This window comes from Hoplias malabaricus, chromosome X2 (genome assembly GCF_029633855.1).
Source record: "Hoplias malabaricus isolate fHopMal1 chromosome X2, fHopMal1.hap1, whole genome shotgun sequence".
Classification (NCBI taxonomy): domain Eukaryota; kingdom Metazoa; phylum Chordata; class Actinopteri; order Characiformes; family Erythrinidae; genus Hoplias; species Hoplias malabaricus.
Window position 1 is genome coordinate 5,178,514 of NC_089819.1, and position 142,617 is coordinate 5,321,130.

General features: G+C 38.4%; 11 protein-coding genes across 29 annotated transcripts in view; 6 read left to right on the plus strand and 5 right to left on the minus strand.

Annotated features, from left to right (window-relative positions):
• The first annotated feature begins 2,779 nt into the window (after nt 1-2,779).
• LOC136676552 (ankyrin repeat domain-containing protein 34B-like) lies at nt 2,780-8,991 on the plus strand. The gene is made up of 2 exons (XM_066653649.1): nt 2,780-2,982; nt 7,190-8,991. The coding sequence occupies exons 1-2, from the start codon at nt 2,780-2,782 to the stop codon at nt 8,712-8,714; spliced, it is 1,728 nt and encodes a 575-aa protein (XP_066509746.1). The 3' UTR covers nt 8,715-8,991.
• A 953-nt stretch (nt 8,992-9,944) lies between these two features.
• On the minus strand, nt 9,945-18,471 carry LOC136677192 (protein FAM151B-like). Of its 3 annotated transcripts, none has more exons than XM_066654648.1 (6): nt 18,269-18,471; nt 17,577-17,702; nt 17,330-17,489; nt 16,216-16,433; nt 13,860-13,995; nt 9,945-10,614 (listed from the first exon to the last, which is right to left on the minus strand). In XM_066654648.1, exons 1-6 carry the CDS (start codon nt 18,369-18,371, stop codon nt 10,464-10,466), a joined length of 894 nt encoding a protein of 297 aa, XP_066510745.1. In that variant the 5' UTR covers nt 18,372-18,471; the 3' UTR covers nt 9,945-10,463. The 3 variants fall into 3 exon arrangements, with proteins under 3 accessions (XP_066510745.1, XP_066510746.1, XP_066510749.1); XM_066654649.1 differs by having other exon boundaries at nt 17,577-17,718; nt 18,269-18,407; XM_066654652.1 differs by having other exon boundaries at nt 17,577-17,740; nt 18,269-18,380.
• Nucleotides 18,472-24,224: 5,753 nt separating this feature from the next.
• Nucleotides 24,225-36,609, minus strand: LOC136676405 (coiled-coil domain-containing protein 125-like). 5 transcript variants are annotated; one of them, XM_066653400.1, is made up of 13 exons: nt 36,540-36,609; nt 35,467-35,702; nt 34,220-34,278; nt 33,878-33,964; nt 32,755-32,856; nt 31,677-31,754; nt 31,338-31,423; nt 30,099-30,181; nt 28,842-28,954; nt 28,314-28,421; nt 26,421-26,574; nt 25,883-25,995; nt 24,225-25,409 (listed from the first exon to the last, which is right to left on the minus strand). In XM_066653400.1, exons 2-13 carry the CDS (start codon nt 35,687-35,689, stop codon nt 25,047-25,049), a joined length of 1,569 nt encoding a protein of 522 aa, XP_066509497.1. In that variant the 5' UTR covers nt 35,690-35,702; nt 36,540-36,609; the 3' UTR covers nt 24,225-25,046. The 5 variants fall into 5 exon arrangements, with proteins under 5 accessions (XP_066509497.1, XP_066509499.1, XP_066509496.1 ...); XM_066653402.1 differs by lacking the exon at nt 36,540-36,609 and adding an exon at nt 36,137-36,262 and having other exon boundaries at nt 35,593-35,702; XM_066653399.1 differs by lacking the exon at nt 36,540-36,609 and adding an exon at nt 36,137-36,262.
• Nucleotides 36,610-36,811: 202 nt separating this feature from the next.
• On the minus strand, nt 36,812-47,289 carry LOC136676404 (cell cycle checkpoint protein RAD17-like). Of its 2 annotated transcripts, none has more exons than XM_066653398.1 (17): nt 47,150-47,289; nt 46,098-46,248; nt 45,753-46,013; nt 45,512-45,595; nt 44,832-44,991; nt 43,744-43,880; nt 43,566-43,618; nt 43,337-43,462; nt 42,177-42,246; nt 41,966-42,077; nt 41,412-41,609; nt 41,229-41,314; nt 40,465-40,611; nt 40,007-40,153; nt 39,321-39,441; nt 38,385-38,442; nt 36,812-37,610 (listed from the first exon to the last, which is right to left on the minus strand). In XM_066653398.1, the coding sequence occupies exons 2-17, from the start codon at nt 46,137-46,139 to the stop codon at nt 37,364-37,366; spliced, it is 2,049 nt and encodes a 682-aa protein (XP_066509495.1). In that variant the 5' UTR covers nt 46,140-46,248; nt 47,150-47,289; the 3' UTR covers nt 36,812-37,363. The 2 variants fall into 2 exon arrangements, with proteins under 2 accessions (XP_066509495.1, XP_066509494.1); XM_066653397.1 differs by having other exon boundaries at nt 46,098-46,233; nt 47,150-47,267.
• Nucleotides 47,209-49,866, plus strand: LOC136676406 (adenylate kinase isoenzyme 6-like). The gene is made up of 5 exons (XM_066653404.1): nt 47,209-47,489; nt 48,053-48,145; nt 48,253-48,311; nt 48,936-49,081; nt 49,484-49,866. Exons 1-5 carry the CDS (start codon nt 47,453-47,455, stop codon nt 49,671-49,673), a joined length of 525 nt encoding a protein of 174 aa, XP_066509501.1. The 5' UTR covers nt 47,209-47,452; the 3' UTR covers nt 49,674-49,866.
• A 2,253-nt stretch (nt 49,867-52,119) lies between these two features.
• Nucleotides 52,120-58,984, plus strand: LOC136676782 (MARVEL domain-containing protein 2-like). Its single transcript, XM_066654000.1, has 7 exons — nt 52,120-52,187; nt 53,434-54,637; nt 54,796-54,828; nt 54,916-55,091; nt 55,805-55,976; nt 57,495-57,545; nt 57,925-58,984. The coding sequence occupies exons 2-7, from the start codon at nt 53,459-53,461 to the stop codon at nt 58,042-58,044; spliced, it is 1,731 nt and encodes a 576-aa protein (XP_066510097.1). The 5' UTR covers nt 52,120-52,187; nt 53,434-53,458; the 3' UTR covers nt 58,045-58,984.
• Nucleotides 58,985-63,307: 4,323 nt separating this feature from the next.
• LOC136676783 (occludin-like) lies at nt 63,308-74,843 on the plus strand. The gene is made up of 9 exons (XM_066654001.1): nt 63,308-63,413; nt 64,359-64,466; nt 65,555-66,239; nt 67,199-67,363; nt 68,584-68,702; nt 70,384-70,488; nt 71,737-71,908; nt 72,876-72,917; nt 73,228-74,843. The coding sequence occupies exons 2-9, from the start codon at nt 64,396-64,398 to the stop codon at nt 73,324-73,326; spliced, it is 1,458 nt and encodes a 485-aa protein (XP_066510098.1). The 5' UTR covers nt 63,308-63,413; nt 64,359-64,395; the 3' UTR covers nt 73,327-74,843.
• A 72-nt stretch (nt 74,844-74,915) lies between these two features.
• Nucleotides 74,916-86,117, plus strand: LOC136676271 (general transcription factor IIH subunit 2-like). 2 transcript variants are annotated; one of them, XM_066653133.1, is made up of 15 exons: nt 74,916-75,246; nt 77,404-77,477; nt 77,573-77,609; nt 77,704-77,790; nt 78,036-78,086; nt 78,559-78,613; nt 79,621-79,726; nt 79,988-80,078; nt 80,377-80,464; nt 81,471-81,578; nt 81,983-82,046; nt 82,340-82,446; nt 82,552-82,654; nt 83,685-83,724; nt 84,064-86,117. In XM_066653133.1, the coding sequence occupies exons 1-15, from the start codon at nt 75,187-75,189 to the stop codon at nt 84,172-84,174; spliced, it is 1,182 nt and encodes a 393-aa protein (XP_066509230.1). In that variant the 5' UTR covers nt 74,916-75,186; the 3' UTR covers nt 84,175-86,117. The 2 variants fall into 2 exon arrangements, with proteins under 2 accessions (XP_066509230.1, XP_066509231.1); XM_066653134.1 differs by having other exon boundaries at nt 75,231-75,246; nt 77,674-77,790.
• A 192-nt stretch (nt 86,118-86,309) lies between these two features.
• On the minus strand, nt 86,310-97,091 carry LOC136676270 (endoplasmic reticulum aminopeptidase 1-like). 2 transcript variants are annotated; one of them, XM_066653132.1, is made up of 18 exons: nt 96,908-97,091; nt 95,303-95,820; nt 94,719-94,857; nt 94,121-94,255; nt 93,380-93,500; nt 93,067-93,221; nt 92,813-92,926; nt 92,014-92,145; nt 91,712-91,843; nt 91,002-91,159; nt 90,481-90,560; nt 89,754-89,937; nt 89,257-89,413; nt 88,255-88,439; nt 87,728-87,889; nt 87,507-87,647; nt 87,329-87,410; nt 86,310-87,052 (listed from the first exon to the last, which is right to left on the minus strand). In XM_066653132.1, the coding sequence occupies exons 1-18, from the start codon at nt 96,983-96,985 to the stop codon at nt 86,861-86,863; spliced, it is 2,865 nt and encodes a 954-aa protein (XP_066509229.1). In that variant the 5' UTR covers nt 96,986-97,091; the 3' UTR covers nt 86,310-86,860. The 2 variants fall into 2 exon arrangements, with proteins under 2 accessions (XP_066509229.1, XP_066509228.1); XM_066653131.1 differs by having other exon boundaries at nt 95,303-95,823.
• Nucleotides 97,092-100,962: 3,871 nt separating this feature from the next.
• LOC136677499 (aminopeptidase NAALADL1-like) lies at nt 100,963-114,722 on the plus strand. Its single transcript, XM_066655061.1, has 19 exons — nt 100,963-101,159; nt 101,960-102,132; nt 102,676-102,797; nt 105,136-105,255; nt 105,548-105,740; nt 106,478-106,571; nt 106,975-107,076; nt 107,668-107,753; nt 108,114-108,233; nt 108,616-108,701; nt 108,806-108,869; nt 109,419-109,486; nt 110,131-110,222; nt 111,007-111,100; nt 111,839-111,920; nt 112,351-112,524; nt 113,102-113,189; nt 113,304-113,396; nt 114,346-114,722. The coding sequence occupies exons 1-19, from the start codon at nt 100,963-100,965 to the stop codon at nt 114,530-114,532; spliced, it is 2,235 nt and encodes a 744-aa protein (XP_066511158.1). The 3' UTR covers nt 114,533-114,722.
• Nucleotides 114,723-116,497: 1,775 nt separating this feature from the next.
• Nucleotides 116,498-142,617, minus strand: part of LOC136676432 (splicing regulator ARVCF-like) — a 292,709-nt gene continuing 266,589 nt past the window's right edge. For 7 of the 10 annotated variants that reach the window (XM_066653451.1, XM_066653446.1, XM_066653445.1 and 4 more), the window contains 9 exons: nt 140,163-140,290; nt 137,236-137,386; nt 133,343-133,535; nt 130,126-130,237; nt 129,254-129,341; nt 127,881-127,934; nt 125,792-125,883; nt 122,300-122,412; nt 116,498-120,455 (listed from right to left, as the gene is read on the minus strand). In XM_066653451.1, the coding sequence (XP_066509548.1) occupies nt 122,311-122,412; nt 125,792-125,883; nt 127,881-127,934; nt 129,254-129,341; nt 130,126-130,237; nt 133,343-133,535; nt 137,236-137,386; nt 140,163-140,290 (920 nt within the window). In that variant the 3' untranslated portion in view covers nt 116,498-120,455; nt 122,300-122,310. The remainder of the gene's footprint in view (nt 120,456-122,299; nt 122,413-125,791; nt 125,884-127,880; nt 127,935-129,253; nt 129,342-130,125; nt 130,238-133,342; nt 133,536-137,235; nt 137,387-140,162; nt 140,291-142,617) is intronic. The other 3 variants (XM_066653447.1, XM_066653448.1, XM_066653449.1) reach the window with 3 other exon arrangements.

Consider the following 142,617-nt stretch of genomic DNA (forward strand, 5'->3'; position numbering starts at 1 on the left):
AAGCGCCTGGTGGCTATAAATGCCATCCCAGGGGGCGCGTGCAGCATTAGCAGCTTGGGCCCAGATGTCGTGCCATTGGAGTGCATTTACCGAGCCAATCAACAGTTACCTGAGGCATGTTTTTATCTAACATATATGTCCAAGTGAAAACGGACATACCAAAGAATTGAGGCTAATGAGTGATTATGTTAACGAAAGCTAGTGTTAGCACTTAACATTAGCTTAGAAGATTCATCATCAAATCAAATCAAATTTATTTATATAGCGCTTTTTACAACTGTTGTTGTCACAAAGCAGCTTCACAGAATTCCAGTAAGACAAAGATTTGACATGAAATGTAAAAACAAATGTAAAACCCTCAAGTGAGCAAGCCAGGGGCGACAGTGGCAAGGAAAAACTCCCCCAGCTGAGGAAGAAACCTTGGGAGGAACCAAGGCTCACAAGGGGTGACCCATCCTCCTCTGGTCAATCTACTGGTGATGATAGTTAGTAGTCCATGAGAACTTCAGTGTAGGGTCACCCCGTGTCACCCCATTGTCTGTAACTGCTTTTCCAGTTCAAGGTTGGGGTGGGTCCGGAGCCTACCCAGAATCACACCCTGGAGGAGACACCAGTCCTTCACGGGGTGACACACACTCACACCTGTGGGCATTTTTTGTTAAACCAATGTGTGTTTTTGGACCGTGGGAGCAAATCGGAGCAGCCAGAGTAAACTGACAAGGATACGGGGAGAACACACCGAACTCCTCACAGAAAGCTTAGAAAATTATTAATATCAAAGAACCTTCTGTGCCGGGGGAACAATTTTACACCCTCCCCCTCTGGCCAGCTCTAATGTTATTATAACATTATTTTTCTCTGCAAGCTTTAATGACATACTTATGTCATCAGACTGTGGCTTTTATTTTGAATCAAGGCTCTTTTACACAGTACTAATCAGTATCAAAGCACAGAGATCACTTCTGAAATTAAACAAACCAGAGAGAACAGCAGTTCACCAGGATTGTCCATTTTGCCCTTAATTGTGTTTACACTATACTTTACTCATTAATTTTGGGTTAAATTCATTGGATTTAATTTTACACAGACATCTGCAAGGATGTTTTTCCAAATACAGGAGGTCCTTCTCCTTATCCCTAAATTATTTTCAGTATTTTTTGAAGTCAGGGTTCTGATGTAACCAATACATTGTTCTGAAAACACTAGTGGCCTCTCTCTTTTGTATCAGTCTCTTCCAGATACAACCCATCGAAAATGAGTTTTCTCCACTCGATTGCCAGACACACACTCTATGATCGGATGAGGAGTTTGTAATAGAGCCGGTACTCCTGTGTTGAAAGGTGCAAGTTGAATAAGCATGGCCCCTGGATGCCTTCCACTGGAGGTATACCAGGCACGGCCAACTGGGAGTAAGTCAGAGGGTAGACACAGGGCCAGTTGGAGGATTATATCTCCTGGCTGTCCTGGGAATGCTTAGCACCCCCAGGGAGAACTTGTTGAATTTACAGGGGACAGAGAAGACAGGGCATCTTTGCTCATCCTGTTGCCCCCACAAATGAGATGACATGACTGTTCAAATGTGCATATGGTTTGTATAATCTCAATAGAAAAGCACTGATCAATACAATGATCTGAAACAGCTACACATGAGCCTCTACACCCAAAGCTATTTTTCAGCCTGAGTGTTTCATGCAAAGCTTTGGAGTTTGCATTCTCTGAGGTGATGGAGCCACTCATTAACACCTGACCTCAACATGATCATCAACATGACCTCTGTGCCCACATGCAATCAAATGCTCCCAGCAATGTTCAAGCATCTAGTGTAATCTTCCCTAGAGGAGAAAAACGGTTAGTACAGCAAAGCATATAAAGTCCTTTTGAATACCTTTGACTTTGATTTCAGAATAAACATTAGGTAAGTGTTTACATATAGTGTATCTGCCACATTCAACACATTGAAAAAACCCATTAGGCATTACATTTATACATCAGTTTCATTACCTTTGTATTATTCTGTCCTTTCTTAGTTGAAGCCGCAGTCCGTTTCTGTTTTTCCACTTTCTGCAACTAAAATATGACAGATTCCAGAGTTACACTCAAGTGATGAGGGAACAAGGCCACATACACAATGGGCTTCATAAAGGAATGCCGTCATTCAGCAAGCCAAAGGCGGAGGAGTTTTTCAAGCTTTTCAAAAACACTGCATGTTTTTTTTTCCCCTCTACTCTCTTGCTTTTAATAAATGCAGTCTGAGCCTGTCTGGCACAGACTAAAATGGTTTGGGATAGATTATGGCTCCACCTGCAATCTGCCCACCTGTTTTATTCAGCGCAAAGCATGGAGCTTGTTATATATGTAACATATCAAACCATTTTATCCCGATATATATATATATAAACAACCTTTCACTGATGGAATCTAATATAGAGGCTTACGCAATGGGATTAGATAACCAAGGCAGCTTTCTCGCATCTTTCTTGTCAAGTACCATTTTGACGTGCCACCTACGTGGTCATCACAACAATCATATTCATGTCTTTGCTTGCCTGTGTATGAGGGGAATGAAGTGAGGAAATTGGTAACCAACTGATTAAAGGAACATATCAATGCAGAATTATAACATGGTTAATAATTAACAAGAATCAGAGGCAAATTTGCATGATTTATTCATGGCTTTCTTTTTGTGCATTACAGACAGCTGACCAGACACCCAGACACTTCAGTTACAGATGAATCCCTAAACCAAAGTCAGCTGTGTCTCGGCAAAAAGCAAGTGGCCATGGAGGACTCCACAGAAGTGCGGACTGATGGCAACTCCCTTCTTAAGGCTGTCTACCTTTGCCGTTTGCGCTTGACCCGACTCCTCCTTGAAGGTGGTGCTTATATTAATGAAAGTAATGAACGCGGAGAAACTCCTCTAATGATCGCCTGCAAGACTCACCACACTGATGCTCAGAGCGTCCAGAAACCCAAGATGGTCAGGTATGTCTTGTTATGTTCATACTTATCTCTGCTATGTAGTTAGGAAATGGCAACTGGAGTAGTCCAAAGTTTACTTACAGAGACCAGAATAATGATCAGTGTTGGGGTAGTTAAGGCAGATTTATACTTCTGCGTTGACTCAATGAAGGCAAGTTCCAGAACATAATGTATAATCTGCTTTACGATCAGTACCATATCCTGATACTATTGAAGCAGCCTTGTATTTATAGCTACAATTTTATACTTTTTTTTAATATAAAATGTCCTTTTCTCATTTCAAGTAAAATTTAAAAATAAAATAATGAATTTGAAAAAAAAATGCATATGTAAATAAAGTCCCTAAAGACTTGTAGTTGCAGTTGACTTACTGCTTTACATAACCAGCAGTCTGATTGGTTCTTGCTTGAGGGCAGGACTTTATCCACTGACAGCAAGCTGACTGGCTCTTTATGCTGAAGGACAGGAATCCATGTTCAGCGTTATGACTATTTCACCCCGTAATCGTTCCTTTATTTTTAAAGAGTCTGGTCTTAACTCACACAACACTGTCATGTTGAAGGTGTCCCAAAAAAGCTTTTATCACATCCCTTGGACTATTTTTACTGGCCCCAGGACAACAGTGTCTGGAGCCATGCCCTGTGTGTGTTACTCATTTGAGTTACAACGCCTATCATAATACACAGATCTGATTGGCTGAGTAGCCTCACGTGTGATATTCAGAAACGCATGCGATTAGTCTGGTAATTTCCTGGAGCACTAAACCTGAACCATAATGACTAGAGGAGTTACACCATTTAAAACAAACACATTGTTAAAAAATTAAACAGCTCTTAATAGTTTTTCAGTTACAGATCCAGGTCCAGATATAGGACAGTGTCTGGGTCCAGACTCAGACCGCGGGCCGCCTATTTGTGACCCCTGCTCTACGCTATGTAGTGGTGTAGTAGAATTACTTTTATAAATCTTTATAGATCACTATTTAGGGAGTGGGGCGTTGTTTGGGACAGAGCATAGTTTACATGAGGTGCCATGAAAGAAACAAATGCAAAGAAGGCTGGTTTTCCTGCATGGTGCTGTCTGTGGTCTTTATAGTGTGGAGAAAAGGAGTTTATGTTTCTGTACTTCTTCGGGTCTGCATAAACAATGTATGTCCAACTACTGGCCCATTCATTGCAGCCTGCATCAAAGAGAAGGGTATCTCTGCAGGCCAGAGGCACCTCCAAGTAGGTGGTTCTGCTCCACGTGAGAAGGACAACCTAACCCTAACCATAACCTCCAACTTGGTATCTGTCTACTTCCACACACTTACTGGCCTCCAGCCTGCAGAGATATATATTTGGCGTCGACATGACACGTAGTTACATTTCTGGAGAGGTGCACGTCAGGTTATGGCATAGGGTTTGCATCAATGTTATTAAAGTTATATTTTATAACAAAATGTGAGATACAAAAGTAACAGTCTTTATTAAGTTAGTACCTGTAATGTGATTATCTACAAAATATTAAACAGTCATTTGTTACAGTAAAATGTAATCACATTACTGTAATATGTTCCTTTGTACCGTGTTACCCAAACACCAATAACAATGTCAATCTTATTGTATCACTGATCATTGAACCAGTTTTAATTTTATTAATGAAAGCCATGAGTAAAACTAGACAAATATTTTTTCCATCCATCCATTATCTGTAACCGCTTATCCAATTTAGGTGAAAACAGTGAAAACGTGTTCTTGAAACTTCACGAGTTCAATTCAAGAGCAGTTATATTCAGATGCATAATTTCAGTGCAAACAAAAATTCATTCATTCATTCATTATCTGTAACCCTTATCCAGTTCAGGGTCGCGGTGGGTCCAGAGCCTACCTGGAATCATTGGGCGCAAGGCGGGAATACACCCTGGAGGGGACGCCAGTCCTTCACAGGGCAACACAGACACATTCACTCACACACTCACACCCACGGACACTTTCGAGTCGCCAATCCACCTGCAACGTGTGTTTTTGGACTGTGGGAGGAGCACCCGGAGGAAACCCACGCGGACACGGGGAGAACACACCAACTCCTCACAGACAGTCACCCGGAGCGGGAATCGAACCCACAACCTCCAGGCCCCTGGAGCTGTGTGACTGCAACACTACCTGCTGCGCCACCGTGTCGCCCAAATATTGCCTTTCAGAGCGGGAATTGAACCCACAACCTCCAGGTCCCTGGAGCTGTGTGACACTACCTGCTGCGCCACCATACTGCCCAAATATTTTTTGTTTTATTTAATTAGAACTAACAATAATTAATAACTAAAATGAGACAAAAACTAAGACAAATTTAAAGTGGACATGAAACACTAAATGTAGTTTATGTAATTTATAAGACGAATCCCATTCTTAAAAAAAATCTTATAGGTTTAACACTGTCAGTGAAACTGAATTAAAAATGACAGGCAATTTATAAGGCAGTTATTAGACGAGTGTTGCGCCATGTTGTTGTATCGTTAAATGTGACGTCACGAGGTCGGTTGTCTTGGGGAAACTGCATTAGTGTACATTAGCATTACGTTTATGTTATCTAGTAAACTCAATGAATAATAAAAGACAAAGCAAAAGTCGACGCAAAGGGGTCACTTTTGTATTACCGCTGGATGCAGCAACTAATTTTAGAGTAAAAAAAAACAAAAACTGTCCACTTTCATACCTTGCCCCTTAAACGTTGTTCACCGTTGGCTAGCTGCACTGAAGAGAGAGAATCCCCATTTCCCCTTTTCCTTACAATGTTGGGTGTAGGATATCAATAGTTTGTTATATTGTGTCTTTAGTGAGACTTTCAGATTTTTGAGACACTTTGAAAATAAAGAAATAATATCCGCGGAAGGAAGCTAAACGTGTAGTTTTTCCACGGTATGGAAGTTGTGTTCGTATTTTGCCACCCAGCGGCGACAGAATGCAACTAGTGCAGCATTTAAGGTGAAATAGAAAATCCTAATGACTCAATTGCTTATCCTTTGTATCCCGGATGTGAATCTGAATTTTTTCACATTTTGGCATCTGAATTTGGCCTGTCAAATTTGAGCAACTTTTATCTGAATCTAAATTTATCTGAATGTATTAACCTTGAATAATAACAGTGAAAACGTGTTCTTGAAAATTCACAAGTTATATTCAAGAGCAATTATATTCAGATGCATAATTGTGAAGCAAAATATTCAGAGGTGGAAATCTGAAGACTTAAAATCAAAAGCAACAAAATTCAGATGCATAATTTCAGTGCAAAAAAATTCAGTGCTACAAATTCAAAGGTGGTAAAATTTCATAGTCTGATGAGACAGATTAGCTTCCATACACACAGCTCGCTGGTAGGTACAAAAACATGTGATGACAGGTTTACACCGTAAAGAAGTAAACAAATCTTCAGAGGTTGTCAGCATATATAACTGTAACATTTGAAAAATACTGCAAAAGAAACAATAATTGCTGCTGTAGCTGTGGAAGATTATATGTGCATTGTGAAAACCAGATACATTGCATGCTTCTTTTGACTATGGTACAGGAAGAAAAGTTCATGTCTAAATTATTATGGCTGCTTGTTATAGACTGAAATAACAATCCCCTCTGTAGACGTAAAAATATGCATTCTTTACACAGAAAAGAAATACGTCTCAATACATCAACACACACATATTTTACATCTGGACACGTAATATTTATATGTGTACAGACATTAGAATTAAGACGATTTTGGCCCCAAATGCATGCCATAGCCCTTGACTGCGACTGTTCTCCTGCTTCTAGTTCCAACTAACCAACGTCATGACGTAGTCACTCAGGCAATGGCAATTTTTGGCACATTTAAGCATTTAGAAAACACATAATAACGAAGGTGTTTCATGTCCACTATATATCAGAAGACTAAGATTAAAATTTAATCAAAATTAGCTAAATTAACACTGTGCTTGACTTCTCTACAGCAAGTCTCGACCTTAATTCAATAGATGACAAGCCATTTTTAGGGAAACACCGTTATAGTGTATGGTATTGAAGAATTAGACACAGAAAACACTGTTCTAAAAAAAAAAGCTACTGGTTCAGTAATTTTAGCATATAGCAGGGCAGGTTTTCTCAGTTCTTATTCGCAAGAGCTGTTCTGTATTCTTTGGTGAATTCCTTGGTCATAGAGTAACTGCTCTATTGTTTTTTTTTTTTTTTTTTTACAGATATCTTCTAGAAAGTGGTGCTGACCCAAATATCCAAGACAAGTCTGGTAAGACTGCACTGATGCATGCCTGTGTAGAGCGGGCTGGGGAGGAAGTTCTGTGCCAGCTGCTGTCTAGTGGAGCTGACCCAAGTTTAGAGGATCACTCTGGTTCTTCTGCGCTCGTCTATGCTGTTAATGCTGGAGACAAGGACGCTCTGCAAGTTTTACTGGATGCCTGTAAGGCAAGAGGCAAGGAGGTCATCATTATCACCACAGATAAACTCCCCTCTGGGAGACAAATGACCAAGCAGTACCTGAATGTCCCTCCTCCACCAGATTTAGAGGATCGCTTGTATTGTAACCCTGCTGCCTGCATGTCACCTTCTGAGATTCAGTTCTGTGCTCCTCGTGTTTCTCCCCTTTCAAGCCAGTCAGATAATGCCCTTTCAAATCTGAGGGAGAACCAGGGGATAAGTTCAACTCCATCCACCTCAACCTCCGTTTCTAAGCCAGGATCTCCCACTTGCGAGCCAAGTCCACTGCGATCTGCAGGTGTAGCCAAACTTCTGCATCTTCAGAGGCTTCATTCTGAACCATGGCTCAAGATCCCTCCGTCACTGTTGCTGCAGCAAAGCAAGGCTTCTTCTCTGACTGAGGAGCTCTTGGACATCACTCCAGAGGAGGAACTCTCTTTTGGCTTCAACAGCCATCATCCTTTTCTTCAAAGAGCTCCTCCTGTGGCTCGCCATCAAAGCATTGATATCAAAGATTCCACTGGTCTACTGCAGGCCCTAGAAGAAGCATCCGAGTCAGAGCGGGAACAAGTAAAGGAAGCGAAATGGCTGAACAGGAAAATGTCCTATGATGGGGTTTCACTGCCGCATTCCTACTCACACCAGAACCTTCTTAAAGATGCTTCAGTCACTGAGCCCATTCCTGTGGACAAAGACCCAGACTGCTTACCCAACCTGGCTGTGTCTAGCTTAAGGAACGTGGTCCGTCGGCGCAACATTGGCATGGACCACTACAGCTCAGACTCCCAGCTTCCTCAGTTTGGAAGCCAGAACTCAGATGATCTCGGCAAGGGTGGAGCCACACCTGGAGTGGGAACAGGATCAACAGAGAAACGAAAGCTGGTCTCCAGCAGATCCTCCACCTTGTCTGGCTCCAGAGAGTCTCTAGAGAGCATGGTCCAGAGGAGGAGCCCAGGCATGATGGAGCGAAGGGGATCTGGGGCTCTTCTTCTTGATCACATCTCTCAGACTAGGCCAGGCTACTTACCACCACTCAATCCTCATGCTCCCATCCCAGATATCAAAGCAAACACCAACAATGCTGGCTCTACCAGCATAACAAAGCCTGGAACTGGCACTGGAGTCATGCCTGGGAACATACCCATTGTTCCTGGTTCAAGGCATTTTGTGCCTTGCGCCCCAAGTCTTCCCCGGGACCTGAAGGCCAAGAAGACCCTGCTAAGAAGACACTCGATGCAAACAGAGCAGATGAAACACCTGGTAAATTTTGAGGAGATTTTTGGACAGTAAATCATTGACTGAGGATTAAGATTTTGGCATTACAGTGAAATAATTATAACACATAATAAAACAAATGGAATATTTATGATTTACAAAAACAGTGTAACATAACAGTGAAGAAACAAGATGGATGTGTATACAGATGATCTAAACATAGCACAGAAAGTAAGTAAATGTGTGTTTGATTATTTCTTTGCTGTAACAATGCTTCTTGGCAATAAATCTTATACCGTTAGAAAACCTGTTAATATCTCTTTTAAATGGTGCCACATTTAACATGCATGCATTTGTAGGATGAGCAGTAGAGCTGAGTGTCTGTTGCGCCCATGAAAAATTTGCCAAATCCTCTCTGCCAATGCCAAACAGCTTATTCTGCAATTGACTTGTATGGTGTTTGGTGGACTGGATGTTGATATTTGAAAAAATATGACATTTAACAATTCATTCATTTAACAAACAGAAGCCTTAGTAGCGCATGGAAGAACCATACACAGCCACAACAGCCTGGCACCTCCTCCTCACGCTGGTCACCAGCCTAGTCACACACTGCTGTGGGATGGCATCCCATTCTTCAACCAGCATTTCTCACAGGTCAGCCAACGTGGTTGTGTTGGTCACTGTGCCACGAACAGCACACCCAAGCTGGGGTTGAGGTCAGGAGCTGGCAGGTCATTCCATCCCAAGTTCTGGAGGTAGTCTCTGATAAACCTCGCTCTGTGGGGCGAGCATTGTTATCTTGGAGGATAGAGTTCGGTCCCAGTTTGTGGAGCTATGGGATTGCCACTGGTTGCAGGATTTCACGCTATCTCTGCACTGAGACTGCCTCCAATGATGACAAGCCTCATTCTTCCAGTGAGGGAGATGCCGCCCCACACCATCACACAAAATAAGATGTTTGGAATTGGCAGAAATGCATGTTCCTTACAAATGTGGCACCATTTAAAAGGGAAATTAACAGGCTTTCCAACGGTGTTGCCAAGAAGCATTGTTACAACAAAGAAATAATCTACCAAACACAAATTTCCTTAATTGTGCTATGTTCATAAATCAGATATATTTTAGTTAGAAAGATTTTATTGCACCTTATAGTTCAGTTGTGTCTTGTTGATGTGCAATCTTTCTTTAGTGCCCTCAGTTGTGTACATGTGCCAATTCTATGTTACAATCTTACAATGTGTTGCAATTAAAAAAAACAAGACGTTGTACTCCATTTAGCCACTGGCAATTTATGGAAGAATGGGTTAGTTTTAGTCTCATTACAATGCTAAGAGTAGTGCAAATAATACACCATAATCAAAAACCTTATATCTAATCAATTATAAAACACACCCACTGTAAAGCATTAGTTTACACCGTTTTCCACTAAATAATTTTATACCAGACATTGTTTTTGGTCTGTAAACTTTTATTTGACATTTTTGTGACTTTCAATGAAATTTAAGTAACTGAGAATGATTTTGTGTAAAAGTCTTCACTCTACAGAAGCTAACAGTTTCATTTTTTTTTTTTACAAATATACATATATTTATATATATAATGGTAAAACAATTCTGGAAAAAAACGGTTTTCTTTGGGTGAGAAGTTACAAATTAGAGGCTCTGGAAGCACTACTGGAAACAGTCTTGGCTCCATATGACATTTTACAGGTCAGTGATTTAACTATGCATACATTTTTTAAAAATCTGACACAAATCCCTAACCTTCTATAATCAGTATTATAAAAATTCCTTTTCCTGTTCCATTTGTGCAGGTTGTGTGTCAGTTGTAGCCAGATAGTGTTTTAAACTTGGAAACCTGAGACTCCAGCAGATCATAGTAGATTCTAGACTTGCTAAAATTCTGCCTATAAAGCAATAGATCCTCCACATTCAGCATGTCGTTTTGGCCTGTCCATACAGTCAGAGTGTACCTGAGAGAGACAGAAAAAGAGTGAGACAAAGTGAGGGAGAGGGGGACATAATTTTAACAGAGTGGAATGTCAGTTCACTATGTCAATCCAAATCTGGTCCCGAAGGGCCCTCAGTAATGATTGCCTTACATGCTGACACCATTATATTTTGTGCTTTAAATATCCTACTTTTCTAATTTTATTATTCCTATTACTATTTCGTTTTCCTTTTATGGCAGCAAAGAATTAAAAGTTTGACAATTGCTCACACTGTAAGTCAGTGGTTCCCAAACTTTTTCTGCTGTGCCCCCCTTTGTAAAGAATATTTTGCAACCCCCATTTCACTCCAAAACCCCACCTCATATTGACACATGTACACATCTTTTACTTCCAAGCTCCGCTGAAATTTATTTATACATTCATACATAACTGCAACTACTTATAGAAAAACACAAAAACAAAATAGAAGCCTAAAACCTGTACATTTGCTCTGCAAAAATGACACATTTTATACCCTTATCTCTTCAGTGACTTGTATGAGCTTGCTTTAAGACATGCCTCATCATATTTTCTGGTTTTCCTTTTGGAAGTTGTGACTTGAGAAAAATGACCTGCTCTCACAAACTTGTCCATCCTTTGCTAGCAGTGCTCAAACATATATATATATATATATATATATATATATATATATATATATATATTGGAATTTGGCACAGCACATCTAAAATGTCTGACTAAAAAATGAGATACACTGTAAAAATTATTTTTAAAAAATATATAATTATTTTTTAGGTCAAGTTGGCCTGAACCCTGGATAATTCAAAGAAGCAAACACATGGGAACACATGGCATAGTCTTTTTCTGCAAACAGGCACATTTCTTGTCAGCTAGTTTAGGGAGTTCCGCAGGTGTTCCATTGCACATAAGGATTGTAATCTCTACAGAAATGCGCAGAAAATGCCACTCCAGCACTGAGCATTGAGATTAGACTGCAGATCTTTTCCAACACACGGCATAGTAGGACTTTTGAATGCACATTAGTTTATTTGTTTTGTCTGTGCTGTGTCCGAGCTCTTGTCTGAGAACAACTGCTGTAGCATTTTCTCTGCTCATATGAAGAAAATGTTGAATGTGTCAGTAAATCCACTGGACAATAAAAAGGTGAATATGTCTATGATCAAGTGGTGTGGTTTGTTGAGTGTCTCTCTGTTGAGGGTAATTTGCTCAGAGATCTGGATGGGCCATTCTCTGGAAGGCATTAGCTTGCGCAGTCACATCTAGGGGAAAAAGCAGGCCTCTGAAGTGCACTAGGTTTGGAGAAGGGAGATTAGAACCCTTCAGAGTACTACCCCCACACATCTTGGGCTCAACTGAGTGGTACTATTCTAGTCACAAACAAATGCATGAGGAGGAGTAGGCCCCCAAATTACCCCAGTAGCGCTCCAAAGACATTCTGATGAACTGCTTTTGTTACATTACACGAAACCAATCAAGCAGGCAATCAACAGCTCACCACTAACAGCCACTTAGGAGGCAAACAGACAGCAGCAAATGGAAACCAAACCTCTGTCTCTGATATGCTGAATACTGATGTACCAAATGTGTAGCCACCTGCTTATACAATGGTTCTTCTAAAATCAAGAATATTAACTGGAAGTTAGGCACTCATATACTTCAGCAACAGATTATATTCTTGTGGGAAGGATACACTAGATGGGGGGTAATAAAATAACATTCATTAGGGTCCAGTTAGACAAAATTTTCTCAAGCCAATGTCTGGAAAATAATGTATAACCTGCATTACGTTCAGTACCATATCCTGCATACTGAAGCAGCATTGTAGTTAAAGCTACATTTTTTGTAGTCAACAACTGAATGTCATTGAAATTACACTTTCAATTACATTTCAATACATTTCAACAAGATTTATAAATATCATACACAGCAAATATTCTGTCCTTTTCTAATTTCAAGTAAAATTTACAAATAAAATAATGATTTTGAAAAAAAATGCATATGTAAATAAAGTCGCTAACGACTTGTAGTTGCAGTAGACTTGCTGCTTTATATAACCAGCAGTCTGATTGGTTCTTAATGCTGGAGGGCAGGACTTGATCCACTGACAACAAGCTGATTGGCTCTTTATGCTGAAGGACAGGTATCCATGTTCAGCGTTAACCCCGTAATTGTTCCCATATTTTTAAAGTTTCTGGTTTTAACTCACACAACACTGTCATGTTAAAAGTGTCCCAAAAGATGTTTAATCACATCCCTTGGGCTATTTTTACTGGCCCCAGGACAACAGTGTCTGGGGCCCTGCCTTGTGTGTGTCACTCATTTGAGTCACAGCGCTTATCATAATACACAGATCTGATTGGCTGAGCAGCCTCACGTGTGATATGCAGAAACGCATGCGATTAGTCTGGTAATTTCCTGGAGCCCTAAAACTGTAATGACTAGAAGAGTCACACCATCTAAAACAAACATTCATTCATTCATTGTCTGTAACCACTTATCCAGTTCAGGGTTGCAGTGGGCCCAGAGCCTACCCAGAATCACTGGTCATAAGGCAGGAACACACCCTACAGAGGGCACCAGTCCTTCACAAGGTGACACACACACACAGCTACAGACACTTGAGTAGTCAATCAACCTATCAACGTGTGTTTTTGGACCGTAGGAGGAAACCCACAGACACGGAGAGAACACACTAAACTCCTCACAGACAGTTACCTAGAGTGGGACTTGAACCCACAACCCAGGACCCTGGAGCTGTGTGATTGCGACACTACCTGCTGCTCCACCGTGCTGCCCTTAAAACAAACACACTGTTAAAAATTAAACAGCTCTTAATAGTTTATCAGTTATAGGTCCAGGTCCAGATAGGACAGCATCTGGGTCCGGACTCAGACCACGGGCTGCCTATTTGTGACCCCTGCACTAGATGTTTTAACACTTTTGTGAGAATTTGATGGCAGCCATGAGAGCATTAATGAGTTCAGGAACTGGTGTTAGAAAATTCATTCTGGCAATTCAACTCATCCCACAGGTACTGGATGGAGTTCCATCACACGCTTCAGTGCCTTTTAGCGAATTTAGGGCACGAAGATCCAAGCTTCTTTTTGACTGCCATATACTATTCTTTTCTTCTGGCAACTGTTTTCTATGGAGATTATACGGGCAATTTATGTGCTACAGAACACAAGAGTTAAATTCGCCCATTAAAATGAGTTTCTGCAAATATTTGGAGAAAACAAGAGAATCACCTTTCAGACTGCTGAAGCAGCCACTGTAACTGAGGAAAGGACCGATGTAGAAGAGCTGCACGGACTGGGAATGTCACTGGCTGCTTCAAAGGTCTACACACCTCTTCCATTTGCTGAACCATCTCCCAGCTGTAACCTGCCACAAAGAAAAGGACAGAAGTGAAATCAAACTTGAGTGTGATTCCCAGAAGGTATTCAACTCAGTTCAGGTTTATTTATAGAGCAATTTTTACAGTTGGTTTCATCACAAAGCAGGTTTAGAGAATTCCAGGTCCTAGCCACAAGTTAGCATCGCTGAGGTGAGAGTGGAAGTGAAAACGTTGCTCAGAGAAATAAAGAAACCTTGAGAGGAACCAAGACTCAGAATGAACCCATTCTCTTCTGCTTGATAAAAATAGAGTAGTAGAGTAGTGTATAAACATACAGTATGAATGAAAAATTATAAAGCTATAATGAGTGGACAGTATAACGTCATGTTCTGAGTTCATTCATTCATTCATTATCTGTAAGCGCTTATCCAGTTCAGGGTCGCAGTGTGTCGAGAGCCTACCTGGAATCATTGGGTGCAAGGCAGGAATACACCCTGGAGGGGGCATGTTCTGAGTTGTGTTTAATTTTGTATTAATAATGTACAATTTTTAAGTAGGTGAAGTGTGTGTTCTACACTATACCCATTCCATTAAGCTCTCTATGCACTGTTCTTGAGCTAAACTGAAAGCCACATGAAGTTTGGATATCTGTAGCGGTTGACTATGCAGAAAGTTGGTGACCTCTGCACACTATCTGCCTCAGCAATTGCTGACCCCGCTCTGTTAATTTACGTGGCCAACCACTTTGTGGCTGAGTTTCTGTCATTTCCAATCACTTCCACTTTGTTATAATACCACAGTTGACTGTGGAATATTTAGTAGTGAGTAGATTTCATGATTGGACTGGTTGCACAGGTGGCATTCAATCATGGTACCATGCTGGAATACACTGAGCTCCTGACAGTAACCCATTCTTTCACAAATGTTTGTAGAAGCAGTCTGCATGCTTGGAGGCTTGGTTTTATACACCTGTGGCCATGGAAGTGAATGGAACACCTGAATTCAGTGATTTGGATGTGTGGGTGAATATGTTTGGCAAATATAGTGTAGTTAAAGCCCAGTTTAAGTTATCACTTGGTTGTGTGAATGTGAGGCATTCTGGCACATGCATACAACTCCATGGCTACATTCACAGAGCAGGTAAAAGAGGCCCAAATCTGATTTTTTTGTTCTGCCGTTCGCAGAGTCTGTATAATGTCACCTGTATCTGACATCAGTCTGAACAGATCATGCTCCTGAACTGACACACATGCACAAAGGACGAGGTTTGAGGCGTTGACCAGGAGAAAATGTACGTCTGTTTCACACAAAGCACTTTCGTTTTTGAAATGAAGGTATGGGACCAGACTGTGCAGCACTGTATCACAAAACCTCCCTTTTCTTTGTCTGTAAAGACTGTAAAGAATAATAAAATGTGAACGGATGTTTCTTTCACTCTGCAGAGTGCAAATTTCCCAGGTCTCTCACTAACATGTCATTAATGATCATTAATTTTGTTTTATTTTGTTGGAAACTGGCATCTGTACTGTTACTCTAACAATTCACACCCTCCAGTCCACACTTGGCACTTCTGCATCTACTCCAGAGCATTTAATTTCATTTCCTACAGTGATTATACAAGTACTGCTTTTTTAAAACAGATGTTACAACAGCTGTTCCTTAGAAAACAATGTGCAATAGAACAGGACCCTTTGAAATAACTGCACACCATAGCTTAATTCACCGTACACAACAGGCATACAATGCCTTCAAACCATACTGCTTAACAAGAGGTCAGAAGTGTTAAACTACAGTTGAGCTTCTATACAGACTGCCAGCACAGGGCTGTGGAGCAGAGGAACTGTGTTCTCTGGAGAGATAAGCACTATTTATTAACTTCAGGCAACTGAAAGCATCTTCAAAGCAATGTTGATATATCTGAAGTAATTAATTCGCAGAAGATTTTTGCAGCAAAGCAGAACAAAAATTTGCATGTGCAGGTATTTAAAATATTATTACTTTATAGTCTTTAAAGTAAGATAATGTATAGACTGCTACTGAAGATGAGACTGAAGTGGTTAAAATCTTCTATCTACTCGTCTAAGCGTTTATCTATTTATTTTGTGGTTTTATATAATGGTGTTCGCTTTGGTTGCCAGATCTATATACATGTTCTGAGGCTAAATAAAGAATAATTTCAATTCAACGCCCTTGTAATACTGTGGCGGCATCGCTTTTATACAAGCTCCAAGAAAATATCCAAGAAAAAAGTGTAAGGTACATTATACCTGGGTTATCTGTATCTGGAAACCAACCAGTAGTCCAGCCCAGAGAGAACACTTCCCCTTCAGCCCTCAGAGCCACTGCCTGGAGGAAGGACTCTACATCAAGGGGGGTTGCCTGGCCCCCAGGCCCCGGAAGAATGTCTGCATTTATCCACACGGGTCCCTTCAGCTGTGAACGAGCCTCGTCAAGCAGAGCCATTGAGGGCTCCAATGCTGCAAGACTGAACAATGCAAAGACAGGGTAAATTCCTGTCCCAAAGCAATCAAACATTTAAATAGAATGTACAGTCAGTACACATCACTGAGGAAGGCTGGAACTGAAAGATGAGAAGGTTGGTGTGTTCTCCCTGTGCCTGCGTCGATATTCTCCGGGTGCTCTGGTTTCCTCCCACGGTACAAAAACACACATAGGTCGATTGGCTACTCAAAAGTGTCCATAGGTGTGAGTGAATGTGTGAGTGTGTGTTTCCCTGTGAGAGAGTGGCAACCCCTCCAAGGTGAGTTCCCTCCTTATGCCCTGTGATTCTAGGTAGGCTCCGGACCCACCGCGACCCTGAATTGGATTATTTTGGGTATTGTTATTCGTTTCTATTTGTGGCCTCTTATAGCCTGTTCTGTATTTCTGTCTAGCTCGCTCTGACCTGTTTAATTTGCTGTTTTTATGTACACACTTTCCTATATACTATGTTTAAATCCAGCTGTGCAGCTCATGATAAGTGTCAGTTTAACTATGTGGTTGAAAACTATATAAAGTGTGTGTTTTGGGATTCAGTCTGTCATGTTGAATTTTGTAAAGGAGACATTTTATTCTATTTCATCTGTGCACTGATGAAAATGAATAAAATATCTCCTTTACGAGATCCACTCTGCTCTGTTCAACAATATGTTATGGTAATATCCTCAAAATGAGACAATGACACACTGAAGCATTCTGGTTTATAATGCAGTGGTGATATTATGCAGGATGAAATACCTAAAACAGCTGATGAACACTGGACTGAGTCTACTGGCATGTGCTTTTATGCCGGTGTATCTCTAATTCCTAATACAACACCAAGAAACCCAAATGAAAATACAATTTGTTTATCACACTTCCTATACAGCAGCATTCACTGACCTTTTGAAGTCCAGTTTGATGCCCTTGTCGGAGTTGGCCACTGTGCTCAGCCACTCCCGCAGTGTGATGTCACTGTCTGTTTGAGGGGGATGAGCCATTATGGGCTCCTCTGGGTCATGACCCCTGAGAAGAACATCAGCTTCAATCATCTGGGCTGGACCTTCCACAAAAATATTAACCCCAATATATATGGATATATTCCAGGACTAAATAAATAAACAAAAAAATATTAAAATCTGTGTCCCACCTTGAACTGCTTCTTTAATTTTGTCCTTGCTGTTGGCTGCATGATACCAGTTGATATCAGCAGCGTCCCTCACTGATATTGTGCCCTTTTTGAGAAAGTAATCCAGTGTTTGGTCCATTATTGACCCTGTAGCAGAATAAAGCTGCTTTTCATTTAAAAGTCTGCTATGGTAAAACACAAATAATTAAAAATCTTTTACTAAAAACGCATTTAGCGTATTTGTATATTTAAATCTACAGCATTTGTACATATTTCACAGTTGATAAATAGGCTGGTGGTTGGTGTGGTTCAATGGTAACACCCCTGGGTTTGCTTCCGGGTCTGGGCAACCAGTCTGTGCTACACCAATAAAAGTCTAAGGGCAAGACTCCTAACATCGCATTGGCATACCAGTAACCTTGTAAGCCATAAATGTATCAAGACGTTTGTAGACAAGTCTTTACTTAATGGTTTCTGGGTTAAAGGATTTGAACAGGGGGTTTGTCTCACTTTTCCGCATTTATAATCGCTTTTATATCCGACTTTGGAACACAGCTCTGAGAACCTGATTCGTATAAGCCAGTAAACTTTACAGAGGTCAGATTCTGACGGTGGATAAGTTCCAGCACTACAGCTCATAACGACAGTTCTGTCACTCTACACACAGCTCCGCTGCTCCACACCCAGTGCTAACGTAGTTAAACTACACGAACCTGTGCCGCTGGACATCAGAAAACAGAGGCTCCAGGTAAAAACGAAGATAAACACAACGGCACAGATGCAGGAAACATACAAACTGCGCTTATGTACTCGCATGTGGTTTAATAATTAGAAAACACCAGACGCAGGAGAAATGTTTAAACCTTCCTGCCCGAACAACATTCAGCGTGTCGCCGCCGCGTGGCATGCTGGGAAATGTAGTTTTTCTCTCTCTCGCTCATTTTTTCCTAAACGACTGTGGTGTATTAAAGCACGAATGGTCTGAAGTGAAATAGCTCGTTGTGCGTTAGCGAATATTTTATTAAATAAATTTTTATTTAATCTGAAATGAACATTGAAACAAATTTGTATATTTATGTTTGTAATGTTGAGGGAGCAATCTGTAATGTACTGTAATTGGTTATAAAATGTCCAAAGTGTGTGGTCATGGATTAAGGAAACAGAATAGATTGAAGCACTAGCATATCCCAGAGAGCCGTCTGCAAGATGGCGGCACTGTGTTTTGTGTGTTTTATATGAAGAAGGTGAATAACAACATCATTGAAAGGTGTAAATTCCATTGTTTGTTTGTTTTAAAGAAACTGAGGCTGATTTGTGTGTGTTTCTCCATGGTGTGTGTGCTTTAAACAAATTAAGGAGTAAGAATTGTGTTTGAAAAGCGTCACATATTTACCAATTTAAGGTGGAATGGAGAAATCAATCTTGGTAGTACACAGCAAATATAAGTGTTTCACTAGTTTATAAATTAAAGTATAATGGTTCAGAAATTTGATGTTTTATGCTTTAGTGAAACATGGGTCAGAAATTATGAATATTTAGCACTAAATCAAGCGCCGCAGCCTGACAGGCAAAGGTGGTGAATTAGGTTTAATTTACAAAAACAATTTGAACATTAACCAAAAACATGGTTACAGCTTTATTTCTTTTGAAATGATGTACATCAACATAATTAACCCAGCCACAAATAAGAACACACTCTCCTTAATAAATATTTACAGATCACCAGGGCTCTGTTCAGAATTTATAAAAGAATTTGGTGAATTAGCTGCTAATTTAGCAGTGTCCTGTGTGATGATCCACTAAAAAAGGGATTCACATCAATCATAGACTCTCTTGGTTTCATCCAAAATGTATCAAACACTACACACTAGATTTTTTTTTACCCTGGACACTAACATAAAAAAACTTAAAAATACTACCCCAATCAGTCTCAGACCACTACCTTTCATACAAATTGAGTTTAGATTATAAATATAGATTATGTACATACCCACGTTACTATCTAAAGTGCACACTAACCCCATCCACAGCCTCTACATTTACTGAAAACATCACTGATTTGTTGACCTCAGTCAGTGGGCCATCAGACGCACTAGAGCTAGACAGACTGACTATTTAGATAATACAATTTGAATCAACTTTAGGTAGTGTAGCACCACTTAAGTATTAAAAGCTAAAACAGAAAAAACTCACTCCATGGTATAATGAAGAAACACTCACCTTAAAACAAACTGTAAGGAAATTAGAGCGGAAATGGCAGTCGACTAAACTGGAAGTATTTCACTGTGCCTGTAAAGACAACCTTATAGAATATAGAAGGGCACTTGTCAAAGCACGTTCAACACATCTGTCCTCACTGACTGAAAATAATAAAGACAATCCTAGAGTACTCTTCAAATCAAATTCAAATCAAATTATTTGCATTGTGCTTTTTACAACTAATGTTGTCACAAAGACGCTTCACAGAATTCCAGTAAAGATAAATTTTAACATGAAATGTAAAAATGTAAATAATGTAAAAATCCCCAGGAGAGCAAGCCAGGGCAATGTGGCAGGATTATAATTATTATTGTAGATCAGTGAGGCCAGATATGCTGAGTGAGCTTTAGCGGGAGGATTTCTATACGCAATAAGCCTGTCCTTCCAGGCAGAGTGTAACACTTCCAGCTTGGTTGATCGCCATTTCCACTCTAGTTTCTGTGCTATTCATTTTAAGGTATGGGTTTTATCATTGTACCATGGAGTGAGCTTTCATCATCTACACGTCAAACTTTACAACCTGCACACTTGATGCAATACCAAAAAAAAACTATTTAAAGAAGTTTTACCAGTCATAATTAATCCTCTTTTAACAATCATAAATTCGTCCCTTAGACTGGATCACATACCCAAAGCATTTAAACTAGCAGTTATTAAACCCCTGATCAAGAAACCAAATCTTGATCAGATCTTACAGACCTATCCCTAACCTTCCATTCATATATAAGATCTTAGAAAAAGTTGTGGCTCAACAACTTTGCTCCTACCTGCATAAAAATAACATGTATGAAAAATTTTATTTTGGTTTTAGGCCACACCCTAGCACCGAAACGGCTTTAGTTAAGATAACAAATGACCTTATTCTCGGATCAAGGCTGTGTATCCATGGTGGTGCTACTTGAACTCAGTGCAGCTTTTGATACAACTGTCCATAATATTCTGCTAGAAAGACTAAAGGACATAGTTGGAATCACAGGAACGGCACTATCATGGCATAAGTCTTACCTTACAGATCGCTGTCAGTTTGTAAAAGTATATAATATCTCCTCTATTCACACAAAAATGTGATTTGGAGAGATTTGGCATTCCCCAAGGCTTCATTTTAGGATCTTTATTATTCATATTATACATGCTGCAACTGGGCAGAGTTATTAGCAGGCATGGCATTACCTTCCACAATTACGCTGATGATACACAGTTATACATATCAACCAAACCAGACGACAAACCAACACTAAAGAAAATGGAGGACTGTGTAAAAGACATTGGATGTCGTACAACTAAACAGTGACAAAACCAAGGTTCTCCTTCTATGTTCCAAAGAATCTCCAAACCTGCTATAAATAAGGTATCAGACTTAATACAAAATTTTGACTTCCCTTTAATTCCTAGCTCATCAGCTAAAAATCTGGGCATTGTAACTGACTCAGATCTATTATTCGATCTTCATATATACGTAACATTCCAAAAAACAGCTTTCCTACATCTTCGTAACATTGCTTTTGAGTTAAGAAATGCCTTACCCCTTCCAGATTTGGAAAAATTAGTTCACGTTTTTATTACATCTAGATTAGTTTATTGCAATGTGCTACTATTAGGATGCTCCAGCAGAAACCTGAGTAAACTCCAGCTAATTCAAAATGCTGCAGCCAGGATACTCATTAAAACTTGAAAATTTGATTATATCAGTCCAATATTATCGGCCCTTCACTTTCTTCCAGTTATATTCCGTACTGATTTCAAATTTCTTTGACTAACGTTTAAAGGCCTGTATGGTCTTGCCCCTTAATACCTGCGAGACCTCATCACACACTATGACCCACCAAGATTACTCAGATTTCAGGGCTCTGGCCTCTTACTAATACCCAGAATTTATAAGACTTCAGCAGGGGGGAAATATTTCTCCTACAAAGCCCTCAGCTCTGGAACAATCTTCCAGCTAGTGTTTAGGACGCAGACACAGTCACTATGTTTAAATCTTGCTTTTGGCAACTAACCTCTTCTAGTTTAAGGTTGTAGTTTCTGGAACTCATGGACATGGGGAATCATGGTAAACTCGAATGATGTGATCTGCGATGCTGTGCTCACAATTTCTTGTTTGAGGATGGTGGAGCAGATGGATGTCATTGTCTGGGGATGCGCTAATGTCTGTGTTCCTTCTGGTTTCCCTCCTTCCAGTCTGTTAGTCAGAGCTGCCACCACGCTAATGAAAATATTCACATACGCTTTTCTACTGCACTCAACCAAACTAACCGCTTCTCTTTACTGTTTTCTGAGAAAATGGCAGAAGATTGTTTGCTGGATTCTCTTGCAGTCTACTCCACACCAGACCAGCTGCTCACTTCCATCTACTGTTGCCTCTGACCATTCACCATGATCAACTACACTGAAGTAGAAATGGACTCAGATTAGCAACACTCTGACTGATGCTTCCAATCTGATGCACTGTTATTATGCCCACAGACAGATGTCACTATTAATATTATTATTATTATACTGTAGCTTAATGACACTTAAATGGTAATAATTTAAATTTCTATCAGTAGTTTGATCAGAGGAGGATGGATCCTTTGTGAGTCTTGGTTCCTACACTGTTGCCATTGGCTTGCTCACACTGGGCTTTAATTCAAATGTTCTGTTCTGATACTGAATATGTGAAGCTGCTTTGTGACAACCTCAGTTGTAGAAGGGGCTACATATATAAATTTGATTTGATTTGATGTTTTAGTGACATGATGTACACATGGTCATGTGTTTTAAAAGAAGTTTTTCAAAATGAGTTTTGTTTATAAATCCTAGCGCTAGCTTTAGCTTTGCATAGCTGTTTAAGGTAAAAATGAGCATTCAATAACACGCTGGAGGATTGCGCAAATAAGACTCTTAAACTGACTCATTTAAAGTGGAACTAAATGATTGAATACAAAAACTTTGAATAAGAAGCAAGGATCTGCCTCTTAAATCGACATTTATAGTTGAAGGGGAACTAGTTTTAACGTGGTTTAGACCTTCTTAGTCCTTCTTGTAAATTCAAGGAAATCTGTGGTGGCTCTTTTCATTTTTGCCTTTCACTTAAGTAGGTAAATGTTTAGTGACAAAACTTAAAATTTGTTTGTGTGATTTAAACAGATGAAATGGAATAGCAGTTGCTTCAAAAAGTTTCAAAAGTATGGGAGGCCGTCTAGGGCAAATACTCTGAAACACTTGGGCACTACATTGAAACATTTGCACACTACACTGAAACACTTGCACAACACACCGAAACACTTGCGCACTACATTGAAACATTTGCTCACTACATTGAAACACTTGCGCACACTACATTGAAACACTTGCGCAAACTACACTGAAACACTTGCGCACACTACAATGAAACACTTGCGCACACTACACTGAGACATTTGCACTACACTTCACATACACTCGTATATATATTAAACACGACGTGTGTGTGTGTGTGAGAGAGAGAGAGAGAGAGAGAATCTCTCAATCTTTTATGACTAATTCCTGTGCTCTGTGTCTTTTCAGAGATGAACAAACATTTGTTCTTATTATTTTTTATTAGTCTTTTCATATTTGATTAGCCATTGCGTATTTCTGGTAACAGTGAGGATATCCGTAATTTTTTGCGTGATGTCCTGCGTTGTGTGGAATCCATACAAGATACACAGACACTACACTAAAACTGGAGCACCACACAAGAACCATTCAGTCCATCATACGTGTAGTTGGGCGCAGAGAAGGGCCTGTGGTGAGAGAATGCACGACTCTTTTGGAGTCTTTATATCAGTGTCTAATTCTCATTTTACAACAATCTCCGGGCCAAAGACATCAAGGCAACAATATTCTCATAATTCCTCCAACAACTTTCAGTGGCACGTCCGGTCGCCCACGGTATGATTTAACAGCAGATTATCCACTGCCTAAATCTGGGATTTAATTGGCAAAGAATCGCTTCCATTTTTGGAATTGATCGACAAGTGTGCAAGTGTTTCCGTGTAGCGTGCGCAAGTGTTTCAGTGTGTAGTGTGCAAGTGTTTCCGTGTAGCGTGCGCAAGTGATTTAGTGTGTAGTGTGCAATTGTCTCAGTGTAGTATGCGCAAGTGTTTCAGTGTGTCATGTGCAAGTGTTTCAGTGTAGTGTGCGCAAGTGTTTCAATGTAGTGTGCGCAAGTGTTTCAGTGTGTCATGTGCAAGTGTTTCAATGTAGTGTGCGCAAGTGTTTCAGTGTGTAGTGTGCAAGTGTTTCAATGTAGTGTGCGCAAGTGTTTCAGTGTATTTGCCCTAGACGGCCTCCCATACAAAAGCTATAACGCTAACTTCAGCTCTTAACAGAGCAGAGATTTCAGTGAATAACAACAGTGAATAACAACAATAAGACTTGTAAACAGACACATGTAAGGTGGAACGAAATGGTTGACTACCAAAATTATGAAGAAGAAGATCTGCCTCCTAAATGACGTTTATGGTGGAAGGGAAAATCAATAAGTAACACCGGCCTTGTTTATTCAAAATATTTTAATGTGGATTTGGACAGTAAAGGCTTGTAAATGCAGGGAAATGGCAGCTGCACTTTCACTTTTTTTTCTCTTGAGTAGGTAGATGGAATGATGAACACTTTTGTGTATAAATATGTTGATTATTGTACATTCAGTCCAAAGTTTTTAAACTTGTCTCTTGCTTGCTCAGTTATTCTGAGGAGGATGCAGAGGGCTCTCTCCTCTGTTTAGAAACTTTTAGAAAAGTTTGTATTTTAAACACTTGTCGACAGTATTACAGATTGTGTATTCATTTTTATTTTATATATATAATTTAATAAAAACAATGTATTTTCAAGCATTAGGCTACATAAATATATACAATATAATATAATAAGTATATTCTGTCAGTCAATTAAAGAGATCTAGTCAAATTGGTTTGATACTAAAATTTCAGACCTAGACAGAGATATTAAAATTTAACATCCAACAAAATGAAATGTGCAAAACATATGCTTTAACATATGCAGTAACTCCAGAATACTGCACTGAGGCAGGATACTCAACTACCACACAAATGCATGTAAACAGTGCATAATAATGCAACTACAAATATGTTACTTTTAGCATCAGCTAGACTGTAATACAAAACAAACTGTTTTTTCATAAATACCATTCATTTATTGGTTTTTCAGCAGGACTTCCTTAGTCTGTAGTCTTTGTCCTTAGTTTTAAAACCATAAAACAAAGATGTCCTATTACGCTCTAAGAAGGGTACAATCCTCTTCAACTCTTTGACTCTCACACTGGCCAGTTTCTGAGGGTCCCTTGTCTTTGGAATGCTGTTCTTCATCATGCTCCACATTTACTGCTATAGAATCTGGCATATTAGCCGACAAGTAAGCCTTGAGGTCATAGTTACAGCTCACTGAGCATTTATTGCCATCATCTTCATCCAGTTTATGCTGTTCAGAAGAAGATGTTTTTAATTTTTGGTCTGTTTTTGTAAGGTCCAGCTCCCTTAGCTGTGCCTGGAGCCGTTTCTCCAGCTCTTCTGAGCTCCTTGCAAGCATGAAACTCACCTTCCTCTGATGGGCCAATGCCTCCTCCTTGTCACTCAACTGGAAAAGAGAAAAGCACAATTGGGTCAATGAGCCTTTACTTTTGCATTTAGTCTTGTATTTTTTTTTAAAGTTTGTGTGTTTCCTTTGGCTCTATTTTAATGCTGACATGTGACAGTACTCAACTGTTCTATATATTCTATTTGACGGACTGTATGCAGTTTTTAAAACTAAAAGATAAGTAGGATTTATGTTCAAATATTTTTGACACCCCTAATAATTATGGGATAAAAATGGAGCATTTATATTGGTCCATTCGTCATGGAATTTCAACACAATATGAAGGACAGCTGCTGTCATCAAATGAATAACTAAAACTTGACAGAAAGTTCAATATCGATGATATTCTCCGTCATAAAATGGGACACTCTTGAGCAGCTGCACATAAGCCTAAACTCACCATGCTCAATGCCATCAGAAAGAGAGATATTAAGCTTTGATAACAATGTCAGGGAGATGTGAACGGCACACACCAAATCGAGCAGTAACTGGAGGGTTTCTGTGGGGTCACTCGGCACCTTGTCCTCTTTGGTAGATGGAAGGAATCTTCTCAATCTCTGTGCCACACTGTCTGTGTTCTGCTTCCCTGGAGGAAAAAATGCTTGTAATGCAGTACACTTTACTGTACAGTGATTAGCATGAAATATCTAATACGATACACTACTGACGTATAACACATGATTAGTAAATTCAGACTGTAAATTATACACATTGTCCAAATTGATTTTACAGGCAACAGAACCTGCAGCTGTATTTCTACCATCCAATTCCATTTGGATGGTGTTATTAATTGCCCAATCACTGTTCATTTTATTGTACAGCCACCCAAAAAGCCCAAACCCAACAGATCTTCTTCCACATATCCCTTGCTTGGTGGCTAGTGTTGAGAGGCTGAGAAATAATGAAGTCACACATCAAGTGCATTGTTCAAATAAATCAACTGACAACAAATGGTTGAAAACACTATTTTAGAAAAGGTAGGATAATAGGAACCCAATGTGAAGAATGTACCTCTCTCTGGTTTTGAATGACGTGGTGTGTGTCTGTCATTTTCAGCCAGTTTCAGCACTTTTTCACTCCCTCTCTTCAGCTGCTGCTCGAAGGCAATGCGGAAAGCATCTACCATCACATATGCCTCCTCCTTTCTCCTCCTCTGAAGCTCCAGCTGATAAGTCCAAATATAACATTTGTGAGCAAAAGAATATTCACTGTAAGCCCAAGAGTTAGCAGACACCCCTGATAACTTAACTAGGTACCCACTGCCCAGTGTCAGCGAGAGGCGCACTAAAGACTCCCAGCTTACAGAAAGTGTCCATGTCTAATTTTGAGCTAACATTATCCAGCGTCATTACCTGACTTCAAAAAATATATGCGTCTACAATTAAATCCTCACAGCAAAATTCCAGCATTGAAAGTTTAAAACCTCCCTAGAAGAGCAGAAGCTGTTACTGCAGTAAAAAGGGACAACTCTCTCTCATTTTAGAATAAATTTGTGTTGAAAAACCCTAATCCTAACCATGAAGACAAGGTGCTGTAATATTTTCATTATTTTTACTACTTTCCACTTACAACAATGCAAAATCATAGGCGTACGAGGGCAAATTAAAGTGTTAAGTAGATCAAAACTTTTTATATTCAATTTTCTCCCATATTTATTTCTTTTTCATAATCACACATAGTGCCACTAACTTGGGAGCATTGTCCCAGCCATGTTAAGCTGTCTCAGAGATTTGTGAAGGCAGCAACAACAGCTTCTTTTTGCTGCTGATTTCCATTACATTTACACATGCTGTAGAGGAAATCAAGGCTTTATATAAACTCAGTGTGTGCCTGTTCAAACATCTATTCTGCTTTTGAAGGGCGGTGATAATGAGGTTGGAGGCACAAATGTGATATGGCTCTATACACAACAGTAGCACTACACAACACCCATTAGAGCAGAAAAAAAACATTCAGCTTTGCTTAAAGAGCTGAGAATATTTGCCATACAGTTATAGAGAGATAACAGAAAATCAAACCACAATCCAAAAACACATGTTGGTAGGTGGATGGGCTACTCAAAATTGTCCATAGGTGTGAATGTGTGAGTGTGTGTCGCCATGTGAAGGACTGGTGCCCCCTCCAGGGTGTGTTCTGGCCTTGCACCCAGTGATTCTGTGTAGGCTCCGGACCCACCATGACCCTGAACTGGATAAGCGGTTACAGATAATGAATGAATTAATAAATGAATTATTACTTGTTCTGTCTGTTTGTTTGCTGCAAAAATATTGTTCATTGGTTCATGTGTAAAAACTGGAAAACTATTATAATGTATATGTACTTGCATGTCATTTTTGTTCTCAACAAAACAAATGAGTGTATGTTGTATTATATCACAAACTTACAATATAAACAAAGATACTGCCATTTTTAAGTTTATGATCTATATGTTTAAAGAGGGGGCGGCACGGTGGTGTCGCAGTCACACAGCTCCAGGGACCTGGAGGTTGTGGGTTTGATTCCCGCTCCGGGTGACTGTCTGTGAGGAGTTGGTGTGTTCTCCCCGTGTCCGCGTGGGTTTCCTCCGGGTGCTCCGGTTTCCTCCCACAGTCCAAAAACACACGTTGGTAGGTGGATTGGCGACTCAAATGTGTCCGTAGGTGTGAATGTGTGTGTCTGTGTTGCCCTGTGAAGGACTGGCGCCCCCTCCAGGGTGTATTCCAGCCTTGCACCCAATGATTCCAGGTAGGCTCTGGACCCACCGCGACCCTGAACTGGATAAGCGGTTACAAATAATGAATGAATGAATGTTTAAAGAGAAAATGAGAAAGATGTATACTGATTTACTATTTAAGATATACTGTTTTAGATTGATCCCACAGCTCAGCAATTATCTTTGTACTAAGTGTAAAACTGTTTTGTTACCTCCTGTTTGAGCTGGAGAACCTGCTTGCGGCTTGCTGCTGCACTTTTAGCGCAAGGACACGGCTCCCCCACTCTGGAGCTGCACTGACATGCTCCATACACAGCCAGCTACAACACAGAGAATACAAATGCAAATAGTCTATTAGTTATAAAACACTATCTTTACATCCATCCCTCCCTTTATCCACATACCAATCTAAAACATCTGTCTATTCAGACAATCCTTCCCATGTGTTAATTCAACTACTTTATGTTGCACCCATTGCTGTGTATAATCTCCATAGAAATCACTGATTAAATGAAGCCTAGGGTCACCATGTTCAATGCCCATAGTCAGCTAGAGAATTATAAATCCCCCAGGTGATGAAGTTTGGAACTGGGGAATGTAAATGTTCCAGTTTAAAGCTTTCCCATTGGAGTAAAAGCTCTTACTGCAGTAAAAGGGAATACATTACCAACTAATACCTTCAAATTCAGAAGAAATTTCAGACAAGCAGGTGTCTAAAAACATTTGGCCAAGTAGAGTACCTCAAGTGCAGACCCCTCTCTTCCTTGTTTGCTGGGGGGCTGTGTTTTCTGGAAGTCTCTTCTCTCTTGAGCACTTAGTAATCCCAGCAACTCCAGACACTGCTGACTTAGTGCTATTAAATACACAAACACATAATACCATTTTACTACATGTCAAAAGTATTGAACTGTAGAAGAGCTTCAATGAAGTGCATCATCACTGGACTATGGACCAGCAACTAAAGAGATCATATACATTTCTGATGTGTTGAAGTAGTATATGTGATCTGTGCCAATCCTACATCATAAGTACCTTACCTCATTGCATGTTCCAACATCTAGTGTAAAGCCTTTCCAGATGAGTAGGTGCTGTTACTAGCAAATGGGGATAAACTAACAATTGATACACTTCATTTCAGAAGATACTAGCGTATCTGCTCTTGATGTTAAAATCGGTTACTGACTTATACTTGGTGGTATTTAAAGGGAACATCTAAGATTATGGGGAAACGCAGTTCTCTCTGTGTTTTTCAGAGACTCAGTGCCTTTTAAGATGGAACGATGTGTTTGAGGGGAAAAAAACTGTTGTTTTCGTGAATGAAGTTTAAGTTATCTCTAATTTTTAGTCACCGCAATGCAGCCCCCTGAGTTTGGAGACATTTCCACCTTAAGTCGTCCAAAACAGCAAAAATAAGTCAATATTTCCCACCTATGGAGCAGTAATAACATTTGGAGTTCTCTTCATTGTGTAAAAGTACTCTTGCCTCTGCCATGAGTAGAGAGCGCGAAAGCCTACTGGATCAAGAAACTGGGGCTTCGTAAACACATTAGACCGGTTTCAAGCTTGCAAACAGACCAAAGATTTAGCAAATGGTGAGTTTTGAATTTTATTAAAAGTGTTTTTTGATTACAATCGCCTTTAAGTAATTCTTATTTAAATAATATTTGTAGAAACTTTTTAAAAATATGAAGATTTTTCATAAAAATGACTGTATCCAACCTGATTCACACCAAAAGAAGTTGCAAAGCAGAAGAAAATGGACACTCTTGGGATGGGCATTTGGACTGTAGAGTGGAGACAGGCCCATAAATCCCCTATAAATGCAATTAATCAGCAGCTAACAATTACTGATAACATTACAACTATCATTATCATAACACCAAGAGGCTCCAATTGGTTCTCATTCACTAAAGCACTCACACGCCATTATCTTTCATGATTAATGTATTCCTTTAAAGTGTGTCCAGAAAAGCAGGACAGACATTAATGAGACTCACAGGTGTTCTCAGTGCGGAGCTCCTGTATCTGCTCCAGTTTCTCTTCCAGAGCTTTACTCAAAGCTTTGTTCTCCACACACACCCTGTTTCACATAGAGAATGACCAGTAAAGCTGGACAATATCAACATTAAATATACAACACTGTGATTTCTGAAGACATTTTGGAAATACACAATATACATCGATCAACCAGCACATTGTTTCTACATTCATGGTCCATTCTATCAGCTCCATAAACCATACAGGAGCACCTTGTACGGTATTACAGACTGTAGTCCATCTATTGCTCTACATACATTTTTAGCATCTTATGACCCTGTTCTTCAATGGTCAGGAATCTCACAGGACCATAACAGAACAGGTATGATTTGAATGCTGGTGGATCCTTCTCGGCGCTGCAGTGACACATTGTGGTGCTGTGTTAGTGTGTGTTGCTATGAGTCTGATATGAGTGGATCAGACACAGTACTGCTGCTAGAGTTTTTAAAGCCCTCAGTGTCACTTAATTTCAAATCGATGTTAATTGCCCCTATATTTGCACTGTCCCCTTAGTTATATCACTTTCTCTATAAACATTTATTTTATTTTATGTTTGAGATTTCGATTTTGTTTTACTACTATATACGTTAATCGTTTTAGCTTAAGGATTCTACCTTATGTTGATTTTGTTTTCATCAAAGTAAGCAGTCATCAAGGCAATTCATTGTTAGTTGTATCGTGTATGGTGACAAATAAACTTAGATTTGTATTGAACTGCAATACATTATCTACGTATCCAAATATCTTAAGCAGGTGATTTAATGATACTTGAATATAAAAGCAGCTTCCCAGAGCAGCCTAGTCCCTTATGAGTGAATATGGGTTGAGGCTCACCACTTTGCCAATTTATGTGCAATATGTAGTTGCAGGAATTTGAAATTTATTCCTGTCTTCTTTAAACTTTTTTTCCAGTCACACGTCACAGCCTTGCATACCTCTCTCCATGAACGTGTCATGAAAATAAAGCATGCGTCAAAACAGCAGTATCTCAGACTTTATAAATTTAATAGATTTCTATGAAAATCTTTTAAAGGGATGAAGGTGTTCAGATGTCTGGTTCATATCACCTACATATTACCACAACACAGACCCCTCTCCTTCCCAAATTAAGATTTTAACCTCCCTAAAGGATGCTGTTTACAACAGAACATTTCAATTATTATCTTAAATTTAAAGTAAAAAAATGTGCATAACGTTACCTGTCATATTTGAGGCCCCATGCATGTTCTACATTCTTAAACTGCACCTGATTAAAGGTGATCTCCCACTGCAAATCATTAACCTCCTGTTGAAAGAAATCACAGAAAATAATTTAATAACAATAACTGACTATTCTTTTACCCTTAAACTCCTGGTTACAGATGGCTGTGGCATCACCAGATATTAAATTTGCAGTCCCCTGATAAGAGTGCCAATATTTAGTTATCTGCACAAACAAGGAGCTAGCCAAGGTTTACAGTCTAATTCTATATCTGTGTCTGTTGGTATAAAGCATCTCAATGTAGTGCCAATACACAGTCTTCAAATTCATCACTTACTTTTTCCAATGCTTTGGTCCGCTCCTCGCTCTTCTGAAGCAAACTCTTGGTGTGGGTTGTTGCTTTGTCCAATATGGCCTTGAGTACATAAAAATATTATGTAACACTTTACTGTAGGTACTTCTTTCATAATCTTTTATAGCAAATGACATAAACCTACATAAACATCTAAAAACACTTATTCTAAGTTGAAAATAACTAAAGCACTCTTTATGATAGCACTTTACAATAGACATTTATAGACATTTAAATATATATTAGGTTACTTGCTATAAAAGGCTTATATATGTGTTGTGCAGCTTTATGATTTATGAGCTACCATAAAGTGTTACTACACATCAGTTTCAGGCTCAGTGAAACAAAATGCAGTGATTTGACAATAGCTCCTGCACATGCACAGTAACCACGACATTTTCTGGACCCAGAGGGGCTATATGGGTCACAGCAAATGTCCAAAACTTTTGTGCTGGACATGACCCAGACTTTATCCTGCTAGCCCCCTAGAACAAAATCTGAGTGAATGCAAGTTTAAATAGAGCCAGGAATGTTTCAATTGTGCTGTATCTTCTTCAAGCACTGCAAAGGTGCCACCCCATGCCTAAAGCGTAAGGAACTTTTGCAGCTGTGAACATGCCTGACACAGAAAATCTCCCACTGTCCACTCCAGATTTTTCCAGAGTTCATATGTGAAAACAAGTTAAGGTTAAAATTGTTATACTCTGACAATCAACACAGCTCAGCATTTCAGCTTGGTGAAACAACTATACATTTCATAATGGTCAACTAATCACTTTCATCATTTCGGGGTGGCACGGTGGTGCAGCAGGTAGTGTCGCAGTCCCACAGCTCCAGGGGCCTGGAGGTTGTGGGTTTGATTCCCGCTCCGGGTGACTGTCTGTGAGGAGTGTGGTGTGTTCTCCCTGTGTCTGTGTGGGTTTCCTCCGGGTGCTCCTGTTTTCTTCCACAGTCCAAAAACACACGTTGGTAGGACTTAAAAGTGTCCGTGTGTGTGTAAGTGAATGTGTGCGTCTGTGTTGCCCTGTGAAGGACTGGCACCCCCTCCAGGGTGTATTCCCACCTTGCGCCCAATGATTCCAGGTAGGCTCTGGACCCACTGCAGCCCTGAACTGGATAAGCGCTTACAGATAATGAATGAACTTATCATTTCTGAAATTCCTCTCTGTGAATAAGAAAAAGCTATTATAATGTGAAACTAATATTATTTCAAAGCATTACTCTACACCAGAGGTTCTCAAACTTTTTAGACCAAGTACCACCCATTATCAAACCAAAACCTCCAAGTACCACCTATGATTTTTAGCACAGAAACATGGGCCCCGGTTCGTCCTCTGTTCTGGAGGCATAAAGTAATGCTTGAATTTTTGCATGTTTTTGTTGCTTTTTATTTACTTGAAAAGTGCATGCTTAACATAATTACTAAAATATTTTTGACAATAAATATAACTAGGCCTAAACGGAATGGCTCTCTGTTTTTGTAGCAGTAGGTGAAAGGGGGGGGGGGTACTATGTTAAACCTTGTTTTAGGGCTGTAACGATGCGAAGAACGGCCACGTTTTCCTTCAGCTGTGTGTTTTCTTCTATTTTGTCTTCACTTGTACAGAATTTTCGCTTAGTTTTTCTCTATTTTTCCCTTTGGCTTTAGTCCTTCTGTGCTTCTGAGTATTTCTCTGTCTTGTTCTCAGTTTGTTTTTCTTCTTTTGCTTTTCCCTTTTTATAATAAAATACAAATTGCTCAAGTCTATTTTTAGACTTTTCTTACATCCAAGTAAACAACTGAAACTGGGCTTTCTTTTCATGGATTTCACAAAAAAAGGGAGATCATTTTCCCTCCTTGGAAAAAAAACGGAGGAACTCTGTGTCCCCACCCACCCACTCAATGTTCCCTTACAGACGTAATCAACTACAGTGTATGCATAGCACGTTGTATTTTCCTACAACACAAATGAATTTCATTGGGGCATAATTATGAAAACTGAATCATTATGTAATTTACACATAAAAACCTTAGATTTTCAGTTATGAATGAATTCCTTAATTAAATAATATATTTTTTTAGGTCATTTGGCGTACCACCTCTTGCTGCTTTGCGTACCACCACAGTTTGCGAACCACTGTTCTACACAATTTAAACTGAAAACATCATCAATATCAGTTGCAATTAGTGGGTGGATATGTAGTACTTGGCCTTGTAAGATCCTCAGAGCTTCGTGTTTACCCTCCAGGTGCCGATGGGTAGCTTCTAACTCTGTCCTTAACAACTCAACTTCCTGTGGAGCACAATTGTACAGAATATGACCTTAAAAAATAGGAAACGGTCTGGTTATCTATTCAGCATGTATGTGATTTCATAACCATTATCACAATTTTGAACACTCCAGGTCAAATAAAAATACAGTTCCATTAAAAAAAAAGGTGACACTTTTTCAGATTGAGTTTTGCAAAAACTAGCTGACACACTGGATACTAAAAATCACAGACACTTTAAGACATCTTAAATTTTCATAGCACTGGAACTGTCCTACCTCTGTGACTTCCTGCAGTCTTCTCTGCAGGGCCTCACTGGAGTCACCAACACTGCTGTCTATGAAAGACCAGAGAATAATACATGTATCCAAGTAACTAACACCTATATTTTTGATATATATGCATTTGAACCGTGCTCTCATTTATCAATGTTTCAACATTGTCCTGACTACAGGACCTGCTTTAGAGGATTGCTATTTCCCAATAAATTCTAATGATTCTTATCTGGGACAAGTTTACATTTACAGTTATGGCAGAAAATCTGATCCAGAGTTGCTTACAATTTAGATCAAGATACAGATGACGGTGAATTCACTGTCCTGTCCAAGGACACTTATTGATGCAGTGTCCCTACCTGAGTATGGAGTCAAAGCCTTAAACATTTTCAAAAGGCTGCCCATACTACAAAACTCATTCAGTTTCAAAATTTGTTTAAAAGCTCTTGTGCACACATGCGTGTTTGTGTGTGTGTGTGTGTGTGTGTGTGTATTGGGCTGGTGATCTCTAAAGGTACAGTGTGTGCAGGTGCAGCTTCTCATAGCTTTAACAAACACACCAAAGTCAACAGAGTGAGCACACAGCTCAGTTCACAACAGGACATGAACAGGAAGTAAATATGATCTCTCTGTCTCTCTCATTTGTACTAATACAACTAAACAGTGGGTTTCCCTATTCTCCCAGGAGGCATACAACAGTATTTAGTTTCAGGTAATTGATATTCAGCATATTCACCAATAATATCTAGCACAAAATCATTATTGATAGAATTTCATGCATTAGGAATGGTAGAGGGATGTAGACATCTCCCTGAAATAATCTTATTTTTCTTCTAAATATTACACATATGACACTGACCACTTATTGTCCACTATCAGCAGAAAATCCTGAATCATAAAACGTGTGTTCAAATGTGGCTGTGCCGTGGTGCTCCAGCTTTTGTTGAGGTTGATATATAACTGATAACATTTATGCAGAAAAAACTCAATGGTAAATAGAACAGACAAGAAGAGATTTTGAGGATTTATTAACTACAACAAACATTAGCGTTATTCCCTATTAAAGGTGCAATCAGCACATTTCTTGTAAGTCTCCATGTTATGAAACTTATAATGACACCTATTGGCCAGGATAGAGCAGAGGTTCTTTACTAAACCTGTTACTAAATCTGCCACTATGTATATTCATTCAAAAAAAGACAAGACTACTATATATATATATTAGTGCACCTTTAATATTTGTGATGTACCTGAGTCTCTGAGTTCTTCTCTGAAAGCTGAATACATGGCACTACAAGGAGTCCAGGAGAAAGAGCTGTGTCCATCGTTGCCCCTTTTAAAGACCTTCATGTTGGGCAACAGCTCCAGAAATTCACCTTTACTCCAGAGTTGTGAAGTGGAACGGGCCGCCATCCCATCCCCCAGGTCTCCCTCCTTCATATCATCCTCACTGGACTCTCCTCCTCCCTGCATTCCTGATTTTCAACTGCAAAGGGTTGGACAAAAACACAGGACATTAAAACACCGTGTACAGTCAATAAATGGTTAATATATATATATTTCGCCACCTAAAAATTAAGTTTTTTTTTTATTTCCCTTCCACCATCAATGCTGCCCAAGTTACATTCTAGCACCTGGGGTCCCACCTTAAAAACTTTTCCCGTCATTAAACTTGGAGAAGCTTTTTTTTTAGCATTTCAACAATTTCAGTTGCTTTTAAGGTAGAACGGAACATTCCTATAAATAGTCGGCTGCCTCGGGCGCCTGAATGTAACGTTTACTGCTGGAACATTTAAGGTGGAGCGGAAACTTGGAATACGAAGATGGCGGTTGAGACTGTTAACCGTCCATAAAATGATATAGAACTAGATCTGTAAAGAAAAAAGGCATACGGAAATCTGAAAGAAAGTTAGAACTCACCTATGGAAAGCGTGTTTATGTCTCCATATACTATATTTAAACGTTACAGTTGGTATATTTAAGCGTATATATAGAAATTTCCACCAGCTGTATTTCGTTTTTGCTCAGACCTCTACAGCTAGAACAGGTGTGTCTCTCTCGGCCTGTAGGCTGGACCTAACTCAGTTGTACTGGATAGGTGGTCCAAAAGTTTGTAGACACGATATAATTTGCAAATTAATCTATTTCACGGTGCATCCATTATAGTAGAGTTTGTATAATCTGAATGGGAAATTATCGAATGAAATTTAAAATAACTTTAGGCGCATCATTTAATTTCAGTACTCCTGAGGTAAGTTTGTGACTGAATGTCATCCATTTCCTCACAGGATACTCCAACGCCTAGTCAAAAGCCTTCCCAGACCTGAAGAAGCAACTGCTGCAGCTCCAGAATGTGTCCACCTTCTTCTTATCATGAAATGTGTATTTATGTATTCATAGCTGTAAACAGAGGGAGAATATTTGGTTGAACTTTAGGGGAATTAAAGTTTAGTTGTTTGATGCTCCCTTAAATTAATACCTTAATTACAAAAAACACAAAAAAAAACTCAGTATTTTATATTAAACATTTATTACAAAATAATGGACAAAATGTTCACAAAAACTGCAAAAATTTGTTTATTGTATTGATCCCTCAAACAAGCCTGAATAAAGAGGGTCTGAAATCTACAGTGGATGCTGAAAAACGTTTTTTTTATATATTATAATAATACAAACAGAGCAACCAATGATTTTACCAGTGATTCTTTACATAATGAAAATATTATTCTGACACCTAGAGGCCTAGATGTGTTAGAGACTATGTACTAATCCTGTTTTTAAAATGGCCATCCACTATGTATGGGAATTGCTCTCCAGAGCATAAACAGGTTAATTCAGGCAATACAGGGACACTTTTTTTCCTCATGTGAGTTCCAATTTAGAGAAGAAAAAAAATGTGTTTTAAAACAAACAAATCAAAAAACATCACTTTCATGCAAACTATTGCTACTATTTTGTGTGCGGTAATACAAACTGATTGCTCCTTTAAGTCTTAAACAATGTGCCACCAAAAAGGTACAGGACAAACATGACACAAGTACAGGCTTTTTAAATTTGCATTGAAAGAAATAAATATTAGAAAAATCCTAATAATTCACATTATAAAAACAACATGTCAGAAAAACCCAGTGAATTTAGTGATTCAGGTCAATCACTGTCATACTCTTCGATGAGAAGGTCCTCATCGTCCAGTAAGGCCTCAGTGGTGGTGGGCTGTGGTTGGCTTGCAGGGAGATCCCCTCCTTGGTCTTGACTGCTTTGAAGAAAAGTTTCTGCAGTGGTTTCTCCAGATGATGAGCTGGTTCCAGGCTCAGGGTCTTTGGGAACATCCTCATTTTCACTGTCCAAATCTAGCCCACAGGGGTCTTTGTCACCAAGTGCTTCAAGTTTTAATCTGAAAAAAAAAATTCAGATAGGGTTTGGTTTGTTTTTTTTAAACATACTGTGTGTTATTTATCTCTTTGAAAACTAATCTTACATATTATTGTACTTTATTAATTTAATGTGTTTTGAATTAATTCCCATATTCCCAAATGAAACAGCAGTGTATATTCAATCATTACGCTCTCATTGAGACTCAGAACTGTTCACGATGTAGGTGATAGGAACCAGATATCTGAAGTGTTTAAAGTCCATAAAAGCTCACTCACTCTATGCTATACTATAAGAAATGTATAAGAAGAGGACGTTTCTCAACATATGAACCATTTCACATCATTCATTGCCTGTGACCGCTTATCCAGTTCAGGATCATGGAGTGACTGGAGCCTAACCAGAATCACTGGGCGCAAGGCAGGAACACACCCTGGAGGGCACTCCATTTTTTTTTACACTCACACCTATGGACACTTGAGTCACCAATCCACCTACCAACGTGTGTTTTTTGGACCATGGGAGGAAACCGGAGCACCCGGAGGAAACCAGTGACATGGGGAGAACAAACCAAGACAGTCACCCAGAGCGGGACTCGAACCCACAACCTCCAGGTCCCAGGAGCTGTGTGACAGCGACACTACCTGCTGTGCCACCCTGCCACCCATTTCACATCATAACACATTGAATTTTTTTTTGCTTTATTTAACATAAAGTCTGCTATTCAAATGGCAGAAATTAAGCCTTAGGGTGAATGCATGTGTGGACTATAACATTTAAATTTGGCCTCACATACCTGCCCGGAAATCTCCTGAGAGAGAGATGGCCAACATCTTGGATGAATGCTATCTGAGCTAAAAGGAAATGAGAGAAGACAGAGTTTACCAAGTGTGGGGAGGAAGTGAGCCCAGGATATGAATGTGCTTTGCATAATTTCAAGCCAAACGCTCTGTAATAGATTTCTTTGTCTTTAGACAGTGAAAGATCAAACAGACACTTGGGCAGGCTTTAGGGCCTTGAAATTTTCCTGTAACAAATTTTCACTTGAGATGCAAAATGTAAAGCTTTCTGCAACAAGTTTCATAAAACAACCAATGAAAACACATGTCAGATCGTGTCGAACATTTCAAGTGACTGATTTTTACCAAACATAGATTAATAAAAAATAAAACACTGGAAGGTCTACTTGTGCAAACTACCTTTTTAGTTTGTCAGTTACCAGTGATATTACATACCAAAAAACTTGTTTCTTGCAGCTAACCTTTCTTCAAAATATGGTTTACCAAACTGGCTTAATTAATCATGTTGTTACCAAGTCTGCATTTGTATTGCTATCTGGAAATCAACATTTTACCATTATTGTAATAATAAGCATTTCTAGGCATTTAATAGGTACTGTCAGTAGATAAAGGACAACAACCTGCCATTATACTGACACTTAGTGGCTCAGATGTAGGAGAGGTCCTGTATTTATTCGGTTGTTTTAAAACAAGTCAACCCCTATGTGGGGGGACCCACTTTATGGAGCATAAACTGGTTCATGCAAGGACAAAAAATAAAGTTATCTGATTCTTTATCTCATGTGAATTGCACTTTATAAACTAAAAGTAAAAAAAATATTAAGTGAACTTTAAAAACTGTTCATTTTTGGTAGCAAAAAAGGCTGACTGCTCTGTTAACCACTTATTTTATTGACAATGTCATTACATGAGTGTATAGAATTGTATGTTACCTTGATTCCTCATGGGATTGTTGAGCTTAGCAAGGTATGGTACCAGCTCTGTCACAAGACTAATGGGTGCCAGGCAGAAATTAATGAAAAGGGACTGAGCTGAAAGATAATTTTCACGGTACTGTGGGCAGAACACACACAAAACTCTCATCAATCCAGTGGAGACAATACAACAGTGTGCTAACTTAATTATTGAATATATAGGCTAAACAATATGCTATATGTCCAACAGTTTGAAGACCAAGTTTCTTCCAATACTTAACAAGTCAATGTTTTTCAACTTTGCACAGTTTATGTCTTCTCCAAAAAGGGAGAGGAAAAAAAAAACAATGAAACAGGAACTGCACTGAACATAAGGCCATCAGGAATACCAAGAATGCACCATAAGGGTGTAAAGCCCCTAGTGTTGGGCCATGGAGCAGTGATGGAGTTCTCTCCAGTACCCCCTTTGGGATGACAAGAAATAAATTTAGACCTAAGGCTTGTGTTGACCATCATTCAAATCTTCACCGTATTGTTGCTGTTCAATTTTAGCATCTAGCTGCTCCAGATTATTATATATTGTTGCTACAGCAATTGAAGGACAGACTGCCAATTAAACTGATGCATTTAATTTCAGAAGAAACATCGAATGAGTCTTCACAGACTTTTGGCCATATAGTATATTTGGACAATTCCTCATTTACCGTCTTGTTGATCTGCAGCCAATGGGGTTTGTGAAGGGGCTTAAACCCAATTGATGATTGGCTGGTGGCTTGGGCACGGGAAGAGTTGGAATGTATGAGCCCCCTAGTGGCCACCGATGATCCATACTCCAGCATCGTAGACCTGGACTGTAAGAAAAACATAACCATGACAACGGCATCACTAACCATGGCCTCAAACACCTGCTTCATTTCAACAAGTGTCTTATCATTTCTCTGAGGAAAACAGTACTTTATGTTTGCGGTTAAGGATGAGGTTTTCAGGTTTCTATATCTTTACTTAATGTTTTTATTTTGAAAATGACTATTCCAGATTTGGATGGGAGCACAAATGTTTGAAAAAGGCCACATAATAATGTTAAAAAGAGCTCAAAAGTATTTAATATTGTCTATTACTGCTAGATTCCTGACAGCTAACTGGCATTAATTTATTAACTCACGCTCCAATCAGCAGTCAGAAAGTCAGCATCCGAGAGATATTCTGTTGCCCGTGTAACGTCCTCCATGTTTGAGAAGAAGTCCAGATAGTTCTGGTGCAGGTAGAGGTTAAAAAACTCACCAGACATATGGGAACGCTCAATGACCAACTAGAGAGAGAGAGAGAGAGAGAGAGAGAGAGAGAGAGAAATGGTATGACTAAACATTTTCACTATTTTGTCCTCACATAATGCATGTCTGAATATTATTTATTTAGTCTGGTACTGGCCATGCTTTATTGGTTTATAAATATGTATAAGTTCATCAGTGTAAGCTTCCATTACTTGCTAGCTAGTGCATCCAGCCACCATCGATTGCCTTGGAGCTGCCCACCCTACATTGCAGTTTTCATGGACTTATTATATTACTATTACCATCAGATCGACCAGAGGAGGATAGGTGAGCCTTGGTTCCTCCCAAGGTTTCTTCTTCAGCTCGAAGGGAGTTTTTCCCTTGCCACCGTTGCCCTTGGCTTGCTCATCTGGGGGATTTTTACATTCTTTACATTTTTAAATTTCATGTCAAAACTTTGTCTTACAGGAAATCTTTTAGAAGCTGCTTTGTGACAACATCAGTTGTAACAAAGCGCTATACAAATAAATTTGATTTGATTTGATTAACAAATAAAAGAGATTGAAAGGGGATAAAGTGTGAATTTCTGGCCAAAGCTTTCCTTTAAAAATAGAATAAAATTATTTTGTTTTTACAGACTGATATGTGTGATTACCTCTGGGTCAACAAGCAGTGTGTCTCTCTCATGTTCTGCAAGATGTGCTGGCAGCTTGGGAATTTCTGATCCGTCACAGCTTTCACCTAAAATTACCCAAAAGTCACCACTATTTAATACCTTAAAAAACTCACTGCATCATATAGTTTCTTCTATAAAATAGTAAAAAATCGAAAAACTAACGTTTGCAGTAGAGAATCTTCCCCAAAGCTCTAAAGAGAAAGAGAGAAGCATCTTTTCCCCCAATAGCAGGACTCCCATCCAACACATCCATAGATTTAGCAGATCGAATCCTCCCTTTGACCTTATTTGAAGCTTTGACAACAGATGCAGCAGATTTACTCTTTTTAGATGCCCACAGGCCCTTTTCCAAGGAGTAGTCTATAAATAAAAAACAGTTTTTCCATTATGACATAAATTACATTTATACAGACACTATTTAGCCTGCCTTACCATATTAGACCATCACAACACATGCATTTAAACCTATGGCATTTTAAATCAAAATTTTCTTATTTATTCCCAGTTCCACACTGTAGCCGAGACAATCCCAATCACACTGTACTGAAGCCAAGAGGGTAAGGAACACATGCTTTCTCAGAGACATGTGTAGTCAGACCCTGCCTCTTTTCAAACGGTTGATACAACATAACTGAGCAGCTCAACATGCTTGGAGTAGTGTGGTAGAAGCTGGAGGGTAAGGGAAAAAAATGGAATAAATTAGAATCTACACTCACCAGTGTAAGAGGAAAACTGCAAGCTGTTGATGGCACTGCGAATGTCTCCTGAGCTTCCAGTGCACAACTGCTCCAGCACAGCTTTATCAGGCACAGAGATCCTGCCTGCGCTCTGAAAATCAAAACCAAACAATTTTAAGCAGACGCAAACCAGACTACAACATTATAAAGAACACTGGAATGAGTCAGCAGATTGTCCATTTGTCTTTACCTTGCTTGCTTCAACAGCTCCAATACGACTCAGAACCTTCATCATGCTAGTAGGAGCTACAGGGTTAAAACTGGAGAAGAAGAAAAGGATTGGAAGAGTATAACAACAACAGGAAACACTAAGCAGATCCATTCGTTCATTCTTGTTTTCTGTAACCATTTCATCCTGTTGAAAGGGTGATTATTTAAAAAAATAAATGGATAACAAAAATAACAACAACAATAATTAATAAATCACAGTACAGTTGTTTCTCTGCACTTGTGTTTTTAAGAAATGCAATTTTATTTGTTTTTTAATATCAGTAACAGCAAGAGCATGAGGAAAATATTTATTGATAAATGTGTTCCAGGGTGATATTTCACAAATCAGGGTTTTACCTTTTTTAACTAAATAACATACACAGAAGAGAAGTTTAAACAATTAAATCAGAAGCACAAGACTTTCTTATTGGACAGCTCACACTTTGATCTTGAGTCCTCAAAATACAGCTTTATGCAATAACCTCCTGATCTACGGAGCATTAAAACACAGAATACTGCCTCCCCACTCATTTTATGTTTCATATTAGGGATATGGAGAAGGCTAATAGTAGATGAATTTAACACACATCAGAACATAACAGCATATCATCTTCATCTGTGTGGCTTATAGATTAAGAGAATATTAGAAATATTTTCTTATTATATTACCATCATCAACCTATTGATCCTGACATTAAGAAACAAAAATGATCACAATTTTTAATGTTACAGATATTATTGGATTCTATGTTGAAGACACATGCCCTTAATTCTGCTTATAATGGTATTTGTAGAATGCATTTAATTGTTTAACTGGTTAAACACGCAAAACAGGGAAATTGATGGTTATGTGGGTGAATGGAAGAGTCAAATAAATTAATAAATAAATAAATAAATTCTGTAAACTCACTTGTTAAGTTTTGGATTAGTAAGCGAAAACATAAATTAGACTCTCTGGTTTCTCACTATCCTTCTGTAGTTTGTTTATTTTTAGCATTATTTGCTAAGATTGATGACTGATCAGTGACTTAAGTTGCAATAAATTCAAGATGAGTGAATCAATCAACTGATTTATAAGTCATCAATGGAGATATCAAAGTTCTCCACTTATGTGGCATTTTGGTGTAGTGAGATATTTACCTGATGTTGTGAATGTCAAGCTCCTGCTGGATGTCCTTGGGGAAGAGAAGCCTGGAACTATTATCTCCGCTCAGGCTGTCAGACAAAATAAAGACTAAAGGATGCTTGCCTGACTTCACAAAACGCCTGCAGAAAATGGGTGGATGGAGGGAGAGAGAATAAAGAATACAGTCTCATTGAAATCACTGCCTGTGGGAAATGTTTAGAACAACGTATGCAAAATCCTCACCTGAGAATATCATGCAAAGATCCTGGCTGCCTATAGAACTGGTTGGGAAAATCCTGAGGGGACACAGATTGATGAGATGCCACTTTTCTAAGAATTTGTTTTTAAAGAAAGCCACATAGTCATTCTTGCAACACACAATTCATAAACATTGTTATTATTAATGTGATGAGCATTCTACCTCTACGAGAATAATCTTCCTATTTTGTGCATGACGGTCTCCACTCATCTGAAGGCGGTTGTATTTGTTTGCTCTGAGAAGGAACTCCTGGAAGGATCCTGTCTGTGAGCTCCCATAGAAGCTGTTAAATCTGGAGTCTAGAAACGAAAGGGGTTATCTGTAAGGTAATACTCCAACAGATAATGAACTTCTTAAAATCAATTAAAATTTGTTAATTACATTCAAAAATGTACATTCAAGAAACAGAAATATAACAAGACAGGAAATATAACCAGAAAAAAAGGGCCCCATCTTTTCATTTTTCTGACACCAGGCATTTTAGCTCATGGTCACTGCCAAAGCAATTCAAGAAGTGTAAAAGCATTACGCTCAGCTTACAAATTTTATTTGCTCATAATGTTAACAGATTAGGTTAGCTAGCAGTATGGCTGTGGAACCATGGCATACACATAGCTGGTATATATACATACACTTATAAATCTGGTATATATTTAAACATGGTGAGTGACAAGATAGGAACTATATTCCAAAGGAATATCTTCAAATATGTCTCATGAGATTTTATATATATATATATATCTCTCTCTCTCTCTCTCTCTCAAACACATAGACACACCTATATATATATATATATATATATATATATATATATATATATATATATATATATATATATATATATATATATATATATATATATGTGTGTGTGTATGTGTTTGAGAGAGAGAGAGAGAGAGAGAGAGAGAGAGAGAGAGAATGAAGGAAATAGAAATATTTTGTGGTTTCTTTCCTTGAATATATAAACATAAACTGACTTATTCCTTTGATCTTGAACTCTGATTTAGAAATGACTACTAAATAATCATCTATTTTATCAATTTAAAAACTTGTTTTTATGTTTTTGATATGAAAATATAAGACTTTTTTTTTTTAAATAATAAATAAATAAATAAATATAAACAAATAAAATTAAAAACGCAGTTACTGCAAACCAGAAATAATGATGCAATAGAGATACATTGAAATTCATTGAATACATTTAACGCTAAATATAGCAAAAAATAAAATTAAAAAAAAAATCTGAGAACCTGGGTCAAAGCTCTGTCTGAAAGAATCATTTGTCCTATACTCAGAGGGGGTGGGGTTGGACCACTCCTGGGCTTGGAAATCTAAATCTTTAGCCAAGACCTGAATGGTGGCCGTCTTTCCACAACCAGATGGGCCAGTCAGTAACAGTATAGCACCACCCTGTGGAGATATTCCAGCAAAAAAGATCACCTTCAGGTTTTTCTTTATTTTTAATTTCATACCATCATTTAAAACAAAAAAGTAAAGAAAAACATTTAGTAATATGTGTATTAGTACGCTGGGTTATCAAAATTGCAATAAAAACAATAATCTGTAATTTTTTATTAAACATTATTTAGCTGTCAAACATACAGGGAAATTACTTTTAATGCCTGACTGACCAACTTGGCTACATTTAGTTCATATAAAAAATATCTGAATTTGATGCATGGAATGCAATGAACTGATAACATGTAAAACTATCATGATTGGGTATGACTGGGTATTCTTGGGTGCCTCTGGATAAGAGCATCTGATATCTAAGTGTCATAAAGGAGCATCCACCAAGATCAAATCCACCAAATTTGTTTGGTACCAATTTCCTAAAAATTAGGTTTTTATTTTCAAATGTAGAAGTGTACAAAATAAATATGCCAGATTAATCTAATCAAACAAACATTTTCAAACCCATAATACATACCTTGTTTGCACACTTCAGGTCCAAATGAACCCTCAACCAACTCTCAACCTCTTCAACTTTCTTCTTGTGGACAGCCAGCTCAGACTACGGTACATGGGAAAATAGAAACAGATGTTATAATGATTCAGAAGAGCATAGATATCATCTCTAAACTTACAATATCATGAATATTTTATAAAACCATGTGAACAATGTGTCTGATGTCTGTTTTTGGTAATAGATAAAAGGACAATTTCCATACCTGTGACTGAGGAGCATGTACATCCACCCATGGTTCATTTTGATCCTCTTGTGAACTTTGTCTACTGGATAAAAACTGAGGTTTGGAGACTTGAGGTTCTCCCTTTCTCTTCCTGGGTCTCTTCCCACTGATTTCTACAGCAGAAGGTCGAGCTTTTGATTTCTGGTTTTCTCCTGCAAGTGAGCCTTTTGTCAAGGGGAAGCTGTTCACTCCAGAGCTTCCCAGAAGGTCAGTGAAGGATGGTTGTACCCAGCTGTTTAACTACAGAAAAAGTAAGCCAATCAGAGTTAAACAACCCTGAAGATCTCAACTTGTTTTGAGAGAAATCTGAGCAACTAAACTTACTTTACTAGAGGACGCTTTTCCTCCCAGAGAAAGCTTTGACATTATCAGCTCTTCCCATTCACACAGCTGGACTACTCAGTTCAGCGCTGGCAGAGAATACCAGAGCATCTCATAATGGACTACAGTTGAGTTCCACCTTAAATAAACAATGCTTTAGAGAGACATGCAATCAGGAGCATGAGCAGATTACGTGGTCACTATATAGGGTTCACTGACTAACTGTCCACTTCTATAAGTGATGCTGGAACCCCATCAGTATAAGCAGATATTTATATTAAATCCAGATATCTAGGTTTTAATTATTTTTCATTAGAGACATTTAACAACATATGCAATTCATTCTTGATAATCCTAATTTGTGTATTTTTATGAGGTTATTAATATTCATTTGAGTGAGAAATTGACTGTATTCCGTCACTAGAACATCAGTAGAGTCAGGGGCTGGTGATGGATTATTAGATTTGGATTTAAAGACTCAATTGATCCCAAATTTATAGGGTGGAGCTCAATCACTCCATAAAACGCAGTTCCACTTGCTTTAGAGTCAACTGAATATATCCACAGATACACCCTTGTAGCTGAATTAAACTTTTGAACATATACGGCATATAGTAGTACAGTTTAAATGTCAGTGTAATTAAACAACTGCCGATTTATTTATCATATATTTATCAATAAGCAGCTAAACTGTTCATTTTCCAGAAATGGGGTTAAAGAGGCTAAAAGATTATGGAAAGATGTGCACCTATATTTTAACTGTAACTGATAAAATGCCAAAGTAACTAAGTTAGTTTAGCACTAAATAAATTATATAGCAGATGCATAGGTTCAAAAACCACCGTTTGAAATCTCCAAAAAAAACATCGGTTCAATGAAAATGAGCAAAGTGGATCTGTTTCCCCACACTTGTTTATACTTGCACGTAAACTTCGCCTGTGGCCGTTAATTTTGCGCTAAGCTAAAGCTAAAATTACGTTTTTGAAGTAACTCAACGGCCTACAGAATATTCAGACGCCGCGAAAAATAATATTTAGTAAAAGACACAAACCTACCAGCGACAAATACGTTATCAAAAGGAATCTATGTATTTTAAACTTTCCACTGTTTGGTCTACGACGAAACCGTTAGCTTAGCATTCCCTTTAAAAGGGTAGAATGGGTTGGCCGCGCATGTCACGTGACCGCATTACGACAAAAGAAGGAAACTCCTCGTGGACGCGCACGTTTTTTCTCCATTAATAAACTTCAGCATTAACGTACAGTGATGTCCTCAAGAAAATCTAGTTAAATTAATAGTTTACGGTTTACAAAAAGGCACTTAAGCTGCCGTTCCGTATTACAGCGTTTACTTTGGCAATGAGAATCATGAAGAAACCAAACATCCTTATCACAGGTGAGTATGTGTAAATATAATTTAATATGATTCATATACAGTCGTTTATATCTTTTTTTGGACTTTCATCGTGTTTGTTTATATATTTGTACATATATTGGTAAGTCTTTTTCTGTGGTTGATGTTTGCTCCGTTCCACGAAATCTTCGAATTGTCCGTTCCACCTTAAATAGTGCGGCACATGCATTCCAGCACCCAGCCGCCAGAATATGTGCTGCAACGTTTAAGGTGGAACGGACAATTGGAAAACAAGCAGCCAACTTAATCCCCGTGGGGAGGTGGTTATACAATAAAATACAATGTAAATAAAATACAACAATTAACATTTCGGTACCTTAAGACGATGCCTATTAAATATTAAAGGTGTTCAATTAAAATGTAAGATAATATTTAGAGGCTTATAACATTCACTCAAATAAAATAATAAAAGTAATAAAATAAAAATTACTCCCTCAGTTCAAGAATTCGTTCTCTTATCTTAACAAATCAGTTCATCCAGCAAAATTAATGGCTGGATGACCACACATTTTTCATATAACAAAGATGTAAATTTGTGCTTCTAGGAACGCCAGGAGTTGGGAAGACCACACTCGGGAAAGAACTGGCTCAGAGGACTGGGCTGTCTTATATCAATGTTGGAGAATTGGCACAAGAAGGTGAGCTGTGTCATGTTCCAGTTAGCTTTGTCAATAGTGATGTTTTTCAGAATTAACTGCAGCAAAAAACTGGATGCTAATGTTATGGATGAATCTTATAATTTCAGGTCAGCTGTTTGATGGCTTTGATGCAGAGTACCAGTGCCCCATTCTGGATGAAGACAGGGTAGGTGTTTTTACAGTGGAAATTAAAGAACCATGTTCTGATGTTATGAATTTGTTGGCATTTTTCCTCCATTTTGGAGATGGCCAGTTCTGGCACAATAGTTAATTTGCTTCCAAACATATTAGCATATTAAGCCATTTTCATATATGAATTCTGGAAAATGTCTGTGGAATCAGGTTCGGACATTTTCTGGAGTTGTCCTCTTACATATGTCTCCTACAGCAAAACAGTTCTGCAGGTGCAGCCATGGGGCAGCACCCGTATAGCAAGTGCAGGAGACATTGCATGATTCTCTGGGGTGGGGTGTGCATATGTGAAAGGGGCATAACAGCTTTGTTCTTTTGGGCTCTCAGTGTTGGATGGTTATGTCACCCCCAAAGTTCAAAATCATAGTGTTTATATTTGTAAAGTTTTTAAAAGATGTTTCTACAAGTGCATAGGAAAAATTAGAAATAAATGTTAGTTACCACCTATCCTGGAAAGAAATATTCACTATTCAAAGTGATTCCTGATTATACTTTCAACATATAAGCATTACATTTGTAAAGAATTTTTTCTGACTTATTCATATTTTGTATAAAACAAACAGTAATAAAGTAAGGGCATTTTATTTTCCTTGCCAAGGTTGTGGATGAACTGGAGGACAAAATGACAGAAGGAGGTGTCATCGTGGACTATCACGGTTGTGACTTCTTTCCTGAGCGCTGGTTTCACATAGTGTTTGTCCTCCGCACAGACAACACACACCTCTACAACAGACTGGAGAACAGGTTAGCAACAAACTACATTTTTATAATTTATTCTTTTTCAGTGATCAGTGGCTTCATATTTTTATTGTGTGTGTGTGTATTTATGTGTAAAAAAAAATTATACTGGATATTTATATTATTAGAACCCCATTCTGCATTTTCAACACATTTTGCACCAATTTTTATTTGTCTACAGTTCAGTTTATCATTCTGAGCACATGTATATTTCTTACTTATTTAAATCATGTAGTCCTAGTTCCTTTCATATAAATCCATTTTCTCATATAATAGCAATATCATTTTTGGAATTTTGCAGTACTGAATTATTTATTTATATATTCAGAATTAGACTCCAGAAATCTGGACAAAGGAGACTTCTGTATCAATACATATTCTGACATGTTTGTGTCATGTCTATTTTAGGGGTTACTCAGGAAAGAAGCTTCAAGACAATGTTCAGTGTGAGATCTTTCAGACAATCTACGAAGAGGCAATGGAATCATACAAAGTGGAAATTGTGCATCAGCTCCCCAGCAACGACCCTGAGGACATGGAAGGAAACCTGGAGCAGATCATCCAGTGGATTGAGCAGTGGATGAAGGACAATAACTAAACAAGTGCTGGACAGGTGGTCGTGCATATATTCACCTGAGGACTGACTCTGAAGAGAATCTATAGACATTCCCACTGTTACATAATCTTCTGAACACCCATCATCATAATATTTCCCTGCTCTTAAGTAAGAGCAATCATTTGAAATGAGCCAAACATTATTCCGTCATGTATGGAGAAATAAATATTTTGTATTCATGTCTAAAATCTCTATTTACAAGTCTCACTTTGTTTTTCATTTTCGTTTATATGATAATTCAACAGGACCAGAAAATTCCCTGTTTCTTCTTTCAACTTGGAATGATTTTCAGCAAATATTTTCAAGCAGCCTTTCAATATTAGAAAAAAATATGCGGTTAATTTACAGAATGGAAATGATTACAGAAATCCCTTACAATGACAACTGTACAGGTTCATCTCAGTACATTAGAATATCATCAAAATTAATTTATTTCAGTCATTCGAGTCAAAAACTGAAACTCATAGATTAATTACAAACAGAGTGATATATATATCAAGCATGTATTTCTTTCAATGTTGATGATTATGGCTTACAGCCAATGAAAACCCAAAGGTCTTTATCCCAAGACCAATTTAAAAAATGACTTTTAATACAGAAATGTTGGCCTACTCAAAAGTATGTACAGTAAATTCACTCAGTACTTGGTCAGGGCTCCTTTTGCATGAATTACTGCAACAATGTGGTGTGGCATGGAGGCGATCAGCTTGTGGCACTGCTGATGTGTCATGGAAGCTCAGGTTGCTTTGATAGTGGCCTTGGTTTTCTGCATTGTTGGATCAGGTGTCTCTTATCCTCCTCTTGACAATACCTTATAGATTCTCTATGGGGTTTGGGTCAGGTGATATGCTGGCCAATCAAGCAGTGATACTGTAGTTATTAAACCAGGTATTGGTACTTTTGGCAGTGTGGACAGGTGCACAAGTCCTGCTGCAATATGAAATCCACATCTCCATATAGCTTGTCAGCAGAGGGAAACATGAAGTGCTCTAAAATTTCGGCTCCGCTGACTTTGGACATGATATAACACAGTGGACCAACACCAGTAGATGACATGGCTCCCCAAATCACCACTGAAACTTCACACTAGACTGAAGCAGCTTGGATTGTGTGCCTCTCCACTCTTCCTCCAGTCTCTGGGACCTTGATTTCCAAATGAAATGCAAAATTTGCTTTCATCTGAAAACAAGACTTTGGACCACTGAGCAACAGTCCGGTCCTTTCTCTCCTTGGCCCAGGTAAGACACTTCTGCCTTTGTCTCTGGGTCATGAGTGGATTGACACAAGGAATGTAACAGTTGTCCTGTATACGTCTGTGTGTGGTGGCTTTTGAAGCACTGATTCCAACAGCAACATTTTTGAATGGCCATTTCTTGACCATCCTTTCAAAACTGCAGTTATTCCTGTTGCTTGTGCATCTTTTTCTACGACACATTTTCCTTTCTCTCAACTTTCCATTAATATGCTGGGATACAGCAGGAGGCTGCCTTCTGGACATCTGTCCAGTCAGCAGTTTTCCCCATGATTGTGAAGCCTACTGAACCAGACTAAGGGACCATTTTAAAGACTTAGCAATTATTGTAATTTTCTGAGATAACTTATGGGTTTTCGTTGGCTGTAAGCCATAATCATCAATATTGAAAGAAATATATGCTTTAAATAGATCACTCTGTAAGGATTCTATGTAAAATACTTCATGAATCGAGTTACTTTTTGATGATATTCTGATGTACTGAGATGCACCTATATTAGCTAAATAAAAACCAGTGGTTACACTAAAAGATTTATAAATGAGTGCTACGATGTGAAATGTTAGGTTGTATAGAAATTTCTTGACCGGAACTAGGACTTGTTATATTTACAGCATAAATATAGCCTTTTTATTTACTATCCACAACCACCAGTGAACATACATGTCTTCTGGGTTTTATATTGAATTATCATGATAATAATATGTGCGTAAATATAAGAAATATAATCTTATTTTACCATACAATGATCTACAGTATATGTGCTCTATATATACACCAAAGTTTTAAGACATGCTCATGAAATATATTTTCAGAAAGCAATTAATTATTATTACTATTATTATTAATGATAGTCTGTCCCACATTTGCTGCAGTAACAACTTCTACTTGTCTGAGAAACCTTTACAATACATTTTGTTACTGTGAAAATTGTATCGCATTCACTCACAAACAATAATGAGGTCAGAAACTGATTCTGAATGAGTAGTTCTGGCACAAAGGTTCATCCAATCGTAGCGCAGGGCTTAACGGAGTACGAGTGGAGAAAAAAAATGCCGGAATTGTGAAAATTAACAAAGGACGTCTTTGTCGGAAAACGGGTGTGAAATAAAACTAAACCCCGCCCTCTGATTGGTTTCGAACCTGAAACAATTACGTCATCGGCAGAGGCGAGGTAAGTCACGTGGCCCAACGTTTTTCGCCTGTAAACCCAGTGGCGGAAGACAGGTGTGTTTACCGATGATAAGTAAGTCCTGTTTTTAATGAATCATCTTATATATTAACAACTAAAACCAGCTAGAATGTAATCTTGATTTAATGATCAGGAGGTTTCTACTGATATTTAATGATAGGAATTTTTTAAAGAGTCCATCTTAGATTTTATTTTGAGGGGAGGTTCTGGGTTTTCTGTTACTGTGCCTTCTCCTTTTTTTCTTTTTCTTTTTTTTTTACTTATTTTACAACTGTATTTTGAAACGAAGTGTGTCTCAAATATAAAGTAATTCGTGCTCTTTTGTTTTATGGTGTTGTTGAAACAAACATTTGTTATCTACATTTTTAAAATTTATAAATACTCTCTGCCTATAATGTGTAATAACGCCGTGCCGAACAGAGCAACAGAACAGCTTAAATATCCTTCAGCAAAGTCTTATTAAAGTAGCTCTGATTTCTTCATAATATCATCTTTTATCTTTTGAAAAAAAAAACAAAAGCTACAGTATATTTTTCTTCATGGCAGATTGTTAAATGTAAAGATCTTATATCTAAAATGATTTGTAAGTCTATAAGGTACCACAGTCTTATTCCACAGTCTGAGGGGAGGGATCACAAGATCTTTAAAAAAAAAAACACTGACCATGTGATGGTCTGATTTTTCTTATTCATACTGAGTTCATACTGGATTCATTATTAAAACGAGACTTATGTTTGTGTTCCATGTGCTACTTTTATTAGGTCAAATTCAAGTTTTTTGTGGGTCTGTATTAAATAGTTTTTGTAGACTGTTCTAGGCTTTTCTTGTTTGGTGTTTAAATGTTGGGTGAGGCTTACTGCAGGAGTCGAATTAGGATTTTAATGGCAATAGCATCTACCACAGTGGTTCTTGATTCTGTCTTCATGGTCCCAGTGATGCCCCATTTGATAAACCAACGTAACTTTCAAAAACTGCAGAAACATACCGAAATTCTGAACATCAGAGCATATATCTGATATACAAAGGAGATATGAAAGCTATATACAAATGTACAAGAACCAGTAACAAGAGGAATATATATATATATATATATATATATATCAGAACTAGAGTAAGATAGATGTTCAGTAAGATAGATAGCTAAATATTTATACTGGAAAATGCTGACCCAATTTTTAAGGTTTGATATATCAGGGCGACTTTTGGCTGAACTGGAACTTTATGTTTTTGATGACTGTAGATTTGCATCTGTGTTCCATTTGTTTCATTATCTTATCATTACCACTGTCACACCTCTCAGGGATCTCTGACTAAGAGCAAAACTCATGTCAGGAATAAACGGCTCCTCGTACCACTTTGATCGTGTCAGAGAAGGTCCACACTATGACCAGGTCCCCATTGGCTCCTTGGCTCGAGATGATGGATCATCTTACCCCTTTGGGGGATTAGTGCCTGCAGTCAGTGCTGATCCCTTACCACCACCTCCACTTCCCATCAACCCCCCTGTGGGTCCGGACCTCTACCCTAGTGATGTTGAGGATCAGCCAGACGATGCCATGGATATCAAACCAGTACGACGCTTCATTCCTGACTCTGTGAAGAACTTTTTCCGGGGCAATAGCTTTCGAAGCAGCAAGAGCCAAAGCTCCTTTCCACCACCACCCTCTGATGTCATTAACACCACCACTCAAGGAGTGCCATGCTCCCCTCCCAACTCTCGACCACCATCTCCTAGTGCCCCCGGTTCATATATGGATCCATATGGAGGATCTGGGGGCAGCTACCATTCTCGGAAAGAGCAGGCAGCCCTCCTCGGGGAAGCGGTGGAGTCCGTTTCGGGACGCTCTGGACAAACAGCAAAGACGTACAGTGAGAAGGTGGAGGAGTATCACCAGAGGTATTCCTACATGAAGTCATGGGCTGGACTTCTACGTATTCTGGGCTGCGTGGAGCTGCTCCTGGGGGCTGCTGTCTTCGCTTGCGTCTGCGCATATGTACACAAGGACAATGAGTGGTACAACTTGTTCGGCTACACCCAACACAACATCTATGGGGGTTCATTTGGAGGGTCAATGGGTGGGATGTATGGATATGGGGTTGACTACAACGGACCCAAAACACCATTTGTCCTAGTTGTAGCTGGTTTGGCCTGGATCGGCACTGTCATTTTGCTCATCTTAGGCATGACCATGTACTACCGGACCATCTTACTGGATTCCAACTGGTGGCCCATTACAGAGTGCCTGATAAATGTAATGCTGGGCGTTCTCTACCTGGCAGCATCTATTGTATACGTGCGGGACACTCTCCGAGGGGGACTTTGCTATTATCCGCAATTTAACAATGGCCCCAATGCTGCATTCTGTCGAACAGAGGCTGGCCAGACAGCTGCCATCATCTTCCTCTTCCTTACAACACTACTGTATTTTGTGAGCGCTGGGGTCTGCCTGAAGCTGTGGAGGCATGAAGCCGCACGTTTGCGTCGGGAGGCACTTGAGCAAGAGGTAAGGGTGCTTCAAAGCCAGAGGGCCTGCGTAGACACTTAATATATATTTAAAATATGTGGTGCCGTTTTGAGAATGATGATATTGCACTTTTACCATTAAAGGGTTTTGAAAGAGTTGCTGTTGGCTTTTAATAAATTCTTCTGTTTACTTTGTAGATGAGGACTGTTCAGTCAGTTCCGCTGACCATGGTAAGTATTTTCTTGACATAAATAATGTTTGATATGGCAGTATCTACAGTGTCCACACTTAATGACTGATTTCCACGTTACCCCAAGATTGATGCTATGTCAAGTGTCTCGGGACCTGCCTACAAACCACAACTGATGGGTACCCCCAATACCATGGAAAATGCAACAGTGTTACCACCCTCTATGATGGAGCCGGAATACCTGAGGGGTCACATTCCTGCTGGGCACATCCCCAAACCAGTGATCATTGCAGATTATGTGGCGTGAGTTTGATCACCTGTTAATAATTTGAAGGACTTTAAAACTATGCACTCACCTAGTATATTAAAAACTCCCAACCTATAATTTAATTCACTGGTTTCTTTATTTAAAACACATACCTTATATCTCCACCAAATACACTAAGTGTACAATAACAGACTGTAGGACATCTGTTTTCATTCACAATTCATTAGCCACCCTCTATTCCTATCATCACTGGTTAATTTATGAGCTATAATGAGAGTGGTCTACCACCCAAAATGATCCAGCCAAGTGAATTCAGATACTTTAAGTTGCATCCATTTGGACCTAGATATTCAGTTGTGTACACAGCTTGTATAATCTTCCTTAGAAAAACATGATTATTTCAATGAGATGTTCAAGATTAGCTCCACATGAGTTTGGGCTAGCGATGTATAAATCCCCAAGCTTTGAGCTGTGTGACAGAGCTCTGTTCTCTAACTTTGAAATGAGCTGGAGTGCCAGAACTCACCATTCAGTATCAGTAACAGACCCCACTACTGCTCTCCTGGCTGGAAGAGTAGGCATTGTCACTGCTGCAAATTTGGATAAACTCTCAGTCAATATTAAGATTAAGAAAAATGCAGAATGACCATTTGTCTAAAATGATTTGATTGTATACATATGTCTAATCAATTTTAATTCACCTAATAATTGTTCATATTTTGCTTATTTATTCATCCTTTTATTGCAGGAAATACCCGACAATCCACACAGATGAGGAGAAAGACCGTTATAAGGCTGTTTTTAATGACCAGTATGAGGAGTATAAAGAGTTACACGCCGAAGTTCAGGCACTGGCCAAGAAGTTTGAGGAGATGGAGAATGTGATGAAAAACCTGCCTACTCACCCATCCAGTGAAATGGTAAATAATGCTGAATCTACTTTAATCAACTATCACTATTCATTTTGGAAAAATGTTATTACATTTACATTTATAGTATTTTGCCGACACATATTCAGAGTGAATTTAAATTTCAGCCATATTACACTGAGGGATGAATGCAGTGTTAAGAGTCTTGACTCTTATTATAAAGGACTGTTATTAGTGCAGATTGGAGGGAATTTAACTGTAGTGTTCTACACAGAAGTCAGTGCACTACACTACACCCTCAACAATATTGTCACCCAGTGGTGGAAGTATAATAAGCCAAGTATTTTCACAAGAAATCTAATTTTTTTACATATTTTTGTTAAAAAATACATTTTTTAATGATAGCATAACATTACAGCAAATTGTCACTGTCCAAGGAAAAACACATATCTCCTATTATATTTGAAGATCTACACAATGTGTGAAACCTTCATGATAAATTGACAAATAGAAATGCTCCAAAGTTACTTGGAATTAAATATTTAAAAAAAAATATAAGTAGGTTTTTCCTTCTCCCATACAGTTACTATTTTGGATGCATCTTTTCTTTGTACAGCAACGAAATATTGTATTATGTTCTCTTTCATCAGGACATTATCACATTATCTCATATTTCTTACTGTATTTTGAGTTTATGAGGACATGACCCATATTTCCCACTGCTGCCAGTGCTAGTGTAATTGTATTAATTTAAGACATGAATGACAAAAAAAAAGCTCTTTGATCAGCTTTGGTATATATGGGTTATTGTGTCTGCAAATATTTGACTCAACAGATTTCAGGTTAGTTAAGTCAAGATGAAATTGTGTTGACAAATAAACACCATAAACAATACATTTTGTGTTTATATTAAATTTAAAGTTTGCGGATACCTCTTATAGTTTGTCAGTTCAGCTACATTATGTTGCACCTGTTGTACACACAGCTTGTATTATCTCTGGATTAGCTACAGATGAACTTAAAATCACCACTCTTACTGCCAAGCATAAGATAAAGAGGTGCAAAGCCTTGCAGCATTGACCTGTGGAGCAGTGAAATGGTGTTCTCTAGAGTGATGGAAACACCTTTATTGACCCCCTTAGGGATATTGCTTCTCTGGATTTGACCCATCCATGGTAGTGAACACTACAAACACACACTAGTGAGCAATTCTCCACACACACTAGGGGCAATGAACCACCTTGGCGCCCGGGGGGTAGGTGCCTTGCTCAAGGGCACTTCAGCCATGAATGAATTTTCTCTTGCCAATCCTGGAAATTGAACTGGCGTACGGCCTTAAGCTCGCTAATGCTGTAGTGACTAAATGCCATCAAATACGTACAGCGATGTTCAAAATAGTGTAACGCTCTCACAGAGGAGTAGAGGCTGTTACTATAGTGAAGACAATAACCTGTCTTAACCAGTGTCCATAATCTTTTGGCTATATAATATATATTACTGAAAAGTGCATGCTTTTGTGGTTTTGTTAACAGTGTGTGTGTTTGGTGTTTTTTTTCCCCCTCCCTATAGGAACAAGAGAGAATCAGTCACCTAGTGCAAGAGTTTCAAAGAAAAAAGAATGTAAGTGGTGTCCATTTGTACATTTAGTTTAGATTTTATCATTTATACTGTGCCAGATTATGTTGAACCTGATGCTTTATATTATATTTAAAAGACAGAAGTCTTGTTTTGCTCTAATGGGTAATAAATGTAGTTAATTTTGCCTTGCCTTTAAAACCTTGTCCTATTTTTTTATGACATCACTTTTCACCAGTAAAACACTTTAACTAATAACATTGTTTCTCTGGGGTGAAACTTGTGAAGTTAAACTACATGGTCAGTAGAAAGTCTCTTTTGTGACCAATGAAAAGCTTAGTCAGTGATGAAAAACCAAGTTCAACTGAAAAAGTTGAGTAAATTTCCACGTTCAGACATATTTTGCATTTCTTTTCATTCCTAGGACCCATCATTCCTGGAGAAGAGGGAAAGATGCGAATATCTGAAGAACAAGCTTGCACACATCAAGCAGAAAATCCAAGAATATGACAAAGTGATGGAATGGAATGATGGCTACAGTTAAACAGAACATAACAACAGTTTCTGTCACTAACCACAAACACAGAATGTCCACTGTTAGGGTTAAGCCTCCTGCCCGGCTTTGAGGCTTATTATTTTCAGACAAAAATAAATTTCAAAAAGCTGCATTCTGTCTGAGGCCATCATAACCTTTACATTCACTTCCACAATGGATTGATGGAAGAACTTTTTTATTAGAAGGACAACTTAAAAATGTATTTAAATTATGTCAAATATGTGATGCAGTTATGTGCTTTAAATATTTTTGAAGGAAATATTCAAATTCACTCTCTTACTCTATAGTCCTCTGCGAAGTTTTGTGTATCTTTTGAGGAAGTTATGATTATCTTATGATTACACACACACACACATTGAACTTGCATTAAAATTTGCATAAAATGCCATTTAAATATGATTTTTGAGAAGTGTACATATGCTCATATTTCTGAAGGAAGTCGACAGGCCACTGCAGGATAGTGCTGATAGTTGTTTTAGGGTTTTGAATTCTGTCTTAATTAGAATTGGACTATTTGTCCAAGTGTATTTTAAAAAATATTTTAACAATGTCTTTTAACCGTGATTTTTTTTTTTTTCATATTTCATGATTTCCTGTGCAAGGGCCCTTTTTTATAATTTTATACTGTTATATATCTAAGTTTTAAAAATAAATAAAAAAAAATCTTTTACGCTTTTTGTTTTTTGAATTTCCTTTTTAAATATGAAAACACTTGAAGCCAAATCTGAGTGCATTGTTTGCTTGAATATGGGGGTGGTATTTCACAAAGCAGGAATTCCGTTATTTTTGTCAATATTTTCACTTTTTCTAAATTTTTTTATTTTTTTGGACATACATTGCTAACTGCTTAATATGTATCACTTGATTATCGTGAATTATTCATTACTGTATATAAATGTTGCCTGTTATTTTATAGTGGAATAGTCATCACTGCTCTATTTTATGTTGATGCAAGTGTACTACAGCAATTTCTGGATGTAGTTGGGGTTTAAAATAAATGAATATCTAAATTAAAGAATAATATATTTTCTAGATTTGAAAAGTAATAAACAGTGGAAATATTTCAAAAAAAGTGTTACAAAAGCACTGTGTTAAAACATTACGGATTTTGCCCATATTTTATGACTAAATATGGATTGGACTGTAGTTAATACTGTGATTTTTACTGGAAATAATGGCACTGATAATTTTGCAATAATTTGTCAATTTAAATTTTAACACTGGCTTCCTGAAGTATTTTAGTTTTTGTATTTAAACACTGACTTTAGCTTTTAAATATTAAAAAATAATGATCTGAATACTTTAACTCATTTATACCCAAATGTTTTTCTCACAGCTCAGAGTTTCTGTAAGGAGTGGAATTCGAGATATGTGTAAACTGGTTTATCCAGATTTTCACTGCGAGTTTCACCTTTCAATAAGTTTCAGGAAGACAAAATGGCCTCCGCTCATTTGATGTGTAATCATGAATGTTGACTACTTTCTTTTCACACAAGGTGAAAGTGGCCTAAATCAGATTGTCTAACAAAATCCCATTTTCTCTTTGGCTCTTCACACTACCTTATAAATTTGACAAAATAGACTGTGTTCCTAAACGTACCTGCAAAACTTCAGTGCTTCATGTGACATGTTTAGCATATATTTTAATTTTAATTATATATAAATTTTAAAATACGAATCTTTAAAATTTTGAAAAATAGAGTGTAAAATGAGCAGATTCTGAAAAGTCTAGGATTATCTACATGCCTGATATTTACATCAAAGTTTTCTTTTTTCAGGACTGTGCAGTGTATCAGATAAAGAGATTTCAGTTTCACAAGTGAAAGTTGCCCAGTCAGAACTGAAAATATCAGATTGTGTTTATTTATTTATTTATTTTGCTATTTGCACAGCCAAAAAAAAAAAACCACACACACGTCTTATTTGAAGAGATCACTTTTACCTGCTGTGTGGATATACCTACGTTGGTGATGCAAAGCACAATGTAATACCCAAGTAAGTGATTTTGTCCCTAATCTTGTTTGTGACTGAGTGTGAGTGACAGTTATATGAGATGCTCCATATCTAACAATTTAGTTGCAAAAACTGATAAACAATGTAGCAAACCTAGCAACGGATTCATTTAGAAATCCTTATTTATTTAACAGTGAATGAAAACAAAATAATTCCAGTGTTGTTAATTCCAACATGCTAATTCTGTCAACTGGTAGCCATGTCAAGATACCATAATGCCAATCTGGTATTATTATGCTAATCCTATATGTGAAGTCAAGGTTCTCTTGTATTTATCTTTGGATATATGAGCAATAAAATGTCTTATTATAACTAATATGTTTATTTACTTATTTCTTATACTATGTGTTTTGTAGTAATTAATAGATTTAAATTTCAATTTGAACAGTCTATTTTCAATTAACAAAACCATCACATTAAACTAAAGCCACTTTTTTACTGAATACATCATGTTAGATCTGTGTTGTCAGTGTACTAGTGTGAGTTTAATACTATTAAAATTTCAATGATAATGTTCCTAAAGCTCAAAAAATGTCATAGCAGCCATGGCTTAATGGCGAGTGCTGGCTTGGGACTGGAAGGAACCAACAGGAACAGCCTGGCTGAAGTGACCTTGAGTAAGGCACCTATCCGCCAAAATACTTCCATGGCACTGAGGGTGACTACCCTCTGTGTGTGTTCACGGTCCCTGCCATAGATGGGTTAAATGCAGAGTTCAAATTCCACCTGCAATGTGTATTTTTAGACTGTGGGAAGAAACCGGAGCACCCGGAGGAAACCCACGCGGACACGGGGAGAACACACCAACTCCTCAGACAGTCACCCGGAGCTGGACTCGAACCCACAACCTCCAGGTCCTTAGAGCTGTGTGACTGCGACACTTAAGAATCATTAAAATGCAGACGTCTTGTTTCCTACCATTGAAATACAATTCTGACATGGTCCAGCTCCTCTACAATGGGGTAAACTCAAATAAATATCAAATCACTCAATTACTCTTTATGCATTAAGTTTATAATTATGTAGAAATTTTGAAAAATGTTAAATATTTTAATGCTGCAGGCCCATTTAATGGTAATTGCCCATATTTATGTTCCAGTTCCAGTCTTTGCATTCATTAAGTAAGAGAAAAAAATTGCAGGTTATCAACATTTGTATATAAATTCTTTTTAAAATCTTAATTATTTTACTTGTGTCTTTGTTCATTTTATTGCAAATATGAAACCAAATTTTATGTGTAAATTTCATTTAACCTTATTAAATGTAGGGGCGGCACGGTGTTGCAGCAGGTAGTGTTGCAGTCATACAGCTCCAGGGACCTGAAAATTGTGGTCTGCGTGGGTTTCCTCCGGGAGACTGTCTGTGAGGAGTTTGGTGTATTCTCCACGTGGGTTTCCTCCGGGTGCTTCGGTATCCTACCACGGTCCAAAAACACACGTTGGTAGGTGGATTAATGACTCGAAAGTGTCTGTAGGTGTGAGTGTGTGAGTGAATGTGTGAATGTATGTCACCCTGTGAAGGACTGGTGCCCTCTCCAGGGTGTATTCCTGCCTTGTGCCCAGTGATTCCAGGTAGGCTCCAGACCCACCGCGACCCTGAACTGGATAAGTGGTTACAGATAATGAATGAAATAATTAAATAAAATATATTGTATTATTATTATTATTAATATTATTATTATTATTACTCAGCAAGGACTGTGAAACGCTGAAATTGACTGATGGTGTGGTTGGGTGTGTGAAGGAGCACTTTGAAAAACACCCAAACCTGAGAGACATGTCTCCTATTCAGGAGGTAGTACCAGATGTGTCTGGGGTGTTAGATTCCTTGGCCAAAGTCACCAGGGTAGTTGGAGAGCTCTGCAGTGGCAAGGCCCCTGGAGTGGATTAGATTCACCTGGATTTGCTTCAGGCCCTCGATACTAGGGGGCCGTCTTGGCTGACACAGCTCTACAATATCACATGCTAGTGATTCCCATATTTATAAAAAGGGGACCAGAGAGTGTATGCCAATTTTCAGGGCAACACACGTCTCAGCCTCCCTGTTAAAGTCTTTGCCAAGGTTCTGGAAAGAACAATATGTCCTACAGTCAAACCTAAATTTCAGCAGGAACAATACAGATTTCGTAAATCAACTCTTCACCCTCTTGAAGCCAATTAAGGGGTCATTGGATTTTGCCACTCCATTCTACATAAGTTTTTATAAATTTGAAGTAGGCATATAACAGCATTCCCAAAGATACACTTGAGTGGTTTGCAGGTGAGTGTGAAGCGGTCTGTCTGAAGTTCAACACCTCCATGGTTATGTCCTGGAAACAGATGGCTTACTCCCTTCAGGAGGGATGAATACCTACCCCAAGTGGAGGAGTTTAAGTGTCTTGGGTTTTAATCAGCAGTGGGAAGATGGATTGTGAGAGCAACTATAGATTAGGTGAAGTGTCTGCAATAATGCAGTCACTGTACCTGATCATAAAGCTACAGAGGGAGCTTATGTGTAAAGCAAAACCAGTTTTTACCAGTTTATCAAAATATATGGTCAGGAAACAATGAATTTGTGGATACACATGGACAGAATTAATTTTCTCCAGGAGGTTACGCTCCCCGATCGTGTAAGGAGAATTATATGGGAGGATCTCAGGGTAGAACTGCTGCTCCTTCCTGCTGAGAGGAGCAAGTTGAAGTTGATGCTTCCCACTGGAGTTATGCTAGGCACATCCACATGGCCACAGGGTAGACTCAGATCCTGGAGGGATTCGATTTTCCAGCTGGCTTGGGAATGCCTTGGGATCACCTAGGAGAAACTGGTGAGGGAAAGAAATGCCTGGGCTTCTTTATATTAACATTATTTATATATAGTATAGTATATTCCAATAAAATAAACTTTATTGATTTCATTATGAACACAACATTAATTTAAAACATTTTTTTCAGCCAATTCATAATTGCTGAAGTGCCACCTTGTGGAGAAGCGTATATATATATATATATATATATGATAATACCCAATTGAGAAAGTAGTTAAGATTACCTATTAAATTACAAATTTAGAAAGAGAATTGATGTAAAGCTTTAAAAAATTGATAATCACCCAGAGTACATTATTATTGTAGATCAAAATACTTATATTTACATATTTACACAGTCATTCAGATTCTTTCTTTAAAAACAAAGCAAATGTAAAGGGAGGATGAGTAGTGATGTAGGGCGTGTCCTACCTGAGAGAGAGAGAGAGAGAGAGAGAGAGAGAGAGAGAGAGAGAGAGAGAGAGAGAGACAGAAAGACAGACAGAGAGTGAGAGAGTTAGTTTTCCACTCAGTTCTATTTGTGCTGAAGCTGGTGAAACAGGTGAGTCTTGCTTTCCGTGTTCTATGTGGTGTAGTATTAATTAAAACAACAACAAAAAGTGTTTTGTTAAAATATTTTGTTTTTATAGCGTTTACATATAGTTGGACAATAACACGGATGCTCTAATATTTGCTTCCCAGTAAACAAGGAATGTCCCTGGACGTTCATAATAGGTCTAAAAGTAGTCTGTCCGTCAAGGACATATTTTAAACGTCAACGGACGTCCAAAATCCATCTTAAAAATTGTGACCAATTGATAAAGTCAGTGGACGTCCAAAATGCGTTTCAAACAAGTCATTTATTTCGGGACCAATTAATAACGTCAATGGACGTCCAAAATACGTCTAATAGTCGTCTTTTCAATGTCTGTGTTTGGACGTCTTTTGAACTTTCATTTTCAACCTTAATAATACGTTGATTAGACGGCAGTCATTACGTTATTTCAACGTTGAATCAACGGCAAAATGTTTACTGGGTTATTTATATATATATATATATATATATATATATATATATATATATATATATATATATATATATATATAGATGTTAGCGATAGAGACATATCAACATAATGTTTAAATATTTTGGTGTCCGTGTAGGCAGAATTACTCATTTTTCGACTCAACGCAATTTATGCGTGGGTTTGATTACACCTGAATACGTTTGGTTAACATTGCAACAAACCTAACCACGTATTGAAGGGACAAAAAAAAACTAGATTGCTTGAGTGTGAACCTAGTGTTTGGTAAGTTTTATACAATAGAAAATTCGAATAAGATATAACTTCAGCTATGTTCACACTCAAGCTGTTTTGAAATTAGCGTCTGTGGACCATATAACAACAGGACTGACTTCTTTTCTTAACCTGCCGACGTTTAATGTAATTTTTTCCGTTTGAATGTCTGTAGAATTGATAAAATATAAACAATACTTTCCAAACAGGAAATTCATTGCCTGAGGTAAATAAATCTTGGGAACTATGGGAAGTGGACACAAACATGGGTTCGCCTTGCGCTCAGAAAAACACAGCAACAGCAACAGTAAGAGGACGTAAGTGACTTATGCTTTAACTTATACTTTTTCTTTCACATTTAGACGTACTTCTAGTAGGTCTTAGCAGTTGGTTCAGTTTTCTCCTGTGTCTGAAATTTGAAGTATTTCTTTAAGTCACCTCAATATTTACATAAAAATTAGATCTCTTTTGATTTCCACTAAAGAATCCTCCAATAATATAATATAAGACTGTATGAATGAAAACCTATCCTTTTCTCATTGATATTAAGAGTTTTAGAGAAAATAAAAAAATAAGGGAGCAGAAAGAATTCAGAAATCTGCGATTACATACTAATGCAACGTTGAAAAATGTTGATCTTAAGAAAGATCTTTCATTTAGTGAAAGGAATCAATTTTCTGCCCTATGCTAGTCATTTTGTTATTAATATAAATATTTATGCCTACATTTTTTTATGTGTTAAATTTCATGATATAGTGTTATCGAGACTTTCTGTACTGCTTTAATGATTAGCATTTTACTTTTAGGCCAAATGTGCATCTGAAAGGTAGGAATAAAGTGTGACACGCATTCATTCACATACTCACACATTATGAACACTTTTGAGTTTGGCAATTCATCCTCCAATTTGTGTTTTGGGCTGTGTGAGGAAACCGGAGCACCCGGAGGAAAGCCACACAGACACGGGGAGAACACACCAAACTCCAATCTCCAATTTTGTAAATAATTTACATCTTTGGAACACAACAGCTGACCTTCACATTATGTAAAAATATGATGAATGGTCCAATAGAAATGCTCAAATTTTTAACAATAAATATTTTTACTTTGACATCCATTAAATGTTAAGAAGTTCGAAAGTTGCTAATTTGTGGGTACATGTATTTCATTGGACAGTCAGGTTATATAAGATTATGTTTGGATTTGGATACGTGATGTTTAGGTTACACAGCTGCCAATGTAGACAATAGATAGCAAGGCAGCTTTTTTTTTGGGATTGAGACATGCCCTGTTAGTGGTGATTGTCTAAACGCAAGTAGTAGGTTGTCAGTATTGAAATGATGTATTATTTCTTGTTTTGTCTCCAGCCCCCTTGATTTTCTCATATGTTTATTTCTTTTCTTAGACATCATAAGTCCTCCCGCCACACCGTCTCTGCCTTCTACCCAGACGAGCACATGCTTCACTACTACAGCTGGAAGTCTCCTCCTGGTGTAATGAAGATCATGTGCATCATCATCATCATCATGTGTGTGGCACTGTTTGTGTGTGTGGCGTCTACTCTGGCCTGGGATTATGATATGGAAGCTACAGGTATGGGGGGGCTGGGGCTGGGACTGGGCGGAGGATACGGCTATGGAGGTGGCTCATATGGAGGTGGCTCATATGGAGGTGGCTCATATGGAGGCAGTTCATATGGAGGCAGTGGTGTTGGTGGATATGGGGGCTACGGTGGTTATGGAGGCTACTACATGGACCCTCTGACTGGCAAGGGCTTCATCATTGGCATCGCAGCAATCACCTTCATAGCCGTTCTGGTTATCTTCATCCTGGTGGTGTCCAGACAGAATGCAGCCCGTTCCCACAAGTTCTACCTCGCCAGCATCATCATCTGTGCCATCCTGGCTGCACTCATGCTTATCGCCAGTGTGGTATACCTGGTGGCCGTCAACCCCACAGCACAGTCCTCTGGCTCAATGATGTACAACATGATCTGGCAGCTGTGCTCACAGTACCAGAACCAAGCACAGGCATCTGGCATCTTCATCAATCAGTACATGTACCACTATTGTGTGGTGGATCCTCAGGAGGTGAGCCAGTGTTCCTGGAAGTCAGGGCCTGAATAATTCCATTTTAATGGACTAATAGCTCAATCACATTAACAGACAAAAGCAATTACTACCCAAACTGCTTGTGCACCTAAGAGTAGTGCTTTTCCTCAGTGATGCAGTTTGTCCTTGTCTAGCTGTGAGCAATGTGACCACATATATCACCATTATGATATTTTAGGTAATGGAATACTTTTTGCGCATATCCAGGATAATATCAGAACAATGACTATGACTGCGTTCGAGTGCTCATCGGAAGGTTGTATATACCAGGTGGTTAAGTAGTAAATATAACTTCCCTCCATTTGGGTGCTTGGCTGAAATCCACCAACTGTTCACAACAATGTCCCCAAAAAGTGATTTTTTATTTGATAATGACTTTAATCTACAGAAATCATACATAATAAGACGTTTCAAATGCATGTGTGCCATTTTCTTCAGGGAAAGAGGTAAAAGGTTGTGATATACATCACATCATGTAAGCTCATATATCATCTAGAATCCAGAGTTTACCAGTGGTAAAAATGACTTGCAAAAGTGGTAAATACAGATGGAGTTTACAAGTGGGAACACTGGTATTTCTCCGTTTCTGACATCGCATGAACACAGCATCTAATGCTAAGTTTTATCTAATAAATACCTATTTTAGGGAGATTGGGCTTAGCTGTGATGTCTGGTTACAGAGCTAGTTTGAAGCATCTTTAGCTTGTTCATTCACATATCAACCATTGTTCAACCCCATTATTCCATTTGCTGAGCATTTCCATACATTTAAATTGTATTTTTCGGTTGAGTGACATTTTTTGAGGCCTGTAAAACAATTGAAATCCTTTTTAATGTCATCAGGAGCCCCGCTAACATTTTGCCAGTTGCTCTGCTAGTTTACTGTTTATAGAATGTACTTTTTTGCCTATGATTAATTCCTCGTCCTTTCCTTAAAGGCCATTGCTATTGTGTTGGGGTTCTTGCTGGTCGTGGCTCTGATCATTCTGCTGGTGTTTGCCGTGAAGACCCGCCAGGAGATGAGACGCTATGGCAGACAACGTGTGTATTGGGAGGAGCCCAAACTTTTGCATGACACCTTTTCTCAAGGTGTGGAGAAGTGGGTGAGTAGGTCATGGAGCAGGACATCTCACCTGGTCAATACATTTCAATATGACAATGGCTGTGAGGGGAGGGCGTTGAAGTCTGTACCAAAGGACCCTTAAGTGCAGGGAGATTGAGAACAGACTTCATGTCCAGTTTTTGGGTGTGTCTAGCAGCCCTTAAGGCAGTTTAATTGGGTAATATTATTTGGATTATACCCCAATCTGTTAAGCCAAATAGAAAGCATGGTTAAACATTGTTTAATAACAAACTAGCTCCTCATGTACACAGGATATTTTTCCAATCTCTTTTTAATCTCTATGTGGAATCTGAGCTTTGTGTGTTCCAGTTCAAAAAACCTTAATAGTTAATGGTTCAAAAATCCTTCATTGTTTGCCAGTTGCTCAACTTGGTAAATGTTGACCTCTGCAGTAGTTTGGTAGTTTCGTGCTGCTATCTGTGGTTAGTATCTGCTGCTGAACTGGGTGAACCGGTTTCTACTTGGGCTGAATGTTCCTACAGACTGTTTACCATAAAGAGAGGGAGTGGCTGGTTGAGAAGGACAAAAATAATATATAAAAACAAATCTCTCATGGCTCATATGAATAAGTCTCAATAGAAAGGAAGCAACATATTTTCCCATTATTTCATGTTAAAAGTTCTTTTCATAAAGTCACTGTATCCCCAAAGCATTCCTGTCCTACTTTTGATTCCATGAGATGCTACCTCTGCTCCAATAGATGTGGGAAGAGAAAGGCTGCTTAGAAAATAAATGAAAGCTAGGCCACTTTGTAGTTTGACATGGTGGCACAACAATGAGTGTCACTGTCACATAATTTCAGGGGTTGTGAGATCAAACCCTGCCTCAGGAGTTTTGTGTGTTCTCGCTGTGTCTGTGTGGGTTTCCTCTGGGTGCTCTGGTTTATTCTCACAAACACACGTTGGTAGGTCAATTGGCTACTCATAATTGTCCATAGGTGTGAGTGTTATGTGCACCTTGCTGGACTGGCACCCTGCCCTGGTTGAGTCCTTGCCTTGCGGGCAGTGATACCAGGACCATGAACAGGATGAAATAGTTTCAGAAAATTAATGAATGAATGAATTTCTTTGCTCCGACTGCTTCCCCCGCGACCCGGACCCGGATAAGCGGTGGATAATGGATGGATGGATGGATGGATGAATAGGTCACTTTGTACTGAAAAGCCAGAGCTAAATCTCAAAGTGTCAAAATGCCCTGCAGGTGACAAATGTGTCTGGGGAGCCAGAGGCTTTCTTGCACGACCACAACGAAGAAGTTGGAGCCTCTAGGACTTACCTTGACACAAGCCCAGATTTCCAGAAGCCAGTCTATCTCCCTGGGTGAGTTCACATTTCTTGACAAAGTATTGTTCAGAATACGTGATAGTAAGGTTTTGAAGACCTTTTTTTTCCCCACTTCTAGTCAAAACTACTATTAGGTAGTAGTTTCATTCCATTTTCAGCATCAGGAACAAGTACATTTAATGAAACATGACAGAAACATCCAAAAATGGATATAATTTCAGATTTATCAGTGTGTAATTTGCCCTGTTTTTACTTTTGTGCACCCTTGTACTGCCATCAGATATACACAAATATGCACACATTTGATGTGGAAAAAATATGATCCAGTCCACTGTGAGAAAGCAACTCAGATCTATGTATCTTAAAGAATGTGAAAAGTAAATACACACAAAAGAAGAACATTTGCATTAAAACACCAAACTAACCACTGAAGATGTGGAGTAAGGTTTTATGGACAGATGAGTCTAAATTTGTAATAGGGTTTACAAATGTATGCAATGGGATTGTAAATCTGAGCTTTGGAGGTATGGAAAAACATCAAGTCCTCTTAAAAAGAATGGACACTAATTACAGTGCTAAATGTGTACACATTAAAATACAAGAAACATATATGAATTTGTTTTGTATTGAGACCTTTCATGATGTTGAAAAATGAATGAATTATAAAATTACAGGAAAAGAAAATAACAGAATCCAGCAAATGTATATACCTATGAGATATATGCATGGCAGATTTCAAAGGTTTGCTCAAGGGGGCTGAGGTTAGAACAGTGGAGAAGAATGTTTATAATGTTTGCCCTGTGGACTTTTCTTTGTTTATCACTGGAACCCGAAGAACCTGTTCCACAGAATGACTTGGCTGTTGGATGAATCAAGTGAAACTAATGTTTCAAATCTCAATTAAAATTCTCATCAGTAAGCAATTCTCACAGTGTAACACTGTGATGTTACGTGTACAGAAAAGTCCATGTTAAATCTAAAACAGTGATGTGGATATAAGCATTTTTGATGATGACCTAGATAGCTCTTTAGATAATTGATTATCAAAGCTGTGAAAGGATAAATAGATATTTCCTCAGGTACTGCGTAGGATTCTCTTGTAAAATATGAACAAAAATCTCATTTTGATTTCAGAACTCTTTTCACTACAACAAACAATGTAATGGTAGGCATGGAATGTTACTCATGAGCAAGGAACGAAAGCTTACGAAAGACACAGTGTTGGGAAATGGTATTTACACTACAATTATGTTGCCAACATTTTTAGAAGCGCTTCAATAAAGTACAACGAGTTTGCTTCCTTTTGCAGCAGTAAAATTAATTCTACTCATTGGGATAGGCTTTACAATAGATAATGAGACATTAATGAGGATTTAATGGCAGTCAACCTCAAGAGGAGAAGTGAGGTTAGGTAATGACTTTGTCGCCACTCCAACTCATCCCAAAGGTATTGGATGGAGCTCTATTTCTCCAGATAACAGAGTTCCACTGATTCACAGCCCAACTAGTATCCAGCCAGTTATGAGTCAGTACAAAGGTATAAAATAGACATTTTTAAAGGCATGAAAATTTTGTTTGCACTTTAAATTGGTTTATGTGTCTTTTCCCTTCATGTCAATTTCCTTGTTCCCTGTTCCTAATATCTTTTGTTCATGACCTTTTTCTGTTGTTTATAGTGTCTCTTTTAGTTTTTCTGTAATGTGTCATTTGTTTACAGGGGCTCTGACCTGACCAGCATGACGAGTGGGACAAAAAGTAAACTGAGAGACTATGAGACAGGAGCAGAATCGGCTGATGAACTGGATGACATTGACTATGACAGGTGACTGTTCTTTTAATATTACTCTGTGTATGGCTGCTTGTCTGTCTGTGAACATCAACTATCTACCTCCCCCCTCTAACTGCAATAACAGCTTATTCTTGTAGCCCTATAAAATGTTCTGAAAGGAGCTGATGGCATTCAGTTTTATTTCAGTTCATGTTTTACCTTTGGATCACAATTACAATTCCAGCTCATCCCAAAGGTATTGAACAGTGCTTCATCACTACAGAGACAAAGTTCCTCTATAGCACAAGGCTGGGGGATTTATGCCCTTATAGTCCATGCATGGCACTGGGAAACATGACCTTAAGTCACCTACTTTAGAGCGTCCCATTTTTCTTTAATGCTCTTTTCTGGAGATTATACCAACTGCAAAAGAACATCTGCATTCACAACTTAAAGTAGCCCAGTAATTAGGGTGTCCATAGAATTTTTGTCATATAGTATATCTATCTATGGTTTTCTGTATATGCAGAATTCTGTACAGAAGCAGCACTAATATAGTTGAATGCAATCTGCTGTTGTCATTTGCATGGCACATTGTGTACTGTAGGTTGTTATCACTGCTCACCTTTCCCTGAGGAATCAATGTCAGAAAAGTGCAGGTACCAACACTCAAAGTTTTCCTGCTTTTATGTCTTTGTGTTATAAATCATTCGTCCTGAGATCGGATAGTGATGAATTTTAAGCATGTAGGGATTTTAATTGCTACTAAGACAGTAAAGTAAACAATCAGGTAAGTCTATATCCCTCTGTGTACATTTCAAAATCATTAATTAAAATAACGTGAATAAACTATATTTAGGTTTACAGCATTGATATTGGTTTTCACTTTTAATGCAATCTCTTATTATATTTTAATGTTCATTCATAATTAGTTTTGACCAGCCAAGGCAATATAAACATATTTTCACAGTAGTATATTTTCAAAAGCTAACTAAGGTTATTTATTTATATTTATTAATATAACATTTTCACAGAAATAGTGAAAACGTGCTAGTACGCCTCTCCACCCTCTTGCAGTCACAACATTTCACTCACATAGATTCAGTTTGGAGTTTTATTTATATTTTATTTCTTTTATTTAATGAAATTCACTTTGTTCTTCTAATGTTCAGGTCCTTTCTTTCAGAGAGTGTGTTCTATTAAGAGATTTTTAATTAAGGTATTCTTAAAAAGTATTTATTTTGGATCTGCTTATGCATTTGAAAATAAGTATATGATAACCACTCATTTATTCTCTTTCAGTGAGTTCCCTCACATCAGTAATGATACGGAGAGGCAGAATTATAAGCGTCAGTTTGACAGGGACCATTCAGAGTACAAGCGACTCCAGGCTGAGCTGGACGACATCAACATTGGCCTTCTTGAGGTGGACAAAGAGCTGGACCGGCTCCAAGAAGGAAGCCCACAGTTCCTGGTGAGGACATTTTTTGGAACAGAAATACTGCTGATAAATACAGTTCTGTGCAAATCTTAGGCACCTAAACTCATCATTATTAATATTGTTATTATTTAAAATAATGTATCTTCTCAATAAGCATTGAGCTTGTGTATAATCATACATAATAATAGTGAAACAAAAACATAAATACAGTAATTGTTTTCTAATAAATTTTTTGGGTTTTTGTGTGTTGCAAGCTAGTGTGTTGTTTCTAGATATTGATATTGATCATATAGAGTTGTTAAATCAATAGCACACTTGATTTGAAGTATTAATAATACTATTATAATAATATTATAAGATAATACTGGACTATGATGAGGAGAGCTTTATAAATCTACCCTCATATCCATCCATCCATTATCTGTAACCGCTTATCCAATTTAGGGTCACGGGGGGTCCAGAGCCTACCTGGAATCATTTGGCGCAAGGCGGGAATACACCCTGGAGGGGACGCCAGTCCTTCACAGGGCAACACAGACACGCACACATTCACTCACACACTCACACCTACGGACACTTTTGAGTCGCCAATCCACCTGCAACGTGTGTTTTTGGACTGTGGGAGGAAACCGGAGCACCCGGAGGAAACCCACGCGGACACAGGGAGAACACACCAACTCCTCACAGACAGTCACCCAGAGCAGGAATCAAACCCACAACCTCCAGGCCCCTGGAGCTGTGTGACTGCGACACTACCTGCTGCGCCACCGTGCCACCCCTACCCTCATATGTTATATTAAAGTGTAAAAAACGAAACAAACAAACAAAAAAATTCTCTAAACAGTTTGTTGTGCAATACCAGTCTACACCTTTATCACCCTTCCAAAAAACAAGGAAATACTAGCATTAAAATGTTTTTGAACAGATTGGCACCACTAGTTAGAGGGCAACCATGTTTTATTTGCTCATTAACTGCATTTTTGCCTTTTGTCCAACACAGGATGCTATGGAGCAATACAGCCGACTAAAAAATTTGAAGAAGGTAATATATTGAAATAAAAAATTGGTGCCTGTTGTTCTGCTGTTTAAATTGTTCTTCTCTTTTAATGATGTGATTCACCAAGTTTGTGTGATTATTTGATCATGTAAAGAAATTGTACAGTTATCTATCATAACTAAAAACTAACTAAACATCTCTTGTGTAAACCTTGTGGTAAATCTGGGTAAATAACTTTACCTTTAAAAAATTACTTGCTTTGCAGTAGACTTAAAAACATATTAATAAATGTAATTGTGCCCTCCTTTTTGTTGTTAACTTTTATCTTATCTCTGGGTCTCTATCAACTCTGTAGTCAGCAGAATATCAAATGAAGAAGAAAAGAAGCAAGCAGCTGAAAGCTAAACTGTCCCACATCAAGAGAAGAGTCAGCGATTATGACCGTAGACCGTGAGAAGCTGCAACTTGTTGTTTTCTCTCCCACACTCCTCCTACTCCTCCTAGATGTGGAGATTACCTTCTGTACAGATTTCAAGATGTTGCCTTCCAGCTGATTCGAACCTTCTATCTGACTTCTGTAGCTTTTTAATGATGTACAGTGTTGGGGTCAATGTCACAGGCCTATATAACATAATGTTAGGCTTGAAATTGTCTAGAATATGTTGCAAATTATAATTTGCCATGAAGAATTAACTGTATGTTATCGATTTTGGGACCTGAAAGGCCTATTCTCTGTCGACGTAGAAGGTATTACATGACTTCTACCTTTTCACACACATATTGTCATTTATATTAAGCAGCATAAAGGGAGAGAAACTCTGATCTTTGAACAGCCCTCTTTTTCTCTATTTCTTACAATGGAGAAGACCAAAACTGATCAGCACACTGATTCTAAGAGTAAATAGGGTCTCATTTTATGGGTGGGGTTCCTTTACAGGGCGGTCAGCATTTGAGGATAAATGTCAGGATGTGTTTTTTGTTTTGTGTAGAAATGTTTATGTATTACTTTTCTTAATTTAGTACTGAAAGCTTAAACTCCTCAAAAACAGTTACTTAAGTGAATAACCTAAATGTTTAGTTTCTGCACAAAAGCCAAATGTAGCTAAATGTAACAGAAACTCACAGTTCCTCAGATTAGTATTGTGCAAACTACATGCCTGTTAGAAGTCAGATGAGATCAGCTTAACTTGCTTGTGATTTCGGAGTATGTACAATGCAGTCCTTCTTTAAAATGGCCAAAATTTTGCAGCACAGATTACAACACTTTTTACCATTTTTGTTTATAAATAGTGTGTAAACTTGTGTTGATTGTATTTTAAATTTCAAATTTAGCTTTAAACTTACTCCAAATTGCAGCACTTTATATCTGTGACTAATATTTAAATATATATATATATATATATATGGGCTAATTTTCCTTTAATGGAGCTTTTCCATAATAAATTTAATTAAAATTAAATCTAAATCTGCAAATTTGGTGAATGGAGATTATTTTTAGCCATTACATCGATGACCAGAGAGGGACTTCATACTAGTTTTAGACATCTCATAGCATCTCAAAGTATCACATCATGAGAAACAAATGAAAAGGAACTGTATTTTTGTCTTTTTGAAGTTATTTGTACATTTGTTTTTTTTTTAGACAAGTCATTATTAATATTATTCCTTTCTGTGTACAATGCTTTCTTACCGTTTTAATTGATTGATTAAATTAGATTTTTTCTTTTAAACAAATCCAATCCTGTTTTGTGTGGTTTAATTTTCTTAGAAAAAATTAATTCATTGTTTAGAAACAGGCTGGTGGACCCTCTCTCATATCACTATCATGACGCAAATGAAATTAATTATGTATTAATGTATTATTTTTGCTGTCGTATGCGTGTATTGCGAGAGAGGATGGGATAATCTTTTGTATTTCTTATTTTCTATAATGAAGGAGACGTGTAAAGTAACTGTAACAATAAACACGGTCGGAACTATGTTTCTCTCGGGTGTGTTCAATGGGGACGGGTTTTGCTGCAGCTCAGTTGCGGCTGAATGTAGTGCTAGCATTAGAAAAGTAATATCCGCGTTTACGAAGTATAAAAACTATTCCATGTGTAATATTTTAACAGATTAATAACAGATAAATAGATAAATAACAGATTTTTGCTTAGTTTGGAGACGCGAACGTCACATTTTGGCTTGCTTGGGAATTCGGCGAGCAGTTTGTCGACCGTTCTGGTTTACAGTTGACTTTCAAATCTCGTTTTAATTTAATTAGATTTTTGTTACAGTTCAGTTTGTATTCGTTAGTTTTTTTACACATTTGGTTATGGACGAGGAACCAGAGAGAGCGAAGAGATGGGAAGGAGGCTACGAGAGAACATGGCAAGTAAACACTGACACTGTCCGTCTTCTCAGCTCCACTGACCACACGGGCTCAATATACAGACTGTAGTGCACAAGTTTCTGTGCATACATCCTTACCACCGTTTCACCTTGTTCTCCAATGGTCAGGACCCCACTGGACCAGCATAGAGCAGGTGTGATTTGGGTAGTGGATCGTTCTCAGTGCTGCAGTGACACTGATGTGGTGGTGTGTTAATGTGTGTTACACTAATATGAGTGAATCAGACACAACAGGGCTGCTCCAGTTTTATACACTGTACACTTACTGTATATTTGTTTGGTGGATTATTCTCAGTCTAGCAGTGACACTGAGAGCTTTAAAAACTCTAGCATCCCTGCTGTGGCTGATCAACATGTACCAGCACAACTCACACTAGCACACCACCACCACGTCATTGTTACTGCAGCACTGAGACTGATCCACCACCTGCTTTGTGGGGGTCCTGACCACTGTAGAACAGGGTGAAAGGGGGCTAATGAAGTATACAGAGCAATAGGTGGATTATACTCAGAACTGTAAAACTGCAATTGATAAAAATATATTGGGTTGTAGAACACCACAAAGTGGGATTTTTTTTCTTTTTGACACAATAGTATTTTGAAAAAAAATATATATATTATTGTAGAAACTACATAAAATGAGTAAGTTCATCTAGTTTAAGATGAAATAAGTTGCTGAGGGAATACATTTGGGCATGACTTGTATATTTCCTCCTGTTTCCGGTGTATTTTTTATGGACTTTTTTTAATTGAACATTAATTTCACCAGGCAAGTCATTAAGAACAAATTCGTATTTACAATGGCAGCCTGGCCAAAGGCAAAGACTTCTGAGACACATAGCAAAGCTTTATACAACAAAAACAACAAACAGACTCAGGCCTGCAGTTTGTATCTATGCAGAAAAGCATGAAAATGAATAGAACTGTCTGGAGCAGCTGCACATGAACGTAAGGTCACCATGCCCAGTTAGATATGTGAGTTACAGGGGTATAAAGCCCCCAAGAATTTAGCAGTAGAACTGTGATTTTTGTGGTGATGCAGCTCAACTCAGTACATTTGGGTTGAGTTGCAGGGCTAGAATATATCATCCATCATCAATACCTGACTTCACAGAGGGTTAAGTGGCTGAAAGATTTCAAATCCTAAAAGCAATGTCACAACATCGTGTAAATCCAACCTTGAATATCAGAGGATGTTACTGTAGCAATATGAGAACAAGCTATCGATTAATTCTCATTATTTTGGAAGAAATGTTGGATCAGTAGGTGTCCACAAATTCTTGGTCATAAAATGTATATATCTATATGCATAAGGTACAACAGCATCTGGTTTTAAATGTCCGCTGTTATTGAAACAAGCAGTACATTTCAGTTATTGTAGTGTGTTATTATATTTTAATGAACAAGGAGCTCTGTATGGACAGTGGGGTAGATAAAGTGCACATATATTCATTCATTCATTCATTCATTCATTATCTGTAAGCGCTTATCCAATTCAGGGTCGCGGTGGGTCCAGAGCCTACCTGGAATCATTGGGCGCAAGGTGGGAATACACCCTGGAGGGGCACCAGTCCTTCACAGGGCAACACACACACTCACACATTCACTCACACCTTCGGACACTTTGGAGTCGCCAATCCACCTACCAACGTGTGTTTTTGGACTGTGGGAGGAAACAGGACACAGGGAAAACACATCACACTCCTCACAGACAGTCACCTGGAGTGGGAATCAAACCCACAACCAGGTCCCTGGAGCTGTGTGACTGCAACATTACCTGCTGCGCCTGCACTTATATTGCTAAAATATAACTGTAACATTATTTTGGCCAGCTCTCATGAGATGTCCACTGCCTGCAACTAAGTTGATGTATAAGGTCCATCCAGAGGTGCTACAGTTGTTTAAACTGGAGTATCAGCTGAACTCTATTCTTAAAAGAAGTGTGGTCAACAACATTTTGATATCGTTCCAATCCCACAAAGAAAGGGTCCATGAATACTGATCTATCCATGGAGAATTTCCCTGTACAGGAGGCAGTACAATGAACTCGCAGCTAAGGGCTAAAGATGCATTAATGCATTTTACCCTTGTATTTGTTTTAATCTTGATGAATTGATGTTTTCCTCAATTTTTCAGGGAGGTCCTGAAGGAGGACGAGTCTGGTTCACTCAAAGCCACCGTCGAGGACATTCTCTTCCAGGCCAAAAGGAAGAGGTGAGGTTTAGATGCTTAGAGGATTATGCATGCAGAAAAAATATCAGATGTATTCTTATATTAATGTCTGTTCATTTCTGTTCATCATATTGTAGAGTGTTTGAAAGTCATGGCCAGGTCCGACTAGGGATGGTGAGCTGTTAATATCACTCTGAATCTGACCTGTATGTTCCTGGTATTTACTCTTGAAGTCTAGTTTTGCTCGTCTGTTTGTTATTGTGTGTAGATGCGTCACCTGTATGTGGTCATTGACTCATCTCGGACGATGGAGGACCAGGATCTGAAGCCTAATAGACTCACTTCCACCTTAAAGGTCAGAGCCACTTGCCTGCTTTGCATGAACTTTCTATGACCAAAAAAGTAGTAGAAGCTGTTTTTGGAGCCGGTGCCTCCAAAGGATATTAAAAAAGCCATATTAAAAAAAAAACGTAAAAAAATACGGAATTTATGACACCAGCAGAACACTGTTTCAGTTAAGCATCCGTTTCTCTGTTTTTCTTGTCACTCGTTCTTGTCCTTTTCTCAATACCTAGCATAAGCCTCTCCTTTGTTCTACAGCTTATGGAGTATTTTGTGGACGAGTACTTTGACCAGAATCCTATAAGTCAGGTAATGTGTGAATGAGTCTATGTGTGTATATATGGTTACGTGCAAATTAACACACATAATGTAGCTTTTGAAAAAGTTATGGCATGTTTGTATTTTTACAGAATGTTAAGTTGAATATGTACATAAGTAGAAATAGAAATGAACTTGTATTCACACAGAAAATCAACAAATTGTGGGGGACATAAAGGTCACAGGATATAGAGTGCCATGTAAGGCCAGTTCTCACAGAGTATATCATCCAAATTCTTGAGCACTAATGAGGCCCAAACAATTTAATATCATTTTGCCTTAAATTGAGGGAGAAATGTTCAGAATATAAAGCCCCAGAAACAGAGCATGTATGTTTGAAACACTATACAGAGAGTTTGGTGATTATGGAAAACATTTGGTTAAGCTAAATCTTCAACAGTACAATCCTGATACCTAGCATTTCTCAGTGTGTGCACTTTCTGTTTCTTTACCCCAACTGCAGATAGGTATCATTACCACCAAGAACAAAAGGGCTGAGAAACTGACAGATTTGGCAGGTTTGTTTTTTGTGTATTTATATTTGTATGTGTATGAATGTATGTAATTATGTTTGAGTGTGTGTCTGCCTGTCTCTGTGTCTATGTATTTATGTCAGGGAAATTTAATAATATTTATTATCTGTGTTCCAAAACTAACTGGACCCTCAGTAGCACTGTTCTAATATCACCTCAGTTTTTGTATAACAAAATAGGTACCACTTTAGAATAACGCTTATAAAAGTTTATAAATGGATTACAGTCTGTTTATTAATGGTTAGTAGTTAGGTTGAAAACACAGAGTTAAGAGTCATTTAATAATTATATATATAACATATATATAGAAAGAGTAACAGTGACCTGTTTTTTGACAAGTAGTGAACCTCACCCATCTACACAATTAATCCTTAGACCCTGCAAAATACTGATGTTATATTGTCTTCTCCATCACACCTGTCATCTTCAACACATATTTGTTAATACTTTTAACCATTTAACCACCAGTTTTAATCAACTGACCTCCAACAAAGTGTCTTTTTTTAGATATTGATGATAATGTGGGGTTTGGAATGTAATGGAATGACTAAATGGGTTAGTAATGGAATGACTAAATTCACATTCTCATGTCTTGGCTTATTATTGACCTTGACATCTATTAGACAAAAAGTGGTCACTGTTGCCCTTTATTTTATTGTGTTAAAAATGATTATTAATGATCATTTTAAGTTGTTTACAACCTCATTAATAACTATGTTTTAACTAACAGATTTTTAAACAATTTATATACTTTTATAAGTGTGCTCTTATTTTATAGTAGTACGAAATAATGTAAAACAGAATAGTCCAGGGAGACTTTGAGTTAGTAAATTAGAAGGTTTACGTTGCTAACAAAAGTAGAAAAAATGAAGACAAATTAACGCATCACCAAGACAACTGAAGAAGAAATGTCTCCTTTATTAATCCCCTTGAGAAAATTGCTTAAACAGCCTCAACTTCTAAATATATTTTAATGTGCTTTTTTGATGTAGGCAACCCTAAGAAGCACATAGCAGCCTTAAAAAAAGCTGTTAACTCCCCATGTGTGGGAGAACCATCACTGTACAATGCTCTCAACATCGCCATGCAGACGCTCAAGTGAGTATTAAATACAGTTTTTTTAAACATTTGTATATAACCTAATTAATGAGTGCATTCAGCTACTTTAAGGTGCACCTGTGTTTTTATTGTCTCTATGGAAAAATATGAAATTAAATAAGATGCTTTGGAGCAGCCCCATCCAAGGGTCACCAATCCAAATTTCATGTTTTTTCTTAAAGTGTTGGAAATGCTGTGGGCTACTTTGAATGTGCATTAAAATTATGAAGTTTCTTTATTTTTCGCTCCCTTTTTCTCTAGACACATGCCAGGACACACTAGCAGAGAGATTCTGGTCATCTTCAGCAGTCTAACCACCTGTGACCCAGCCAACATCTACGACCTCATCAAAGTATGCACTGTGTTTTTTACATAACCCATTTTATAAAGGTAATATAAGTCACACATAAGTTAATTTTAAATGCTTTTACTCTCTTTTTGCTCTCAACTGCACTCTGAATGAGCTTGGTGCATGGTGCATTCAACAGTAAATGAAGAGTTTTGGTTCATTACACATTGAGAGAAAAGGCTAGTACACTGAAAGCATTGGCTCTAGATACTTAGTCAAAATGTGTCATAGGAGGTAACACCATTTTCTACTTTGTTGGCCCATTAAATAATACATGGTGGTGTATTTCTGTTTTAAACAGACACTGAATGCACTCAAGATCAGAGTGTCAGTTATTGGTCTGTCTGCAGAGGTGCGGGTGTGTACCATTCTCACTAGAGAAACAGGAGGTATGTGTTCATAAACAATGCCATAAAGTGCACTCTACTCTACTCACATACCAGTGCACACCACTGAGCAATTTTCTGAAGCGGTGGTTCCATTTTACTCTATGGCTTCAAGACTGATGTATGTGGAGAACAAAAGCAAGCCTGCCTGGTCTGACACTACAGGAGAGTCACTATGACACAAATTGTTGAAAACACTAATGCTGGTTGTGGTAGAAAGTTATTAGAAGAGAGTGCATAGCTCTCCTGTAGGACTGGACCAGGTGGGCTAGCAGGTCGCTCCTCATGCATCAAGCATAAATCAGTGAGCCTTAGGTGCCCATGATCCTGTCACACATTGACTGGTTGTCTTTCATTGGACCACTTTCTTTTATGTACTAATCACTCTATACTGAGAACACCCCATGAGACCTTCCGTTCTGAAGATGTTCTGATGAGAACATTATGGTTAAAAATTGGCGCTGTTCAAAGTCATTCAGAACCTCATGCTTGCCCATTTTTCCTGCTTTAAAAACATCAATTTTAAGAATGGACTGTTTACAGGATTTCTAATACATATCCCACACCATGACAGGTGCCATTTTATAACAAGATAATTCATGTTATTCATGTCGGTTTAATCTTGTGACTGATTGGTGTGTACATCAGAAATTTTCATAATTTTTGACCATTTTCAATTGATAGATCAAACGTTTAAGATTAATATACCTAAATGACATTTGAACTGATTGGTTGCTTTATTTTGTGCTTAATTTAAAAAGCAGTCCTGGCTGAAACCGCTGTAGGCAGACCTGTTGGATATATGCAAATGTCTTGGCTTTTGTGACCTCACCAAATGCATAGAATTCAAAACAGGCTAGTAGATAAGTCCTCTTTTTTATAGATAGTATGAAATGGATGTTTCTGAAACATTATCACTAGGTACTTATGATTTCAATCACATCTAATAAAAAAGTGATAAATGTAGTATTCCATTGTGAGTCCTTTACAAATTGTTTTTCTTCAAAAGGAAATTACAATGTGATTCTGGACGAGAGCCATTTTAAGGAGCTGTTAATGTTTCATGTAAAACCACCTCCTGCCAGCTCCTCCTCTGAGTGCTCCCTGATTCGCATGGGTAAGAACAAAATATTCCTCAAACACTTCATTAAAATGGCTTTTAACTTACTCACTCTCTCACTCATATTAATCATACAATTTTGTTCTTCCTTTTAGTGGGAAGGGAGGTCCTTACTCACCTCTGATAACCCTGTGTAATGGTGGTGCTTCATGAAAGGAAGCCCGTGCTAGTGTTTACCTCCCTAGTTAGCTGCAGCATATCACAGTGACTAAGCTGTGGTCTATAGTTTTAACAGGAGCTTATTATTAGTCTAGGACTAAATTTGGCAAGATAGAAGATCAAAATAAAATGCATCAATGCTAACATTTGCTTAGTTGTTTTAAGAGTGTTCAAATGATTTTTTAAGGAACTCAAACCAAAGTGTAGTATCTAAGCTATATATATTAAATCCCATTTTCTAGGTTTCCCTCAACACATCATCGCCTCTTTGTCTGATCAAGATGCCAAACCTTCCTTCAGTATGTCGTAAGTACTGATCACAAATGTAAAACTAAGGTATGCCCTCCTCTCTCTCTCTCTCTCTCTCTCTCTCCCTCTCTCTCTCTCCCTCTCTCATATAGGACAGGTGTTTCAGTTTCATTGTCCAACCCTATATATACATAACCCAATATATATATGCATCCACAGTCTCTGATAAAAAGCTGAATGGTTTCAACTCATCACTCTAAGACCTCAGCGTCTTTTCAAGTCTTTGCAAGTTTTGCATACAATTTTGAAATATAGTCTAACTGTATTAATGCTAAATCTTGTATCCTCAGGCACTTGGAGAGTTCAGAGGAAGGTCCTGGACTCACACTAGGAGGTTACTACTGTCCCCAGTGCAGAGCCAAGTACACTGAGCTGCCTGTGGAATGTAAAGTGTGTGGTATGTTCTAATGTTTGTGCTTTGTGGCTGTTTATTAATTCTCATTGTATGTGTGTATGAGCACATATGAACATGTGTGTGTGTACTTGTGCATGTGTGTTCCAGGTTTAACTCTAGTTTCTGCTCCTCATTTGGCCCGCTCTTTCCACCATCTCTTCCCCCTCGATGCCTTTAAAGAGTGCCCTCTAGAAGAACACGTAGGAGACAGGTGTGTTTACACTAGAAACTAATAAAATGAAATGAAATTAATTAAAACAAAGTAATTAATATTCTTTTATCATAAAAGTTTGTGTATCAGTGAGGTGTATTCAGCAAGGCATATGTCGGTGTACATATGATGAGCTCTATCATGATGTGTTGAAATCGCCTGCAACAATAAGACTCGTCTGACAGCATCAAATAGCAGCCCCAGAACATCCTTAGCGACCGTGCTTGTGTAATCTAAACTCAAATGATGTAAATAGCACACAGTTCTCAGGTTAAACATGTTAGCATATCTATATGCACTGCTGTATTAGGAATGTTGACTTAAAATCACCATCAGAATGTGCATCATTTTTTTTTTACCTGAGCAAATCCATTCTGGGCATCTGAATGTTGGTTAAAAACTGCAAGGGTATGTCCAGTCTCTGAGGGTTAGCCTTTAGCCTAGCCTGGGGGCTTGCAGCATGTGAGATTATCAGCGTTTGGTGTGTGGCTTGTCTCTAGAGAAGCCCTTTGTTTAGAACTGCTTGTTGCAGAAAGCTGAATTTTTCTTTAATTTCCAGCAATACCTCATGGCTGTGTTTGATTTTGCTGGTGTAAAACATATTTGTGGTGTTCCAGTGACAGCTTGTATATGAAAAAGCACCAGATGAAAATATTAAAGCACCTTATAGTGTCTCAAAGAAGATGCAGTTGCACCTTGCATGTAGTGGTACATGCATAAGTAAATTAGTTCTTTTGTGGAGGAATCGAATGTCTTATTCTGTTTTTCTCAAACATGAAGAAGCATAGTTAGTTGGAGTTGCTAAACTGTACCAGACTAAAAAAGTGTTTTTTTTTGGGGTGGGCATGTTTACATCGGCTGTGCTCATGTATAACAATAAATAATAGATTCAAGTCAGAGTGTTGATTCCAATCTTTCCATTCAATAGTCAGTCGAACCCTAATTAAATAATTTAATTTAGTGTTGTTTAATGTCATAGGGTCATGACATTTGAGTGGACTACATTTTATGTTCTGTTCTTTTTCCATAGATTCTGCCAGGCCTGTCAAGGCGAGTTAAAAGACAAAAGTGTGAGTATGACATCTTGATGCATATACAGAATTACCTTTTCACCTGTTAGCCAAGAAATAAAGCATTTTCCTTGTCATTACCCATGTACACTGTGTTCAATAGTTTGTGGGCATCACATCAACAAACTGATTTATGATGCAACATATTCTGAGAGAATTTGATCAACCCAATGTAGGCATCAGTGAAATGAGGTGCTGATAATGAATGATTATTTCTGCACTTTGCCTTACATTCAAAAGATTATATGTCCCTGCGATTAGTTCTTTTAATACTCCGTTAATTAATTTCCCTCTCATTTTCTTCCTCTGTATCTCTCCTCATTTCTCCTTTCTCTGCAGGTTTTCACATGTCTTGCTTGTAAGAGTGTGTTCTGTACGGAGTGTGATATCTTTATCCACGACACACTGCACTGCTGTCCATCCTGCATCCACAGACAAGGAACTTCCTGAGTAAAGACCACTGTCAATACCATCATTACCTCAGAAACCTCTGACTGTGACTTGGGGAGTCACTAGGACCCTGTCCTTCACTTATGGTGCTTACTTCAATTCACTTCAGCTTATTGATGGGAGACAGTAGGTACAACTGTGTGCAAACCTTGGTCAGATGAACAGATGTATTGATTTTCCAAGTGAAAAACAGCTATTACTCCTAAATATTGCATTTTCAAAGCAACATTTTTATCTGCCGAATTTAACACAAAATATAACACCAGTTCCCTGTTTCTTAAATCAGTCATTTTCTCCAGTGATACTTCTTCATTTTACTGACACCTAGAGAGTGGCACTAAATCTGTTTTAAACAGAGCCACTCCAATCATCAACTGGTTTATTCAGGGACTACACACCATTTTGGTTTTTCATTTCATGTTGCACTTTACAGCAAAAAACCTTCAAAAAAAAAAAAACAAAACAAAGGAAACAACCATAAATAAATAAAATAAAATAAATAAACCCTTTAAAATATAGTAATTTCTACGTTTGTGTTTAAAAATGACTGAGAGGTCCTTTTAGCAAATAAATGGTAGTTTTACATTACGAATGAGAAATTCAATATAATTTGACCAGTGTTGCCCAAACCTTTGCATATAGTTGTAATTCAGAGAGTACGCCCAGACCAGTGAACTGACTTTTTGCCTGCAAAATAACATTTTGTTTGGACACCATTTGCACATATTAATTACTATAAAATCTGCCCACTTCATGGCCATATTGATGTCACTGCTGGGCAGTTGTTTCTGCTTGTACAAGATCAGGCTCCTCAGGCTTGTCATTCTCCCCTTTAGCTAGGATTCCCCAAACTTTATATCATCAACCTGGATTCGTGAGGAGCACATGGTTTCTTCAGGACATGTAAAGCCAACAAAATCTGGTTTTAACTGCGGCTAATACATTGCCACTGGACATCTCAACACGTTTGGAGGAGAATGGTAATTGTTTAGATTTGCTACGCCACAAAACAGTTGTCCCTGGACGGCATTGTGCTGCTAAGCAGAAGGGGAGGCACTTCTACCCACCCAAAGAGAATGAAGTCAGTTTTGCTCTCTTGAAGTTCTGGCCAGAATTCATGTTTATCATGACAATTTTCCCATCAATATATCTGTCTCCTAATGTGTAATGTGATGCAGTACTGCCATCTGCTGGCTATGCAGATATGAGAAGCCAGACAATAAAGGTCTGAAAAATACAGATAGGATTCTAAATCAAGTGATTTCTCCAAGTATGTACAGAGATGAACCAACATGTTAAATCCTAATGTGCTGTTTAGATCAGTGACATGTCAAAAGTAATCCAGTGGCTTTCCACAGGTTTTATTTTGAAATATTAAGCTTTACCAAAGGTTTTTTTTCCTCATCAAAAACATTTACATTCCAGAAGGTGCTTTATCATGGACAAAAACTAAGAAAATAACAAAAACACATTCATAACAGCAGTTGACCTTCGTGTGTTTGAGAAGTTCTACCCTGAAGGAAACCTCATATGAGGAATATTATAAACGATGAACTAGCACAAACATTAACAAACCTCCTCTTTGGTGGATATTTAAAAATCTCAGAAAAATGTAAAGAGTAATCTAATGAAAAAGGCAGTTTTCTCACTTACCCCCAAATATAATTAATCATCTAAGACATCTCTGGATAAAATCTTGCCATGTAATTTGCCTTGTGTAAAATTACAGTTAACATCAGTATGATGATCATCTATTGAGTTGGTCATTAACCTATTACAAATGTAAATATGTTGTTTTATATAATATAATAGATTTTGCTACAAAAATGGACAATAGAAATTTAGATTTTTTAGCATAGCATAGATTTTTTTTCTTTTGAAGACTTAATTTTTCCATTTAAACAGACAATGTCACAGTATCAGGAACACCGTAAGTCTGCTTTGTAAATTGTCAAAATTTTCTTTTCATCATGAGGTAACTTGGCTGTGTTTCAAAAGATTTATTTTTATAGTATTCATAAAAAAGCCTCTGATCTACTTAAACATGTGTTGATGATGGCCAATTTCAGTATTTTAGTAAGGGCCTCTACAAACTGTAACTTTCTAAGCTCAAATGTATGTCCTTTGAACTGAATAAATACATTCCTACAATTTTCTTAATATCAATTTTTCAAACAAGAGGGTCATATGATTCAGTTCTCCAAAGCCAAGACTGCAGCCGAGGTCAGCTTTATCTCTCAGCGGTTTCCTCATACACTGTTACAATCAACTGGGTCCATTAAAATACAAATGAGAAGTGCAGCCTACATTCAGAGATTTTTGAGGATGGCACCGTTCCCAAACTTGTGCATCTACAACTCTGACCAAAAAAGTGGCAAACAATTCCATATCAAAGATGTTAAAATGTTGCACATTAGTTCCATAAAGAAAATATTTTGTGGCATAAAGTTGTTGTTTTTTTTGGTACAAATGTGAAAGACAGGACCTCTCGAGTGCTGGCAAACAGCAATCTCACTAAACATTTAGAATTAAGGAGAGATCTGCAGAGGACTGCGGACCTACTGAGGACTCGTCCTATCCTGACTGCAGCCTTGGATTTGGAACACAGCTTATGTTTGTAGGTTCTAGATTCGATCATTCAGTATGGGTTGTTGGCTCAGGTCAGGTCTTGTGCAAATGAATGATTTCACAGCTCTGAGTGCTTGTACAGGTCGTCCCTTTGGGCCGGTTCTGGATGGTTCTTGTCCAGCCAGGCCTGGAGCAGTGGGAGGTTCTTGTTCATCCAGCGGATGTTCTCCTCCACATTCTCCAGAGCCTGCTGGATACACCGCAGCTCTGCACCAGTCTCAGCAGTAAGGGAAGCAAAGAACCCTTGAATCTGATAGACACGAGATACACAGGTTATGGCATATGACAGTAGATACTGAAGTTTACTACTTGTGTACTGACTAGTATATTTTCATCATGCAGAAAAAGACAGCAAACAACTCTTCATTGTTCTAAATGAAACATGTTTAGTTGCCCCCATCTATAATATACAATTATAAAATTGGACAAGAGATATTAAGAAGATAAACCATGATATTAGCAGCAAAATGTTTCCAATTTTCCACATTGATTATAGACCATTATAGATTGTTTTTAATTTACACACCTCTTCCAGCTTCTCCCTGGTGGAATATTGACTGGTCACTCCTACTACCATGTGTGCAATAGAGTGAGAACCAAGGTCAAACCTGAAGACAAAGGTCATTGTATAAAGACATGATTTTAAACATGGCCACCCAGGTGTGGGCAACTGATTGCTTCTTTAAGATGGAAAATAAACTCACTTCTTCACCAGTGAGTGCCAGTTGGACCTCAAAAAGTTCCAGGCATGTTTATGGCCTTTAGGATTCCTGCTAACAGATGTAACAACGTATGGCAGGTCCTGGGTCTTCATCACAGAACCCTCCAAACTCTGCTCCATCATCCTAGTGAGAATAAAAACTAATTAATTTTTGCCATGGAAAAAAGCAGCATAGCCACACAATGTTCTGTTATATATCCTCACCATTTGAGTTTATGATCAAGGGGAGAGATGGTCAGGGCAGATTTGATCCTGCTCTTTAGAGATGTGTAAATTGATTCTTTGTATTTCTCAAATAAGAAGTCCCAGCCTTCCTTAGTGCGGGCACCAACTGCAAACACCGCTAGGCTTACATCATTAGGGAGACTGTAGGGAGAGAAAAGAAATCAAACAGAACACTGCAGTCACAAAGCTTTAACCAGTAGAACGGGATGCTCTGGAGCAGCCACAATTAATTGTTCTCTGGAAAACTGGGAAAGCGTGCAGTACCTCCAATAACCTTAACTAATCACCCAAATCAGTAAATGACCTCGGTAATATAGCAAAGTGCAATCAAATCCTCACAGCAATGTTCCAACATCTCAAAGATAGTCTTTCTATACAAGTAGCTGTTACTGCAGCAAAGGGAGTACAAAGGCCATTCATTTCAGAAGAAATAGGGAGGCCTAGCTAGTGAGTAGCAAATGGAAATGACTAATTTTAGAGGAAAATAAAATTTTTAGACTTCTGACCTCAAGTTGCCATCAGACTCCTTCCACTTGTTGAAGAGCTGAGTTGCGGTTTGGACACAGGATGGGTGACCCCTCACACAGGCGAACAAGAGCAGGTGACTCCGTAGCATCCTCTCAGACATTGAGCCATCGTCACTCCAAACCTGCTGGTCTATCAGGTCATGGAACAGGTGCACGATATACCCCTGAACACCATCGTTAAGAACATGAAGACATATTATTACTGCTCCAAATCACCACACACGTGAAGCAGAAGAAATTAATTGTAATAGAATTGCCCACATCTAGAGAACTGTCAACGTGCTCAGCATAAATTAGGAGGTATAAACCATGCATTGGATCTAACACAACCCTTTTACTAAGTACTGCTTTATACACGGGATTATCACTGGAATAAGAACATCTACCTTATACCTACACTCACTGTCCATACATGAGCACTTTGTAGTTCTACAATTACAGACTGTAGGCCACCTATTCCTCTACATACTTTCTTATCCCTATTTCACCTTGCTCTTCAATGGTCAGGATCCCAGAGATGTCCCAGAGCAGTATCCCAGAGAGGGATTAAGCCTAGTCCTGGAAAATATCAATCTTTCAATGGAAAAGTCACAAATCAAAATGCTGTATAGTCCAGAACTGGGCTTAATCCTTGTCTGGGAAACCACCCCATAATATTCCTAATCCAGTAATCATTTAGTGTAATTATCCATGGCAAAGTAGTACTCATCATTTATTCCAATTGACAGTATGGAAAAATGTAATCATTATAAACTATATAATATGTGTTAATATTTTATAATATTTGTTAATGTTTTTGTTTTAAGTTGAGAGTGTATTTTAAAGACTTCTGCTAAATAGCTATTTCACCGAATAATGTATTATTCTTTTTTTTTTTTTTTTTTTATAAAAACTAGAGGTCTATAAAACCAGCCTCTCATAGGTCTAAACAGATTCTTCCATATCAACTTCATGACACACACATAAAACAAGTCACGCCACCTTCATCTGGTTCTCCAGCTTCTCCATATCTCTCTTTTCCATGAGTTTGTAGAGTGGTACGAGTTCACTAAGGCCCTGAGTCACCGGCATGATCTCTGTTTCATGACTTAGGTACAGAGACAAGTCTAGAGCCTTGTCCAGCGGAAGCTTCCCCACACTGAACAACAACAAAAGAAGAAGAAAGTATATCACCTGATACAGTTTCAGCTTACATCAATACAGCCTCAACTATGTATGGATTTGTTTAATTCTGCTGCACTTTGCATGATAGAATGGGGTTGAATTCCCTGCCCAGGGACGAACACAATTAGGAGTTCTTAGACAAGACTCCCAACATTGTATTAGCCTATTTTTGTAACATGATTCAAATTCAAAACATGATTCAAAGTCATGCTGGATATAAGCATCTTTTAAATGCCATAACAATACATCATGCACTAAATTGTGTAAAATGTACTTGTCACAGAGATATTCTTTCTATCATTTCCTTTACAAACCTGACCAGTTGGAAGGCATTGTTGATAAGGCTGGCTCGATCGTTGCTGCTCAGGGCTGTGTGGTTGTATTTGAGGAGAAGAATCAGGTCATCCCAGCCTGACCCCTCATAGTGGACGATGTAGTATCCACTCATATCCACATTGAACTTCACCCAGTCCACCTCCTCTGGCAGGTACAGCACATCTGGAACCACAAAATGTTTGTTTTATCAATAGCCAAAAACATTAGGATTGTCCTATAAGCAAATTATAATGATTCATCACACCAGATTTCTTACTAATTTAGTCATTGCCAGTTCCACTTAATCTCTTCAAGCTGCCACTAACACAACACTCAACACTGGACTGCTCAGTATGATTAATCAGAACACTAACTGCACAGTTCTGTTATGCCAGCTAAAAGAAGACTGCACCGACTTTAATGAATCTAACTGAAGGGGAGGTCATCCTACCCACCCTAAGACAACAAGGGCAATAGGTCTCTCTTGAACCCTGGCCTTGGACACCTGAAGAATCACCAGGAATAAAATGCTAATTTATTAGATCTGTGTAGTGTAATCATTAGTAATCAATAGTGTCTGTCAAAAACCCTTTCAAGTAAGTTACCGTTAACTAGCTAAAGGCACTACTAGCAGTCATCTTAAAGTCAGAGTCTTGTACAAATATTTGTCAGTTTTTTTTTCTTTTTTGCCTGACTGAATTGTCAAGTAAAGACATCTGTATACACCTGTCTTAGTCTTCAGAAGAAAGCGTTGCACTGTGGCAGAGTTACTGGTGACGTAGGTCAGAGGGATGTGCCAGAGAAATCTGTGCAAAAAAAAAAAAAATAATAATAATAACAGAGCTGTCCAACTAATAACTGATTTGTGTTATCAGCTATAATGTTATAAAAAAACTTTTCTTGTTTCTATACACACTGTACAATCTATATACTCCACTTACCATTTTGGTGAATTTTGTAGTTCTACACTTACAGACTGTAGTCTATCTATTACTCTGCATACTTTCTTAGCCCCATTTCTCATTGTTCTTCAGTGGTCAGAACCTCCATAGAACCACCACAGAACAAATATTATTTAGGTGTCAGAACATTCTCATAACAAAAGTGAAAAAAGGCTAACTAAGAATGCAGATTAATTACAAAAGATGGTCAATTTAATGATTTCGCTGATCAGTGTAGATAAGATACAAATTGTTACTTATATATAAAAGAATTCTAGGATATAAATAAATCTGCTATCAATTTACTCAGATGTCTGGGAGGTGTCCTCGCCCTTAAGGTAGCGCTCCTGACTCAGACGCACTTCACGTCCTTTGACTTCCACTGTGACAAGGGGGAAGCCTTCCTGCAGGGTCCATGTCTCCATCATTGTCTTTACATCTACCTTGGTCTCAAAATGCTGTTTCTGTCTCACATACACACACATTACATTCAAGGAGCAGTATGTATTTTTTAATATTTTTTACCAACAGAAAAAATGTTTACTACATATTTACTACAATCAATTTATGTTACACTGAGAAGGGGTGGCCAAATTTAAAGTAGTGTAGTTTAGAATCTGTTGCACGTACAGAACATTAGGTGTAAGTGCTATTTGTTTCAGAACATAAAGAAGACTTTAAAAAATGACTGACTGCTCCTTTAAATAAATTCAGTAATAAGTACTTAGCACTTTGCCCTGACTGCTAATATTATCACAATTGTATTTATTATCCTGTTAATGTGTGGCTAGGAGTGTTTGACACCTTGGGAATTGTTTATAGCTATATAAAGTGTTGTTCTGTTTTGCTAGGTTTGATGTGTGAGAACACTGAAACATGAAACTGCATTACAGAATACTGCATAGCATGATAAATAAAATTAAAACATATATGCTAGTTTGAGGCTTGATTGTCCTAATCAACTTGCTGTGAATGCTGTAAAGTTTTAATAAATGCCTCCTTAAACTTGTACTTACAGTGGTCAGACTTTCCCAGAGGTGTGTATTGACTGTGTTCTGGTAGCTGTATTTGTTAAGGTATCGAACAATGCCAGATTTAAAATCATCCGGAGTCAGGAACTCCCGCAGCATGTGCAGGATACAAGCCCCCTTAAATAATACATAAAACCATTAGATACATTTAAAATAATGCTAAATTATACTGTACGTTGCATTAGCTTGTGTAGCTTCATCACAAAACTGAAGAAAATAAAAATATTAAATAAACAAATTGTTTGGTTGAATCTTTATACTACTATTATACTTTCCAGTTTTCATACTTTGTCATAAGACACATCATCAAACATTTCCTGGATCTGAGCTGGGTTCTCCACAGGGCTGGACACAGGGTGAGAGGAGCTTAGACAATCCACCTCCATCGCTTCAAAACATTTCTCCAGGAAATGATCCTCCTGGACAGGCAGTTAGATGGACAAAGAATAAGGTACACAAATAGAAAATAAATAATTTAAGTTAGAAACTGCTGTTGGATGTTACCATTAATTAATTAGTTACTCAATTAATTTTCTGTACCCCCTTTATCTTGTTCAGGGTTGCAATGGGTCCAGAGCTTAACCATTGGGAGCAAGACAATCAACGTGCAAAAAAAATAAAATAAAATTTGGCCGCTGACTGCTGTCTTCAAAGGCAGTTTATGGAGCTGCAGTATGAACAGTAGGACTGAGCTGATATATCAACTTCACGATAATATTGTCCCTTAATAATGGTCTGCCACATTATTATCTACCACAATTATTCCAGATAATGCAGAGATAATTATTGCTTATTTGGGAAAACCCACACTCAAGCCCTGTAAGGAAAAGTTTTGGATACTGATGACAAGCTAACAAATCTAAATAATATTTTATTCCAATTTATTAATTCATTCATTCATTCATTATCTGTAAGCGCTTATCCAGTTCAGGTTCACGGTGGGTCCAGAGCCTACCTGGAATCATTGGGCACCAGGCGGGAATACACACTGGAGGGGGCTATTCCCATTTAGCATAACCAAATAAATTACAAACAACGGACTATTATGGGATATTAGTCTAACATGAAAAATAAAAAATGCCTCACCACTTGCAGCTCAGGGTTAGTGATGTTTACAGACACAAACTCCATAAACTTTGCAAATCCTTCATTGAGCCACAGATCATTCCACCACTGCATCGTCACCAAATTTCCAAACCACTGCAAAACAATATAACATTATTGAAGCATGGTTTTCTAGTTTTCTGACGGTAACTTTTGATACAAAAATCTATCTATAGAACCATAATAAATCTTTGGAGTTCACTTTGGAAAAAAATTGATCAAATGCAGGTCCTGACCTGGTGGGCAAGCTCATGTGCAATGATCATGGTGATGACCAGTTTATTAGAGGCAGAGGACTTGTTGGGGTCAAAGAGCAGAGCGGTCTCTCTGTAAGTGGTCAGTCCCCAGTTCTCCATAGCACCAGACTGGAAATCAGGAATGGCTGCCAGATCTAAAAGCAGATTATGATGTACAGTGCTACAGCAATGATAGAGGTAAATATATCTGTCTGAAAAACATATTCATAATATTAATATTTCTCATATATGTCGTCAAAACTCATAACAATAATTGAACATAGAATTCTGAATCAGCTCTTTATGTATTTACCTTGTTTAGGGAGAGGGTAAGGAATTTCAAAGTAATCATCATAGAAGTCCAGCAGCCTCACCGCAGCATCCAGCGCAAACTCAGCCTGGTCTATCTTCTCTGGTACTGTGTATACAGAGATCTGACCACAGCCATATCAGCAAAAAAGAGAATAAACCCCACTGCTAATTTTCAGAGTTATGCATAGAGTTCTACAAATTGATTCAAATAAACACATGATGAAATTGGAAAGATTAAACCACATTTTGAAGAGTCTTTGATATAATTACCATTTGTACCAAGACTTTAACTGAAAAAAAGGCTTTATCTCCTAAAAACTTAAGCTATATTATTTTTTTTCTGGACTAAAATAGTCTTTAATGTTGTAATGTTAAATAATGTTAATATCTGGGCAGATGTTTTCAAACAAGTCCATAGGGAACACACACACAAACCCAATTTTAATAGGTTCTGGTGTTTTTGGGGTGGGATCGAGTAAAAATATGGGACTTGGGTGACATCAGGTGCAGCTTGAGAACTACTGCTCTATGGCATCATTCTAGATATTTTGGCACCATTATTATTAGACGTATAATGATATATGTGTTTCTTTAAAGGCATTAAATATACTTAGAAATATAATTTTTAAATTTAATCAATATGTTTTTGTTAGCAGAAGACATACAGATTCATCTGTTTTAGGAAAAACAGCCTGTGCCGTTTCTGAATTGGACAGAAAACACTTGCTGTGTTGATTCAGACCTGAACACCATGCTGAGTGCTCTTGCTGATAGACAGGAAGTCACAGACAATAAAGGCCACGAGATATGTGCTCATCTTCACAGTCATGTCAAACTGGTCTTCAAACAGGCCATCAGGAAGTGCCAGGATCCTCACCTGGAAAAAGAAAAATAATAAAACCGTACAGATACAACTACTTGCAGGATTTAGCCTCATTAAAAAGCTCCATGTGTCGTAAAGATACTATTGTATATTAACACCCCTTATTACAATTGGAGAATGCCACGGTCATGAAATTTCAGCTGAGGCTTACCTATTCTATAAACAATTGGAGTGTTTTTTGTTGACTCTATGAAACTCCTACAACAAGCATTAAGTTAATTTGGTGTGTTTGAGCAGAATGTGATATTAACACATTCCAATGAAAAGCGCCTGTGTGTGACTGGTTAAACAAACTTGACAGAAAACAAGGACTGGATTTATACTTATCTGACAAGAGAGGTGGTGTTACTAAGGCAAGATGATGCATTAGCAGATATCTTATTAATTTCACAGTAGTGCACTTTACTACACCAGAAAGTTGGACATCACAATTTCTGATGATGTCTATGGATCCTACCTTAGGCATGTTGGAGATGGAGATGTGTTGGCTCTCTCTGCGGATACGTATAGAGAAGTTGGCTTTGAACGCTGGCTCATCGAAACATGGGAAAGCTGCTCTGGCACTTGTGGGCTCAAACTGAGTGGAGGCCAAAACCCTACAAACAAAAACATCAACAATATGCATATACAATATAGCCAAACTTTTCTAGATATTGAAAAATTGACTGCAATCAGCCATATGAGCACGTGGGGTGTTGAAATATTAGTCAAGTAATCACTGTTTCACTGCTTTACAACCCAAAGCTGAGAGGCTTTATACTCATATTTATGATATCTGGCATTTGGCATGATGACCTTAGCTCATGTGTGGCTTTTCCATAGTGTGCCCCATTCTTTCCTATGATTTTCTACAGAGACACTATTTAAACTGAGTGGGAACTACTGAATGTCCATTTTAAAATAGCTGAAGTTCAAAAACTGTCTACAAATATTTGTACATAATGCCATAATTAGGTACATATTGAACTGCTTTATCATATTAATTATAAAGTAAGACCTCAGAAATTGGTATAAAAATAAATTAAGTTCTCAGCTCCTTACCTCTCTTCCCCTTTGCTGGTCCGATATGTGCTTTTGTAAAAACCATGGAAACTCTCTGAGAGCTTGGCCACAAACTCCAATTCAATGACATAAACACCACCTTTCTTCAGGACCATGTCATTACTAATAAGAGCGATCTGCTGGTAGGCTGGATACTCCAGGACTCTCAAAGACTGGGACTGAGCTCCAGCAGGCCCCAGCAATATAGCCTTGGAAATGTTTAGATCCTTACTGTGAAGTACAATAGTGTTAGTTTCTTCATGGACCTCAACCTGGATCTTCACACTTCCAGAGAAATCCAAGCTGGACAAATTGGGGTGGATGAGGAGGTCGTAGTGGATGGGGGAAACAGACACTGGAAGTCTCATTTTGTTCCATGGGAATGGTTTTCCATTGGTTGCTGTTGGAAATGAAGAAGGTTCTTTATCCTTGTTGACATGGGTAACACCAGCCAAAATAGGCATGATGCATAAAGACAACAGGAAAGCCAAGAATGTCATGGCCAAATAGGTCAGGAACTGCTGAGACAAAGAATGAAGAATACAGTAAGTATGTTTATCCATAACTTTTTTTTCCCGTTAAAACTCCTTGATATTTGTTAATGTGAATGTGCACCAGAATGTAGGGAAAAATAATATTAACTAATCATAAAATTTCATCTCCCCCTCCTACCATCATTTATCCAACACCTCTTCTAAAAAAAAATATTAATAGATGATTTCCTCCAATTGCTGTATTCATGGCTTCTGCTGTTCTGTGAAGCCTTTTGGTGGTAGAACTTTGTGGTGATTATATATATAATTTTTTCCCTAATTTCTTTAAAGCAAAAACCATATATATATATATATATTTAAGTTTGACATTTTGGGAAAAAAAAGTTTATTAATTCATTGTCTGAAACTGCTTATGCAGTTCAGGGTCACGGTGGGTCCAGAGCCTACCCGGAATCACTGGTCACATAGAATGGCATGACAGGTATACGGAGTAGGTATATTAAATTAATTTTCATGCACTACAATTTTCTTTGTGATTCTGTGATATAATGCATTATGTCCAAATGTTCTTAAACACCCCTTTATAATTTGTGAATTCAGATACACTCAGACACTGCAGTTAAACATATAAAAAGACATAAACCCCATGAGCCCGAGGTTACTGGGTCAAGGTCAGGCACCAGAGGTGCCTTCTAGAACAATGGTGCTCCTTTCAGATTATGGGATGTGTTGTAGTGCCAGCACTAATCAACGACATCGGCCTCTGACCAGGTTTATGGAGCCAAATGCAGTCAAACCCCACTTTTCCAACATTTTATGTAAAGCCTCCTCAAAAGGGAGAATTTCACTGCAGCAAAGAGAGACAAATCGCCGATGGATACCTTCGATTTCGAAAGAAATGCATGACCGGGAATCTTAAAACTTGGCCATACAATACTAGTCTAGAATCTAGTTTCATATTCATTCACGCTAAACTGAGCCACAATGACGCTGCAGTATCGTCAACATTAAAAAACTATTTATCTGGTTCTCAGTCTCAGACTAACTCCTATAAAAGCTGAATTGTGATAAAACCACATACATACAATTAAAAATAACGAATAATACTCACTGCAGCTTGTTTGTGAACAGGAAGAGACCTGGGAGAGAGTGAAAGTGAAAATAAACCAACGCTGGGATTTTGCATCATGGGAGCAATTAAATAAATTTTATTACAAACGAAAACAAGTAATATTTAGCGCTGTGTGAATACAGGAATTTTTACATAATACATTACTAAGAAATAAACGTGCGTTGTGTTTTTAAACTGTGCCTCCAGGGAAGCCGCCATGTTGTTTTTGTAAATAAAAGTCTCAAACAGCCGCAGGGGAAATGGACGGAGCCTCGCTGGTGACATTTGAATTACTTGTTACCGCTTTGAAACTACTTAATAAGGCGCAGGAGCCATTTAAAAAATTCGGTTCCCTCGCATTAAGTTTTCCCCACACACTGAAGTCGTTTAATTTATTTAGAAGGGCTGACTGTCTGTGAGGAGTTGGTGTGTTCTTCCTGTGTCCGTGTGGGTTTCCTCCGGGTGCTCCGGTTTCCTCCCACAGTCCAAAAACACACATGTTAGTGGGTGGATTGGCGACTCAAAATTGTCCGTGTGTGTGTGTTACCCTGTGAAGGACTGGCGCCCCCTCCAGGGTGTATTCCCGCCTTGTACCCAATGATTCCAGGTAGACTCTGGACCCACCGCGACCCTGAACTGGATAAGGGTTACAGATAATGAATGAATGAAAAAAAATGAATATATATATTATATCATTTTAAATGTTTTTATCGATATTATCACAAATGATAAGATATGGCACAACCCTAATTGTATAGTTTTTTTGACTTCACTGTGTATATTATTCTTTGCACTGCTGTTCTGTGTTGCATCATGGTCCTGGAAGAACATATTTCCATCAAAATTGGGCAGCATGGTGGCTTGGTGGTTAGCGCTGGGATCTTGGTTTCAAGTCCTACTTGGGTGGAGTTTCCATGTTCTACCCGTGTCAGCGTGGGTTTCCTATAGGGTCTCCGGTATCCTCCCACTGTCCAAAAACATGGAGGTGTGTATGTGAATGAACGTCTGTATATGTCTCTTCGTGTGAGTGAATGTGTGTGTGCCCAGATATGGATTGGTGCTCTATCCTGGGTGAAACCCTAGTGCCTGATGCAGTCCTCCAGGTGGATGGTCATTTCTGGTTGAGAGTACGCTGTGTGCGTTTGACTGCCGCTTCTCACCAGTTTGTGTGTGGATTGAGTGTTGAATGGAATGCCATTCTGAGCAGTGTTGATTGTAAAGTGTCCTTGGGTATCTAGAAAGGCACTATATAAGTATAACGATAAACAATGTGTACGATACTCGTATAGCTGCAATGATATTAAATCCTTTCATGTACTCTCTATTTAAAGAAAATAAAGTAAAGCATTTATATTTATATAGCAGAGTCAGTGATAATTATTTATTACTTAATTAATAATTAAAAATTTAATTCATTTTGTTAAGCTCCAAGTTTGGGGGCCATTAAGTAATATTTAGTGTTTTTACCTGTCCAGTTTCCGCTTAGACAAGTAGGTCATCATGTTGGACTTTACATATAATATAGCAGAATTAGTTAGAAATAATTATTGTTAATGAATTATGCTCATTGACCCACTGTAGGCTCTTGACTCCGAAATTGAATCTGAACTAAAAGTAATAATTCTGTACAAGAAAGGTGCACACACAAACAAATAACCAAGGATTGGTTTTATCACACAACTGTTTTATTAAATGTAATATTAAATAATGCATTTTGATTATACATTCATATAATGAAATGGATTACAGCGATATAAGAGGGAGCAGGGAGATTAATATATGAGGGAATTTCTCTATGATAATTACCCTAAATTCTAGAAAAGCTATTGTTTATCCCAGCAAAGCATTCAGCACCAACCTCCTAAGCCATGGAATTAAATTAACCATATCCCTGGGGCAGCATGAAGATGGCTTGCAGGACATCACTGACACGCAGGGCTGTCTGGAGCTTCTCGCAGACATGGCCTTGTAGCATGTAGACACAGCCTTGGACATGGCGACCACTCCGTTGGAGCTGATGGCGTTCTGAGGGTGCATGTGAGGATTCTCTTTCGTCGCTGATCTGCTTCATTCTATGAGCCACATCTATGCATGTCTCTCCTCAGTCTTTGCTCAGAAGGTGATCATTCTGAGGGTGCATCTGGGGATTCTCTTTCGATCCTGAAACTCTTGTCCCACTGCTTTGAGGGTTCAGAGGCCTGAGGTCTCTTTCATGTTCTGAGCAGGGTGTTAAGCTTTGCTGGATTTAAACTATAGCTTATTAATATTACTAATAGAGTAAAGATAACTTCTGGGCTCTCTTAGTTGAGCTTCCTGACTGGAAGCAGATACACCCCCCCCCCATTTCCTTCTCTCTACATTTTCTTTTTTTTTCTGTTCTGGGTTTGTTCAGCTTGGACTGAAATGTTGAAGAGCCTCAGAGAGCAAGCCTCAGAGAGCTAAGTCAAATAAGAGATTTCCGCGCCACTGATTTTAAACCAGGTTTTAACCTGATTGGTCTTCAGGGATTGAGGATTCGGGCATCTCTTGCCTCTGATTGTATGTTCTTTTAGACTAGAACTTCCCTTAGTAATGACATCACATACAATTTATGACACTTAACAAGACAAAGACTTAAGGAAGACTCCTGTAGAATGAATGTCCAAAGATTTCTGGATCATGCTTTTTTAATTATATTTAATTATATTGTTTAATTATCAAACAATATTCCTAATGCCATCTTATTACACGAGTCCCTCATGTAAGCATATTGTTTCAGGATAGAGTGAATTGATTACATTTGAGAGAGAAATTAATTAAGATGTAATATAAAAGATTATATATTAATACAAAGTAATATTATTCAGACAAAACTGTGTTTTACCTAATTCTTAACCAAATAACACACATATATGAAAATCTTGGTGGTTCCTAAACGAAGTTCATACAAAAGGTCATTTTAAACACAGGATTATAAATCCATTTTTGATTGTCCAACTGGAATTCATTTTACACAGTTGTATCCCATATGCAACTTGAAACTGTTTTAAACCAATGGGAATTAAGGTTTAATTCCATGGTTTGAAAAGTTCTTGATTAAGCAGTTTTACAGAGAGCATAAGTTAATCCTTGGAGGTTCTCTGTCATCACCAAAGATTCTTGTCTTGAGCCTTTTAGAGACCTTGGGTCATAAACAGGGTCTGGAGTGGCCTGTAGTGTTGGTTTATGACCATCTCTGGGTGCTATCTCAGATTCCAATCTGAGTTGGGGACTAAAATTTCTTTTATAAGAAAAATAACAACATATTCATCTCACACTACATTTATATTAACATCAGATTAAGTGGCTGTGGGATGGGTGGTCTCACTGCAGTGCAGTTCTGGGTTTGAGACGCATGTCACTGCCTGTGTGGTGTTTAGTGTGTTCTCCCAACATACACCCAACAGACACTGGGTTTGTGCTAGTGCTCTTCCGGTGCTGGTCCTGATCCCTGAAGGGTCGTGTTAGGAATGGCATCCAGCATTAAGAAAAAAAAAATCAAAACATGTCATTGGATTCACTGAGGTGCAGCCTAAACCAAACAACACCACACTGAATTAAGTTCTACAACAGGACGTATAATCTCCATAGAAAAGTATGTAACAAAAAGTCACTGTGCTCAAATACCAAGATAGGCATAAAGCCCCATATCACTGGGCTGAAGAATGTTGTCGCTTACTCTAATACCTTTGAGATGAGATAGAGTAGGAGAAGAAATCATCCAACATAAGCACCTGAACAATACTATTTAATTATTTAAAGTAATTATAATTTGCATAGTCATGTCAGCCTTGATTACTTGAGTGAAGTTTTCAGCTATATTCTGTTAATTAGTAAACTCCATAATCTGTAATGATCTTTATATTGGACAGGCTTTTGAATATTATCTCTTGATCTTACCTTTTACCCACCTTCAAAGACATGACCCTGACCTCAAGGCAATAACCACCTGTATGTTGCAGTTTTCAGCATTGCCTCCAAGTGTAGAAACACCAGGAGATAAACCTGTAGTAAGTCCTTAGCAAAAAACATCAAGAATGCTGAAGAAACTGCTGTTGTTTAGTTTTTTAGGCTTGGTGGTCCTGGCTGTGGGGATCCTTATTGGTCACTTCGGCATTGAGAAGGGAGTCTCAGCACCTGGCTGGCTGCAGGAACTGTCCCATGATGTGGATGAGGGTCTCATCAAGAGGTTCATTGATGAGGTGGACACCAAGCAGCTAGAGGAGAACCTCAAGTAAGTAGTTAGTTGACTCTATTTTTATAGTTAGTTGACTCACTTAAATTTTTTTAGTGAATTTGAATGCACTACTTGCCTTTCACATTGTCCATGATGAATAGACAATATATGCTCCAAGATGACTTGGAAAAACATTTGGTCTGGTTGCATTAATTCCATTCAAGGTAAAAAGGTTTTGCTTTCCTCTGAAATGACTATTCTCTCCCAGAAAATATGTACAAATGCCTAGCTATAAAAATTGGCTGTTAGTTCAAATATAGCAGATGGTCAATGGATTTAAATGAGGGCATGGCTTGAGGGACTTCCTTACATAAATGTATTTCATAGGATGGTTATAAATATGCTACCAGATGCCTGAGAAATGTAGATGTTATTTCTAGCCTAAAACATATTTATTTTCATGGTGGATATATACAGGCACAAGCATCAAAGTCTTGTTAATGTACCCTTGTGGAGAATTTTCTGCCTGCTAAACAAAAGTGAGTTAATGAGTTACACTGCTGTTCCATAAGGTTCTTCACATTTAAAAATCATACCCCAACTTTTTTACCACAGTTTTACTAACAGTACTAAATATCTCAGAAGATTAATGTGATTCTCCAGTGGATTTGGATAGTAATTAAAATTCAGTGCCACACCAGGTGTCACCTCAAATGTAAAAGAAATTGACCATTCCATTACAATAACTATTCCATCAAATAACTCAAACTATTCTCAGCTACTTTGTTTATTTCTAAACCTCTGAACTATACAGATATTGTTTCCAGACAATACATACCCCTTGATTTTCTCAATAGGGCACTAACCATGGTTCCCCACATGGCCACCACTGCGGGTGATGAAGCCACGGTTGAATACATGCTGAAACGATGGCAGGACAAAGACAGTGGTTTGGATGCTGCTTGGAGGGAGGACTACAGGGTCTATCTGTCCTTTCCAAACAAAGACCGGCCTAATAAAGTCACTGTGGGTGAGTTACACTGCTAATTTGTCCAGAAGACTTCGGTTATTTTTCAAGCCTAAGGTGTCCTTGTCATCTTTCAGCTGCTAATTAACAGCAGTGGGTTCTATCTTGTAGAAAATTCTCCATGGTAATTTATTATTGGTAGTTTTTGACATTTTGTCAAATGGCACATCGAGAAGTGAAGCCTATTTTAGCGCTCTTGTGCTAGAGCTAATTAGGTGTCAACACATAACAGGCCAAGAAACAACTTCCCATTTACTGTCCAATTACATCTGGTGCCTTAAAGGGGACATATTATGAAAATACCTTTTTAGTGCTTGTGGACAATCATTTGGGAATCTGGTCTGCCTCTCAACTCTTAAACTTTGAAATAAGACAACAAAATCAGTCAATCAGTGTAGCCTGTCTAAGCTAGGAACAAATGGGATTGAACTGGCCATTCAGATTTGGCTCCCCTCCTTAATGTCTTTATATAAGAATATAAAAAAATAATATAGAAGGATTTCTCATCTTGTTGCTTGTGTGTTTTGTTTTAACTCAATGTTTCAGTGAACTCTACTGATGGTGTACTGCACCTCCTGCAGGAGAAAGAGATGGCATATACACCAGACCAACTGGACCCAGAGGTGGTCCAGCCATACGCTGCCTATGGACCTGCTGGACATGCCAGGGTACAGTTGTAAATGACCCTACATTCATTTAGACAAAAATCAATTATTCATCCTTGGGTTTTTTTTTGGTATGTTACATGAAAAAAAAAAAAATATATATAATAGATCTTTTTTTATTTATTTATTTTTTAAATTACCCAATTATTCCCAATGTATTTGTGTTGAGTTAGTATTGCTAATTTTTCCTGAGATGCACTGACATTCATTTGTGCGAATGAAATTTTTGGCAAGTGGGGTATAATCCTCCCAGCATTCAGCTGTGGTGTAGTGGAACTGCATTCACTGAGGTCATGGAGGACCATCTGATTTTCTGGCATGAATGGATCAGCATGCCAGAACTTGTAATTCAGCATCAGAACCATAGCTAACTAAAGCCATGAAACACCCTCACAGCAATGTTTCAAAAACAAAACTAAAGCCTTCCCAAAAGAAAAGGCTTCTGAGAATAAGCAGGTGTTCCGAAACGTAGGTTATGAGTAATCCTTATGAAACATCACATTCTGACCTTTCCACCACCCCACTGGGAAATGATAGCAGGATTATAATAGACACTGTTCTTTTATGGAGATTCGTGAGGGACCTTTGAAGCTATTACAACTTTACCGTTATTTGCTGTATTGCAGTACAATAAAATCCACCTCACTCACCCAAAGTGTCCCAAGCGTATATTACTGCAGATGAAAATATTGCACTGTAATTTGACCTGTTGTATCATATCATAGATCATAAAATAATCATAATCAAAATGATCATAATTTATTTGTCCCTCCTGCAAAGTGGAAAACATAATGCATTGCCAAGCTAAAATGTCCAAACACATACATCAATTAGCCATTAAAATTAGCCTTTAGCCATAAAATTATAAGTACTTACCTAATATTATTTAGGTCCCCCCATGTCATTTAAAAGGATCCAGCCTTTGAAATGAAGGTGTCCAATAGCTCCTTTAAGTCCTGTAATTTGTGAGGTGGGGCCTCCATGGATCTGATTTGTTTTTCTAGCACATACCACAGATGCTCTATCTGAATGACATCTGGGCAGTCAGCATCTTGAACTCTTTGTCATGTTCCTCAAAAGATTACTGTAGTGTGATTGGGCTTGCTGCCAGGCTGAAAAAAGCCACAGCCAATAGGGATTACCACTGCAATTAAGGGGTTTACTTGTACTTTGTTTTACAATAGTGTTTTGGTAGGTGGTATATGTTAAAGTAACATCCACATGAATGTCAGGACCAACATTTCCCAGAAGAACATTGTCCAGAGCATCAGAATACTTCTGAAGGCTTGCCTTCAGGCCATAGTGAATTATTTTGCCATCTATTCCCAGGTAAGCAACACACATGCACAAGTCCATCCCAATGATGTAAAAGCAAACCCGATTAATCAGAACAGGACTCCTTTTACCATTGCTCAATTATCCAGTTCTGATATGGTTTTGACAATGAACAGAGGTCAGCATGGACATTCTGACCATTCTCCTCCTATGCAACTCCATAGTGCAAACTGTGATACACTGTGTGTTCTGACACCTTTCTTTAATAGCTAGCATTAATTTCTTCAGCAACTTGTCATACAGTAGGTGTTCTGTGGGATTGGACAAGTGAGCCTTGAGTGGCCATGACCCTGCTGCTGATAGTCCAGTTGTTCTTCCTTGGTCCAACAAGAGTTGCTGTTGTGGAAATGCACTCTGTTGTGTAGTTGTTACAATTTGACTCTTGTCAGAGCCCTTCATGCGTATGCTTGCTATTTTTTCTTCTTCAAATACATGAATTTCCAAAACTGATGGTTCACTTGCTGTATAAAATATCTCCCCTATTGACAGTTGACATTGTAATGACATTAATAATGTTACTCACTTCACATGTCTGTGGTTTTAATGTTGTGGCTGGTTGGCGTATATATCCAACTCCAAATGTTTCACTTAATATTTCTTCTGAAATTTAGGGTATCTGTAAAGAGGTTGTCTTACAGAGGTGCAACCTTTACCTCTCTACAAATGCTTTACACTACAATTGCAACATTGCTGTGAGGATTTGACTGAATTCAGCCACATATATATTTGGGCAGGTGCTCATTTTGGATCAGTTCTGCCAATCCAGTTCTTCCAAAAAAATATTAAATGGTGGCCCATCCCTCCAGACAACACAATTCCAAAGCTTCACGCGCTAGAGCTGGAAGGGCAATATCCTTCTAACTGACTCCTGGCACTGAGCAGTGTAGACTTGTGGGCAGTTGCTTTTGGTCATTGCTTTTCTATGTGAGTATGCGGATGATTGCTAATATCAGAAATGACTCAAAGTGGTGCCTGCAAAATTTTGATACCTCTGTGTTGTGTCCAGGGGAAGCTAGTATATGCCAATCAAGGGAAGGTGAGTGACTATGAACATTTGAACAACACAATGGACCTCAATGGAACCATTGCCATCGTCCGATATGGAGGGGCAGGACGAGGAGCTAAAGTAAGAAAACTAAGAAACTTTAGACACAAAACCAGGTACATTCTGATTCTGATTCTGGCTGCAATTTGATTATGCACAAACATATTTTGGAATCATTGGTTTGAAAAAAAATTGACTTAGCTAGCATGACAAAAGTTAGACCACACAGCACATTGTGAAACTAATAAATAATAAGTTTAAAATGTAATTTGCTACTTTTTGGTTGTAGAAATTACTTATTGCACATTTAATGCAATATATTTTAAATGTTTTAAGGGTTTTTAAAAATCTTGTTTTGTTATGAACTCTACAGGCAATTAATGCGGCTCCATTCGGAATAGTCGGGGTCCTTGTTTACACAGATCCCTATGATATCAATGACGGTCTGATGTCAGATAAAAATGAAACATACCCCCATTCCTGGTACCTCCCACCATCCGGTGTTGAGAGAGGAAGCTTTACAAGTGACTTTGGAGACCCACTAACACCTTACCTGGCTGCCAAAAGTACACATACACACACACACACACACACACACAAAACGCTTACTCATTTAATGTACATTGCTACATCCCGCTACTTCTTCAGACCTATGGTAGTTTAGACATACCTACTCATTCACTGAAGTGATGGTGAATGTTGTTTCTGCAGTCTGATTCCTGTACTGATTTCCTGATTCAGTCCTGCAGCTTGTTTATAGGAATTTATAATGTGGCAACATTATTAAATAGTTTTTTGATTTGTTTAGGTTTATTTTATTCTCAAATCTCTGAGAATTACAGAATCTGAAACATGTTCTGCATTTAGTTTAGCCACGGGACAGTACAACAGAGTCCATATTTGCTCAGGTCAGCACAAAGACTTGTATTTTTTTTAATCTAAATTGGAAACTACAGCTTGTGTTTACACTGTATCAAAATTTCACTGGGTTTTATACCCAATTAGCTCATGCTTAAAGTTGAGGATGGTGATTATGGGTTAATTTGCAGATGCGTCAGAGTGTCCAGTTCAACTGGTCAGTTGTTCTCTATGGAAGTATCTACAATAAATGCACATTAGAATAGCTGAAAAAGTAACTATAAGAGGTATCTGCAACCACATCAAATTTAGATTTTTTTTCTCCATAAAGTTATTTTTTGAAATATAACATTTTTTAGTTTATTCTCGTTTTAATAACAACATAGAATTAAGCATTTTTCAAATATGTCCCGATCTGTTTATTTTAAATCTTCATTTTATTTAGATGGCACTTATAGAATTCCAGAGGAAGACATCAATGGTGCTCCACCCATTCCAATCCAACCAATAGGGTTTGAAGATGCCAAGATCCTAATTTGGTAAGTCGAGAGCTTTTATGAAGAAAAAACCCCCAGAAAAAAACCTTAACCAACCTCATGTTAGTGCCTTCATGTTATTGATGCCAACAAATTTGCATACAGCCTCTCTTTGTGCCTTATACTTGTATTTATATATTCCAGGCCTGTGAACTTTAATTGCAACTGTTTTTGGTACATACAAAATTAATATAGATTCAGAATTAAGAGATATGTATTAAATAGAATTAAAATCCAACTAACCAGAAAATTTGATTATCCAGGATGTGCCTCTTGTACAATACCAGTGATTATACAACTGTTTTTAATGTTTTAATGTGTTGGTGGAATATGGTGGACCTGTTGACCTGTAGTGAAATTTATTGCACTTAGCATCTCAGTAAAGTGTATGTGATGTTTGTTACAGTAATCTTAGTGGATCTGTGGCTCCTGACAGTTGGCAAGGCTCTTTCCCCTGCAAATACAAGTATGGTGGACCAGGATTTGATGACACTTACTTTAAGGACAGGTATGAGGGTCTTCATAGGATTAAACTTAGCCTTATATAAATAAACAGTAGCTTGGCCCCTGTGACCTCAATCCATGATAATGTCACAGCCATCTGCAAATGGCAAAATGGCATTTGTCATGTGAATAAAGCAAATTTTAATTAAAAAATAAAATAAAATAGAAGAAGAAGGAGAGTAAACCTTATTGATCCCTTTATTGTAATTCCTCTTTGTATTTATCTCATCCATGGCAGTAAGCATGCAAACACACACTAATGAGCAATTCTTCACACACACTACCAGAGCAAGGGGCTGCCAACCACCTCAGTGCCTGGGGGCATTTTGGGGGGAAGGTGCCTTGCTCAAAGGCACTTCAGCCATGAATAAAATTTTTCCTGCCTGTCCTGGGAATGTGACATATTTAGCAAAAATCGGGGAAACAAATTCCTGATTGATACCCTTCATTTCAAAAGAAACTTTGGATGAGTGTGTGTCCGCAAACCTAAAATTTTATAGAAGCCTCTACTTCACACAGTAAATGTGCCTTGACTGATTCACTAGATTTAGGGGATGCGTACATTTGACTTTTCCATTGTTAATTTGTTCTCCAGTGAAGTGCAGCTTGAAGTGTATAACTATGGAGAGCTGAGGGATTCTGCCAATGTGATGGGAGTGATCTGGGGCAGTGTGGAGCCAGGTAATCTATCTGAACTCTAAATCTAACTGGAACTGAAGAGCTAGAATATAGTTTTACCTTAATAGATTCTGTAAATTAAACCTATTACAGATAATAAAGATATTTGTACAGTTCAACAGTACTAAATTAGTGTTTAGTTTTAGCAATTTGACTTAGAATTATGGAGGGATGTAATCTGATATGAATCTGCATTAATGTTTACTCTCTGACAGTTAAAACTGTGGTATACATTTAATCTGGTATGTATTTAAAGAGACTAAAGAGACTACGTTCTAAATTAAACATCCAGTCTGTACAATGGTCAATTCTATATGTCTCTTGTTCTGTGTATTTTTAATTTGCATTTTGATGTATATTCAGACAGGTATGTGATGTATGGAAACCATAGAGACAGCTGGGTCCATGGGGCCATCGACCCCAGCAGTGGGACAGCAGTCATGTTGGAGATCACTAGAATCCTTGGACAAATGGTGAAGTCAGGTGAGCTGTGGGAATCCAAGTAATCTATCAGCTATTATGATAGGCAATACTTCATTTTAGTTAGTTTATTAAAGTGACCGTACTTGCATTCGCTTATACTGAGCTGTTAAATGTGCTCTGACTGATTGTTATATATAATGTGCTTTCACATATAAAATTCACAGATACATGGTCAGAGTCCACTGTTTAAGCTAAGCTATGTACAATTGTACTGGAAACTAATTTTTTAACGAAATTTGGTCACAAAACATGTATTCACATGTGAATGAAGCACTTTGTTCCCCATACGGTGGGTCCTACACATGGGGAGGGGTGGGGGGGCTGTCAGGCATAATATAGAAACTCCAATACATCAACTTTAAATTATTTATCTTTTTGAAAGGCAAATGGAGGCCCCGGCGAACAATTATTTTTGGAAGCTGGGGGGCAGAAGAATTTGGTTTGATTGGATCTGCTGAATATACCGAGGTGAGAGTACTGAAATGAGACTGGAATCTTTACAAATATTAATATTTGGATTGGGGTTAGGGTGGCATCTGTAAATATCTTTAAACTTTTTGTGACATTTGCAGGAGTATATAAGCAAACTCAGCCAGAGGACAGTGGCGTACATCAATGTGGACATCTCTGTGTTTGGTACGTCTACCACTTACAATAAAACTTAACATTTAGAATGAGCTTATTAATGTCTAATATTTTCTATGGTGGAAAAATATCAATAAGCAGTTATAACATGAATAAAGTGCTATAATAACTGAAGGAGTTTAACACTAATGACGAATGTTGGCTCACTATTTGACAAACACTAGGCCAATGTCACAGTGCTTAATTAAATAATTCACCATCTCTTGGTTGAGATGGCCTCTATTTTATAATCTAAATGAAATGGAATGTTCTGAAACAGCTGAACATGAAGTTAAGGCCAATAGGCTCCATGCCAAGTGTTGGTCAGAGGGGTATAATCCTCAGAGCACCGGGTGTGGTGAAGTGAAACTGTATTTTTGCAGCACCATACAATATACAGTATTTAGCATATTCTGGAGTTTCAGAACTTATCCAACATCTGTACCTGACATCACCAATGCTTCTGTGGTTAAAAGCCATAAAATTCTCACAAAAATGTTCAAGTCTCTTGTGTACTAGCTAAATTACAGTAAACAAATTGTGTTGGTTTCTCTTTTGCAGCTAATGCCACTCTCAGAGCATCTGCGTCCCCCATTGCCCAGAGTGTCATCTTCACAGCATCCAAACAGGTGAGGGTATAAACCCAAACTCCCAGTACCTTAGATATACAGGGTGATTTGAGAGGAAGGGATGTTTTGACTTAGTCGATACTTGTTGTATTCTTAGTCGATTCATGTTGTGTTCTGTGGATGCATATAAAGTTGCACAAAGCACATTTCTAAAAAAAAAACTTAAATTAAAAACAATTATGTGTGATTTGTTATTTCTCTTCAAATCAGTCTCACAAAACTACACTGAAAATATTACAGTTATGGCCGCCCAATTTGTTTGTATTTTGTAAATATAAACAAATTGATAACACATTTAAAATTTAATACACTGAAAAATAATCATGAACACTTGGGTGTCTTGTGGGCATCAAATTAAAAATGTGTTTATATTTGCAAAATACATTCAAGGTGGTAAGTGACTACATCAGTATTCTTTTGTGTACGTTTACCAGTTAAATAAAGCTTCATTGAAATGAACATATCTCAGATTCATGTATTTTTTTATTACATTTTACAAAATGTGTCTAATTTTCTGGAAATAGGGTTTTTAACATAAAAAGGTCAATGAATAACTTTGTGCATGTCTCATTTTGCAAACTTTATTCTTTGTTACTATCTGTTTTTATTGAAGAGTTTTATTTGAATTTCCTCTTTGTTCTCAGGTAACGTCTGCTGGTTCATCTTCGGTATCAGTGTATGATAACTGGATCCGATATTTCAACAAAACCAGTCCCACTTATGGGGTCATTCCAAAGTATGACTATTTAAAATTCTTTTATTTAATACTAGTATATTTTTTCAGTGTTGCTCTGAATTATTAAATTCTCTTGCATTTTATATACATATTTTCCCAATTACTTCTGATTGAAATATAGAGGGCTGCGCGGTGGTGCAGCAGGTAGTGTCGAGGTCACACAGCTCCAGGAACCTGGAGGTTGTGGGTTCACTTCCTGCTTCGGGTGACTGTCTGTGAGGAGTGTGGTGTGTTCTCCCTGTGTCCGCGTGGGTTTCCTCCGGGTGCTCCGGTTTCCTCCCACAGTCCAAAAAACACACGTTAGAAGGTGGATTGGTGACTCAAAAGTGTTCAAAGTTGTGAGCGAATGTGTGTGTTACCCAGTGAAGCACTGGCACCCCCTCCAGGCTGTGTTCCTGCCTTGCACCCAATGATTTCGGGTAGGCTCTGGCCCCACCGTGACCCTGAACTGGATAAGCGTTTACAGACAATGAATCAATGAATGAATGAAACATATAGCTATTCTGCTGGAATTTCTACATTTTCAATCTAGCATGATATTCACCAATGCTGCCATCTGTAAACAACTGTAAAAAACAAATGCACAGTTTGTGTTCACCTTCAAACCTGCTAATCTGTCTAATGGCAATTTGTAAGCAGCAGTTCAATTACTGGCTGAACGTCTCAAGTGATGATTATCGGGGGGGTCTTGGGGAGAAGGTTGGGTATAAAATGTAATGTGCCGTTGACATATAACTATAATATACTCTTTGAATCTTAATTGTGGCATTGTCTGTTTCCTCAGTGTTGGATATCTGACGGGAGCTGGAAGTGACTATGCTTCCTTCATCCATTACCTGGGAATAAGCTCTATGGACATTTCCTACACCTATGATCGGGTATGAAGACTTTCACTTTATATATAAAAATAAGGTTATTTGCACAGACACAGTGCTAGGAAAGCTCTTAAAGTCTTTAGAATCATTAAATTATGTCTATTCTTTGAATGATTTTTGATTACTAAAATCAATTGTAGCTACAATTGGAAGCATAAAATATGTTCATACTTTAGTCCATTTTCAGCTACATTTGTGTTGTAGCTTCAGTGCAAAACTAAAGAAGGAACATAATGTACCAAATCTAACAATGTAACTCTTGAATGGCTAGTGATTTGAGGTGATTTTAGATACTACACACTACAGTCCATGAGTTCGTGTGGTCTGCTTCGTGGCTGAGTTTTGGTGCTCCTAGATGCCTTCACATCAAAACAACAGCACTTTCATTAGTCTGGGCCAGCTCCAGCACTATAGAAAATTCATGAACTTGGTTATTGTTACTGAGCTCTTCAGTCTGACTCATTTTACTGCCAGTGTTTATCTAAGGAGATCGCATTGCTGTGTGCTTGACTTCACTCACCTCTATCTGAAACACCAAAACCTAGGCGGCATACAAATTGTTTTGGTTATATTGTATGTGTAAAATATCCCATACCAGATAGTACTAATTGATGTCTAGCAATGCTAGTAATATTTGGCAAGTTTTAATCCTGTTGTTGTATGAATTTGGAGTGAATACTTGAAACTGGTTTAGTCTTGTAGTCATGTCTATGTAGCATTACGGGTTTTTTTTCCCCCCAGAGCAAAACTAAAGCACGGATTTACCCAGCATACCACACAGCTTATGACACCTTTGACTATGCATCCAAGTTCATCGATCCAGGTTTGTCCCATTCATTTGGTTTCTAAATTTTTCTTTAATTACTTCTTTTATTTACAATGCACTTCCTTCCGGGGCAGCACCTCGTCAGTCTATGCATTTAATCCTTTACAAAATACAAAAACACCCAACAAATACACTTTCCAAATGTTTATAGATCCACTTTTAATTAGTAAATAGGAAGAGCAGATGCTGCTGCTGAAGCAGAGGGGGTACAAACTACCTGTTGTATCCTTGATTTCAGAAGATATGTTTAATGAGCTTGTGTTTAAAAAATTTGGTCTTATAATTTATCTCCAGCAAAAGCAATGCGCTTTCGTCTGCATAAATAAGCATGTAAGTAAGTAAGTAAGGAAAAAACACATATAAATAACCAACCAACCAACATCTTATTATTTTTCCACTTGACACCTGTGTATTTGCCTTTCTAAAGGGTTCACCAGTCACCAGGCAGTGGCTCGGACAGCAGGGAATGTCTTACTGCGACTGGCAGACAGCCTCCTGCTGCCCTTCAACTGCAGCGACTACGCCGAGAGTCTGGAGGAATACCTCCAAGCAACTGTGGACAACTTCCAGGACAAAATGAATGCTAGCGGCATCTCCCTAGGTAAGTAATGAATTATTCATTCACTTGAAACAGCTCAACACACCAGTGCCACCAATGTCTCTGCTGAGAATACTACTAAAATAGTATCTGGAAAACACTTTAGATGATTAATGATGTACATGGGCACTAATAATTGTGCATCAGTTGGGCTACAGTGTATACACAAGGGTTTTTTTTTTTTGGGATAAAATTACCATTGGCTGAATTTATATGTATATGCTATGTAGGTAAATGTCTGTCCTCTTGTCTATGGCCAAAGGGTATGGCTTCCTTTGTTGTAGTATCAGGTTTTCATTCTGGGAAAGTATTTGAGGAGATTTTGAAACATTGCTGTACGTATTTGACGAGTACATGGTTTCACTGCTCTACAAATCAGTACCAGAGGGCTTTATACCCAATCAGACTCTTAGAGGATGGTTGCTGCAGATTGTCCAATTTGATGTCATGTAGTTATTTTTTGGTGGGGAATGGGAGTCTAGTCGGTGCTTAATGAGAACCACAGTCTGTCCTTCCTTGCCAACTGTGTTTGCATTTATAAATTCATCACTGTGGCATTATTTTATTTTTCTTGTTCCAGAACCATTAAAAGAGGCAGTGAAATTCTTTCGAAATGCAGCCACAATTCTGGACAGAGCCATTCACAACTCTGACTTGGTCAATGAAACGTAAGTGACATGAAAGATATTTTAATAATAATAATAATTTGTATTATTATAATATTTGTTGGTAACTTCATAGGAACTGTAAAGAAGTCATTCTGAAGTGTTATTGTTTTACAGGCCATTGAAAACCCGTAAGATAAATGACCAGCTCATGTTACTGGACCGGGCTTTTCTGGACCCATTGGCTTTTCCAAACAAATATGGATTCAGGTATGAGTCACATCAGTTCAGTCAAACAAGCACGTTTCCAACAGTGATAAAGGACAGTAAAAGTGAACTTCCACCAATTTGCATAATGCAAATGGAGTCATATTTGCTGTTAGTCAAATAAACCCTTGTACTTCTGGTCACGGGACATTTTATTACAAACCTCATTTCCAGACAATTTGGGACATTTTCTAAAAACGCAATAATGCTTTATTATAATGATTTATATATAAAAATACTTTAATTCGTTTAATTAAAATCTTAATTATTAAACAATATAATGTGAAGACTGCAACAAACTCGAAACATTGAGACAGGTGAAATAAGAAAAGTCTATGCAAATAACACTGTTCTGGAAGTTTCCACATTTAACAGTTTAACAGCTGAGCTTTTTAAGAGTAGAAAGTAACCAATGGCTTAGAGCAAGGATGGATCGTTTTTCACTACTTTGTGCCACACTTCATGAGAGAATTGTCAGTCAGTTCAAAGACATTTTTTCTAGGTCTTTCATCATCTACAGTTCATACTATCATGAAAAGATTTAGGGAGTGGTGGAAAATCTCAGTCAAGTGTGGAGAGAAATCTGTTAAAAAAAAATCAATAAATTACAAATTTCAGGTTTTATTGCATTAGAAAGTTTCCCAACTTTTCTGGAAATGGAGTTTGTAGTAAGCCATTTCATCCACTATATAGATGTTCGATAACAGATTTTAGCCCTCTGTTTCTGCACAACCCTCCTCTACTCCATTTGTCTTTGGTCAGTTTTGACCATTGAGTTACTGTTGACCAGGTAAAAAGCATGATGACATCACATATGCTAGTTTCTAAAGTCACCTGTTATAACATTCAATTCAGTGTATATATATATATACAAATAGTATTATTATTATGTTTTTTTTTTTACTCGAGCCACATGAAGCCACAGTGCTGATGGTCAATTTATTTTGTCCAGGCATGTGATCTGGGCATCCAGATCTTCAAGAGTGTCCACGTTTCCAGGGTTGGCAGATGCTTTTGAGAAGGCCCAGGCTTCTGGACTAAAGGAGGACTGGGCTCAGGCCCATAAACACCTGTCCATCATCACCCAGGCCATTTCTGGGGCAGCTCACACCCTCAGTGAAGCACATTCTGAGATGTAGCTCTGTCCATACAGTCACTGACTTCATCCATGTTCTGAAACTTTCCATCTAACGTTGTAACTTAAAAAAAAGGACTGATGCCCCCTCCCCGGTGTGTGTTTCTGCCTATTTTTGGCTTCTGCAAATTGTAGTAATGGCCGAAAACATAGAGGACAATTTACAGTGCACCAACTCAACTCAAACAATCCCACAGTGCACCACAAAAAGTAGTGTACAACCCATGTACACTAGCAGATAGCAGATTGGTAAAAACCTGCATAAAACTGTGTCCGAAATCATTCAGTACTCTCCTGAATAGTGGATAGGGAGCCATTTTGGACACTGTTTCCTGCATAATCAAGTTCTTATTAGATTATGTCTTGAATAAAACTGCATGAAGAATGTATATGTAATGTAGTGTAATGCATATCAGATGATTTAATATCCACATTATGGATTGTGGACAATCTTAGCATATTTAGTACATTTTCAAATAGCTTAAATTACATAAAAAAGGGATTATACTGTTAAGAAGCTAGCCCCATTCAGCTGAGTGAGAGTTTCACCAGGCAAACCCATATTGAGACATTATTATATCATTCATTCAGTTATTATCTGCTTTGTCCTGTTCAAGATCACTCTGGGTCCAGAGCATACACAGAATCATTAGATGCTAGACAAGAACCCACCCTGAACAGTGCACTAATCTATCACAGGATAATTATATCATTATTATTACAAACAGTATTCTCCATGATGTAATGTGTGTCAGAGGATTAAAAGGCTTTATATTATATTTTAAACATGTAACATTGTGAAAGAATCCTGGGGAGGCTCCGGACCCACCGCGACCCTGAAATGGAAATGAAGTGGTTACAGACAACGAATGAATGAATGACGACTAAACATTGTGAAAGAAAGAAAGACAGAAAAAGGAAAAAGCAAGAAAGGAAGAGTTGAGATTCTTAAGTCATTCATTCATTCATTATCTGTAACCCTTATCCAATTCAGGGTCACGGTGGGTCCAGAGCCCACCTGGAATCATTGGGCGCAAGGCAGGAATACACCCTGGAGGGGGCGCCAGTCCTTCACAGGGCAACACAGACACACATTCACTCACACCTACGGACACTTTTGAGTCACCAATCCACCTACGTGTGTTTTTGGACTGTGGGAGCACCCGGAGGAAACCCACGCGGACACGGGGAGAACACACCAACTCCTCACAGACAGTCACCCGGAGCGGGAATCGAACCCACAACCTCCAGGTCTCTGGAGCTGTGACTGCGACACTACCTGCTGCGCCACCGTGCCACCCTTCTTAAGTCATAATTATGAGAAATTATAATTCACCATTTTGAGATACAATATCAGTTGTTTTTTTGTTTGTTGGTTTTACTTTGAATTTTCATGCTGAATGTCTCTGCATCTGACAGATTTCACTAGTGTGTAATGTCTGCAGTGGGACTGGTTCAGAAATGTTGTGGTTACATGTTCAGTCATAATATTTTAGTCACCTCCTTGTTTCTACACTCCCTGTCCACTCATTGTATCAGCTCCACACACATAAAGCTGGAGAGGGATACAAAAAGATATGGAAGTATTTTTAGATACCAGTAGAAACCAAGAAGACCACAATACACAATCTGGGGACTTCTCAGAAACCAACAGCAGGGAACTTGAAGCCTGTAGGGGCGAATGCAATGAAGCACATACTGCACACATGTGAAAAACACACAGGCAGTCCCTGCTTATTTCTAGACACACACACACATATATATATATATATAGAAACTATGTGGTGATGAGAATTTAAACTTCTTTGGTCATAATTAACACAGGTTTGTGTGGTTGGAAACAAATTTGTTTTGAGGATAACAACTCCTATGGTGAAGGACCTATGGGGGTGATATTAATATATGAAGCTCTTACAGACAGTGAATTAATGAAGGAATGAATAACTTCAACACAGACCATTTTTCCAGGCATGGTTTATTGAAAACACACCAAAGTGATACTCTACAAATCTGTATTTGTTTTTTTTTCCTTCTTTTTTATGTTGGATTCTAACAAGTGCAGACCTCCTCTCTGGGTATTAGTAAAATTGAACATAATACATTCTGTCAAATTGGCGTCATTCCCGAGCACTAACCAAAGCTCTAGCAGCTCTCTCCTCTACGACACCCCAACCCTCTGAATGGCGTCTAATCTTTTAAAGTATATAATACAATGTAAATACAAGGCAACACCCACCACCAGTCTAAGACTACACTGAAGACATGGAGGGAGTGGGGGGGCAAGGAGGAGGAGGAGGAACGAGAAGGGCACAAGAAGGAAAGGGGAGGGGCCTGTAAGAGGGTAAAAGGGAACAACAAAGAGCTGAATATAAAACACAGTTATTTGTTTTTTGTATTTTTTTTCTCAATCTAACACAGAGAAGGGTTAAGGCACATATGATAGTTACAAACACGTTTGCTACCAAGTTGTACATTTACTGTATTTTTCTGGTATTTTGTTTTCCGGACGCTTAGGATCCGTGTGATATCTACAAAGGTGAGTCTCTCTCTTGATTCCATATAGCCCCCTTCCCTCCCACCCCCCAACTTCTGTTTTCTATAAATATACAAGCCAACACACATTTGCGCTCGTGGATCCAACCTCATCAATATTACTGTACAATACCAAAATCCTTTGGTGTGTGTACTGCGAAAAAGGCAGTCAAGGACAGACAGACACACGAGTGGGATCCATGGACACGAACGAGATGCTCTTGACACAACAGGGGAATATAGAATATATTTCATCTTCCAAAATTAAAGTTAATACACAAAGCTACAGTTACTTCTCATTGTTAGAAATCTTTGTTATAACACTATGAAGAAAAAAAACGACAGATGGAAAATATAGAAGACTGCAAGCGTAAAGAGTCAAATGACAAGAGAACTCGGAAGGTACAGCAGGTGCATGCTGCGGACAAATACGACCACACACCCAACAATGTTCCTAGGGTCATCTTTTGTGGCAGGTTTTCCATCGCTTGTAACGTCTGTATCTCTCTGAAGAGTCCACTGCATAACAGGGTCCACTGAATTCCATGTTTCTGTCTTGGACGTTCCACCAATTCCCTTAACATCATGGAAATGTCTTGCAGTCCAGTTACACCACAGAGAGACAGAATACAATCGGAATCTTTACGTTTCGTCATGCTCGCTACGATATAAATAAAAACACGTCAGAAATGCAGCTGTGCCTGTGACCACAACAAGTTCGGGTGATGTCATGTTTTTAATCCAAATGTAAATGAGTTCCAACACAGTGTCCTAACAGCGACGAGCGTGAGTGATAATGAAAAACTGAAATCATTCCATATAATCACTGAAGATAGTCCAATTGCAAGAGTCAAGGCCATCTCATACCAAACAACACAAAATATGCAACATTTGGACATGACATTTTGGAATTCCACCATATCATTCATGTCTCTAGTGCAAAATGTCTTCCTTTGCTTTATACAAAATTCACAAACATTAGCACTGGGTGGACTACTTTCATTTTTCAATTCAGGTACAGAATCTCACATGTAACTTCAATGTGCATAATCCAGTTCATGTTGATTGTGGAGATGCTAAAAACATTTGTGTCTAAGCGTGGAGATTCTAATCTCTCTGACGCAAGTCAAAAAGTTCTGGTGTATAGGCAAAAGGCTGGGTTATACACTGCAAATGGCAGAGACAACAAGGTTGGGTTGAAAGGGTTCTGTGGCCAGTGTAAATTTAAAGGTTTTGAAAATACAGTTCATTAGTTACACATGGTTTGAAAAATGTACCAGTGTCCAAAAAAACTTTTGAGCTTGGTGAGTAAAGGCCTTCTGAGTGCACCACATTTGATGGACACCCTGTGTCACCTCACATCATATCCATGCTCCAATAGAATAATATTTTACCAGAAGCTATTCTATGAAACAGTTAAACCAGTCAAAGATGATTTTAAGATTGGCACTGAAGGTAAGTCACAACCTGTTGTGTTAAAATCCCAATCAACACTACCACATCAGAAGGGGAGTACTGTCACAGTTGTTGTTGCATGATCACTTTGGTTGTGGCTTAAAGCATCTAAATTGATAAAAATGTAAAAAAAAATTCAACTTTATCTGCATTTATAGTTTGTTTAAATGTGTTTTAATGTAGACACCTTGCAGGCTTTATAGCATGGTGTGGATCTGGACGCTGTAGTGCTGTTAGGACAAGGTGTAGGCTCTTCTTAGTCTCTGCCCAATTCTCCAGTGGTTTAAAGTTGTGCTCACACATCTTAAAACCTTTCAAACATTAGTCAACACTGACTGCCTCATGAATCCATTTGGCAAATAACCAGGTTTTGTGTTTATGAAATGTGTAAAGATAAAAGTCTTTTTTCTACATTTTTTTTTAATTTTTTGAAAATATAGACTATAAATAGATGGTGAGCAAAATTTTGCAGCCTCTGGTACACACCATTAAATTTAGTATCTCTCTTTCTTTCTTTTTTAATGAATGAATTAATTATTTTATTTATTTTTTTTTATTTTAACAACAAGGCAATGTATTATCCATTGCATGCGATCCCCCAAATTGTTTATGGATACACACTTAGCAATGAATATACAGCGTTAGAGATTTTTATATTGCATTTGTTTGTTTCTTTCTTTCTTTTTTCCTCTTTTATCTGTTTCATGATTCTAATATACATTTAGAAAGCCAAAAAATAGAAAATGCTTTAAGATTTCTCTCTGCTTGAGAGACACCACTAAAAAGACCCTTCCTTCACACAATCCCACATTAACTTACTTTCTTCCATTTCATTCCTTAACGCAAACCAAACATGAATAATCCAGCAGTCATCCACACATCAGGAAATTAAGTGGAATCCAGCAGGTTTCCTCACTCTTTTGTAATGACAGAAAAACTCGGATTAATCCAGCACTCTGCCACAATGCAAAACCAAATTGGCTAAAACCCCCTAGGACACATGATCACAGTATAGTTAATATCAATTCAGTCCAAAATGTGTTCATTTTTATTTCCCTTCATTATTTGAACCACCTGCTGCCCTTCACCCTGTGTTAAAATATCAGCATGAACAGACTAATAGAAATGCTTCAAAATCTCTGAATTTCATTAAAAATGAGGGACATTATTAGCTTCTCCTGTAAAGTTTTTGGAGAAACTTGGAAATGATATTATTGTTATTGTTATTATTATTATTATGGACAGTGATGATATGCTGGATGCTGCCGAATGCTGGTGAAACACACTTGGATACTCTTAGTCCCTTCAAACAAAAAAATCACAACCAATCAACTTTCTCGGAAATTACACAAAAACAACATGCCTCAAAACGAAAAAAAAAAGCGAAGCAAACGAAAAAAATAATAATACACTGCACCTCAAAAAAAAAAAAAAATCTGAAAACAAAAGAGAAATTAATTGAAAACAAATATAAACAAAAACAGTCAAACATCTGACAACATTTTCTTTCCAGTACACTTCCATGTCCTTCACATCACCTTCTTGTTTCTTGCTGTACACATTCTTCTTTCCGTCCATCTCTCAGTTAGTCTAGCCGTCCATCAGTGATGGCAAACACCAGAGACTCTGTGATCTGTCCGAGTTGCAGTGGCACTGTCAGGGTTCTCTTCGCCCAGTGGGAATGTACAATGTGGGAGAAACAGAAGAAGTTTCTTTGTTGCTGTTTTTTTTTTCTTGCCGTTTCCAGGCAACAGCTCACAAGTTTTGGCTGCTGAATGAAAGTTTCTGCATGGTGCTTTTTATTTTTTTCTTGTTTCCTTCTCTGTTTGTTTCATAAACGTCTGCTGATGAAGCCTCGTCACCCGGCGAATGGCAGAGAAAATGGCAGTGGTGGTTTTTGTGTGTTTGGAAAATCCTTTGTGGCGTCTCAGATGCTAAGCCTAAGGAGGACCATAGTAAAAGCATCACAGGGGGCACATGATATACCCTTTAAAATAGACACATCTATAATTCTACATGTGTAGTATACGTGCCAAAGGTTTGGACATAACCGCTTATGCAATTTTTACTTTATGCTGTTTTCCACTTTATTAAATAACAAAATACATGGAAACTCTGGGGTAACATGCAAATAAAATTACATAAATCAGAAATGTTGTCCTTCTGCATTCCACAACTTTGTATGGGCTCACCATATTTTGAGGAGAACACTAACTGCCCATGTGTAATGTGTTAACCAACATCGGCTCATATCACACTAAGCTTATGGGGGAAGGCATGACCATCCAGTCCACACAGAAGAAGAAGAGAGAGGATGGTGGAATGATGGGGATCAAAAGTCATGTGTTCAAGTCAGAAAATAAATAGTTAGGAAACTCTTAAATACTATTTGAGCGACAGGAGGCCTGTTAATGTACATATTAAAGAATGTTACCAAACAACTTGTACAGCATAAGCATACAAGCATCTCATTTTTCCAGGTTTTCTCAGAAAGCCCAAATTGAAAGATCTTAGCCTCAATTATGTGAGCTCTAAAATGAAAATGATTTCAAACAAAAACAAAATCGAAAGCTAATGTGCAGTTAATTGAGGCTACAGCAGCATTAGTCTAAAGTGGGCTCTCAACTTACCAAATGCCTTAGAAATGACGGTACCAGAAAACATAGCAATGTGTTACGTTAGGATTTAGAAAATTTTACATTCAGTTCTGTGTCCAAACATTTGCCCAGTACACTACAGGGAGATGTGTACAAACTGACTAAAATCCCATGTGAAAATATAACAAACAGTACATGTGTACGATTTTTTGAAACAAAAGCATAGCATGAACTGTATTTTCATATGTGATCATGTTAAATCAGCTCTAGCATGAACACAACAGAATAATAACCACATTCAATTTACAGCATCTTGGAGAATGCAGATGGGAGATAGATGACTTTTATGAAGCTGATATGAATGTTAATAAGCACATATTTTACAGCAATAACTTATCGTACTATGGGTTAAACCTAGATAGGTTCCTCATTAGAGGTCCTAAGTCTACATTAAGCTCTGGTTAGTGCCGCAGAATGTTTTTCTCGTGAGGCAAATATAAGCCCTGAGACACGTATCCCATAAATCCCAGAAGCTGAACACCAAAGGTTTCTCTGGTCCAAAGTGGATGAAGCAGGATGAGATGGAGGGGGTGGGGGTGATGAAACAGTGTTTGCAAAGCAGGATTGCTCAGCCAGGAAACAAAAGCAAAGGGCAGCACCATTGTTAAGGGGGTTCCAGGTATTTTTCTACATTTCCACATACACACTCCAATGGAAAGACATTGGATTGATGTGTAATGATTAATTGTATAATACTCTATGGACCCAATGGAGTATTTTGTTTACTATCCTAAACAGCCAGTTTTCCAAAACCACCAATACGTTTTCTTTGATACTATACTGCCCTAAAATACCCTGCGTTTACTTTTCTACCTTTAAAAAAGTACATTAGACCAAAATCTGGAATTCCCTTTAACTAAGAGACTCCTGTTACGCTATGGATGCCCACAGACAATGTCTGTAGTGAAGGAGCACCATTGATTTCCTCACAGATTGTGCCTTTAAGAAAAAACAAAATAATACTTCAATGCAGACAGACTTATGGCACTGGTCTTGAAATGACCATGGTTCTCTGGGTTAAGCATGGCAAAAAGGCATTGCAGACAAGGAGCAAGGTGTGCGAGAGGGTCACAAAAATAATCACAATCCCAAACAACAGAGACAGAACCGAACACAGCAGAACCTACCATGCATGCATTTACACCCAGGAGTCAACAGGCTGAGGCTTGACATCGCAAGCGTCCACAAGACTGATCGCCGGCCTGTTGCTCCGAATGTAGTGCTTCCTATTCGTATCATTCTGCAGCAAACAGGAGGGTTAGAGGTCAGCAAAAAAAATAAAAAATATATATAAAATGTTGATAAAAGAGAGTCAAAGGTAGGGTCAAAGCTGCAAGAGTTAGTCCTCGTGAAGAGGAAAGCATTGAAAGAAAACAAGGGGAAAGTGAGGGAAAAAAAGGGGGGCAGAGGAAAACAACAAACAACCAAAGTGAATCCATGCAAATCACAACAGGTGAACAGGGAGAGAACTGTTAGAATCTTTTAGCAAAAACCATCAAACCTGTGAAAGCAGGGTTGGCAAGGTGGGCGCAGTGCTTCAAACGAAACAATAGGGGGAGCAGCTGTGTGACCATGGGGTAAAAGTAACACTTATTGACTGTTAATAGCATGTAATATCGTCTCCTAATTTGACAACTTTGCCATTGGTAGTAGCCCAAGCTGATATATGTTTATCGTAGCACTCCCATTCACATATAGGTTTTTTGAGTCTACATTGGACAGCTATAGATCAGAACTTAAACTTCCATTATTATCTCCATCCACTATCTGTAACCGCTTATCCAATTTAGGGTCGCGGGGGGTCCAGAGCCTACCTGGAATCATCGGGCGCAAGGCGGGAATACACCCTGGAGGGGACGCCAGTCCTTCACAGGGCAACACAGACACACACACACTCACACCTACGGACACTTTCGAGTCGCCAATCCACCTGCAACGTGTGTTTTTTTTTGGACTGTGGGAGGAAACCGGAGCACCCGGAGGAAACCCACGCGGACACGGGGAGAACACACCGACTCCTCACAGACAGTCACCCGGAGCGGGAATCGAACCCACAACCTCCAGGCCCCTGGAGCTGTGTGACTGCGACACTACCTGCTGCGCCACCGTGCCGCCCAGAACTTAATCTTAATAAGACTAATTATGATCTTTGTGAAAGCTGGAGAGGGGGTTCAACCACTGACTTTATGATACACTCATCAGCTGTAAGGTGTTGCTTTCACTGGACGTGGGTGATAAAAATTGGAAGCTGTGATGATACAAATAATGTTACAGAAGTAATATAGACGTTAACAAATTAGCATACTGATGAAGTTTATTCTGTCCACTAATTTGTCGATGAAAAACCGAATTTTGTGCAAATAATCCAATGAAATGAACTGTGATTTTAATCTTTATTCAGCCTTAGCAATTACGTCATTTACTTTTATGAGAACAATAACACTATTGAGGTGAGACAGAAGACATGCAGGAGGACATTTAAATAAGTTATTTGGTCTTTTTGAGCTCATTCAGATGTCTTCAATAATGAACGTGGTCTGTGGCTATTGAGCAGCTGAACTGCAGGGCAGTTAATCAATTCCCTCATCTGGACAACACTGAATGACTGAGGCCCATGTAATCGAACACTAAAGAGGCTCACACATTCAAGAATCGATGCCTCCTACCACTTCCACACGTCGTCCATAGCATGGAAATAAGGACACACTATATGTTTTTCTACTTAATATCTTTGATCCAATCCCCAGCAGGAAATCCTGAGGCTCATGTTTCCAAATCTCTACTCACAAGGCTTCTGAAGGCAACGCTGCCTTCAAAGAGGCAAGATGGAATTAGTGGGGATGAGAGCGGACAAACCACAGGGGTCTGGATGGAGCTTTACCGGACTATGGTAAAGTATTTAAAAATCTCCACCCATTGTGTGCTAACCAATCACATTCATCCCTCCAGTTTGCTGCTAAAACCAAGTATATTATTTCTTCCTCGAAGGCAGCTCTGCTTTCAGAACCATTTTGAATAGTGATTTTGTTCACAAGTACTTGAGTGAGGTCAAGCACAGGACAGGAGCTGGATTCTCTGGTGGTCTTCACATTCAGTCACAATTAATGACTTTAAACATCACATAGAAGTCTAGCCATTCACTAGTAACAGCAAAAAAACTGTTATTGATTGTTATAGCTAGCAAATATAGCTATACCTTAAAGACCCCTTAGAATACTCACCTGAAAGTAAGAGGGAGGAGGGGGACTGGTTTCCTATCCTCCTCCAAAAGTTACATAGTGCAGTTTCTATTCTCTGGCCCTTTAAGCCTAGTCCTGGTTGACACTGTTCATGTCTAAGCTAAGCAATGCTTCTAAAACCAACCTTTGGTTATAGCCACCCAGGAGCTCCTGGGATAAATTACTAATGCTTGCTTTCTGTAACATGACTAAACTATAATTTTCTTATACATATAGTAATTATCAATTATTGTGATACAACAAAATGTGTCCTTATTTGTCATTTCATAGCTCTACTTCAGAGCATTTCACATTAATGTTGCATCCTCAACGTCTCCCTAGAAACATAAAACCATCATCAAAAGGAAGATATGTTATACAATAGTTATCCATTTATGCCCAACTCCTGCCATCCTGTTTAGGAATAAGAGACATATTAGTAGAAATGATCATTTTAATCAGTCAAAATATTATGACCACCTCCTTGTTTCTGCATTGTCATTTCTCACAGCTCCACTAGTCAGACAGGAGCACTTTGTAGTTCTACAATTAGACTCAAATACAGATCTCTTGATCTGCATAGTTTGCTTGCCCTTTTTAACCCTGTTTTTCAATGGTCAGGACTCCCACAGAGCAGGTATAATTTGGGTGGTAGATCATTCTCAATGCTGCAGTGACACTGATGTCGTGGTGGTATAAGTGGATCAGACACAGCAGTGCTGCTGGAGTTTGGAGTCTGGAGTGACACTGAAGTCCTCAGTGTCACTGCTGGACTGAGAATAGTCCACCAACCAAAAATATCCAGCCAACGGCGTCTTGTGTCCACTGATGAAGGACTAGAGAACGACCAACAAAAACTGTGAAGCAACAGATGAGCTACTGTCTCTGACTTTACATTTACAAGATGGACCAATGAGAAAGGTGTGTTTAACAGAGTGGATAGAGAGGGTACATAGTGTTTAAGAACTCCAGCAGTACTGTCTGATCCCCTTGTACCAGAGCAACACACACCACCATGTCAGTGTCACTGCAGTGCTGAGAATGATCCATGACCCAAACTAGCAACCTAGATGTTCTATATATTCAAATACATGCATTTTGGAGGCTATTACTTTCATTCTGTAAATAGAGAGAGGTGGCACAGTAATTCCAATAATAATTTCACCTGCTGTAACTGTTTATAGCAACTCTGTTTTGAGGAATGTATTCATTGCCAATATGTAAATGCAGCTTGACTCTAAGTTGAACTAAAGGACAGTTAAAGGATAAAATGACATTAGCCTTATAACTCATAGGGCAAAAATGAAGAAGCACACCTCAGACACTTGGATGATCAACTACATAAATACATTTAGTTAAATGGGGAAATTTAGTCAATACAGAAGTCTTCCCAACTCTCACCTTCAGTGGCTCCCGCTCAGTCAAGTCTGACGAACCATCGCTGGTTTTGTATTTGCAGTCTTTGTCCCTTTGGTCAATAGTGGAATAGCCATCTGCGAAAGAGAGAGCGAAAGAGCAGACAGACTGCATTAGTTTTGAGTCACACACAAAGTATTACATAAAGCGTCGCTTTCCGTGCATCTTCTAAAGGAGCCATGACACATGCAAGACACTTCTGATAAAACTTGGGTGAGTGTTGATGTGCCGAAGCAGAACATTTCATTACCTCCCTGCTCCGAGGCATCCCTTTGCCTCTACTTCTTGCTACCATCTAAATGTCTCCCTCTCGCCCACCACCCCAGCTTCTCCCGGCCCACACACTGTCCAATTACTGTCAGTCAGGCTTGCCCAGAGCCCCAAAAGCATTGCGGGATGTGAGGCAGCATGGTGGAAGGGTGTAGAGGCAAAGGCTGATGAGTGCACTCCTCATCTGCATGTGCCCTTTGGGGACTGGCTTTTCTGCTGCAGTTTCTAGCACTGCGCTACTGACGCTAATGCTAATGTGGACCCTACAGAAAACCTGCTTACAATAATTACAGCCACTTTATTAGAAACCCTGCTTTGTAGATTCACCTTGCTCATATACACACAACCTATTTATTTTTAGCTGGTGGACCACTCCTAACCTAGTGGGGACATTGACAGTGTGTTAAACCCCGATCAACATGGCTGCGTCTGATATACTAGGGTGACCATACATCACCCTCTATTCCCTGGACAAGCTCTCTTTTTTGGACCTAAAACCTACTACTGTGCCACCCTGGGAACCACTAGATTAGTACAAATTATTTTTACACCCATCACTTCCCAGACAGATGAAACGTGGTCTCTGACTTTTGCACAGTGTTATAATTCACAGGGAATACAAACAGATTCCTCTGCCTCCACCACAATTATGAACAGTTGATGTTATGTGGTGGATAACACCACAGCTCTCATTTATTTGTGTTTGATTCTTAGTTTATGAATATTTCTAGCTCATAAGCTGTGCGTGACTGTGTGTAACCTGCCAAATGACATATTTGCTTTTCCATAGAAACTGGATAACTCCATGTTCCCATAAACTAGGGTATGTCTCAGTACCTGTTATATATACCAGTATATATATATATATAATTTCTGGTTGATAAAATGTAAATGTGCATGTTTTAAAATAATTAAAATCTCAATAAGAGTTTTCTGGGGTAAACTAGTTGCTTTAATGTCATTACAACACAGTGATTCTGTTTTGTAGCTTGGTAAGAAAAGAAAATATGAAGCAGGAACTGACAAGCAAAAGTGTTTTTATACTTCATTTATTGTTATTTCTTTATTTGTTGTGTAGGGCCAAGGTTTAAATGGGAAGCAATAATATTATCTGTCCATAAAGGCAATCGTTAGTTGTCTTTTTATAAAGTATCTTTATGTTTGCTGTTAGAACATAGTTGCCACCCCCTCTCACCAAATATATGGTCATCTCACTGCCTGACTGACTCTGTCAATGGCAGTGTCAGCACTAAGTGGGTGACTCACTGCCCAAATAGCATCTGGTCAGCAGTGGTCCTAATAAAGTGGTCAGTGACTGGTGCTTTTACACCAGAGTTCATCTCAACACACTTCTGCTGCCACAAGGACAGGAAGCAGACTAATAGTGTGGAGATAAGGGGGTTCAGTGCCTCTAGAGACCACAATGTTCCACATGAGACTTACGAACAAAGGACAACAATTTACTACCAGTTCATTGGACAGAGAGTGGGCAGACAGCATTCTGAAGAAACAGGCAAATTCCCAGAGCTCGACACAAACACCGTGTCAAAAGAGGAACTTCACAGACAGCATTAGAACCAAAATCATGGCTGCAAGCATTCTGTTAAAAAAATTTTTTTTTCCATCAGATTAGTGAAATAGCTGGAAGGCTGCCTTTCTGGCAACAATCACCAAATGATCATTTCCATTGCAAAATTCACAGATGGTAAAAACGTGTTAGAAAGTTTAAAGTTGCATTCCCACAAAACAAAACAAAAAGCACGGATGTTTAGGTCTTTGGACGGCATGCAAAACGCACTCTTACCTGGACCAAGCTCATCCATAGGTATCATAGCACCACTGCCACAGCCTCTGTCGCCTGCAAAGCATTCAAAGGCTGTATCTTTCATCACTTTAGTACATGACTAGTTTAATAGTGGTGCTTTTGTTACAAAAGACAAACTCAGAAGTAGACCTAGACCTAGGTGCAGCACTTGTGGCAGCGTAAGATATCAAATCACCCAAGGTAACAATCCTAGCATTGGATGGGAGAACACACCAAACTCCTCACAGACATTCACCCGGAGCGGGACTTCAACCCATAACCTCCAGGTCCCTGAAACCGTGTGACTGCGACACTACCTGCTGCGCCATCGTGCTGCCCCTATTCTAATATTAGAATAAAAAAAAATAAAATAAAAAAAACTGTGCACAGTACTGTACCTATTGTAAAATTATTTTGGTCATTCTAAGAAGGATCCTAACTCAGTGAATGCAGGATCTTCAGAGGTCCTAAAATGTACATTGTAACATGTATCAATTTTTGCCTTTTGCACAAGTGTGATAACTGACTGCAGCACCGTGTTCAACCAGCTCAGATCAATACCCAAATGCAAAAAATGTAAGATACCTCATAACTCAACAAGTTAAAAAGTGATCATGTGTGGGAATGCTACTACCTTGTTGTGCTATACTCAGTAAATGAACTTAAGTTAATGAGGTTTTACAGTGACTAGTACTTGTTACTCTTGTAAATCAATTAACTGACAATAAACTACAGGCCAGGACCAGGCCTATCCAGAACACCACTATATAATTCTGACAAATTGAGAAGGATGAAGTGGGAATGTCAGCTAGACGTATCATACATCTACATATATCGTCTGTGAACTGGCAATGTACGGTGAAACAGCAATAACAAAAGAATTTGACATTTGAACATGCTGTCATCTTGAAGACTCCTCTCTTAATGAGATGCTTGCAGCTCAAGTTGCTTTTTATTTTAGCAATAACTTCAGCGATTAATTCTGGTGGAGGGGAGGTGGTCTAGTTACTTGCAGCCTTGCCTGTAACAAGAAATGTCTATTTCTTTCCAATTTCCAGTGTTAATGTCATACTAAAACCCTTGATTAACTCTGAATGATGAGATGTGGTGGGAGCACCAAAGGTCAAACACAAGATGGCGTGAGAGAGGCAGTGATGATCATAAATGGTTATGAAGAACAGACAATGCACTTGCCAAGATGGAAATAATCTATGACTGTACTTGCTAATGTCTACTGAGATACATCTATGGAACTATACATACACAAAAACACACTCTCTCTCTAGCACTTGAAACAAAGGAATCATGACGCTGGTGTGACTCCTGAACTGTTTGTATTCACGTTACATTTCAGTTGGTTTTCTTGTACTAACCTTGGTTCTTCTCCATGAGGGGCAGGGTGGTGTCGTCGTAGCCTGGCTTTCCACTCTTGGAGCCTTTGGGAGCTCCACTAGCGGTGGGCTGCAGGAGGAGAATGCAGAAATTCAGCACAGAAACAGTGAGATGGTTTAACAAATCAATATTCTTAGATAGCATGAAGTTGACACAGAAGTGCTGTATGTCAAAACATTTTAAGACACTACTTACAATTAACAAATACTGCTCATTGAAAAGGCACCTATGGTAGACACAGCTATAGAAATACAGCTTGTAAGATCTACATAGAAAAGGACTGTCAACAGAATGGGGTGCTGTCTAGGGCTATTAAGCAGTGAAAACACAAGCTTTATGAAACTTCATGAATTTCTTTCAGTGCTCACTATTGATCTTGGTGCTGAATTCTAGCCCAAAGCCCTCATAGAAAAGTAGAATCCATTACTGAAACAATGGTGTGGGGGGGGGGGGCATACTCCCATTGACTACACTTGATTTCACTACAATGAATTGTGTTGTTCACTATGTTATATGAAGTGTCCAATAATTGGCCTTAAAAACCTGTGACTTTCCCAGAAGCTCACAAAGTGGTTTTGGATCAGAGTGACTCCAAAGAATAGAGAAGTTCACCTGTTTTTACCAGAAACTATAAGAGATACCTTACTTTTAGAGGAACATGCCTGGAACTTTTACAAATTGTCCTATAAAGGCAAGGCCAGTGCCCCTAAAAGCTCTCAAGAGCCCTTGATGGAGGTCTCAGAGACACAGAGGGCACTTTGCTGGATGCAGGGGACTTGATGAGGTTAGATCTTGTAGGTAAGCTAGCAGATGAAAGATTCCCTCTGTGTCCCCATCTCAGATTACATCGTACCTGAAAATGAGTTTTGCTCCAGCCATCCTTGGTTAAAGTATTCCTCAGTTCCTTGTAGCTCCAGACAGTCTGCAGGATGTGGGAGGCAGCCTTGGTCTCTCTGGCTGACTGGCTGCAGGGCAGGAAACAGAGGATGGAGATTTTATACAAGATCTAGTACCAATTTCAGTTAGGAGAATGTAGCATTTAGCAAGGTCAGACATTTGACAGTGACTCTAAGCTGTTTTATAAAGGGTGAATGACAAACCACACTACTGCCTTAGTACGCTAGAGGGTGCAAGGCAGCTATGTACTGAGACATTCCCATACCCAACCGTTGATAATTTTGGTGGAGGTAGAGGAATCTAATTGCATCCCTTTTGAATTATAACACTATGTAAAAGCCAGAGACCACCCTTCAACTGCCTGGGAAGTTCATTTTTCATTCATTCATTACCTGTAACCGCTTATCCAGTTCAGGGTCGCGGTGGGTCCAGAGCCTACCTGGAATCATTGGGCGAAAGGTGGGAATACACCCTGGAGGGGGCGCCAGTCCTTCACAGGGTAACACAGACACACACATTCACACCTACGGACACGTTTGAGTCGCCAATCCACCTACCAACGTGTGTTTTTGGACTGTTGGAGGAAACCGGAGCACCCGGAGGAAACCCACGCGGACACGGGGAGAACACACCAACTCCTCACAGACAGTCACCCGGAGCGGGAATCGAACCCACAACCTCCAGGCCCCTGGAGCTGTGTGACTGCCACACTACCTGCTGCACCACCGTGCCGCCCTACTGCCTGGGAAGTGATTTGTGTAAAAATAATTTGCACTAATCTTGTGGTTCCCAAACTTTTTCTGCAGCGCCCCCTTTTGTACATGTGAATATGTCTTTTGCATTCTGACACCACTGTTATTTATTTTGAACACTGAAATTCATACAAAACCGCAACTTATCAGCTTACGTCACTGTGTAGAGTAGCTGCCATATTGGGGACCTACTCATTACTCAAACACACAACTCATATAAAAACTGTTATGTTTTTCTTCTTCAACACTTTTTGTCCTCGATTAGATATTAAAATTAGTGAAATATAAGTATGGATCCCTGGTCCATTTATCCACGACATATTTGTAAACAGAGCTCTAAGCCAAATAGTGCCATGCTCCCTACATAGTGCACATCACAGATAATAATAAAAAAAAATGTAAACCTAAGAGCTGACAAATTTTTTTTTTCGTCATACAATACACTATGTGAGTGTAGAAATTTCGTTTAATTTATGACAGACAATGTGCCCTACAGAGGGTGTAGGGAGAATTTGGCTTGTGTCTCTTACATACTAAAAAAACAAAATAAATAATAATTAAAAAAAGACTGAAGTAAGATGATTACTGAAGCTTTTATATGATCTGTGTATGAATATCTCACACAGATTCAGTCACAAGAGCTGAGAAATGCATTGGGGTATAACATATATAACATAAGATTTCCATTGGATCTTATGCTAATGTGGCTAACAGAGTATAACAGTCTTTTTCTCCTCATTTTCAAACAGTGCGATTATATTACTCATATTATTTATTGTATTATTTAGCAGCTTTGAATCTGAGAAATGCAGAAAAGAAAAACAATTTAAAACCAACTTTTCCAAAATAGATCTGGACATTATCAGATGTTTTCACTTCATTAACTCCCTTCATCAACTACAGTTATATGGAGTTTACTAAACTTGAAAAAGGCAAATTATGAGCTGAGCATGTACTGATGTTTTAAGGACATATAGTTAATCTACTCCAATTGATGCTCAGTGAAGGACAAAATCAAGCCTGATTGGGCTTTATCAAAGAGTGTGGGTGTGAATAATAGAAATGAGGTGTGAAATAAGGTCAGGTAGGACTGTCTATTGAAGAAAGGGATGATTAAAGAGTCACTTCTGTTCTCTGGAGGCATTTGATGTTTTCTAAGAGGGCAATTGTTAATTCCTTCCGTGTCTCCATTCTTAGGAAACATGTAAAAAATGCTGTAGAACTAGAGTACACAAAGTCCACACCAGACTTTAATTATGAGTGCAGTTTCTAGAACTTTCCTACTCTCTCTGACTCACAATGTCTGTGATACATAATCTCCCCATTACTGTTCTATAATATATGTTTACAATGAATAATGCAGCCATTCAACAAATACACTATTAACTAATATGAATGACTAAACAAATGTATGCAAAACAGCTCCGGAGAGACATAAATCTCATATATATTTTACTAAACAAGAATACAATGTTCTTCATATTGCCTGCACATAATGATAAAGTGGAATTCCATTTGTCACTGGCAAAAGAAAAAGCTTAGTTTCACTTTCTAACCTCCTCTTTATCTCTTTACTGAAGCAGAACCATATTTTAGCTTCCATTTCACGAATATTACTGAACGGAATTACAGCCGACTGAAGCAAAACATTAAGTCCACTTGCTGATATGATGTTTAGGTATGTGACACATCTCAAACCGATGTCCAAATGAATGTCCAGACCCAGGTCTTGACTTTACACACTTCACTGCTTGAGGCCCTATGACTCTAATAAAGAAGAATTGTAAAACATAGAAAATAGGCAAATATTTTCAAGCATTAAATATCCAACCATACGCAACAGCATTGGTTTAGCACTTACAAGCCTCATTCACTCAGTGCATTGTATGTGTAGATAAAAAAAAACATATAATAAATGTCTCATCTCACTGTTGGGTGAAGTAATCTATGTAGAGAGAATGGAACTAATTGGAACTCACACAAGCTTCTCATTTTGGTTGCTTTGCTGTGCTGCCAGTGTTGGCTGAGGCGAACGTTCTATGTGCATGCTTACAGTTAAACAAACACATGCCCACGAATTGGATATGTATTCGATCTAGGACCGCATATGAAAGTGACATGATTTGACATGTCCACACAGCCACAAAAAGATCAGATCAGTTACATTAAGGAAAAGGTCAGATCCAAGCCATTTCAGCCTGGTAATGTGAAAGTAGCCTTAGTGATCCCCCAGAGGGGTGCTAGCTGAAGAGTTATTATTGTTGTAGGGGTGGGTTTTCTTCTCAGGTTTAGCTTTTATGGCCTGAGCTGGAGGCTCAGCACAAACAGTCACAGTCTACCACTACATTTCACAGATTCAAAAAATGTTTGGAAGTTCACAGTTAGCATAAATAACCATTAAAGTGACTCCAAAAACGCTACCTGGTCCTGTTGATGGCCACAAGCTTGTCGATGGCCTGAGCCGAGATGAGTGAGCGGGCGTTCTCTGAGCTGTCCGTCACAATCTCATGGATGGTGTTGAGGATTGCCACCACTGTGTCCTCCTCCAGGTTCTTGGCTGGCCGTTGCTGACCACTTGGCAGGTTGCTGACCAAGTCTCTCATGGCGTAACTCCCTGTGGTGGGCAACAAAAAAATTCTTTAAAAAATAAATCACATTCATCTTCTCCTACTCTGTAAAAGATGCCTTAAAAAAAGAGAGAATGTCTTCTACTCAGACCAGAACTCTGACATTTATCCCTCATGAGATTCTCTTAATTAGAACTTTGAAGATTATTCAGCCTATTAAATATTTCACTTATTTGAAAATATGAAATGGTATTCTCGCTCTGGTGAAGCAGCTGGTGAACATTGCTTCTCTTGAGCCTTCATTCCTCAGATGTAATTTTCACTTTCCAGTGGAGGCAGATGTAGAAGGTTTCATTGAGAGCGTTGTTGAACATTTTCTAAGATAAATACAATTAACCACTAAATTCTTGACAATTAAATTCACTGCACCAGGCTTGAACCTGCTGGTGTCTTCAAGGCCTACTGGACCATTCAAATTTTACTTCATTTTTGGACCAAATACATTATATTGCTTGTACATCTCAGGAGACATTATATATTAGTTAAATTTTCTAAGCCTCAATTTTAAGTCTGAATTGTATTTTAAAAACAAATGCCCAATTCTGGTATGATATAGATCTACCTAATTATACCTACAGTCAGAATTGTACCTGTACCCTCTTTGAATTCTATAATTTTATGTTTCAGGTGATAATATTAAATGTCTGGAACTTTGAAGGTCTTAAAATTAGGTAAATACAATGAAAAAGAACATGATATATTGCAATGTGTCACAAATATTCTTAAACAAAATTAGGCCAGAAGACAGAAACACATTGATCTACTGGAGATGCATTTACGAACCATCGTGTCTCGGTCAGACATTCTAGGCTTCCTCTCTCTATGCTCGTGGCAGAGAAATGGCACATGAGATTATGTGTTAATTTAAACAGTGAATAAAATCTTACAGACACATTAGACTTCAGCCACGTACAAAAAAACTGTCGTTTTTCTCCTCAAACATACTATTCCACCTTAAAAGATGTGGAGCTTCTGAACATAAACAAACCACAGTGAACAGTGTTTCCCCACAATCAAAGACATTGCCTTTAACACAATTCCAAGGAGGAAAGACATCAGCAATGTTCTTAGAGAAGCAATTGTGCAGCCCATAAATCTGGGGAGGATTATAAGGCCATCTCCAAACAATTGGAAGTCTATCATTCTACAGGGTGGTTAGTGATATTAACTTCCTGTTTGTGGCACATTATTATATGGGAGGGGGAAAACTTTTCAAGATGGGTGGTGACCATGGCAGCCATTTTGAAGTCGGCCATTTTGGATCCAACTTTTGTTTTTTCAATGGGAAGAGGGTCATGTGACACATCAAACCTTTTGGGAATTTGACAAGAAAAACAATGGTGCTTGGTTTTAATGTAACTTTATTCTTTCATTAGTTATTTACAAGTTTCTGCCCATTGTGTTGGATTGTCAATGCAACCCTCTTCTCCCACTCTTCACACACTGATAGCAACACCACAGAAGAAAGGCTAGCACAGGCTTCCAGTATCCGTAGTTTCAGGTGCGGCACATCTCCTATCTTCACAACATGGACAATTGCCTTCAGATGACCCCAAAGATAAAAGTCTAAGGGGGTCAGATCTGGAGACCTTGGGGGCCATTCAACTGGCCGCAATGGTCACCACCCATCTTGAAAAGTTTTCCCACCTCCCATATACTAATGTGCCACAAACAGGAAGTTAATATCACCAACCATTCCCATTTTATTAAGGTGTATCCACCCTGTACAGTGAGAGAAGATTATTCACAAGTGGAAAACATTCAAGACAGTTGTTTTCTCAGGACTGGATGTCCCAGCAATTTCACCCCACATTCTCAGAAAAAAAAGATACATTATTGGTAACTAAAGGAACAAACAGTTTAAATGTACTTTTAAAGGTACAACAATGTTTTAAAATCTAGCTGTGTTCCCTAAAATTACATAATATTCTCTTCTACAGAAGGAGAGGTGAATTTTTGCAAACATTCATTATAGATCTGTGTAAAATAAGGAGAACATAATAAAATAAAAGTCCAGGAGAGGAAATAAGGCTTATGAAATCAACACAATTTTAAAATCTACAGTTATAATAGAATAAGGTACAATTATGTGTGTACCCTGATTGAAGGTACCTTGAGCGTACCACCATAGTGACAGCCAAAGGTACCATTACAGTGACAGTTTTTCTAACAGTGCAGGTCAGACCATGCAGTGCTCAGAGGGAAAAAAAATCCAACTGCTACATCTCAGACTTTACAGGACTGAGCTACGTGGAGAAAAAGACAAGTATGGCTTATTTGGAAGAATTGCTTGGAGAAGGCACCATCTTTCTAAAAAAGAAAATGGCAGTGCAGTTTAAGATTGCAAAGCTGCATCTGAACAAAGTGTAAGCTTTCTGGAACAATGTTCTTTGGACTGATGGGACCAAAGTGAATATGTCTGGCCACAATGTACAGCAACATGTTTGGCAAAAAAACCCAACACAGCATATCAGCGCCAACAACTCATACTAACTGTCAAGGACAGTGGTGGAGGGGTGACGAATTGGGCTTGTTTTGCCAAAAAGAAACATGGTGTTGGAATGGCTCAGTCAGAGACTTGACCTCAAACTAACAGAAGTGCTCTGGCAGGACCTTAAAGGTGCTGTTCACAACTGTAATCAAAAAACACTTTTTATAATTTGCTAGCTCTCCAGTCTGTTTCCGTGCTAGAAACTAGTGTGGTGTGTTTACGAAGCCCCGGTAAATGAATGAAAAGGTAAACTGTATGCTAGTCTCTCTCTGCTCATCTCAGAGGCATCTGGAGTATTTTTAGATAGAGGAGAGAACTCCAAACATTGAAAAGCTGAACCAAAATCAGGATATTAAGATTGCTTCATATGTGGGAAAGAAATTTTTGTTATTTTTGTTGTTTCTGATCATTTAAGGTGGAAATGTCTCCAAATTTGGGAGACGGTTTACTGCAAATGCTACATAACTAAACTAGGGTGACCAGACGTCCTCTTTTACCCGGACATGTCCTCTTTTTTAGACTTAAAAAAATGTCCGGGGGGAATTTCACAAAGGATTTTGAAGAAAAAAGGATTTTGTTTTTCTAGAGTTTACATACAATTTCAAGAAGCATTCCCTTCACAAACTAGTCCCGCCCTCCCCTACCCCGAGTGAGAAGGGGGAGTGGTGAAGTAGCCTAGAATCTTCTGATTGGACGGTCTGACTGTAGAGCTACCGTTATTGGTCGATAACCTTCTCTGTAAACATTTAATTGGTCAGTCTGCACGTCAGTAGTCCTTGTTTACGTCAGGCAAAGCTCATGGACCTATCCTCATCTCGAGCAGCTATGCTGAAACATAAAATAAGTTCTCGGAAGAATTAAAAAAGAAATTCCCATGTTTTGTGTAGAAAATAAAAGGTGTAAAGGACCTAAAAGCACACATAGGTTAAGCTAAGCATACAACGGCAGCGAGGGGTGATGGCCCAGCCCCCCCCCCCCCCCACCCTGAGACGTGTCCTCTTTTTCACCATCTCAGATCTGGTCACCCTAACTAAACAAGTCAAATTACTGGTTTTCTGTGATAATTCAAATAAATAAAAACGTAAAGATAAGTTAAACTTCAGCCACGGACAAGCAGTCATTTTTTCCCCCTCAAACACACCGTTGCACCTTAAAAGACTCTTAGCTTCTTAGCTAGGGCTTGGTGGTCTTCTCACCGATAAGGTCTTTGTTGCGGCGGTCAATGGACAGGTTGCGGAGGGCAATGGCCACAGCCCGGACCACCTTGTCGGAATCTGAGCGAAGCAGCTCCACCAGGATGGGAAGACCTTTCTCCTTCCTCACTGTGGCTCGGATGTAGTTGGACCACTGCAGAAGAAGAACAAAGGGAATGTTGTGGGCAAATGTTTGTTCCTCCCTGGTCAAATGAATTTTTCATTGTTTTAAAACTTAAGAACCAGATGCAAATATTTCATAGTCACATATGTGATGCGTATTAAATGTAGGAGGACACATTGTCCACTGCTGGAAAAACTAAATAAAAATCTGGTCTACTTTTCAACATCCCTGGAAAAGACCAGATAATAAGTTAATAAATTTAATAAATAACAACCCCTTAGAAATGATTCAAATTACCTTGGAATTACCCGTTGTTACGCTGACTAAATATGAAAATGAAGGGAGTAGTTCTCTATATTTTATACATTTGCTTATCCAGAGCAAATCTTTTTTTATTCTAATACTTTGAAAACCATGCAATATTTCACCCAACGTTGCAATGTCAGAGTGGCCAGAGAAAAGGCATTCAGTATGTTTCTATCCACACTGCAAAGTCGTCACATTAGGAAACATTCCATTGCTCCGTTCTCATCCAGTCCAGGAGCCACTAAATAATAAAATGTGTTGCTATTAAACTTCACTGTCTCCGTCTCCTTGATTCATGAAACCCTCTCTGTCTGAGATGAAAGAAACCTCTCTTCTCGACTAGCTCTGTGCCCTTGAGATATAATTATACATCTGCAGTCCCTCATTGCAGCCAGTAGGGGGAGGTGGCGAGCTTTTTCCAAATTGTAATCTCCCACCACGGTGGGGATGAAGGCACAAAATCCTCTTACGGAGCTATGAACGCGCCCCAGTCTCAGGGGATTCGGAGTGTTAGAGGATTGTGGTCCCAGTGTGTGGCCCCCACACACATAGCATTGGTCGGTACAGTGCTCAGAAAGGGCGGGGAAGACACGAGAAACAACAGGAAGCTGCAGAAGAGCGAAATGATTGGATTTGCTTCTGGAGTAAGCTTGATATTTATGTATTTCCGAGCCTGAATTAGATAATATAAATAAGCAGTGAGCTCTGAGGGACACCGATAGAGCAAGGCTCGTTTAAACATGCTAATTTCAACATGAGCGTTGTGTTTCTACTTCATTACACAGCTCTAAAATGCAGTTTCCTACTTTTTGTGTCCTGTGCATGGTTTGTTTCCACTTAAGTGTCCTATAGAACTCTGGCTGGGTTTCATACAATCAAGAAATGCATGTCTTGTGTGCTTTTTGCCATGTGTTTAAGATTACTGGCTTGTTCGAACATCTCTTCCCTGCCCACAAATTCATTTCCTGCCAATATTCTTGAGTCTGTCATTTAACATTTGGATGTACATATTAGTATTCATGACATTTTCAATGAAAGTCATCTCTGCTACACCTGCTGAATTCATTCATCCCCATATAACACACTACCTCCCCATATTTCACAGATTGCACAGAGCAGCCATGCTTTACCCACCCTTAATTTCAATTTTCAAATCTTGCTGTAAAAGTACTCTGGAAGTAATGGCCTGGCGGTTGTTCAGTTCAAGACTGTGACCTTTATTCACTCAAGGTCTACAGTGTTTTTAATGGGTTTCTACACTATTCTACTAAAGTCATACAAAAGGTAAGTCTTAGACATAATTTCCTAACAAATGAAAATGATAGTTAATTTAGTTGTTACCGCTTCTCAGACATTATTTGTTTTTAATAGATTTTTCTTTCTGCTGAATAAATGGCTTGGATATTGTTTATAAATAAAATGATGCCACTTTAAATAAGACTACACTTATAAATGTTTATTCATTCATTCATAATCGGGAATACACCCTGGAGGGGGCGCCAGTCCTTCACAGGCATACACACACATTCACTCACAGACACTTTTGAGTCGCCAATCCACCTACCAACGTGTGTTTTTGGACTGTGAGAGGAAACCGGAGCACCTGGAGGAAACCCACACAGACACAGGGAGAACACACCACACTCCTCACAGACAGTCACCCGGAGGAAACCCACACAGACACAGGGAGAACACACCACACTCCTCACAGACAGTCACCCGGAGGAAACCCACGCAGACACAGGGAGAACACACCACACTCCTCACAGACAGTAACCCGGAGGAAACCCACGCAGACACAGGGAGAACACACCACACTCCTCACAGAGTCACCCGGAGCGGGAATCAGACCCACGACCTCCAGGTCCCTGGAGCTGTGTGACTGCGACACCTACCTGCTGTGCCATCGTGCTGCATAAATGTCACAGAGATTGAATGGCAAGATTGACCTCTTTTTTGTCTAACAGTGAATGTGTCAGAGAACTTACAAAAAATGCCAAGGTACACACCAGATCATCATTAGTATGTATAAAGTTAAATTTATCATAAATATGTGACGGTTAATGTCGACTGATGGAGAAGACAAAATAAGGTCAGTATTTTGCAAGATCTGAGGTTTAACCGTGTAAATGGATGTGGGTTCAATATTTGGCAGGTCACTTACCCTTTCTATATATGTGTTATAAATTATTTTAATGACTTTTAATGTGTTTACAACCTAATTAACAACAATTAATAAACAGACTGTAAATCTTATGCTAAACCTTGTGCCAATTAAAATAAATGAAACATTGGTCTCACATCACATATAGATATGGGACATTCATAAGTTTCCATACCCTGCCAGAGTATGAAAATAGCATGTACATATGTGTGAAGGGTGATATCATGGTCTAGATTTGGTAGATTTATTCATGTAAGACTGGATGCTAAAAAGAAGCATGATCATTCCATTGCCAAAAGCCAAATATGTGTTTGCATCTGTGTGTGTGATGCTCACGGTCCACTGTCCAGCGCTGAGATTCTGTAAAGCTCCAGCTGCTGCCTCCAGGGTGTTGTAGTTCTGGCTTTCTGTCAGCAGGGACAAATAGAGACGCACCACCTCTGGCTGATACAGCAACTCGTAGCCTGTGGAAAATAAGAATACACAGAACAGTGAGGATATATATATATATATATATATATATATATATATATATATATATATATATATATATATATATTAGAGAGAGAGAGAGAGAGAGAGAGAGAGAGAGAGAGAGAGAGAGAGAGAGACCAACTCCATAAGCCATATGCTGCAAGACGACAAAGTTTCACACACTCCTGAAATGACACTGAGATAAACACAAAGGAGAAAAATGATATATATATATATATTTGAATTTCAGTTCGCTCATAGCACATCCCTTATGCTGCACACTAAGTAATTAGATGAATTTCTGCTTGATTGCCATGGTGCACAGGGAAGGAACAGAGACAAAACAATGTTCACAGCAATCCTAGAGAAGGAGGAGTGTGAAAGGAAGATGTATTGTCAGGTTTTAAAGATTCTTTTTTCCCCTCCAGGCCCCAATATTGTTCCAGACATTAGCTAAGCTTCCCACTCATTTGATGCTACTGAGCTTGTCTGCAAACTTCCACAGAGACACTTAAGATCTCTTCAAGCTGCTGCTATTGCACAATGTCATTAGACTCAACACACTAGCAGGAGAACCCTAACTGCCAATACAGTTAGATCAGGTAAAAGTCACCTGTATTGGAAAACATCACGTGGAGTTGATTTTGTTTGTGAACATACACATTTCTTTTAATATAGAAAAGCAATAAACTCAGTAAACTGAAAAGGGATATCTGTATTTTCCCTGTGACTATGTGGTTTGGTCACTCTCTGGTAAAGAGTAGGCCTAAATGGGTTGCACATGCACAACAGGGGCAAAGCTGATGTGGGATCCAGCTGCAGAGCACGGGGAAAGAAAGGAAAAAAAAAACCTTTAAAAAATTACACTGGCTGCTGTCGCTCTGTCAGCGGTTTCCACAGCAACAAGGTGAGTCAGCCAGACAAGGTCACGCATAACATGGACCATTACCAATGAGTGGCACTGAGGAATGGGTGCATATGAGGGAGTGTGTGTGTGTGTATTTATCTAAGCTGCAAAACCAAAATTCATGGGCTTGGGTGAATGTCAACACAGCTATTCCCTGAGCTTTGTGTAGAAAACGCCCACAACTCTACCACATACTTTATAAATACAAACAATCCAACTGACCATGGAAACCTAACCAAGAATTAATTGCATTTCTCAATTCACTGTGAAATGTGTTACATTCATAAAAAGGTATCAAAAAGTGAATTTTAACTTTCCAAAACCTCTGCACAATTCAACTGTCAAGATTTTAATAAACGAGTTGTTTGACCTGAAATCAGAATTAATCACAGTAGTAGTAAAAATAAACATTACAATGAGTTTGATATGTAGAGTGCCTTTCTCAAACACAAAGGCACTTCAAAAGAGATCAGCATAACCCATGGCATGGTATAAACATGAAATAATAGCAAAGTTGTAATCAGCAATGGCAAAAACAAACAAACAAACAAAAAAAACCTCAAAATAACATGATATTTTATATGTAAAAAAGTAATGACTGGCTTTAAGTAAAGGGTATAACCCTCGCAAATATAAGATTTAGACTATCTAATTATTTTTTTTCGAAATGCAAATTACAAGGCGATTCCATAAATGTTTCTAGCACTTGATCTGCAATAAAATATGGAATTATTACTTTTTTATGTATCTATTTAAGGTATGTGTCAGAAAGCCAGTATGTCCATTTATTAAACAACATTATACAATATATAATATATTATACAACAGCAACAGATCTTCCACTCATAGAGGGCAGTTAATACCAGGGGAAAGCAAGAAGACCAGACCCATTGGAAACTAATGTATGATCAAATTTTAAAAGTACATAAGGGCAAGTCCATGAATAGCAATCTTACAGCAGCCTTTTAAACACTCTAAAATTGGACAATGGATTTAGTGAAGACACTGGTGAGCAGAGAATTATAATGTTCTTTTCGGCCATCGACAGTTATGGATGAGTGCTTTGGCGTCTATTGGCAATATTGCACAGGAGAGTGTATAAAAAATTGTGAATGAAACCACACGTCCACTCCATAGAGTCCCTCAAATAAAGGTTTTGACATGAAATTGAAATGAATGCACTGCCTGATGCCCGAGACACTATTTTAAAGATTTGGACATGCACCATATAATCAAAAGTTCTTGGACTCCTGCTTGTATTTTTTTTAGTCAGAAATCAAGGGTAACAGCAGGGAGCTTGTTAGCTGCACTTTGCTTCTACTTCTACATTTCTTGCTTTGCACTAGACATTGGTTTGAGGATTTGATGGTATTCAGTCATATAAGGATTGCGAGGTCCGGGATTGATGTT

Coding starts and splice junctions, on each gene's coding strand:
- LOC136676552 (XM_066653649.1), top strand. CDS start 2,780: ATGGAGGACTCCACAGAAGTGCGGACTGATGGCAACTCCCTTCTTAAG. Junction 2,983..7,189: donor CAGAAACCCAAGATGGTCAG/GTATGTCTTGTT, acceptor TTTTTTTTACAG/ATATCTTCTAGAAAGTGGTG.
- LOC136677192 (XM_066654648.1), bottom strand. CDS start 18,371: ATGCGAGTACATAAGCGCAGTTTGTATGTTTCCTGCATCTGTGCCGTT. Junction 17,490..17,576: donor AATTAAAGAAGCAGTTCAAG/GTGGGACACAGA, acceptor TTTTTGTGGAAG/GTCCAGCCCAGATGATTGAA. Junction 16,434..17,329: donor ATCAAACTGGACTTCAAAAG/GTCAGTGAATGC, acceptor TGCATTGTTCAG/TCTTGCAGCATTGGAGCCCT.
- LOC136676405 (XM_066653400.1), bottom strand. CDS start 35,689: ATGCAGGGAGGAGGAGAGTCCAGTGAGGATGATATGAAGGAGGGAGAC. Junction 32,857..33,877: donor TGAGGATCTTACAAGGCCAA/GTACTACATATC, acceptor TCTTATTCACAG/AGAGGAATTTCAGAAATGAT. Junction 31,755..32,754: donor CTGGAATCATTGGGCGCAAG/GTGGGAATACAC, acceptor TATGTACTCAAG/GCCATATTGGACAAAGCAAC.
- LOC136676404 (XM_066653398.1), bottom strand. CDS start 46,139: ATGTCAAAGCTTTCTCTGGGAGGAAAAGCGTCCTCTAGTAAA. Junction 45,596..45,752: donor TACATGCTCCTCAGTCACAG/GTATGGAAATTG, acceptor CATGTACCGTAG/TCTGAGCTGGCTGTCCACAA. Junction 44,992..45,511: donor ACCTGAAGTGTGCAAACAAG/GTATGTATTATG, acceptor ATATCTCCACAG/GGTGGTGCTATACTGTTACT.
- LOC136676406 (XM_066653404.1), top strand. CDS start 47,453: ATGAGAATCATGAAGAAACCAAACATCCTTATCACAG. Junction 48,146..48,252: donor TGGAGAATTGGCACAAGAAG/GTGAGCTGTGTC, acceptor TTATAATTTCAG/GTCAGCTGTTTGATGGCTTT. Junction 48,312..48,935: donor CCATTCTGGATGAAGACAGG/GTAGGTGTTTTT, acceptor TTCCTTGCCAAG/GTTGTGGATGAACTGGAGGA.
- LOC136676782 (XM_066654000.1), top strand. CDS start 53,459: ATGTCAGGAATAAACGGCTCCTCGTACCACTTTGATCGTGTCAGAGAA. Junction 55,092..55,804: donor ATCATTGCAGATTATGTGGC/GTGAGTTTGATC, acceptor CTTTTATTGCAG/GAAATACCCGACAATCCACA. Junction 57,546..57,924: donor AGTTTCAAAGAAAAAAGAAT/GTAAGTGGTGTC, acceptor TTTCATTCCTAG/GACCCATCATTCCTGGAGAA.
- LOC136676783 (XM_066654001.1), top strand. CDS start 64,396: ATGGGAAGTGGACACAAACATGGGTTCGCCTTGCGCTCAGAAAAACAC. Junction 70,489..71,736: donor GATGACATTGACTATGACAG/GTGACTGTTCTT, acceptor ATTCTCTTTCAG/TGAGTTCCCTCACATCAGTA. Junction 72,918..73,227: donor GACTAAAAAATTTGAAGAAG/GTAATATATTGA, acceptor TCAACTCTGTAG/TCAGCAGAATATCAAATGAA.
- LOC136676271 (XM_066653133.1), top strand. CDS start 75,187: ATGGACGAGGAACCAGAGAGAGCGAAGAGATGGGAAGGAGGCTACGAG. Junction 75,247..77,403: donor GCTACGAGAGAACATGGCAA/GTAAACACTGAC, acceptor TTTTTCAGGGAG/GTCCTGAAGGAGGACGAGTC. Junction 79,727..79,987: donor ATCGCCATGCAGACGCTCAA/GTGAGTATTAAA, acceptor CTTTTTCTCTAG/ACACATGCCAGGACACACTA.
- LOC136676270 (XM_066653131.1), bottom strand. CDS start 96,985: ATGATGCAAAATCCCAGCGTTGGTTTATTTTCACTTTCACTCTCTCCC. Junction 90,561..91,001: donor GACACCTCCCAGACATCTGA/GTAAATTGATAG, acceptor TTTTTTGCACAG/ATTTCTCTGGCACATCCCTC. Junction 89,938..90,480: donor TCTTCTGAAGACTAAGACAG/GTGTATACAGAT, acceptor TTGTGGTTCCAG/ATGTGCTGTACCTGCCAGAG.
- LOC136677499 (XM_066655061.1), top strand. CDS start 100,963: ATGCTGAAGAAACTGCTGTTGTTTAGTTTTTTAGGCTTGGTGGTCCTG. Junction 109,487..110,130: donor TCTTCACAGCATCCAAACAG/GTGAGGGTATAA, acceptor CTTTGTTCTCAG/GTAACGTCTGCTGGTTCATC. Junction 111,921..112,350: donor ATCCAAGTTCATCGATCCAG/GTTTGTCCCATT, acceptor GCCTTTCTAAAG/GGTTCACCAGTCACCAGGCA.